Source organism: Cygnus atratus, chromosome 13 (assembly GCF_013377495.2).
Source record: "Cygnus atratus isolate AKBS03 ecotype Queensland, Australia chromosome 13, CAtr_DNAZoo_HiC_assembly, whole genome shotgun sequence".
NCBI classification, from domain to species: Eukaryota; Metazoa; Chordata; class Aves; order Anseriformes; family Anatidae; genus Cygnus; species Cygnus atratus.
Window position 1 is genome coordinate 70,242 of NC_066374.1, and position 143,326 is coordinate 213,567.

Genomic DNA, 143,326 nt, shown 5'->3' on the forward strand with positions numbered 1-143,326 from the left:
TCAAACCACGCACAATAGGAACGGGGTTCACAAGCTGCAAACGGCTTTTGCCTTGCTGGACCAAAGAGGCTGAAAGTGGCTTCTGTCATCTATCAACACGAACCTAGTGAGCGAAGACGAATTCAACCTCAAATGACTAGCTTCTGTTTTGAAACAGGTTAGATACAGAACAAAAGAAGTAACAAAAAAAAGCAACCTCAGATATTTTTTCCTTCAGAAGCCACTTTCTTTAGTGTATGTGTGTATATAATATATACACACATATATACACACATATATATTTGAAGTTTCTGCTTTATGGTCAGCATTTCTCATACTATAAAGTTTGTGCCCTTACCCTGCTAAACATTTTTGAGTGTGTAATAACTAGGAGGTTAAAGCCAGATTAATCCTATAAACACATTCCTAGACCACAGCTTTTCAGTGATCGCCTACTAACCCATGCAAGCTTTCCAATGAAGCTGCAGGAATCTCTGAACAAGCTGTGCTCTCAGTCAGTGCTCAGAACAGCCAAGCCTCGTATGGAGCAGGGCTGAAAGGCTGCAAGGTTTCTCCTCTGTGCACAGAATCGAAACTGAGACAAGCTGCTGCCAGTGAAGCACCACCCTCCCGTCCTCATTTCACAACTGGGCTCAGAACAAGAAGAAAAACACAAATTAAAAACATTAGCTTTAGCAGACTGCTGACTTCTCTGAGTAGTGGAAATTCACCAAAACTTATCTTAGTGAGCACAGACATGCTAATGCAAAGCCGCTGCACACATGTTAGCAACCAACTTCTTCATACTGGCGTTATACACGTGGATTTACCAGAAGAATAAGCTGTTCTCGTATTAGGTTGATTTACTAGTGAGGCCAAGTACTACCGTTACATTCAGAAGGAACAGGAAATTCAGACTGGTTCACAAGAAAAAGCTGCAAAGCAATGAGAAAAGACAACAGCCATAAGCCAAGCTCTAACTTGAAGTCTGTTAAGAGCTTGGTAGTCTTCTCCCACAGCACGCACAATCCTTTTCTACGTAGCACTCATACCTTTAATTATCACATGGTTTTAGCTTCAGCATTATCTGAGATAAGCTGTACACAACTAGAAATTTTCTCGTATAAAAAGATTAAACAACAGAAATAAAGTCTCTTAGATGTTGTCTGTAGTCAAAATAATCACATTTCTCATGTGTGCACACATGAACTCTGCTCAGTCCTACGGTCCTCAGAATATTTACTTTCTCCAAAACCATACAGGGACTTCAAATACATTTCCAATTCATCTCATGGCAAGTTATTCTGTCATGATGCATGTGGGTTGTTTGTTTTTAATAAACTATGAACTTTTCTTTTTTAGGGGCAGATCAGTGAGTCTGGGAAAAGGAGAAGAGCAGGAGAGGTGGCAGCACAGACGGAACTAAGAGATTATACGGACTGATAGCCAGTACGACTTTTCCTTCTTCCAATGATATAAGATATAAAGACAAGAATGATAAGGAAGCCAAGTGCCATGCCCACCACGATGGGAATAAGAAAGTTCAGGTCAGAATCAGCAAGGCATTCTTCGGCTGCAGAAAGAACAAAAAAAACAAACGAACAAAAAAAAAAAAAAAGAAAGAAAGGCAAGGGAGAACAAATTAGTGAAGGAAACCAAGCATTAGAATCCAAGTACAGCAAGGAACAAGAAGATGCTTACATTTTTTAATACGTATCACTGTATTATGTAAATAATACATTTGAATTAACATCACCATTAAGTAAAAAATTGATATAAAGATGTATTTCTTTAAACATATATACTGAGCACATTGCTTGGTAAAATACTCCAGATTTGTACATTAACTTTCATCTTGCTCTAGTGTACCATCCCCTCAGATATACTAGAAACATGAAGACAAGACCATAGCCTGAGCATGCACTAGCTAATTACACCTGGCTAATTACAGCTGAGTTAACAGCAATAAAGGAACATAAACCAGACTGGTATACTGCTGTCTTGTCCAAGCGATTTCCCAAACCCTTGAATCATCAACCTGCTCTAGGCTTTAGACATGGAGAGATAACAGAGAAGCCAACGAAGTAACTGAAAGTAGAAACTTACTGGAGACTTTAAAAGACAGCCAAGATGCAAATGCTGAAAGCACTGAGCGGAAAATACTGAGGGACACTCTTTTTGGGTGGGTAACTTTATTTATTTTCAATTCAAGTACAAGAAAAGGGTTACCATTGTCAGCTGAGAATTAGGCAGACCTTACTGAAATCAACAGAAGAGAGGAGACAGCTGTGACACTGCAGTGCTTCTCAACACACCAGTTGGAAAGTATGTGACCAACTCCTCACCGACACAAACACTCATGCAAGTATCAGCAAACACAGCTGGGATCCCATCAAATGCAGCCTGGAGCACACGTGGAAGCAGAGCTTAGCATTCTTCACCCGTTTCAAGAGAGGGCCGGGTTCCACTCATGTGGTGCCAAGAAATGGGATGTTCAGTAAGTGAGATTCAGCGTCAGCATCCTGCTTCAGCACCGCGAGGGTGTTCGGCTATGGGGCTTTTAAAGCATCTCCTTAGAAATTTCCTTTTTGCTCAAGTTTATTTTAGAATGTGTTCAAGTTTTAGAGCAGAATAAGCATCATGCACACACTCAATGCTTTATCAAAAGTTACCAGCTATTAAGTGGATATTTAAACCATTTGAGTGTCAATCAGCCTTAGTTATGGGAAGTTTACTGTCTTGATTTAGCTCACTCACAGTCCAGCACAGTGACCACCAACCTTCAAAGAAAGGCTATGCAAGGCCTTTGGTTTGTAAAAAGAAAAACAAGAACATGGAGGGCTCAGCACCTGAAAATACTGATCTCAGACACTCTGAAGGCACCGACTGCCAAGCTGAGCAACACTTTAAAGTGGAAAGAAGAGGAATGGGACATGCACCTTGTACAATGAGCTGTTGCAAAACATTCGGACTACTGAAAAAAGTATTTAAGCATCTTAAAAGAGAAGCGTGAATTGTGCTATACCTTTGATCACTGAGGATTAACATATACAATTTAATTACTACATGCTGCATAATGGGTAATTAACACCATGAATCAATTTGCTAGGGATGAAGTGTGCCCAGCAGGCAGCAACAGAAATTCCCTTTTTCTCTTTTTAAAAGCAAGGAGATTGCTGCAATGCATGTTACAATATAGCACCGTTGCAAGAAATTAACAGGATAAAGAAGGTTTAAAGTTTAAGACCAGAAACATCCCATCTCTTAAGTCTGCCACCGCTGCTGGCTCACATCTGTCTAAATATTGCCACTGTACAATTGTGAGAAGCTTCAGAGAAGCGTCTCCAAACAGACCACCTGGAAACCATACATCACCATAAACAGACTTCACATTCAGGCCATTAGGAGAAAAAGGGTTAAATGTTTTAGACACATTAGATTGAACGTCTCTGTTCAAAATAACCAGAAATTTTGGCTACCAAGATTTTTAGCCTTGGTATAAAAAGCTAGCTTCCCTTTTAATTCCAGTCATGAGATGCAACTAATAGCCCAAAACTTTGTAATGTTTTTATTGGTATAGGCTATACAATAGAGAACACCATAGTGTTTATTATTTTTACTTTTTAAAAGGAAGCATTCATTGGCTGAAAAAACTTTTCAAGGACTACTACCATGGCATCTTTAAGCTAAAAGACCAGAAATCTTGGTATCTTAAAGCACAGTTTTCATATTTAGTAAACTGTATATAAGGCACAGTCAATACTAATTAAAACAAACTGCAGTGCACGATAGATTATATACATTAATATTCAACATCCACAAACACACACATTAAATACTGTTTCCACAGACCAGAACAAAACTGTTTATTCTTATAATGCCACTGCATGTTTTCACAATTCTGAAATTTGAAATGTAGTATTTTAGAAGAACTGAAATTAATTCATCAGTTGATTAAGAACTAGAACATACTCTGCACGTCGTAAAGTTCAAACATAAACCATGACAATAAATTCCACATCAGTTCTTAGCCAGATGCTAGTTTTAACCTATGATTTGCCTGACTGTGCAAGCAAGCTGCTGTTCTGAGTCTTTTGAGTTCAGTTTTATTAATTTGCTTCAAGAAAGTTACACTTTCCCATTTTAAAATTGCTCATATCCAGCATTACGGTGTTTCTTGTGGCCAAAAAAGTAAGCCATAAGTACTAGGACAACTAATCCTCCCAAAGCTGCTCCTACTGCTATGGGTACAATGAAGTTGTCCACCTCTGGGCTGCAGTCTTCAGCTAAATAGAAAAAGGGCAAGTTTGAAAAAGAAATGCATTTCAACATAAATATTTAATACTATAAGCACCCTCTAATTATTTAGAACAGTTACCCTTTCCCCATCAGGGCATTAAGACAGTCATCCAGAAAACCTTGTCCTCCTCCCCCCTCCCCAAAATATGGTAGCAATAGTCCCCCTTCCCAAACATCATACTAACAGATTCATAATTCCATGATACGTGTTGTTGAAAAGCAGCTATCTGTATATTACTATATAAAGAATTATAATTATTGTATACTCTTTGTATACCCAAGCTTCCGGTGACCAGTTACCAACTGCAAGTCTCCAGGATAGAGAGCAATACTGGAGATATAATTACAGTCAAAATAGTAATGCTTTGACTAAAACAAAAAAAAGTTAAGAAACCTTTATGCTTATTATAGGACAACAGTAATTGCTGCTTGTTTCAAGATTTGTCAGACTCAGCCAGACTGACACGTACTGACAAGCTGATGGCAGTTTGATGCCTGCAGTCCCATCGTAGTTTAAGTTCACTTTGATTTACAGCCTCAGAAACAGAAACTGCTAAGCTCTTTAACGAGAGCCTATTAAAATATTTGTTATTCTTCACATTAAAACACTTCAGCTGACCTCAGCTTACATTTCAGAAAGGTACTAACATTATTTTGTCTTTAGGTAGCAGACGTGAAGGTAGCTTTAATGTAATGATGGCATATGCAGTGCAGGCTAGAATCAAGAAGAAAGGGTGTGTGATTAGATTGTACTTTTTCCTCCCATCATATCACCATTCAGTTCACAACACAGGCCAGCAAGAGGCATTGTAAAGAGAAGACTAGTGTCTCTCTTGATGCAGAAAAAGCCAAAGTGCTTAGTAGTACTGTTATCAGAAGAACTGGCAGCACAGAGAGGACCAACATAACTTCTGCCTTAGAGGATGAAGCTGCTAACCAGCTCTCTGAAGAGTCCCTAATGCTTTCCCACTCTTGCTAAATGCTGGGACTTACTTCATTTTCCAAGACAACTTAAAAAAAATAAAAAATAAAAAAAATGAACTACTCACAACTGTACACCAGTTTAAGATGGCTAGCAAAAATGAAATTGTAATGGCATCTTATCTGGAAGGAGCAACAATTGCCAAAAGAGTTTACAAGCAAATTTCTAATGATGAATGGGACACAGTGTCTCAATTAGTTCTCAAGCTGTCTTCTGCTAGAGGATTGTACCCAAGCACACTGCAGAATGTGCTACAAAACAAAGCATTAAGACACAGGCAACCAAGGACTCTTTGAGGAGCACCTTCACAAGTTACATAACAGAATCTCAGATATAGACTGATTAAGTTGGCCTTACTCCTTTATTTTATTTTCTTTAAAAAAAGGTAATACAAGATGTCTGTTTTCAAATCGGTTAAAAAATATGAACAAGTTTCCTTAAGAAACAGAACAATCTTTATTATTTAGAGCACATGTTGAGCGGGTCGACAACTCCCTATGGAGCAATACATACAGGAAAACTAGTGGTTTTATAACAGCAGGCAGTCAGGTGAAACTTAGATGTTTTTTGAACCAGTTATCTGCATATCGGTCTAGGAGCACTTTAATCTCTCAGCCAGTAGAGTTGCAAACAAAGATCAAGCTCCAGGTTTTTGCAAAGGTGCATTTAGTTTTGTTGGATTTTAGGAGCAGTTTGCACTAATTTTCTATTTTGTCACTTGGAAATCATGCAAAGATCAAAAATGCACATGATCAGATGAATACAGTGTAGTGACTACTCCATAACAGAAATGTACGTATAACTGGTGACACTGAACATCAGTCAGGAAAACGCTAAAAATCTATAGGAACTTCTGCACTTAATGATATATTAATATGATAAAGTCATTAGATCCACTATTTGATTTTGTTTTTAATTAAAATGTAAAGTCTTGAAGCCTGTTTTGAGGTTAAACTTATAGTAGTTCCCCACTTTCATTAAAATGATTCAGTAACTGATGCAAAATTCAAGCTGCAGACTACAAGCTATAGTAAGCTTTATCCACCCATTCTTGCTTCCTTAGCTACTGTCAAGGCAAAACTGTTTTCACCAAAAAAGTCTTTTTACTGAAAGTGTATTACTGTACACAAACATGCCACAGACATCTCTACAAGCCTAGAAAACACTAATAAAACACTAAACCAGCTTTGATGCAAGCTAAACTCATTCTAAAGAAGAGACATTATGTTCATTAAATGACTAGTTTAGGCAGCTCATGTTATGACATATGCAAAAAGGTCACACATTTTAGAAAAAGAGTTTTTTTCCATGCAGTAAAAATTATGTATTACAGCACAAGGAGGCCAGAAAAAAAGTGCAGCAAGGGTTAGACTCTACAGAGCTGCAGCTTAAGAACAGTCCATTTGCACTGCATTTTTTAAGCTAGTTAGCCTTTCCACACAGCAAGGAAAAATAGGTGTGATTTGTCTATCTCAAACTTGTTTGGCTTTTGCATTCTTAATATTAATAAACGGTACACAGCAAACAATCAAACACAAAGTACATTAAACACTGAGGATGCCAATGGCAGACAGTTGTTATGTGGATTTTGATTAGCAGAGAACCATTCAAGATGAAGATTTAAAGACAGCTCAAGTTGCACCAACAGATATTGGCTCATTAAATGAAAGCATCTTTAAACAATGGTAATTCAAAGCAACAAGACAGACCAGTTCTGTGCAAGGTATGATATAAAGTTAAGTGCACTTTAAAGTTCTGGAATATTTAGACCAGTTATTCCCTTTAAACTGATTCCAGGAAAAAAAAAAAAAAAAAGCCTGCATGACTTTAGCAGAAATCTGCCTCAGTTGAATTATTTCAGGGGATTGCCAACGTATATAACTGATGAAGAATTCAGTGCCTAACAGTATTTTTTTATTTTTGGAAAGCATTTGGAAACTGCACTGAAGTCTTCTAACATATCAACCACCTGGCAAGCATACGTTACCCGCTTTGTTTGTACAGCCGGGGTATGGGAATGGTTCCTGAAACCACCAAGGCAGGAGTAAACTACTCAAACTCCGTCAAAGCTAAGTAAGTTACTGCTGCCACTTCAAAACACCACTTAATTACCAGCCTGAAGTTCAACTCTATGAAAAACAAAGTTATTACTGGGCATCATACAATCCGTAAGTACTACGTGAGTCAACATAGTGACTAATGCTGTCAACTTAACCGACAATTATGACAAATAAGGAACGCAGAAGGGCGAAGCAAGTACATATCCTATGCAATCCTGGGAATTGCCCAATGCACATCAGTTTAGAACGTGTTCTAGTTTCAGGCTACAATTTGTAAAAAGTGGAAATGAATCCTAAACACTTCAGTGGTTTTTCTTCCAAAATAAAATACTCAGCCTAGCAATGTATCCAATAGTGGTATATGAACATCTTCAGAACAGCTATGAAACCCACGTCGTCTTCTCTGGAGCAGGAAAACTAAGAACGTAGTTCTGCTTCATCTGGGATAAACATTCTCCCTTTGTTTCCCAACTCCAATTAGCCGTGGCTAGCACTTAGTCCTAAGGTTTGGGGCTTTTTTGGACTTGCACTTGCTTCATTTAGAGTGAAATCAGAACAGTGATTACATTTAGATTCACAAAGTTTGATATCCAGCATAGCTTTTTCTTCTGCCAATTATGTAAGCAATCACTATAATGACAATCAAGCCAGCAAGTGCAGCACCAACTACAATTGGGATTAGAATGGTGTCATCATCCAGCGAACACTCCTGGGCTGTAGATGAGAGAAAGGTTGCAACAAGGAATAAATAAAGATAGAATACTTGCCAAGTGTGGTATAAAAATCTATTTTCCTTAATATGAAGATGCTCAAAATCAAGTATTATTATATCTTTATGCTAAAAGAACTGTAGAGGTCACATGAGTATTACTAGCATATATTAATCCTTACAATCATTTGGAACATTTGATAAGCTAACAAACTAAAGGAACTGTCCTGGCGTACAAGTTTTCATGTACACAAGGTCTGTACTAGACAATGGAGCAGCCATTCTTCTACTGCTAAGACAAAACCAGGCTTACCTATTTCATGCTTAAGGCAAGTCTGGTACATTTACTGATTAAGAGTAAAGTAACCTGGATTTGGTGTTGAGAACCTATCTAGAATAGAGACGTTACAGTGAGATGAAATTGCTAGCTAGAAGGAATAAGCAGCAGCAGCTAGCTGCAACTGGAACTACAAGGTAAAATGGGACTAACTCTTTACAGCATATTACAGTAAACACTGTTTACCCTGTTTATATCTAGGGAGGTTACTTACCTCTCGCTAAGGGGAAAAATAGTTCAAAAATCTGCACCCAGTCTATTTACCTACAGATTAATCTACAAATATTATCATGAAGCACAGTCTGAATACCAGGTTACGCCAAAGGGTAAGAATTAGGTCATTTAAACCATTCCAGTTTTCCCCAGACAATCAGGATAGTGCAGCAAACAATCATTTTGGATTGTTTCTTTGGTCTTGGATACTCAAGACTGTTTCCAAAAGTAGCTCTGTCAGTTCATTTTTCCCCAACATTCCTATTCCTTAGACCCACAGGTCTAAAGAAAAGAAATGCCTGATGTCATGTCAAACATATGTCAACATATTTGACATGTTTCATCAGTGGTTAAGAAGGTCTTCCACTAAAGTTTTATCCCATGTTCTTATACATTTAAGCTACAAAAAGCTGTATGTATGTCAAGAAGATGTTGGAGAACTTCTAACCTACTGTGCAAGGCAATGCTAAGTCCCTCTTTAGCGTCTCTAGATCCTTTGAGAGGGAGAACCAACATAATTAGTAGACTGTTTTTTTTCCTTAAGTAATGAGAACAAAGCTGACAGTCTTCCTTGACCTGGAATGTCAGTCTCAGAAGTTCAATTCATTCCATGTATATAAAAAAAACAAACCAGTGGGGCAAGAGCTTCAAAAGCAAAGTACTTATGTCCAGCTCTAGTACTTTTTATCAAGTAAGGATTTTGCAAGCGAGAGCTGTTGCAAAAAAAACAATCTAATGCAAAGAAAGAACTTTTACCTATTGCGAACTTGTTTTCCTTCACGAGGAATGGTTGAACCCATAGATTAAAAGTATGTACTTGAAGATCTTCATTAATCTGAAGAGTTTGCTCTTTTCGACACATGTAGGAATTACCAAGGAAAGCATCCCACTTGCTGAAGTTGTTGTTATCTGCATTTAAAATGACTAAGCAAAGGGGAAGAAAAAAAAAAAAAGGGAATTTGCACGCACACTTTAAATGCAAGAAAGATGTTAATACATTCATAAGACTAAGGAGCTGAATCTAGATGGACCAAGAAAGACAAAGAGCTTCACAGTGGACACAACAGTTATACCTCAAAAAAATATTTTACTGAGAACTGCGATACAGAAGCCCACCCGATTTATATTTATCAAAAAGAGGCTCCATGAGCAGAAGCCTAGGAAAAAAACAAACCTACACTGTTGTTTAGAGCAACTTTTGTAGCCATTTGTGGTTGATACTTGGTTCATACCCACTTAAAGATTTAAAAGCAGGAAGTAACAGTAAGCACCAGCAGTATTTATTTCAGAAGGAACTGATAAATATAGACATAGAATTAAAGCTTACACTTGCTTTAAGGCAGGTATTATCTCTTACCAGAACCATTCAGGTGGTTGAGTAGTGTAACATTCACCTCTTTCAGATAAAATTTTCGTACACTTGCACTTGCATTCTGTTTAACAAGCAAGAACCAACTGTCAGTGTGCCAGTCTGCATTTTTAATTTTAGTAACACATGCTTTCCAAAGCCTATCACATTTACCAGTCTTACATTTCCCACAACTTTATCCCAGTTATCCATTTGTCTTGAGGCAGTGAGCTGCCACTTCCACTTCCTATGGAGCAGCCTACCACCAGCAAGTTAGAAATGTTTGTTTTTTTAAACCAAAAATGCTCATCATGCAATGCTGTTAAAAGTTAAATCTTAGTTAAAAATAAAAGAAGTTACTTACAACAATGAACGTGAAATCAATCAATGTGCTGTTTCCATCGTTCAATTTCAGAATAGCTGATGTGTTCCCACATGTCCCATCCGCACTAGTTGTTTTCGGATTGATGTTGATCAAAAGAGGCTGAAATACATACCATGTCAAAGCAGCTCAGCTAACATCAGGAATTTATTATTTCAGTCAACAGCAGTCTCAAGCTAGAAGAACTTGTCATGAAGGAGAGGACAACATGAAGTCCTAGTCTGGCTACTACCTAACCAAGGCTGTTTGAGTTACATTTACATGCTGGTAACACAAACAACTTGCCCTGTGGTATCTCATCCTGACTTGAGAGAGAAAAAAAAAAAAGCAAAGGAAAAAAAAAGCAAAGGTCAGGGCTTTTCTTTTGTGCTCCTAAAACAACAGCTTAGCTTTGGCTCCCTCTGGAGGAAAAGCCAGCATCTGCAGGGCCCAACAGCCTTAGAAGCTAAGAAAGTTCCAGGCCTTTAATGACATTAGAGGTGCTTCCAGTAACCAGTTAAGTTTAATGCAGGTAAGGTTTTGAAGCTAATTACATATCATGCCGCAGAACTATCCTGATGCCAGAGAGGTGTCATGTACACTGAGAAGCAGTTTGGACAACCTTTCTACCCTTCTTCATGAGGTTCCACAAGGCCAAGTACATCAACAAGGCCAAGTACAAGGTGCTGCACCAGGGTCAGGACAATCTCAAACACCAGTACAGACTGGCTGACAAATGCATTGAGGTCAGCCCCACAAAGAAGGACGTGGGGGTACTGATGGATGGAAAACGCAAAATGAGCCGGCAACATGCACTTGCAGAAGGCAACTGTACCCTGGGCTGCATCAAAAGGGGGGCCAGCAGGTCAAGGGAGGTGTTTCTGCCCCTCTACTCTATTCCCCTAAGATCCCACCTGGAGCACTGTGTTCAGCTCTGGTGCCCCCAGCACAAGGCGGACATGGACCTATGATAGCGGGTCCAGAGGAGGGCCATGAAAATGAACAGAAGGCTGGAGCACCTCTCCTATGAAGAGGGGCTGAGATAGCTGGGGTTGCTCAGCCTGGAGAAGAGAAGGCTCCAAGGAGACCTTACTGTGGCCTTCCAATATTTAATGGAAGCCTACAAGAAAGATGTTAAAAACTTTACCAGGAAATGTAGTAATAGAACAAGGGCTAATGTTTCTTTAACTAAAAGAGGGTAAGTTCAGATTAGATATAAGGAAGTAATTCTTCACTATGAAGGTAGTGAGACACTGGAACAGGCTGCCCAGAGAAGCTGTGGATGCCCCATCCCTGGAAGTGCTCAAGGCCAGGTTGGATGCAGCTTTGAGCAACCTGGACTAGTGGAAAGTGTCCCTGCCCATGGCGGGTGGGTAGAAACTACATAGTCTCTAAGGTCCCTTCCAACCCAAACTCTTCTATGATTCTAAAATATAAGAGAGGCACCTTGTCTTGGGAAACATTCAGCTGCAGCCCCACAGTAGCCAGAAGACAAGTTTTATTTCCAGATTGAAGAGAATAGTTTCCCGTGACTGGATTCTCAACAGGTTTGGGAGCAGTGGTTGGAGCAGGCGATGAAGTGGTGGTGGATGTGGTAGTTACATTGGCAGCAGTAGGCACAACAGTAGGTGCAGCAGTGGGCGTATCAGCATGACATCTAGTCTCTGAAAAGAAGTTTTAACACAAATTTCAGCACTGAAATGGTGGTTAAAGTCTCATGACCCAGAGGTCAGTTCAATACAAATACCAATTTCTCTGGTGAAATCTAAGCCCACTGGGAATCTGCTAATCCCCAAGTCAAGAGTTTCAAACTCTGCCCTATGGCACAGGATGCCAAGCAATTAACTGCTACAATTTATTTTAAGAAATTTTATTAATGCCCACAGTTTTAAATCCATGTACCACAAACAATACTACTTCTGATACACTGAACTGAAACACATCCACAAAGATAATTACTCTTGGTGGTTATAAAAATTGATGCACACTTGCTTCAAACTAAGTAAACAACCCTACTGAGCTGTAGGTAGCAGGATAATGTACTAGTCTATTCTGACTAGCTGAGCTATGAGACTACAAGCTACAGCAGGCTCCATATTATTTAAAAGCAGAGAATCTACCACTGAAAACAGAAGGCAATGAGTTAAAAATCTTGAAGCTCCAATGATCTAGTCTACAACAATAGTTCTGTAGTGTTTAATACCCCGATTATTGAAATACACACTTTATTAGACTGTTGCTTTGGCATGAAAACAATCTACCTTACAATATATAGCTAAATCTACTCTATTAATTTATTTTTCCAGGAACAAGGAAAGGCATAAAGGATATTTATATATTATCGAATATAGCACATCTTAGAACTGTTGGATTTTTTTTTTTTTGTATTACAGGACTTCGGTCCCTGCACTAAAATGCAATACAAAAATGCTCACTCACAATTTGAAAAGCTCACCTGTTTTACCAATTGTGCCATTCTGAACAAAAGGCTGCATAGTAATATTCCAGAAAAACTGCGTTACATTTTCTGCTTCAAAAGAGGTAGTATGATGACACACGAAGACATCATTTAGTTGAACTGGATGCATAGAATCCTTTACGACAACTGTAACAGGCCCTACAAACAAGCACAAATATTTTAATACCTTGTTTACAACAAGAACATTTATAGGCAGTGTCACATTATCTATAATTCCATAGTATTAAAAATAAGAGAGAACTAACGGGAGTTATGTTTAACAATCCTATCCTCTCTTGAATGTTTTACCCACATGTCCTGACCCAGGGTGCTAAGTACTGCTGAGAAGTAACCAAGCTTCCGGAACTAGAGAAGTCATTAGAAAGAAGAACTCTCTTACCTATTTATTATTTTTCTTCAAGCAAAAAAACCCTATTATTAGTAGGCATTAGTAGAAAGAAAGCCTAACACCGCATTGTTTCACTAGGTGGAAGGTGAAATACTGCACAAAGAAATAAGTCTTGTATATACTTGTTACGTACTAGCAGCACACCAATCAAGGCTGTTCAAATGGTTAACATTCCCCTTCCTTTCTGTTTAGAGGCACTACTAGATTTAGTTAAGCTAACTAGTTGGCATTCTTATCCAGCATGGAAGTACTCTAAGCAACAGTTGGGCAGCACACGGCATCAAAGTCACTAGATACACTCTTAATACTTAAATTTTTGAAAAAGCCTAGCAAGGTCAGATACGTGAGATATGACCTGAGACTGTTTTCTAAGCAAGATTCCGCACTGGATACTACCTTTTCTTTTAGCATCAGGAAATACAGCAGCATCATTGGTGTTGTAGGTAAACGTGATAAAGTCAGCCTGGTAAGTTTCATTAGTTTCTGTAAAGTTAACACTCCAAGAGTGACCATCTCCAAACTGTACTGCCAGAAGTGCAGCTTGTGTGTCATTGCCACAGACACTTCCATCATGTGTCACAGTAGATGGCAAATCCAAACTTGCATTTTTCTAGAAGAAAAAAAAGTTTTAAATGTTTTCAGATAACAATTCTTCCCCGTGATGGTATTACAAACGTCCTGGCAATAGGCTAAAATAATCTTGCGCAATGTTCTTTTTCACAATTTTGTACAATAACCTATATGAGTCGGGTATCAGGGAGGAGCCACGTCAGATTTGAGTACAAAAGTACAAATCTCACTTGGATGAAAATCTCAGATACGCTGAGCATTTACTGTTTGTGTTAAGAACACTACTACATTGATAAACAAACTCCATCAAGTCTGACCACTATGCCTTCTACATAAATACAATAGGGCACTTGTCAGTTACTTGTATTATTAATCAAGAACTTATGCTTTGTTTCAAAATGCATGTTTAGGAGTATTCTTAACTGACTTTGTCAAGAAAATCAACAAACTAAATACAAGAGAGTACTTAAAAGTTTTATCCAAGGCAAAATGCATTTCTCAATGAAAGTTAGCTTCAGTTACTTACATAATCACTACTGTTTGTTTCATATTTTATCAAGAATTTCATCATCCATTGTGCATACAAGCACGTAACGTTAGAGGCATCCTTTACATCTACTTCCACTGCATAGGACTGGAAAAAACCTGTAAGATAGGATTATTAGCTAGTAAGACAGATTTTACTTCATTTTCTAGAAGCACTTAGGAGAATGATTCATTACAAAGTAGTAGGGTAAATTATTTCAGGACTGGATTCAATTTGCCAGACAATGAGAGTCAGTGAATTTCTGACAAATGTAAAAACTAGGAAGCCCACCATGACGTTATCAAGGCTAGATAAAAATTGAGAGGATGTTTTATAGTCTACTTACCTGACAAAAACTAATCATCTAAATCAGCATTCGCTTTCTGGTGACTGAAACTGAGTAAACTGAATTGCACAAAAACCACATTTGAAACAAAGTAGTGCTTGTAGACCAGTCTCCAAACTATTTGACATGTTTCATCAGTGACCAAGTTGACCTCTAAGAGAAGACGCTGGCGTGCCCTCACTGTGTTTCCATGATTTCTTGCTCAAGGGACATGGAAGTTAAATTCCATTTAAGATCTTAGAGAACTTTTTATAGTTGCTGGATTTTTAACCCAGTCTGACTCTCAACAGGAGGATTTCCCCATAGTCAGTTTTCATTTGCTTTTGTCTGCAATTTCTAGTCTGCCACATCTCTCTATAACAGATAGATCATAAGGATCAAAAGAATCAATCCTGACTAACCTCAGGTTCATGTTTATCAGGCAACCTTCCTTAAACATACAGTAACTATGACCACACAGTTCTCTTCAACAGCCATCTGAGTTTCTTCATCCTCTAACACACAACAATACTTCACAACTAGCTTCATGTTCTGCCTCAATATTAGAGGATTTCCTCCCTGTCCCATACAGGTTCTCTCCTCTAGCAGCAATACCAAGCTCAGTACACAAGTCAGTTGGCTGTCACAACACTAAACTGCAGCTTGCATTGTTGATGCTGTCTGGAACTCAAAACTCTATGTACACTGACAAGCTTAAACTGGCATACCTGTAAAAAGTATCTAAGGCAGAGCTTGGAGAAAAGTCCACTCTGAAGCACAGGAAATTGTGCTGGATGCCACACCAGTGATTTATTAGTGTTATAACCTTCATGTAGCTATCGTGTTGTAAGAACGTTTTGGACTAAGAACAAGGCAGTAAATTAGGGTTTGGACATGGTTTATTTTGAACTTGAAGCAATAAATATCAAAGAGTTTTAGCTTCGATGGTGGCAGCAAATACACTACCCCACCTTACGAAGCATAATACCTGTTAAAACCATTTACCTATCACGTCAAGTAACTGAGGCCATACTCTATTTGTCGAGAGTAGGCACATAAATGTGCACCCTGCTCTTGTTACACAAATTGTTGTTGCCCCTGTTATCTACATTTTCCTGGAAGAAAATTCACCAACCACTTTAAATCAGCTCATTAAATGACTTATTCAATAATCTGAAAGAGCCATAAAAAGCCACTCGTTGCTAACAGTCACACTATTTTTTTTCTGACCTACTAATATGGGCTCTACCATTCTAACAGAAGCAACCTTCACATTCGTGCTATCCTCCTCAGTCACTGACAGGAAATGAAAACCCACAACCAAAATTTGGGTTCTGTTGCACCATCGAGCTTGCTTCCTCCTGCCCTCAGTGCCTGCATGTTTTGCTAAGCAATACTTTTCTGATCAATGACCGATCAGCCTTCAACAGCACTCAGTGTGTGGTCTCAAAAGGATGTCCTCCCTCCCTTAAAAGCTGAAAGGGTACACCAGAACTTCAGGCTACTGCCTCCAGCAACGCAGCCCTTAGTAGCTCACCCGCACCCTCTACCATCGGGGAAAGTTGTTTTGGTATCACTGTGATTGCTTGGCGTAACAGCTTCAGCACAAGAGAAGAGCAGCATGGGCAGCATTGGCAGCTGGAAGCATGAGCATTGGTTCTTTCCAGTGGGAGAGCAGGAAACGTTGCTGGCTGAATTTGGAGTGAGATCTGAGAACATGTAGAAGCTAGAGCTTCAACACTGCAGAATTATACAGTGCTCTCACAACAATTACAGACTATGTCAGAAGGACAAAGCATCATTCTGGCATTAAAAATGAAGCAGAAGATGTTTTGTATCACACAATTTCTCTGTTTATCTATTTTAATCTATTATTTCTTCAGACCATCAATTTGAACAAAAACAATTTTGACAGAACTGGAACTATTACTCTCAGGATATTTTTCAAGTTTCTGGAAGTTTCTACTTAAAAACGCTAAAGATAAACAACACCTAAATATTCATTAACTACCCTATTCCCCATCCCCTGCCAAAACCAGCAGTACTAGGTAGATGTAAAACCTGCCAGGTACAAACAGGAGGAGGAGACAACTCAAAGAAAGCCAACTCCCTTCTGCGCAGACCTTTGAAGTTTGTTGCTCACGGATGGCTGCCTGGAGACACCAGAAACAACAACAGTTGGACTTTTACTCCTGAAAATCCTTAGGGCTACCATACATTCCCACTTTCCTGCAATCATCTGCTGTATGCGGCGGCATTTCTGTGTGATCCATTGAAGCCTGCAGATCTTTTTCTACAGCACTTGAAAGTTCTCCATTTAATATCTGCACAGATGCTGACCCTAACTAACTGTAAAACTTTATACTTAGACCTGGGAAGTAACTGAAGAAAAGGAGAATGCAATCCAATAAATCAAAAGACGGTTCTGAATGTTATTTCCACCATCCACAACACTTGCTGTTTCTCAAAATTTTGTAATATTTATTTTCCTCTGCCACCTAAACACTCAATAAAATTCTGACTGTGGGCAGAGCAGAACCCAGCTCACTTTCAGACTGACAGCAAACAAATAAAATGACTAACGGCACATGAAGAATACCCGTACATCTGAATCTCCCTATTTTCACTAATTTCTACGTAGAAGATTGTTAGACCTCCACAGCACCCATACTGTACAGACGCAGGCAGTACATCTACTTCCCAGGCAAGGTTTGCACATAGCTCTGTGGTGCAACCAAGAGATAACAGCTTTGCGATCTACTCCCATAGAGCACACACTTGTTGCCAAGAAGCAGCTTAGAGTTCCAGCAACACGAAATATAAAATTCTCTGTCTTCGTTTAAGGAGGTATTTGTTACTGTACCTGAGCACCAGCTCTGCATTACTGCCCAGTCTCATTTCAGAAGGAACATGGCCAAACCTTAAGTTTTTGGAAACAACTGCAACCTAGCCAGGACAGCCATATACATACATCTATAGGTCACATGCTGTCTTAAACACCCCCACTGAGCCATAATGCATGGTACGTGCAGGACATAATTATTTTACCACAACCCCAGAACAGTATAAATCAAAAGGAGCTTGATAACGATGCTTCAGTAATTTGCTTTGTAATGCTGTGATTTTATTTTTAAAATTTTTCCATGTTATTTTACACAGCACGTCTTTTTCACCTTCATAAAAAGACACACAAGTATAGAATGCTGTAACTGAGGTGTGACATTCTGTTTGTGCTATGGGTTAGCAAGTGACAGCAGCAAAGAGACAGCAATACTTACAGAGACTGAAAATATCCTCAGAACAAAGTGGGCCCTAATCAGAAGTATCGGGTTAACTAGCACACAGACTGTTTTATTTACAGAGAAATTAGCTTGCAAATAACTTCTCCAAAGGGGATATTTCTGCATAGGTTTTATTAGATGCAACAGTAAAGAGAAATGGAGAAATCCTACACTAAGCAACTTCACGGGGTAGACTGGACCAACACAGGTAATTCCAATACACACATGCACCTTGCACACCCTGACCTACTTAGTTACATCAACAGCAGCTAACGACAACTGGAAAAATATGTTTTGTCCAGCACAACTTCTTTCCAGATGACAGAAAAAAATACACGATCCCTGCTTTATAAAGCGTTTGTTCTACTGTTATATAACTGATTAGAGGATGCATTCAAAAGTCAGGTGTGCAAAGGTAACTTAACACACCTAGCAAGAAGCACTAGCATAGCAATGGACTACATTAACTGCTAAATTTATAATACATAATCTGGAAAACAGAGGCACCAAATGCACGAGAGCTACTTTTCACAAAACCTAAGGATCAAACTGCCTCCTTACGTGCTTTGCTTGCATAACAGTGCTGGAGACAGTAAAGCCCATGATAATAAAAAGGTAGGTTACATTTACTGAGAGATGAATCTGTCTTTTTACAAATTGGTCAGCGTATTCATTTATAAGAATGCATATAGTGTATAAAGGTGTGATTAATATATACATATATATACACACTTTGCTGTCTGTATTATAAAGGCACCCACTCAACCAGGAAGCTGTAGCACGGACTGCCACTTAACACAACTGCAGAAAGTTGCTGAAGTTAGCATTTAGGCGTAAGACCTTTTAATAGAGCAGGTAGAGCATTAACCAACACGGGGAAGGAAACAGGCTGACAAGGCCACTGGCAGAAGGCCGGCTTCACAAGAGCAGGGCAGCTCTGGGCAGCATGCTTCATGCTTCCAGAGCAGCCTGTGAGGGAGATCCCGCCTCAAAAAAAAAAAAAAAAAAAAAAAAAAAAACACAACACATATAAGCGTAGAGCTATAAAGATATAAAGCCGCATCAGCACCACTTGAACAAACCATTTATTTATTTATTTATTTTTCGTGAGGAGGAAGGAAAAAAAAAACAAGCACAAGTATTACAACACCCCCTACGAGGGAGCGGCCCGAAGCTGCGTCAGGAGAAGGCTGCTCACCCACAGGGCGGCAGCCGGGGACCGCACACACTCCCCCCCCTGTCCCTCCGCAGCCCCCCGGAGGCTCAGGCACCAGGGCCGTACCGAGCGCCCCCCTCACCTCCCCGCCCCGCCGCCGTCTCCCCTCAGCCGGGATCCCGTGATGGAAGGAGCGCGCGACCCCCCCCCGCCCCTCGCGCACGGCCGTTGCCCGCGTCACGTGCCCCCTCCTCCCCCCCGCTCACCGGAGGCGCCCAGCAGCAGCAGCAGCAGCAGCAGCAGCGGGGGGAGGGGGAGCAGGGCGGCGGGGCCCCGGCGCGTCTCCATGCTGCCGGCCCAAGGGCTCTGCCGAGGGGTGAGCGAGGGAGGCGGGCGCGGCAAGAGCCTCGCCACCGATCATGTGAGGGGAGGGGCGCGGCTCGGTGCTGTGGTTCGCGGACGGAGAGCCTGCCGCCCGCGAGGCGGGCGAGCGGGCGGGACTTCCCGCGGCACGATCCCACTTCTTCCTCATGTAGGGATCCTTAGGGGTTTCCGTCCGTGATCGCCTTTCCCAGGCAGAAGGGAAAGGTGTTTCTGGGCGCATCTGAGCCCCTTCCAGAAGCGAGGCTGAGGGAAAAGATGTTCTGTGCCTGGCATCAAAGCCGTGGCCTGAGCCTCAGGGAAGGCTGGGCTGCGTGAGGAGAGCTGAGGGAAGGTGCGTCCACCAGGGCACCCCATACACAGGTGTTCACTGCAAAAAAATAAAGCTTTAAAACACCTGCCGTGTTAAATAAAGTAATAAAGGGGTGAGAAATGAGCTAAAACAAAACACTGAAGTTGGGTAGCAGGGCAGGCATGGCAAGAGCGTAAGATGGGTGAGCCAGGCTTCTCATCACAAAATGGCGGCCGCAGCGCCCTGTGTGGTGCCCCCATTTCCAGCTGCCCTGCCAGGGTGGTGGTAGATCCATCGTCTGCCCCACAGGCAGCAGCCACAGCTTTTGGGGGGTATTTGTGTCCCTAATGCTGGAGCAGATTCAGCCCTGGCAAGCTGGTGCGATGACTGGACAGAAACATTTCCCGTAATTGCCTCTGCTGAGCGGGGTGGGGTTTGGCACAGGCACCGAGAGCTGGGATGCTTTGTTGCTGGTTTTGTTGATGCCAAAATGCAGAGCGAAGGTGGGAGAAAGCGGCTGCCTGGTGCAAACCTGGGGAAAGGACAGTGGGGTAGGAAGGTAGGGAAGGCAAGAAACCTGCTTGACTTGAGGCTAGATGAAGGTGTAAAGTGTGGTGTATGCTGGACTGCGGCCTGCAGAGTATTGATTAGGGGAGAAAAGAGAAAAAAGAAAATGAAAAGAAGACAAGACTGGTCTGGCAAAGAAGTGAGATATGGGGAAGAAGAAGAAGAGACTGAGACTGGGAGACAGAAAAAGCAATGGCAGGAGGATGCTCTGAGTAAGCAGGAGCTCTGGGTCCAGCAAGGAAAGGCTCTTCTGGAATAAGATATTCCTGCATCTGGTGCTGGAGGAAAACTGCAAATCCTATCTGAATAGTCAGGAACTAGGAGACATGCCCAGTCGTGAGAAAAGAAGATGACAGCTCTCTTCAAGGACAATAAAACACATTAATCTGATACAAGGAGACAGTGGGAGTATAGATGGTGTAGATAGGAAAGTGGTATGAAGTCCTGAGGAAGTAGAAATAATGCAATTGGTGGTGAAAGGTCAGTTAAATATTATCCATTGTGTACTTGTAATACCATACTTCTCCATGGTAAAATGCTTTGTACTTTTCCAAAAAGCACCATAAAACAACACCTGGCAAGGCAGGATCACCACTGAAAATAGTGAGTTGTGCTATGGGGGATCCATGCTTATGTGCTTGTGTGGTCAGATTTGTTCTCTATTTCTTTACATTTCTTGCTGTGATTCACAAGTTCTCCTAGAACCAACCTACTGTGTATATACGTACATGTAGGTACATCTGCCTAAACATCTTGTGTGTGAACATCAAAATTCATGTCATTTCAAAATACACAGAAATAGTATATTTTTTATTCAACCTTTGGGCTTAATTTACAGAAAAGTTACCTACCAAAATAAACTTCATACCCGAGCCAGCACCTGTTGCAGGCTGCAGGGGAGCATCAGGTAACAGCATCAGAGCTAAAACCACTAATTCTGAAAGTAGCAAGTCTTTCATCTTTCTCAGTTCTGTTGTGAAGAACAGGACGTTTCAGAGGCTTGGGAGGGCCCTGCCTCTGGTGCTTTTACATTTCCTCATGCTTCATTGCTTTGGTGCAAAGTCCTGTCTATAAAGAGTGGTGTCTCAGGGAGTTACGAGCAATTACATTAAGAGGATTTGAATATTAGGATAGAGACATAATTGGGCTTTAATTAATAGAAGGAGGAGAAAATGTTTGGTATGTTTCAGGCACTTTGTGTGCTGGAATGTTGGATTTTGTGTTAACTGGAACGTTGACTTCAGGACATGTAGCTTTATTTATAAACATTGCTGTATTCAAATATTCCCTTGTTCTGAGTGAAGAATCCTGAACATTTTTGATCTTTTGCTTTGTACTAGGAAACAGACCGAAATTACAAGAAGTTCTGCACAAGTAAAGGGCAGACCGATTACTTTGTTTCCGTTACAGCAATTTAGGGAAATGTGAAATGAAATGGCAGATACCATAACAAGTGAATCGGTTTCTGTTCAGTAACACAGACTGAAATTAGCAAGTGGTGTAGGATTAAAAACCAGTTTATATAACTTAGTACAGTGAGAAATACATTATTTTGCACCAGAAATATCTTCATTAATATCAGAACACAGATTCATCTCTTTGCTTGTTTGCACCTGGTTGCTTTACCCTCCCTGTATTTCCATCCTTGCTGTACAACCACTTTCCACATGCATTTTGTGGTGTTATGCTATTTTACCGTGATGTGTTGTATGTACTTTTTATTCAGGAGTTTACTTCTTGCTTACTGTATCAATCAGGATAAATGAGAGGACGGTTCCTCCCCTGGAGCTATGGAAAACAACGTATGAGCCTAATTCTGATCCAGCTCTTGTGGTCACCGGTTTTCCTTTAATGGTAGAGGCCTGAACAATTATGACCATGATGCAGAAAAAAATGCCTTCCCTTTTGCTTACTAGAGAAATGATTTTGCATTTGGCATGATTTTGGGAGCCACTGGTGGATGGCAAGCTGATCCTGTTTTTGAAAGACATTCCTTCCATTTACTGCTGGATTTGAACACAAGGACTGCAATGTTTCTGTACAGCATTACATTTTTACTGCAGGTTTGATGTCAGTAGTTTTAAGAAGGTATTGACATGTACTGAAGACATCTGCGATACATTATGATTTCGTATTTAGAATTTGTTTCATCAAGGCATATAAATTCATGCCTAATTTCAAACATATAGGCTGTTTTATGGCTTTCATTCACGTCATATGCTTGATGCCCAGCATCTGCTTCATCCTGTGGGAATCCTTTAGCAGTTTCAGCTGGTTGGATATTAGGTTTGTAATCAGATTTTTCTTAATCTGTAGACTTGCAAAAATCGATTGATGGTGGAAGCAAAGTGTTTGGAGTTTAACAGAGCACCGAGTAACCTAATGCTTCTGATCCATGGTGCAGAAGAGTACAGCTTGTGCAAAAAGAAAAAAATACCTAGGACATGCAGTAGTTACTGCTTTATTCTGATGTGTTTTTATTCAATCTTTTAGAAACTTGCTTAAACAACATGCTATTTTGCATGTCTTTTCCAGAGATGCTTCTCTGGGAGGCAGGGGAAGGCTTTGGCACTGCTGTGCAAGGGAGGAGCAGAGCAGGGAGAGGCTGGCACGGCAAGGAGGTCACAGAGCCACTTGTGGGTGGATGAAATGTGGGGCTGTGCTGACCACTGTGAGGGATACAGCTGCTCGCTGAGGTTTTCCTTCTCGTGCAGCCCCATTCCTTGTGCTGGGCAGTGGAATAGGGATTTGCTGTGCCTGGGCACTTTAATGAAGAATAAACATTGTCCAGCACAGCTGGCAGCTGAAGCGCTTCAGCTGTGTATGGTATTGGAAACGTGTGACTCCCAGGAGCTCTGTTGCTGGAGCCCTGAAACAATCGATTGCTATCCAAAAATGTAAGAAAGCTGCGGTTCAGTCTCGCTCCGAGCAGATGGCGGTGTTTCTGAGCGGCTCCTTTTCTGGAGGAGGTGGTGGTAGGAAACCAAACTATTAACTGCTGCTGCACCAGCAAACTGCTGAGTCAAGACTGGGGCAATCACGTGGAATGCCAAAAAAAGAAACCATTGTGCTGAGGTGAAGGGATCAGAGACCGGGCTGCAGCACACAGCTGCAAAACTTCCTGCAAAAGCCCTCTGCCAGCTCGTGTTGTGACACTGCTGGGAAAGCACATTCCCAGCTCACAGGGAGAAGCAAAGGTAGGGGAGAAGGCGCTTGGCCACAGGCATGTTATTCAAACACACTCAAAACATCATTTGACTCCTGCGCTGGCTGGGATATTGTGCCTGTAAGCAGATTTTAGGAAGCGAGGAGCAGGGTGCAGGTGCTGCTTTGCTGTCCCACTGCTGCCAGCCCTGCTGCTGCTGTCACTGGTTTGCAGTACCAAGTTACACACAGGAGCACCCACCAGCTGCTGCTGGTGATGAGTGGCACAGTGATCGGCTGTTGGGAGGTGGCAGGAGATGAGATTTACACATTTTGTGAGGTTTTCAAGATTTAAATCTGTTTGATGTGGAAAAACAAACTTGTTTTTCAATAGATGGACTCAGTGTATTCTTTGGGCTTGTAAGAGCAAAGTAGAGCAAATGTCAGTACTCTCTCTTTTGCGTTTTTATCTACATAGATGGCTGACTTTCTGGAGATACGTGCGTCTGCTTCAGAGAAGAAACTATTTTGTGAAGAAGCCCGGCTTTGCACAGAGGGCATCTCCCACTTCCACTCTTACAGAAAACACGCTAACTTTTTCAGAGAAATTTCAGCAGGAAGTTTCAAATTCAAGCAGGAAGTTGTATCTAAAGTACAGGGTTGGAAGGGAAACTATATATCACAGAGCTGTTATCTTATGGGGGCGCTACCGCAGGGCTCCAGCGCTCCATCACGCCTGTTCCCAGCCCCGGCAGAGCAAGCAGGCTGGGGCTGGCAAAGCCTGAGCTCGTACCTTGCACTGCCCTATCCCACCAATACTCTTGGAGGTTGAGGCTGCAGATCTGCTTTGTGCCTGTGGAGCTAGGATCTGAAGCAGCAGCTGCTGCAGGAATAGAAACAGCAAGAAAGGAGGCAAGGGCCATGCAGAACATCGCCACTGCGGGTGAGTGGCAGCATCGCAACGCTCCGCTCGCAAAACCAGTTCGATGCAGCATAGAGCAGGCTCTACTGGTGCTGGGGCCAGGCTCCAGCTTACCTGGGAGCAGGCAGCTCTTGGCACTCCTTGTAGCTTTGTTCCCAGTCCGTGCCTCCTTCCCAGCATGCACCCAGCTGAGCAGGGCCTGACACAGCGCCAGACACGGCCTTCAGCAGACATGAACAGAGCTGTGCTGCTGGAAGCCTGCAGCTGGCACTGAGGGGAACATCTCCTCCCCATAGACAGGGGGCAGTTTTAGAGAAAGGTAGCTGTTTTTGACAATGTTCACAAAAAGGTTATCAGATATACTTCAAACTTCAGAGACCACACAAGTGTGAGCAGAATGCACATTGTGATTTCATGTGAGGCTTTCTCTGAGAGGGGGGGAAAAAAGCAACACAAAGTGAACATATTGCTAAGAATCCAGCACCAATAGTTCAGTAGGTATTAAAACCACTTCCCCTTTCCACATGGTAAAAAGAAATCCATTCCTTATAGTCTTAGGTGCAGCATACTCTCATGCTCTCTCCCTGCTGCAGAGGCGCAGTGGCTATGCTGCACCAAGGCTATGCCTCCTACAATCTCCTTTTTACTGAAAACATTGTTAGATGGAGCAGAGCTTCTAGACTTACACTTGTTTAGAAAAGACAATCTTTCATAATAAAATGCCTAAGTAATTTTAACTTTTAACACACAACACCTAGTGATGTCCCTATTATAAAATATAGATATTTCAAGTTGACAAACATCTGATTGATTTCAGGAGTTAAGCTAAACAGTCGTCACTGAAAATGTAGTATTTGCTGGATATCAGCTACCACCCTTAAAAAAGTAGCTTTATATGGCACTGCCACATGCTACTTCATTTTAGAAAGTTACCTTTGACACTTCGTGTGTACTTAATACTTAATGTCCCGTAAGCAGCAGCAAGGCAAGATCTAAGACAGATCTGAAAGACAGCCTTGTATGAGGAAGCAAAGTTACTTAACCAGAAGAAATAACTGCTCCATTGTAGGTAGAGCAACATCTGTTGCTCCTCTTCGCAGTTTAATTCAAAATCAGGAGAGATTACTTTATGAAATGCATTACGGTTTACTGTAATAGAAGTATTTACTGCTTTTGTTCAGAGGGAATAGACAGAAGATCCATCAGTCTCCAACTACCAATCTGCTTTTGTAGGATTATTATTTTTTTTTTTTTAAACAAAATTCTGTAGGATTGTGGAGAACGTAGGAAGTAGGAAATATTCTTTTTAAGAAGAAATTGTTAGTGGAAGAAACGTGCCATGCATTTAGATGTCTCCAAGCTGTAACAGAAAAAAAGTCACTTGAGCAGCATTAGTGGAGGACACTTACCATATCTATTTTAAAATGCCACCCACTAGGACTGTTTTGTGATCACGGCAGTGCTGTGCAAGGTCAGCCTCCCTACAGTATATGCATCTTCAAGAGAACTGCTTGGAAGAATCATCACTTGCCTTCCTGCAGTTATCTGTGCTTTCAAACTACCTCTCAAGTGCTCCAAAAGCAAAACCACCTCGCATCTCCCCACCAGTCCCCAGAGTACCTGCATTAGGAGAGGCTGGGCTGAAGATATTCCCAGCAAATTCTGCGCAGATTTAGTCTGACAGTTCCAAATGGCTGAAGAAAAAATAGGAGCTGGCCCAATCAGCCATCACCAACAAGAGAAGCCCTGGCCTTTGTACTCCAATGACTGTGCCAGAACCATTAGAAAAATCACTAAACGCACTGGGAGACCAGGAATAGTGCTCTCACCTTTAAGGCCAGACATACACCAGGAGAGTAGCCTCCTCTACTAGCAACAGGCCACCACATTTGGTGTTTTTGTACCATTTCTGGTTTAGAAAACTCAAGGGATTTTAATGACTGAATGAAAAAGGAACTACTCATTATATTTAAATAGCAAATGGGTATTTTGCTATCAAAGCACAAGCTAAAGATTTTAAAGAAGCCAGAAACATTAGTAAGCCCGACATACAGAAATTTGAGTAAGAAGGCATTTTACACAAGAGTTTATCAACACGAACTGTTTAATATTTATTAAATGACACAAAATACCTAGATAACAGACTCACTCTCTGAAAGGACATGTATTTACATTATTTACCAACTTTAAGAAAGACTCTCTGTATCCATATCAGACTTGTTATGAAACATTAAAAAGGTTTTGCTGCTTTTTGCATCGAAGGATGCAATGATGACACATGCCCTGTTTGCAAGTCTGCATAAACTATAACTTTTTGATGCAGTGAAAAAGCACTTTTTTTTTTTTTTTTTTTAAGTTCTGGCAGCCGAGTGAAGAGGCTTCTGAAAAGTAACAGGGTTAGTTTTTTTTTTTCCCCACTCCAGACATATTCTGAAGAACTGTTATACAAAAAGTATATTACATTTTTGAATGCTGCTGTACTCTTACAATTTTAGTGTAACTTTTCAAAGAAAATATTATTCCTACTGTATGAAATCACTAGAAAAACCAAAGTGGTATCTGAACATTTCATTAGATGCACTTTTGTTTCTTTAAAAAAAGAAAAAGACATTAGGGCAAATGATATGCTTAGGAAAAAAACAAAAGCCTGACTGATAAAAAAAAGAAGAGCAGAGACCAAAATATGAAGCACGGCTAAAGCAACTTAACAATTTGCTAGTTTTTTTTTCTTTTTTTTTTTATTAACTATTTACTTTGGCACCTTTGTGTAAACTATAGAACAAAACAATGTTTACAACACATTTGCAATTACAGCATTTAAACAAAATGGTCACTTTTTAAACCAGCCAAGACAAAAAAATAGTCCATTTATGGGTATAAAGATTAAAAAACCTAAAATATATATTTCTAAGAATAAACTGCAATTTCTTATGAACAAGGTGCTATAAACTGCATGCAAGAGTCAAGATTAAAAATGTGTGTCCAAACAGACAAGCTGTGTTATAGCCAGATGAACTGTGGTCCAAGCCCACTCCTATTTTTTTTTTTTCATATAGAGATATATATGGCTCAATAGGCAGGCACATGATCCCAGCAAGAAGTTGTAGAGTTATACGGCTGGACAAGAAATCTTGGCTGCAGCTTTGTCATTAACCAGGAATGAGTGAGACCTTAGCAGAAGAGATGAACAAGTTCTTGGGGAAAAGCCGTGAAGATCCAAGAATGAGAAGCCTTCTCCCCTCCCCTCTCTCACCCCTTTGCTCAGCCTAGCCAGTATTCTCAAAATCCATTCTTCGGGTTGCTTTAACTAGGCTGCCACTCAGGGTCTGCCTCAGATCATGGAAGTCTCATGAGAGTTGAGGACATTTTTCTACGTACTAATTTTTGCATTTAAGTTACTGAAAAGGATGGGATAAAAATTAATTAAGCCTTTGTACCTTTCTGGTTGGTTTGACTGAATGCAACACACTTGTCTGATGAGGGAGGATTTTACCAGTGCAGACGTTTTTAACATGTGGTGGTGTTTGATTTGCTACAACTGATTGAATGGAACCAGTTCAACGTAGATTTCATCATCTCCTGTCTCACAAAGAGAGAAGTTTTATGCTCCTTCTCCAAACACCTTTTTAAAAAGAATCTTTTATTGGCTAAAGATACAAAACACATACAAGAAAAAGGAACACTGAATGGAAAATACAGATTTTTTTTTTTTGGGGGGGTGGGGGGGGCGGGATGACATGTTTTCCTCCCCAGTGGATGTCTATTTGAACTAATACTTAAAGATTTGCCTCTGTTTGCTGGAGCAATCTTCTAGTTGCTTACCAAATAATTGTATTAGCATTTCTTACAGAGGCAAGGGTGGTCCTGGATGCCTACCAGAAGTTATGCTGCAATAGTGTCAGAAGATAAGGTACATTTTCTGCAGATCATATAAGGAGCTGTATGACAGTTAGTGGAGGGTGACAGCAAATAATTTAGTGGGAGAAAAAAACAACAATCATCTGCTTCATCTGACAACTGAGGACTGCATACAAAAGAGCTTGAGCAAAACACAGCTGGAGAAAACATGGAATTAAACAATGGACCAAAAAAGCAGCAAGGATGGGATGTGTCAAATGCAAAACAGACACGCACGCACTCCCTCTCTCACACATACACACCCCTGAATGTGGTATCACAGTGATAAAAAGTTATAGATCCTAGATAGCTAAGTTACACTGTCACTAAAAAAAGTAACATCTTGCTTTCAAGAAATATCTGGTATTCTCCAGGACTATCAGTGCCTGAAAGAAGATGAGGTTTTTCACTGTACCTTGCAACACAGCTGATTGTAGGTCTAAAGCTTGGCTGGGTAAGGAAGAACTGTTATGTGGAGGAGTTACCTTTTCTGCTGACACTTTTTTTTCCCCATGTATTCCTGGCATACACTGCTATAGCAATAAAAAAACGCATTCTGTTGAAAAAAGCTCTACATTCAAGTGACTTAATTCTCCCATGTCTTATCAAGATGCAAAGAATGCTTTCTGGTCATCTAAGAAAATGTTTTAGATGCCTCGTAGCAATACTTAACTATCTTTCTGTATGAGAGGTAGGCTTCTGGGTTCTAGGAGGCCTGCCACATCTAGGGCTGAGTTCTTAAAGCTTTAAGTTAAAGCAATCCAAAGCAGGGCAGTCTTGTAAGCACCCTGTCTAAACCTTGAGGTTTGTTCAAGTTCAGAATGTTGCAAAGCAAAACAAGTATTAAAATTAGTTTGTAACTTTTGTTCTTATAGCTGTACCACAAGAACAGTGTGGCTTTTCATAAATACCTTTAAATAGATTCTCTTTTGTAGAGTATTGCTGTCAAGAGGTGAAGGCCTCCTACCCATGACTAGTAAAAACTGTCACTTTTGTTTCCATTATGGCTGTTTTATGCTTAAAATTCCCGAAGGTGAACACCAAGTCTTACAGGCAAGCCATATAAATATAAACCTGAACTTGTTTTGTTGTAGCAGTTATTTAAGACTGGTATTTGTATATATAATATATATGCCCACACTGCAAACTTTATACATCATTTTATATTGGTATCATTTTTATCTTAATTGCAACCAAGAATATATTCCACTAGATCAGCAATAAGCATAGCTTGGCTTATTCCCCATTTCCCCTCCCTCGAGAAAAATCCAGGTGTGGGTATCAATCAGATCAATGGTATGTTGCTAACTGAAATGCATTCTGTACAGTAAATTAAAAGTTTGCATGCAGTTTAAGCATTTTAAAGGCTATTTTCTTACATTAACTAACCTTCTGTTTCCATTTAAAGGCGTGAAAGACATCTGTCTTATCAAGGGACTCCTCTTCAGACCCAGAGACAAATGGAATCACGGAGACCAGATACTTTCTTGCAGCTTTCTGCACATCTTACTAAATAACATGCAAAGAGTTCAACAGCATTCTTCTTAAAATGTAAATAGTACTCTTTAAATGGGCATGTTAACCACTGAAAGAAGTCGTCCACTTTACTATACTTCTCCATTACACTGCTTTCATTCAGTCATCGGTAGTATAAAAAGTCAATTAACAGGATCAACAGGCTAGTTTATCCACTGGCAATTGCGTATGACACCAAGTGTGCAGTAAAACAAAGGCCAACATATGTTTATGCAATATAGTTGTACTGATTTGGGTTTTCTTTATCTCTTTCCATGTAGTCCCTGTCAATTAAGGATTCTATTCTCTTCTTAAGGTCAGCAGGCTGTAAAATAAAGCAGATGTCAGTATTATGATTTTGTGGTCAATGTTTCTCTAACTCTTTCTACATAAGCCAAATACCATGCTGTTCAAAATGACTAAGGAAACAAATATCATCACTTAAATCCCTTAGAGCATTAAAGATTCTTAAATTTTCAGTGTATAACTGACTGAAGAGAAAGTTACAAAATTAGCTTGTTACTCGCAACTAAGCATAGTTTTTTTACAGCAGGGAAAGATATCTGCTGCTGTTTAAACTGAACTCTACTATGAACAACTGCAATTCATACATTTCATACCAAAGCGGTTTTATTTGTGACTTTTACCTAGATGGTGTAAGTCATTTTATCTTGATGCAAATAAGTTTTGCAAGAGTTTGGGTGCTCTATGACTTTGTTCAGTGAAGAACTTATATCAAACGTCTCAAGATGGAGGAGTGGGGAAAAGCAAGCTCAGCTACAGTTTATGTAAAACTTACAGGCCTGCAGTAGCTTAACATGTTAACAAAACAAAGTAACATGGCAATACCTTTAATTTTAAATTCCCATTGATAGAACGCACTGTATATTTGAACTCAAACACAGATACATCACTGTCTATTTGAAAATCCATTTGGCATTTGTACACAATAAGCTATTCATTCATATATTGCAACTGTGGGCTGCTTTAGCTTTGAGACATTCACCAATACCTAATTTTCATTCCATAGATATTTGTATATATCAGCTAATATAATCTGTCTAGAAAAAACATTGTACATTTATTGGCTACTAATTTATTAAAAATTATCAATCAAATTAAGTCAAGAATCAAAAACACTTCTGCATATCTGAACCATTTTTCTCTCACCCCTAAAACAGCATTGCCAGAAGACATAAGCAATGCAAGAACATCCGTGTGTAAACAAAGACAGCTTAGCTTCCAATCAGTACTAGCAAACTCACAGTTCTGAGAACCATTATTAATATGTTTTATTAACTTACCAAAAGCCAGAGGCAATATTCAGATAAATGAATGAATGCAACTGGCACTTAAAAAAATTTCTGAAATTAACTATTTGTCTCTCCTAACAGTTAAAAAAAAGGCACATTTTAGACAGAAACACTGTTTAACTGAGGACAGGCCAAGGAATGTAACAAGCAGTAACACATTTTTAGAGAAAAAAATCAGTACTACACCTTTACTGGGAATTTAAGCTGGTTGTAGACCTCTGACACAAGCAAGTTATGACTCAACGTTTTGCGCATCTTCATGATTCGTACAATTGCGGCGTCAATCTGGTATTGCCGGTCCTGGAATACTCTCTCTGTAGTGCTTGCCTGTTCCTCTACCTAATGGATCCATTTAAAAGAGTTTTAAAGAGAATACTAGAACTGTTGAATCAATTCATCTTCATATCTAGGACAATTCTTAGTTTATGACAATAAAAGGTTTACTGTCATATATTTGACATAAATCCTTTAAAGACGAAACTCTGCTCTTAAGAAGAACTTGCAAAAGGGATGGTAAATTCACTGAATTGGTTTCTATGTTCACAAATGAGTAAAGCCCTAGAGAATGATTAAGTGTGAAAAAGAACAGTTACTAATTGGAACTTTTGCTAATCAACCTCATTTATAGAGCATCACTGGTATCTAAGTTAGTCTGGAAGCTCACATTTAAATCCTCATTGCTATGTTTGTGCTAACATCCAAAATATACGTGCATGTTTCACACAGATACCAGTATGTACGTTACAACTGAGAGGGAAAAAAGCTTGTAAATGGGCAGGCAACAAGATACCTAACCAAGAATCAAAACCCCAGAGCATTAAAAACAAAACAAAAAAACAATCAAACAACAAAAATACCGTTTCTTTCATCTGAATTTGGTTGATTTTTATCCTGAAGAGCTTATGTCTGAAATCATCATTGCATGTGAATTTATCACCGTCTTCAACGTCTTTTCCTTTGGGGCTTTTAGTCAGTACTCTGGCTTTGCCACAAGCCAGAGACTGAAGTGTCCTTCTCAGCTCTCCATCCTCTATAGCAGAAACAAGTTGTTTAGTATTTTTAGTCAAGAACACTTGGAAGTACTCAGTTGTTTTCAACACCAACCTATCCCAGTGGCTTGCTTTATCTCCTCTAAACTGAACTCCTCTCCTTCATTAAACATGAGCAGCACCAGTGTCTGGAACAAGGAGACCTGAAGTTCTTTCTTCCCCTGTCACGGGGAAAACAACAGACATCAGTAGGGTGTTTTTTCGGGGGAGAAAAAACGATCAAGTCACTGTTCTATGTCAATTCTATATCAATTATTTCACTTAAAGGATGCAGTTGCTCCTTTATTCATTAGGGAATATAAAAGAATAAAAGTTACTGGTCACCTTTTGTTTTTACTATGAAATGCAGAATAAGATAGAGGTTAGAAGGTTAGACTAACAAATACCAAATTTGCTAAGGTATACATCTACTTGAGACAAATTCAAATCCATTAAGCGCTTAAAATCACAGTTTGAAAGACCTCTAATCCAAAGTGTAACACATGCATTAGTTAAAAATACAGCATCAGCAACCATAAGATCTTTGCAATAACCATGTTTGATATTTCCTGTTTTATCATTAACATTGTTATGAAAAATACAACTAACTGGTAACATTCCTGGATTCCAAGATAAATTTTCTTGAAATATATTCATGACCATGAAGAAATGCTGAAGGGAAATAGAAGCCCTCTAAAACTGACATTTTGGAACTGACAAAGCAACACAAATAAGAGAAACAAGAGACTCACCTCTTTAAATTCTGCTTTTAGTACACAGTGACCTAGTGTTGATTGCCACTGAAGTTTCCTACCACTGTGTTTTCCTAAATAAAAGGTCTTGAAAATCTCCTGCAGTTTTACCATCTAAAAATGGAAGAAAAACAAAAAAAGCACATACCAATACACAATTTCTACTTTAAAAGCATCCCTTCGTACTCCACAATCAAACTACGTAGCAGTTGATGATAAAACCAAGTTGCAGTTGATATCAAGATGCATTACTATTAGGCTGCTATTTGGTGTAACATGACTCTCTATTCATTACCTCTGGGGGTAGGTGGACCTCCATAGGCACATAAGTTGGCCAATAACCCATAGTCAAGATATTCACTGTTAGTTCAATGTTGCCAGGTACATTCTGATTTTGCATATACTGCAGAAAGAAAACAAATTGAAATACACGAGTGTTTATTAAACACATTTCAGGTAGAACTGAAAAGCTACCTAGAGCAGACATTAGAGCACACAAGGCAAGTAACCTTGTGATGCCTTTGTTATGTAAAATGTGAGCTACATAAAAGAAAATTAGGATAAGAAAAAGCACTTTCAGGTGTTTTAAAGGTGTTTTTCAGGAAAAAAACAGCAAAAGAAGTGCTTTAGCAAGCTGATGTGAAGATGTACCTAGTTATATCCTATAACTAGATGTACTTATAACTAGGTACATCTTCACACCACAATTCATGTAAGATACATCAATTGAAGAAATTAAGTTGCACTTCACTTGTAGTCAAACAGTTGCAGGACTGCTGTAATTGATGTCCAAAAGCATTGTCTGAGAAGCATCGTTACTTGCCTAAATGACTAAATTTATGAGCCAGTCCCATCAGAATATAGTGCTACTAACTGGTGTTGAAATGTTTTAGAAGTTTACAATTCTCCTTTTATTGTTTTCTTTTCTTTCCTTTTTTTTTTTTGTTTAAAGCTTCTTGTTCCAGGAAAACAACTAATAAATGCAGCATTTTTTTCTAAAAGTAGAGAAACAAATTAAGAAAACTCACTGATTTTCAGTGAGGGCTTTTACCCACTCCCTTTGAAAGTGATCACTAACAAAGCCCTTTTCTCTGTAGTGAAAGAACATTACAGACAACTAGAATAATTCAAAAGGAGTTTAAATCAATTACAAGAGAAATGTTTACAACTGAAGACATCCTGCACTCTCTTATTAGCCTTTTTGAAAATAACTCATTCACAAACCAAGCAAGTGAAGGAGCCATGGCAGACTTTCCAGCATTACCTGTTTAAATTGTATCATTATGTCTTTTGAAAGCTCCATATCTTTAAACATTCCTTCAAGTTTGCTGGTGAAAGCAGCTCCACATTCTATAAAAAAGAAAATTTCATTCTTTAAAAAAAGATCAACAACATAGAGTATTTATTGTAAGTATTAGAATGCACTTTGAAGCAAGACCACCTATTTCAGTAGATGTTCAGCAAATAAAGACCCGGACTTAATTATGAAACATAATAAGGTTATAAACAAGAGGGGGAAAAGTGTTTTTAATGTGGCAGCTATTTTGCTACCTATTTTTTTCCCCCGTGTGGACATGACTATTCTTCCTAGGAATCCACCAGCAGCTTGTCACTCAGACTTTGATCTTAATGAGCTGCCTACCAAACCCTCTCTTGATGGTGGAACAGCACTGAGCTCTAAAAATCTTGCTCCTACCACCCAAAGAAGCCATACTACGAAGCAATGAAGACCAGACTACAAGACTGCTAACTGGCAGCTTCATGGTTCAGACCTTATACAGAGTAAATTACAAGAGGAAAAGTCACCCTCAAGTTCTCTGAACACATCACTAATTTATTCTGCAGGGAACATCAACTCTATCCCACAGGCCACAAGACACAGTGAACTTTAAACTGCTGGGTTTTGGCTATTTCTGCTATAGTTACTAAAATAAAAGCAAATGATTCTCCCCAAAAAACACCAATCACTCAAGAATTGCATGCAAAGATTTTTGGCCTCATGTAAAGCATGAAATACAAACAGCACTTCTGGGAGGTCTCATTAAAATGACTGTTTTCAAAAGGAAGCTGGAAAAGGGAGAGATATTTACCATGTTTGAGTTTGGAAAGCATAGATTTTTCAGCATCAACTGATGCACTCTTCCCAACTAATAGCCTCTTCGCTAGATCTTTTTTATAAAAGGCCTCAAACACATCTTTTCCTGGAACAGATGAGATTTTACAGTGATCACAAGTCATTGGGAGCTTTTAAACATTACTGATATTAAGGGGCCCAATTCAAAATTCAGTAAAGCTAGCAAGGACCTTCACGTTAAGATTTAAACAGAGTTGGAGTCAGGTCTCATTACAGGCATTTTAATAAATACTAGTTAAACAGCACTGCACCAGCAAACTGCATGTACAGAGAATGAATGCTTAAAAATGTAGAAAGATTGCAGAAGTGAATTCAAAGTACTTTTATGTTGCTGATTAAACAACTGTATCCACACACAAAAACATCACTTACCATATATGAATCTAAATATGATCATAATTTTATCCAGCATTTTTTCAAGTTCTTCATCGGTAGCTTCTTTGTTGCCTGCACGGAGCTTTGAATCTACATATTTAGCTAAAAGAATGTTAAGGTATAACAAGTTTATCATATGCCTAGTATCACAATGGAAACAAAGATGTACTTGTTTTTAAATTTAATATTGTTAAAATCTAAATTGTTTAAATCACCTGCATAACAAGGCGCAGAAGATACCACAATTTGAGGATGTAGTGTATGTTGTATCTCAACACACAATTCCGTATCACACCACATCTGTTTAAGCTGCATCAGCAACCCCCTTCTGTCCCCCCACCCAAATTCTCACATAGGAAGAGACCAAATGAAAATACCTATGAGTTCAGCTGGCTTATTTGGTCTTTTATTAATGAATGTTTCAAAGGCTTCTTTCATGGCATTTACAAACTTCTCATTCTTGAGAAAGCAAACATCAATAATATGGTCAACTTTATCTTTAAAATCAAGCAGTTCTTGGACCATGGTTTTGTCTTTTTCTGGATTAATTACTATTGTGCTACCAAATGCCTGAAAAATAAAACATGTCTTTCAATTAGTCTGAACAATGAATTTAAATGAAAACACTTTTAAAACTTAAGTTATCTTTGTAATGTTTTGGTTTTGATATTCCTATTAGTTCCACTAACACAACAGAAGTAACAGCATCATAAAGGAATTATACGTCGTCATTCTCAGACCGTGTATGTTGATTCAAAACCAAACTGTCAATAGATAAACAAATTTAGAACTTTTTTCTGACAAGAAATTTCAGAAGGGAGATGATACAAATGTTTTGTCATTATCAAAACACATTGGAAAAAATATAGTTGTCTCCCACAACTAGCTATAAACAAGGTAACTGCAAATTTATTTGGAGTTCAATAATTCAGTTGAACAATTTGCTATTTTCTTCAATAAGACCTGAACAGTTACTGTACTTGTCCCAGTAGAGTTTCAAAGGCTGTTCATTAGATGCTTATAAGCAAATATTTCTTACAAAAATGCAATAGTTTTTAGAGACGACTTAAGTATCTGTGTATAAAACCCCATCAATACCAGAATTCTAGAAATGGTACCTTTATGTACTCAATCCAGTGTTGTAAGAGAACTTGCACTCCACCTCTCACACGACTAAATAACTGATACAGAAGAGACAGGTCTTGAATTCGATTTTCATCAAGAAGGTGGTTTAAACCTGCAAATGAGAGAATTTCAGTAAAAACTGAAAACATACAGTGATCCCCAGAGAGCACAGCATATTACTACAGTAAGGGACCTCTTCAATACTAGCATTTCTTATCAATCTGTTAGGTTTTTTTAATTGGAATGCTACCCGATTTAACAGAAATCCGGTGAAATGTAGAAGAGCTATCTGGACTGGTTCTTAGGCTACTTTACACAACATGTTAATCACAACAGCTTTGCTTACTTCTGCTCTACTCTGCCCTAAAAATTTGAGAGGTCTATGCTCTACTGATCAGAAGGAAAGGTCCCCTGGCAATACAGAGCTCTAAGTCTCAATTCCAGCTGAAAAAAATGCATTTTACAGATGTTTGAAGGAAGCAACTTCAAGAAATATCTTCACCTTCCGCTTTTTTAACTTTCTGGCAGAAGGCCTGACACTCTAGAGCAAGGTTCTAAAAAGTACATGGGTAAATATTGCAAACCTGATACTCCTCTCAATAAACAGTCTGTTCCAGATGTGCAGGAAGATGCTCACATACTAGCCAGATTGTGGACAAAACAGATAAGAATTTGATCATTTTATTATCCAACTTTTGCTACACCCATATTTATCTCCAGGCTATCCCTCAGAGTAACAAATGGTCACTAACTCCACAGAGACTGTTGAAGAGCTGAGGTTAATGTACATCACTGCTCAAATTTCACTTTTCATTTTTTTTATTTTTTAAATAAAAAAGCCAGCTTTATTTTACGAACAGCAAGCAATCAGTGTTTCTCTTTTCTGGTGCAGCCAGAATTCAAAGGCTTTTCCCTTACCTCTAAGTCTTCGGAATGCTACTCAACACATTGAGCTGAAGAGTCCCCTATTCTAGTTTTCATTTTGCTTTGTTATGTATCTGAAGACACCACTGTGGCTTCTTACCTCTGACAAGGAGAATGGTACTTGCCCTCTTGCAAAATGCTCAGTGCTATTTCATGAACTGAGTAGCAAAGGGCATTAAAGAATGATGTAGCTTGTGTCATCCCCCAGCACTTGAATCTGTCACTTTCTTTTTCAGCAGAGGAATTGAAAGCCCCGAAGCAGTAATTAGAAACATTTCTATAAAGAAGAAAGATTACCTTTCTGAAGAATGGCTGTTAAATGTTCACCTAGAAGTTGCTTTTCTACAGTTGCAATTAGTGGCTTCCTATAGAAAAAATGTTTAGAATTACTTTTCCTTTTCCCAGTATTGACAGTTTTAATTATTTTGAGATTACACTAACTACTATCAGCATTGGGAGTGCTCTAATTATCTGTGGCCAAAGATGTAAAATGAGTATACACATTTGTCCTTTTTTCGACCTGATTTTGAAGAAATCCTGACTCTAAGTAGAAAAGACTGAAGAGTAAAATTAGTCAATTTTCCACACCCCATTAAGAACATGTAAATATTAAGAGCCTTTTACTTGAGAATTCTCTATCCTCTGTCCTATTTTTTTTCAGGTAGTATGACAGCTGATTATTTGCATTTCAGGAAGATGTTTAGACGGGGAGTGGCAGCCTGTATTTCTAAATAGAGATGCCCAACAATGTTTACGTCAAAATAGTGACTTACAAGAAAAGGCTATCAGCTGTGTGAACCAAGACAGTACTTCATCATAACCAAAGAATTTTGGGAAATGAAAAGCATTTGATGATAGTTTAATAACTGAAATAAACTGTACCTATTAGATGGCTCTCAACAAAAGAGCCAAACCACTAATGATACAAAGCAAAGAGAGATTACGCTTACTGTGTACTCTGATCTAAGTAAGTGATTATCCTGTCTGCTTCTTCTTCCAAGCGCTTGTTGACATGGTGAAGATATTCTGGAACCTGAAAATGCCAGAGTAGTTTTGTATGTTTTAAAAATCAAAAGAGAAAAAAATGACAATGCTGGCTGACAGCTCCAGCAGCTCCAGTTTAAAGCACAAATCATTACACTGTGAATGAAGGAAGCCTCATCTGAATTTGCTTTCTCAGAGTACTATAAAACATACAAGGCACATTATTGCCCAGTACACTATTTAATGCAACAGAATAGTTCCTCTCCTTGAGAAGTGTTCCGTCATTAGGCATAAAAAAATAATTGAAAATTCAAACTACCTCTCTTTCCTGCATAAGCCTCTGGCCCTCTGCTGCATACAAGCGGTTAGTCTCTTCCAAGAATCTATGTTCAAAAGAATCTTGATATATCTAGGGAAATAACAACAATCCAGGGTAAAGCTTAATGAGCACTAAATAAGAATAAGCTGGTTTATTGGTTGAAAGCTGAAACAAGCTTACTCACCTGCAAGTCAGAAAGCATGCTTAAAAGGCTTCGCAGTAAGCTCCTATCAATAGCCTCACCGTTTCTTTCCCTCTCAATCAGTAGAAGAATGCCATCAATAGTTTTGTTCTGAACCTTCTGATCACTTATTATATGAGTTCTGAACAATTCTAGCCCCATATCCCTAAAAAGAAAATAAAAACTATTTAATATATCGCATAAGAATCAGCCCCAAATATTATTAAAATTTGATCTAGATCAAACAGAGCCCAATAAATTACTTGCATTCTCTGAATTCCTCACTCCTTTGTCCCCAAATCACTCATGATGAACAAGCACATACATATTAAAATAAGCCATGACAAAGCACCAACTGTAAGTTACAGATTTTAAAGACCAACATGTTTTTTTTAAATAACCCCCTAACTTTTGCAGTATTTTTCAGTTGACAGGCTGATTGAAACTAAATAAACAATAGCTTTCAACTAGGAAAGGAGAATGCCATTCTGGGCCCCAATTCCAAGTTTAAACTGTTGGACAATATTCCTTTTAGTCCACCACTTACTGATCTAAGTGTGTTAGGCAGACATCAGAAGATCTCAGTGATTTGAAAGAGAAGGATCTCTGTGGCAAAGTAATCCAGGTAGCTTAGCACCTAGTGAAGAGCCAAATGTTGTATGGCAAAGGCACTGTAGGGCATTTGCTAATGACTAAAATCGGGCTGGGGAAGGAGGAGTTGTGTTCATACGAAAACTACTTGCTCTTATTTTTAGGTAACTTTTCCCCTTCAAAAATGTTCAAAGAACTTCAAATACTATGCATGTTACTGTTACATTACTAAAGGCAATAAGTGGACAACCCAAACCCTGGCACTTCAGTTGTTGAACATGTCCTCTCCTTTTACTGTGCAAACTGGTGGCTGATATATATTTAGCTGAGATTTGCTATCACAGTTCTAGAAGAATCCTACAATTCATGGTAAGTACATTAAAAATGTGACCTCCCTTTGCAATAAGCAGGTACATATTCACCATCTAATTTACAGGTCACTAGAACGCAGCTAATAAGATAACATGGGATAATTTAAATAGTCCCCTCACAATTTTATCCTTTGTACCCTTACCAAATAGATGGCAGCATTGAATTCTGAAGTACGTAAGTTCGATCCAAGAACAAAAAGATACTTCTAATCATAATCTGGTATGAGAAGAAGAAAAAAAGCCACAATCATTTTACTCTTAAAACTGAAGAGCAAAACAAATTATGCTCAACAACAACAAAAAAATCCCAGTGACAGGCTTTAGGCAGTGCTTTGTTATGTATTTAAAACACTCCTCCAATTACGGTGAGCTGCTCAGTAAACATTTAGCATTTTTCTCTAGAAAAAAAAAATAGCTCCTTTCATAACAGGTATGAACAGAAAAAAGGTTGCATAAAAACAGCTGTTCAGAAGTGGTGTACCCCCACCCAGCCCCAGGGTCAGACCAATGTGTTAAAAAAAAATATACTACGTTATTTTCAAGGCTTAATTTCTAACGTACCAGATACAGTTGCATTTCACAAAGAAGCCTTATTAAATTTAAGACAACATTTCAGAAGCACAGTGTGTTTGTAAAGGAACAGAATTAAGTAAAGTATCAGCTGGACTAGTGAACTGTTTTTCTTTAAAAGGAAAAAAAACACTTACCATTTGTCTGCAGTGGTCTTGCCAGCATTTGTCTATTTTCTTTAGAAAAAGAACACTATCCAATGAATCCATGAAGAAATCATTAAGAAAATTATGATTAACAGGCAGCACTAACGGCGAAATGAACCAGCATTTTGTTTTATTTGAAAGACACTTAACATACAGCACAACGAACTCACCTACTCCCAAACAAGACCACTTAATTTCTTCCAACTTGTTTAGTTTTAATGAGGGTCCTGGTGTAAACAAAGCGTTCTCAATAATGACAAACCAAAACAATTTGAACTATTTAAAAAAAAGGAAATACACTTCTGAATGCTTTGTCCAATGCTCCATCCTGGCAGGGGCTTGCATGGGAAACAAGCAAACCTCAAAACCCAACAATTCACAATGTGTCTAACAGCCTGCCACTACATAGATTCTGTAATTTCAGGTCATGTTAAGAGAGAACCTTAAGAGAAAAACTTTGTTTGCAAATTTTGACTTGTACTCAGTTCACAGGGTAATTCTGGTACTAATTAACATCCACTTTACAAGATCTCATTCTGATGCAACTCCAAACTTTTCTAGATACACCATTTTGATCCTCAGAACTGGTACCATCGTACATTTCCAAACCACTAGCACTTTTCCAAATAGAAAAAAAGGAACTAGTTCCAAAATTTTTCTGTTTACCCAAGCACAGCAGGTTTGGTACTTGATGCAGCCAACACAGCCGTTTTTAAGCCTTACTTTATGAGCTTCTCCAAGATGTCAAAACATGTCATAAATACCAAGAACATTTTCTCATGAAGTTATCACATGATTACAGATAAAGGACCTAGCAGTGTTCTTTGTGAGGTCCCCAAAAAAATGGAAACAGACCCAGTTATGCAAAAAACAGGAATTCAAATCACCATGGCCTAATGTCACGAACTAGTGAAAGAAATCGATCGCCACACACTGGCAGGTAAAAACATTCTGGCTTGTCAACAGCTTAATAAAAAGGATATTCTCTGAATTGGTGAATTTGTGCTTTAATGTGGTCTTCACAGATCTGTCTCAACTGCTTGTACAAGTTTGCAGAAATCTTGTAGGAGCAGAGATTTTCAACAGCCTGAAGTAAAGAGAAACAGATACTAAGCAGTCTGCTTATAGTCTGACGTGGTTTTACAAGGAAAGAAAGAGATGTGGAATTCTTCTGCTTCTCATTCAAAAGTTACCTGCTTTTAATTGTAACACTTAACAGCTGCATGCAAGAGAGAGACATGACACTAACAGCAATATGAGACAAAATGAGAGCCATGCCCTGAACAGCTTAGAACATGAGGGCTTATTAATTTCAGCTGGAGTGTCGATAGCTAATAAGGAACACAAAGAACAAGGATGTTGGTTTAGTACATTCAAGCAGCTAGCTGGGTTTCATACTTCAAAGCAGACACTAAGGTCCTCATTTTATCAACTGCCATGCTCTGCAAGTCACACCAATATTGGTTAAAAAAAAAAACACACTGCTTGTCCTTTCCTTGATTAAAATTCCCCTTACCCACAAAACTAAGTGTGCGTGCGTCCCTTTACCCATTGGCTATATTTAGTTTGAATCCTGCACAATTTTTGGTAGTATAACTACATTCCAGGTGTTTACAGTGGCAAACGTTCTAGATCACAATCAAGTACGACAAGATTTGTGCCTGTGCTTCATAGCAAGAAGCGAAGAGTTTAATGAGGACTTGTCTTAGGAGACTGATCACGGAAACAAGCATTCTACAGTCCATAAGCACAATGAAGACTTTTCCAAAATGTATGCCTATTGCCCAGATTTAGCAAGAAACAGAGCAATTCTAACTCCTTGAGAGACAAAGTCACAATGTGTATATATTCTGGAAAACATCTGTACAAGCAAGAAAGGAAAAACACATATGGCTTTCAACCAATGCTTCCTGATCTTATTTGTTTCCTTAATGGAAAGTGCTTTAGTTGCCAGTACAACCAACTCATAGGAACAAAGTACTGGAAAATCAAGTTTGCTCCCCAGCAACCATGGGCAGCCAGGCAGTGAAAACAGTTGAGATGTGTACAGAGCATCCCTATTCCATTACACTGAAGTCCCCACATCCCCAAATACTTCCTGACAGTCCACATAGAAGCCATCAGCTTCTCACAGTTAACAGCCATCACTGCAAGCACAGCAATAATCAAAACAGCTAAACCAGTCATCGTTCCTGGGGTGGAAGCACCAGCTTGCTTGCAACTGCACTACTGGTAATGTGGGCTCTATGACAGAGAGGTTGAATCAAAACAAAACAAAACCCCAGCCAACACAACCAAAAAAGAAAACTAAACCTGCATAAGCTTATTGTCATAAAAAGACAGGTACAGCAAGAGAGTGAGTACACCAATTAACACTAAAGCAGCATCTCTGAACACTGATCTACACAAATACAAACCAGGTATGTGACATCTGAGTCACGATTAGGAAAGCCAGAAATTGATTGTCACCATACACAGACATGAAAGTATACAGATCTTAATAGCTGGAAATCGCAGTAAAATTCAACTCTCAGCCTTAACACTTAAGAAAACCCAAACAAATACAAAGATGCAATAGGAGGAGATAATCTACTTCATAGTTCTTTAAACACCAAGTTTAGAGAGGTTGATTAGACCTGTAGTAAGTGCAATAAACAGACTTCTCCCACTTATTTTGGAGAAGAAACAGAGCTAGAAAGACAAATGCTGTCGACTTGTTAGTCACCTGCATAATCCCACTTAGCCTCACTTCTAACTAGCAGCCTGACACCAGCAGCCATTTCGCTGTACTTCATCAGTAAAAACTACCGGTCAGCTCCCCCATCTCAACAGCTCATGTAAAGCTGTGCTTTTCCATCTGTGTATCAGAAATTCCTAGATGTTAAACACCAAGTATGTGCTAGAATCTGAGTGCTTGAACAACAGGTACAAAGCTTCTGCATCCTCATTGAGAACATCTGTAATAATGTTTTAGTTCGTGAATTCTGCTCAACTTACTGGCGTTATTATGTTGATTTTTAAGAGGGCAAACATTCCAAGGACACAAACAAAACTTTAAGATTTGCTCTGTGGAGCAAAACAATATTGCAATGTTATGTGCAGCAAATTTAACTACTGGTGCTACAAAACAATAGTTGTGTTATAGAGAGAAAATTCCTGGTAACTTTAGGAGCTACAGTTCAAAAAATTGCTTTGTTCAGAATTAGTGGAATACAACTTTTTGGCCAGGACATCAGTGTCTTAAGGATGGTCAGAACACCTGAAAGCAAAGTGTTGTACTTCTTTTCTGTAACATTTTTTTTATTTTTAATTGCAGCATCCACACCAGGGTCTCTGTTAGGAAAAAAACTGGAAAGGGCTCTGATGAGAGAACAACAGAACTTCCCAGAAGTACTTACATCTGTGATTGATTAGAAAAGGAAAATTAACAATGGATCTAGTACCAAAGACCTAGATGATTTCTTCCTGGTACTACAAGAAGGAAACTTGTTTTGATAAAGAAGCTGTCAACTCTGTAGCACTTCAGCTGACCACAGATGTGTATTATTTCTCTTGCTGGGGTGGGTGGGGAACAACATAAGTAATAAAGTTATGGCCCACAAAGAAATAAAGCCTCAAAATGTTTGCTCAGAGAGGTTTTCCAACACAGACAACAGTTAAACCAAATTCAAATTTAACTCAATTATCAAGTATGTTATCTTGGAAGTGTGTGGCAAGAACTTTTGCATGTTATTTTGCAATTCCCCTCTGTGCTTGGATAATGGTGTCTGCCAAGGCATATTTGGAACCAGATCCATTTACCAAACAGCTGTTCAGAAACGACATTAGTTAAGTAAGCATTTAAAAACGCTGATTGCTATTCTTATTTTTAAATGAAGACATTATTAGATTTATAAAAAGAATACAAAGATTTCATACTAGACTGCACTCTATTCTCTTAAAACCTAGCTACATTATTATAATGTTAACACAGATTTAGAAAAAAATCTTATCCTTTTGTTTTCTGAGCATAAACGCCATTAAAAAGCAAGGCTGTGGTAAAACTGAACAGAAATTTTTCATTGCTGATTTTGTAGCAGAGGCAAAGTTTTCAATACAACTTTGCATCTTTAAACAATCTTGAATATCCTCAAGTACTTGATTAACTGTTATTTGCTCTGCTGTTCAGTCTACAGTGAATTATTTAAAATACCAGCCAATATAGTGTATTGTAATTTATTAATTTCATCAGGTTTTGCAGAATTAACAATACTGTAGTTACTTTAACAACACCACATATCATCTTGACCAACTGTTAGAAAAAGCTATTTTTAAATTAATTGAACATTATAAAGAATTATCATAACCTCAAAAATGCACTGGACCAAGGAACTCTACCAGTGAGGTTCCAGGTTCTACAAGGAATGGCAATTTATCTTTCCCTAAATCTGACCCCAAACCTTGTGCAAACAGGATTTTTCTCCCTAACTTTTCACAGAAATTAAGTATAACCAAATGGGACTTTTTTTTTTTTTTTGAAAAGGGGAGGGAATGGGGAAGAAGAAACACTAAAAACAGACAGAGAAGGATTTATATATACACATGGAGAAACTAACCAACCAACGAGGTAATAAAAACTTTAGGAGTAATTAGAGTGCTTCCTTACACCCAGCTAGAGCAGCATGGCTACTACACCACTAAAACCACAAGCACTAGGATGTTAGGAGGGGGCAGGTGAGGAGAAAGAGCTGAAAAAGCAGAAGTTGAGTTTACAGAAAAACATGTTAGGAAATGCAGTTCGAGTGTGATCACTTCCTAAAACGTTTAGGGCAAAGCAATCAAAGCTGTTGCTGGAAATAAATGAGTTTTAATTCTCAATTAAGACATAACGCTCAATGATAAGCAACTGCAATCAAACCAACATAATACAATGGTATTCTATTTACTTTTTAAGGGGCAAACGAAAAGTTTCAGTGTTTAAATGAATTACTTATAACCCTCAATCACAGATACTGTCTTGAGACAAAGGATTATATCTTAATATAAATCATCTTTTTCATACCTAAACACCAACGTCTTAGGATTTCACATTTCTCCTTTAGCAGCTACGACACCATAAAACCTCAAACAGTAAAGGAAATACAGCTCCTTGCCTTATTTAATTCTTGTCAACTGTTGCAAGGGAAACCACACCTTGGATTATGTTGTGGCAAGTAAAAAAAGCTTTGTTCAATGTTAGGTCTCCTGAGATTTGTATTGATCAATTTCAGATTCGAGAAACTGTTCTATGAAAAGATTTCGAGTGAGAATATCAACCAAAATATCATATTCCTAACATTGTCTCAAAATTGTTTTAAATAAAAAACCCAAATCACCAAAACCCCATCCCACCGCTTGTACTTAAAGCGCTTACCTGATAGAGCTCCTCTAAATTGTACTTAATTGAAGTACTGTTCTGGATAGCTTCTACAGCCTCTTTCAGTTTTTGCCAGGTTTCATCTGTGTAGTTTTCGGGCAATTTGGGTTTATCTTGAAAAGAAATTATTTTATAGAATTTGAGAAAGTATTAAGTAAAATATTTTACCTTTTACAGAAAGACATAGCTCAGAGAAGACATAGGCTGATGCTCTAGGTTGTACTTATACATTAGTGTAAAAGCAGTACCTTATGTTTGAAATGATATCACATCGTAAAAATTCAGCATTACTCTTCACATACACATCGCAACATCAGTAGCCCAAATTCTATGCGTGATTTATTAAAAAATAAAAATCACAATGTGTCATACGTGAGCAGCTTAATAGGTAGAAACCCTAAAACCCAGCAAAACAGACCTGCATCTTCATTACGCTCCCTTTTCGTACAAGAACATCATAGATAAGAGTAAAAAACTGAACATAAAAGCTGAAAATGATGGATTAACAGCTGTGTATAGATTATTTCTTATCAAGTTCATTAATTCTACTCTGTATTAGCACTTGGAAAGAAACCCCAAGACGCATACACGGAAATACTTTATTATAAAGTAAGGCTTTATAGTCACAAGGAAAACCTTCCAACTTTGAACTAATCAATTTATACGTCTCATGGGTTTGGCCAGTGAATATTTGTGAGTGAAGCCCTCTTTTAATGTTCATACAGCTCAAGCTTTGCAGATTTGATGCTTTCCATTAAGTTTCTCCCATTTAAAAAAGGCTGAGAAACATTAGCCAAGTCACACACCCAGAAAACTGTAACTATTTTAAAACTGTGTGTTCTCAAGCTAGTTAAAACAACCCTTTTTGTTGTAATACACAAGTTCTCAAATGGAAACAGGAGGAGGAGAAACATTAGGAAGTCACATGCACATCCATGCCACCAACAAGTGGAACTGATCCAGAGTATTCGCTCTATTCAAATGGACTTCTGCAAATCCAAAGGTAAAAAAACAAAGCTTTTTGACTTCTTTTGAAAAAAATAATAAAAGGAAAACAACCCCACTTCTCTGTTTTTGTTTTTCCTCATACATTTCCCTACAGTATTGGCAGTATCTCAACATTGCTGTGCTGTAAGAATCTATAGGGAAAACTCATACAAGCAGGACTTGCCCACTTTCACTAGAAAGAAACGAGTACGCTACTCAGCAGTAAATACCAAGATTTGGGGTTTTGGGAAGTTGTAAAGGATGTTATTGCTATCACACACAAAAGCATGCCAAGACTATTGTTCAGTTTAGCATCTGAGAGTAAATAAAAAGCAAAGCTGGCAGCTTCTCAAGACATCCTTTTAAAGCCAGCAACTAGAATACCAATTCCTAAGCAATGAGGATTGCAGCACCATGCAATCTATGACACTTAGCTAGTATTTTGAACAGAAAAAGCTGACTTTCCTTAAAGATAACAACAGGGTACATGCAGCAGAAGAGTGACATTTATTTTTCACCATCATGCATCACAAGTATAAATTTTCAAACAGCCAAACTAAACAATGACAACGTGACTAGGGGAAATGGGTGGAGAAGATTCTTGAGGATTACAAGGCCCTCAAAACAAAAAGTTACACTGGAACACTACAGTGACTAAAATGATCCTGATCCTTACCTCCTGGGATATCTCTACAGCACATCTGCATCGGTTGTGTATTTCAAAATTAGTTTTAATCTTAATATCTTTAAGCCCCTCTACCCCTACACTCAAACACATGAGGAAAAAGAAGTTTCTTTCTCGAGTTGTTTTTAATCAGACTGTTGTAAAAGACTGCAAGAGGCAGGAAGAAAAAAAAATCTCACAATTTACCCATCTTTATAGGATAAAGACTACAGAGTTTTAACTAAGCTGTCTACACCTACTGTAATTTTGTTTACTAGAATATTATGCAGCACTGCAGCAGAAAATTTCATCTCCCTGCTTCAGCTGGTCTCAAGTAACAACGCTGGAGAAGCTCAAACACGTTTGATGGGAAACTGTAAAATAATGTAAACTTGAAAAAAGAGCACATTCAGAGAGCGAAAAGACATTAAAAAGCTAAGCAATAAGAGCTGAAGCAAGGATATTGTGCGGAAAGCATCCAGCAGAAATCTGAACTACCTTCTTTGAATGTAAGTGGGGGAAGCAGAAAGGAGATCTACCATAATAGCCCAATAATCACCTTAGTTTCAACATTTAAAGCTAAGCACAGGCAGAATAACCTACTAACAGACAAAATGGATAGGGGCAAGACATAGATTCAGGTCCAATTTAAAAAAAGAGGCCATGAAACGTTAAAAGTTTAACAAAAGCAATTTACACTCTTATGTAGTAAAATATTTTGTTTAACATGCAGGTTAAGGCCTTCTCCCCAACAGCGTGAAAGCAGCCTGAAAAATAATCCCAAACTGGGAAGAATAGCTCAGGACGTGTACATGACTGGGCAAGTATGCATGATAAGTATTATTGCCCCCTTCACGTAAGTTTAGAAATGTTTACCACAGAAAAGCATTTCCTGTAAAACCTGGAGCTATTTGAAAGCCAACCGGTTTTCATGTTGAAAACAAAACAGAGAGCTGAGCGGCAGCTCCGCACGGGTGGTGAGGAATTATGGCCTGTTACCTTTAAAGTTCTTGATCACTAATTTCTTAGCAGACCCAGGTTTACTGTTGGCGAAACTGGAAACGGTAGAGGAGGCAGCTTTGGTCAGGCCATTTGCGTGGTGCCCTACAGCCACTGAAGAAATTAAAAGGCTTTTATTTTTGAGCTGCTGTTGGTGCTGCTGTTGAGAAGAGGCAGCAGGAGAGGAGGAGGAAGAAGACTCTTCAGCCATCTTCACATCGAGTCCAATAAAATCCAAGGAGTCCTCAAAGCGCAGCTTCTTCTGGAGGTGATGGTTGGAGGAGGCAACCCCTGAGGAGGAGCACGAGGAGGCGGTGATGACGGCGGAAGATGAGGAGGAGTTGGTTTTGGAAGGAGAAGAGGAGCAGGAGGAAATAGAATCAAATTCTTCTCTTTCAGAGTTGCTGTTGCTACTGTTATTTAACTTTCTCTTCTTGCAGGAGGAGCTGCTGCTGCTATTACCATCAGTGGCAGGTCTGACCTCCTGAGCTGCAGCTGGGGGGTTGGGGGAAGAGAAACCTGTGGGAAACATGAACACACAGAAGTGAACAGGCTGAGGGGCATCAAATCCTTGTGATGGGACAAAGAGAGAGAGAGAGTTTTAGGGTCAGTCTCCGGGGTCTCTTCAAGGAGTCTTTTAATTCCTCTCTCCTCCTCTTATCAGCGGAGTCCTTCCGTGTTCCCCCTCCTTCGCCGCCTTTTTCCTCGGAGCGATCGCTCTGTCTCCCCGCTCGCCCCTTCCTTTATCGCTTCGCTTCTCCTCGCGGTTTGCCTCCGTTTTCCTGCCGGCACTCCCTTCTCAGGGGAGTGTCTCCGCTCCTGCCTCTTGCCGCCCACCGTCTTCTCCCGGTCCTTCTCTCCGGCACCGCCGCCTCCCCCGGGCCGCCTGCTCCCCGAGCTCTGCCTCGCGCTCCCCCACCGCCTCCTCTCCGCCGAGCAGCCCCGGGGAGGGCTGAGCGCGGCTCCTCACGCCGGGCCTCCAGCCCCTCGCGCCTCCCTCTCCCGCTCTGCCGCCCGGCCGGCTCCTTTCCCCCGCGGCCCGGCTCCGCTCGGGCTGCCCCCTGCCCCTCTCTGCGGGCTGCTGGCGCTGCCTGGGGCGGGCGGCCCGGCGCGGGGCTTGTTATTGTCAATACACGGCAGAGAGGGAGCCTAAAGATGGCGGCACATCCGCTCGCTCTGCATGCTGGGGCGGGGACGCCCGGAAGCGCGGCGGGGCGGCCCGGGGATGCGGCGGGCCCCGCCCCGGCCCCGCAGGCCGCACCTCGACCCTGTAGGCCCGGCCCCGCCGAAGCGCATCCCCCACGCGTCCGCTCCCGCCGCCCTCCCGCCGCCCTCCGACCCACCGGAAGTGATCATGCTGGCCGGCCGCGCGTGGCGGGAGCGGGCGGGAGGCGGGGCGGGGCCGCGACTCCCTCAGGCGGTCCCCGGGGGGCGGGGCCGCGGCGCTGAGGGGCGGCGGGGGGGGGCCGTGCCCGGCGGGACCCGCAGTTCCCGTCCTTAAACGTGGCCGCGCGAGCTGAGCTACCGCGTGCGGCTCTTCTGGGCGCTCACGGGCCCGTCCCGGCGGGCGGGCGCTGTGGGGTGCCCCGGGTGTTGGGGGGGCTCCGGCGGCGACGGGGCGCCGCGAGGGGAGTTTCGCTGGGTTTCAAACTGCCGGCGCGGCTGCGGGGGATGCTGGCTCGGCAGAGCGCTCGTCAGACTGCTCTGGGGAGCACGGGAGACAAGTTGGGACGGCCTGTCAGGGCGGCAGGCTCCTGCTTGCGCCCAAGTGAGTGTGTGAGCTCGGATACCACAGCCCTTTCCTGTCCCTTTTTTAACTATTAGTGTGTTCCTGACTCTGTATTTTACAATAGGAATAAATGATACCACGTAAAACAGCTGGATTTTACTTTGTGTAGCTGCATTGCCGTTGTATTAGGTTCCAATTAGCAGCTATTGTAGCAAAGTTCATTAATTCCTTTGGTATGGAAAAATAACTCAGTAGTTATCATAAACGATGACCTTTTGTCTTCTTTATGCCTGTGGTAATATTTCCATTGCTCTAAAACGAAATTGTGCTGTTGTCTGTCTATGTCTGTAAGCTTTTATAGCAGTCAGCTGCATAAAGAGCAAAACCATTCGCGTCTGCTCCTCACAGAGATAAAGAACAATACTTTTTTCATTTTGTGTTTAGCATCATTAGCTATGACGGGCTGACGTTCATAGCTACGACTCTGGTTTCGTGTTGGAAGCGATGTATTTATTACCTGGGAACACTGCAGCTCCAGCGCCCCCAGCCGCTTCCCGCCCGGCCCGTCAGGCACTGCCCGCATCCCCGCTATGCGCATGCGCCGAGTCTCAGCGCGGCCCCCTGGGAGCTGTAGTCCCGCCCAGCGCGGCGTTGGGTTGCCATGGAGGCGGCGCGACACGCCGTAAAGCGCGCGGCACTTCCGGCTGGCGCGGAGGGCAGGGCCGGCACCTCGTGTGAGGCTGTGGCTGCCCGCGCCGCCGCCTCCCGCCCGGCCCCGCCGCCGCCGCCCGGTGCCCGCCGCCCCCAGGATGTTCAAGAAGTGAGTGGGGCCGCGCTCGGGAAGCTGAGGGGGGCCGCCCGCGGGCCCGCTGCTCCCCGGGTCTGGCCCTGCCCGCTGCTCCGGGGGAGCCAGGCCCGGGGGGGGGGGGGTGCCGTCAGCAAAATCTGCTCCATGAGTCCCTGGAATACCCCTGCGTGCCTGTGGGACGCCAAAGAGGCGTCTCAGGGGTACGCACGGTGCGTAGGGACAAAGCCAGCCTGCTGCTGGGAAAGCTTTCTCCTTCGCCAGCCGGGCGTTCCTGGGGGATAGGTTTAGGTTTAAGCCTCGTGAAGTCCTACGCTGAAAGCTGTACAGATGTTACCCTGTTAATTCCCCTATTGATTTACAACCGTTTCTTAATAATGCCTCTCAAATAAGCCACCTTTTGGGCAGCAGGTTCTGTGTTTCTGAAATGTTCTCACTTGGCAGATTTGATGAAAAGGAAAATGTATCAAACTGCATCCAGTTGAAGACTTCAGTTATTAAAGGTATTAAGAACCAGCTGATAGACCAATTTCCTGTTATTGAACCGTGGCTGAACCAAATTATGCCGAAGAAAGACCCTGTCAAAATAGTACGATGGTAAGTTTCTTTCCTTTTAACCTCCACTTCCAAATTGCTTGGATTGCTTCATTCTTCTCTTTACTGTTCATAGCAGAAGGACATAGGGGATTCGTTTCTTATAGATAATAGTGCATGTTATCAGCAAACCAGAAAGTTTGCACGTGCTTGTTGTGCTTTTGAGGGTGTGTTGGTAGGATGCTTGCGGAAAACAAAAGTGCTGGCTAGTAGTGAATGTACAGCATATTCGGTGGCTCTGGGAATTAGCTTGTTGAAGGGAAACGTTCATGTTTGTGAATGTGAAAGGTCAAACTTGTTTGGACAGTTCCAGTAGCATTTTTTTTTTAATATTGGGCTTCCATGTATTGTTTGGATGACTTTCCTTTTTTTTTTTTTTTTTTAACTGGAGGGTAGTATATTCTTAATAATCTTTGTGAACAGCTGGTTGGCTGCTTCTGGATCTTTAAGGGGAAGAAAGCGTGCATGGGACCAGTGTTCAAGGCATACAAGATAATATTTTTAGTTTTAAACTTTCTTGATAGTTGACTGCCTTCTCAGATGCCAAGGTAGACCAGAATGTGCAAAGTGAAATATTTAACTTAAACAGAAAAAGGGCTAAGGAGTCACTAGAATTATGTTTCTATTTTTTTTTATCTTGCAGTCATGAGCATATAGAAATCCTCACCGTGAATGGGGAGTTGCTGTTCTTCAGACAAAGAGAAGGGATTTTTTACCCAACGCTAAGGTTGCTTCACAAATGTAAGTTTGCTGAGGACAGTGGAGGTGGGGAGAGGGGTGAGTGTGTGATTCAAGAGGGCTTCTGTATAAATAGGTTTAAAAAAAACCCACAACCTACTACACGTTACAGACCAGATCTTTAAAATGTCCTATACCTTCCAAGCTGTAATTGCATGGCCTTTGCAGTCGCCTATGTGATTTGCATTCCTCCAGAATTAATGTAATTCTGTATATTAAATAATGTAACCTTTGTTTTTTAAACAATAAATTGCATAAAGTCCCACAAATTCTTTACAGTGAATTCTCTAGCACAGAGTCTAAATTTCTTGTTGTTAGTCCTGTTGCCCTGTCTTTGTTCTTCCAAGTCTTTCTTTAAACCCTTCTTGCTGCCTTCAAATACTTGTAGGTTCTTACTGCAAAAATAGTCTTTAATTGTGGATTTAATGATGCAATGGATGCTTGTCTCCTTTCAGTATTTAGGCTGCCTGGTTTGTACTTCTTTCAGTGTCATATCTCAAGTTATTTTTATTGCTGTTCTTACTGTTCTGCTCAATTCTGTTATGATTGGATGAGTTTAGGTGACAGTAAGTCTCAATGTTTGAAATGTTTCAAGAGGTTGTACATGCTTGAAAAATGCCTTTGAGAGCTGACGGCCTTCCTAATTTTGGCTGTCTCTGCCTCTTTCGTCTCAATAATGTTAAAGTGTTTGTTTTTCACGGAAGAGATTATACATGTTATTTGGGGGATTTAAGGTCCCTTAGCATGTGGGCACTTGAGCAATTGTTTTCATGGGTGAAGCTCGTTAAAACTTGCTCAGTATGTGGGCTCCGTGAGTGAGCAGGAGGCTTAGGCCCAGTGTTTGATTCTGATAGTTGCAGCCTCTGTTTCTCAGAGGAAAAAAAAAAAAATAATATATTTGATCAGGGAAAACTGTCCTCGTGTCCTTTCAGGACAGTGCGGTCCGGCAGGAGCTCTGATAATTGTTTCTCAGCCTTCCTACCCTTGCAGCATGTTAAGCATCGAATCACCCCTTTTAAACTGACTTGGTAATGAGCTATTCATGTTGTCATCCTCACGTATTAATTGTAATGCTGTATCTTTTCCCTCCTAGATCCATTTATTCTACCACATCAGCAGGTTGATAAAGGAGCCATTAAATTTGTACTAAGTGGAGCTAATATAATGTGCCCTGGCCTGACATCTCCTGGAGCCAAACTTTACCCTGCTGCGGTTGATACTGTTGTTGTATCCTTCTTCATCTATGGATTACTGCTTGCTGAGTTAATTTTCTATTCATGTGTTCTCAGCTGATTGTAATTTGAATTACTCTGGAGTTGAATGGTATGGAATGGAATAACTAGCAATCTGAAAAGACCTGCAGGGGTTCACATGTTATTTGGCAAGGTGAAAATTGTTCTTAATTCCTTTTACTTACCGTGATGTTCCAAACCCCCACATAATTAATTCTGCTCTGCTCCATTAGGTGGGATGCTCTGCCATTAATCTAATAGGTAATTGGAGCTCCTTCATGATGTTGAAACTGTGGAAGGAGATGAGGTACAGCCTAATTTGTAACCTGCCTTCTTAATCAATTCATCTTCAGTTATAGAAGGATGTGGTCCTGTTCTCAGGGCATTTGGACAGAGGTTTAGGAGCAGCTCTGCTGTAGTCGGGACTTGCTCCATGCATCTGGCAAACTTCAGCATATCTGAAAGGAGGAAAGTGTGCTAATTCACTTCTGCTAATTGTATTACTGAGCAAATACAATGGTAACAATACCAACCTCTGCTGCTTTTGTTGTTATTCGGAAGCTGTGGGAAAAGATGAGCAGTTGGCATTACATGTTACTGAACTTTGAAAAGGCTATGTCTGATTTCAGTGCTTATATTTTTTTCAGATTTGTCCCAGTTATTCTCTACGTCGGAATCTGAAATGGCCTCATGTATAGTTGTAGCCTTGTTCCAGAAAGGGAGAGACTGTCATCTCTCTGTGCTAGGCATAAAGGAAGAAATAGAATGTAATGCTGGGAGGTCTTTTTATTTTGTAATTGCTATTTGAGGTTCATAAATACATGCTTTATGTTCTGTGCACTGTGATTCAATTGTTAAATACAGTGCGTGATTCTGCTTATCTTCAAGAGCGAGTGCTCTACAATTACTAAAGGGGCAACAGTTCAACTAGGGAGTTTGTTGCTTTTTGAAAGGTGATTTTATGTTATTGCTTTTACTTTTCTGAAATAGTTTAAAAAAAAAAAAAATCCGTTTTCCTTAGTGGTAACTTGTAGGCAATAATGGCAGAGGGAAAGCAACATGCGTTATGTGTGGGAGTAATGAAGATGTCAGCTGAGGACATGTAAGTGTTGTGACAATTGAAATGTAACCTGTCCCGTGTCATAATTCCTATGTTAGTTTGGAATTTAAGCACCACTGTCATGGTTACTGAATCACTGTTGTATCATATTTCTTTCAAGTATGGCATTTATTCAAGCTGTCCTTTTGTTAATTAATATTAAGTTGAGAGGAAGAGGAGGCAAGGAATCCTTTCCCTAGATTTTTGTTTACGAAATTAAAATATTTATGTAAATGTGGATTTTAAGATGCACAACAGCAGTAGTGCCTCTGAATGTCACTGTTCCTTGTGCTCTGATCATACTTCTTCAAAGATCTTGCCGAACAAAGAAATATTTGTTACAGTACTTGCTGCCTGGGCTGGGCAAGAAGTGTAATTTGGATCTGTGTGGGTTGGCATCATTAAAGTGATTTTGTCTGCAGGAGTAACAGAGACTAAAGTCCTGCTGGTACTTGGCTGACCAGCTGGGCATTTACTCTGCGGCCTTCTCTTTTTCTTTGCCTTGTACCCATGTGCAGCATTCCTGCCTGATGTGCTTAGTAGCTTAGCTAAGCTGCTTGTGAAATGTGGAGGTCCGTTTGGGGATAAACATCAAGTGAAAACTACTTCAGAAGAAGGAGGCAGAAAACTAAAATGGGCGTTAGTTATTCCTAGCATAAATGCTAAATTATGAGGAATTAAAACACTTTGCCATTTTAAGTTGTGGCACCTGGCAGCAGCATGATCTTGCATCATACAAAGCAGCCCCAGTAGGTCTGGGTTGCTTTGGTTGCAGCCCCATCCAGCAGTAGTGTGGGTGACAAAGCTGATTCTGATGAAAATGAGCCACTTTTTCTTGTGGGGTTATTCTCATCTGGGTCATCTTCTGTAGAGTCACTGTGCAGTCATAAGGAGTAATGAGAGCATGAGGGGGAGAGGTGGCAATGTGTGCTAATGGACAGGGGTAGAATGGGACTGCTGCAGCCTGGATTTGCACCTGCTCTAGCTGGTAGGGAATTACTGCTCAGGATTATCTGTAGCGTTTTTGAGAGGTTGAGAGCATGTAGGAAGAAGGGAAATGTGTAGCTATTTATGTCCCAGTCCTACACCTGCAGTTAAGTGCAAGCCTGGATTATCTGTATTCCTAATCCTAACTTCAAATTCAGCAGTCTTGCAGTTGAATGTCCTGTCCTTACAAGGAGCGACATAAACTGGAGAGGAAAAATTAATTGATATTGATCTATGCAGCATGTTAGCATACTGTATTCTGTGATACTGTTTCAGTTTTCTGTTTTATTCAGTATGATTTCAGTCACTTGGTATGATTATGATACACGATGCATTAATGCAATTAACATAGAAGTATTTTCCTTCCTGATTACCTTTGGACAAGTTGTATAAGTAATAGAGTACTTGGTGTAAAGAGGGTAAATTATATTCACCAGGGTAATTAAACTTTTCAGTTTTAGAATGATTAGTTTTGTCTGTTTTATTGTGACAAGACTGGATTTTTTTCTATGGAATTAATCTACTGAAAAAAAGATGAACACAAATCCAGTGCAGATGTATAAAACAACCACTTTTAAGAGCTGACTTGACTCAAACAATATAGGACAGGATGTCTGTAACACGTTGCAAGTTCCACATTAATTTAGCATTTGTAGTCCTTTATTAAGTGGGTAGATGACCTGCAACTAGAAGCAAACCAGCTCACCTGTATTTGATCGTCTGTGGCATATTTGGAACCAGAGCATGTCAGGCTCTGTGTTCTTGCCTTGTTTCCTGTTACACCCCCCACTTGCCCTACAAGGGGAAGAGTCATTTACAGCCCCTGTGCTTCTTTGATAGAGAAATGCTGCAATTCATACAACCCTTCTGGTGACTTTCTTAGGAACTGTCTCCCACAAAGAAGCAGTTAAAAATACTGTGGAAGGTGGTTGACAAAATATGGGAGGCAAATATTGTCATATTATTACACGACTCACATTGCTGAATGATAACAAACACTGTTTCCTGTCCATATGGCGTCTATGACTTGTGGATGATAGCGTCTCCCCTTTTAATTGACAAATAGTACACTTTTTTACTTTACATATGGAGTCTAGTACTGCTCTAATCTTTAACCTAATGCTTTTGTACTCTTTTCATTCTTCAACAGTGAGAAGGTCAACAAAGGGATTGGCATCGAAAATATCCACTATTTAAATGATGGTCTTTGGCATATGAAGACATACAAGTGAAACAAACGGAACTGTGTTACTCCAAGGGAATGCACTTAGGTTAAATGTGGACTGCTTTGTAATTCCTTGTTTTTAATGTGACTGAATGTACAAATTATTTTGTTCTGTGGCTATGCTAAAATAAATCAAATGAATGCGAAAGTACTGTTAGGCTACAATAGTTTTCTAGATTTCTTTTTATTACAGTTCTTAATTGTTTTGTCTTAAACCCTCATCTTCAGTCACTGAAGATACCTGATGGAGAGATCCTGCATGGACTGTGAGTAGACTATTTTGAATGACAAGGAGGAAAAAGCCAAGAAATGTTTACATTGTTATGCTCTTCTAAAAGAGTAATTTAAAGTGTATATGAAATATAAGTAGTATGGTTTTTAAAACCTCTCAAACACTCCAGATTTTTTTCTTCTGATTAACGTCTCACTCGCTTACCTGTTTCTTGAATGTGGAGAGATCTTTTCTAACTTTTTTTTTTTTAAACTTAATTTATTAATGGCATTAACTTTAATATTTTACATCAGGAATTTCTCTTTTTAAGATGCATTTATCTGTATAGGATTTATGAACTTAAAGTCATACGTGGACTATAAATTCTTTTATGCTAGTTCATATCTTAAGAATATATATTATGTTCCGATTTCTACCTGACAACACTGTTTGATATCACTCCTTGTAGTGGAATTTACAGCGATGGTGGGCATACTTCAAATGGAGCATGTGCCAGTTGGTGCCTGATGCTCTACTCCCTGTTTACCTTCGTATTTTAGGAGCAGGAACAAAATCACTGTTCAACAAAGGCGTGGTAGCAAAACCTAGTTATCAATGTAGCCAGGAGTAGCTTCTTCAGGTGCAGATGGCAGTTTGTGCGCACTGCCACGTGCACGTACATCTACACATCTACAGAACTGGTTAAAGAGCACGGTGTTTACCTGGATAATCTGACTGTTTAGTGACTGCATACCCAAAGCTATGCCGATGGAAAACAGCCTGTGCCATGGAATTATTTAATAAACTAAGGAAACTTTAAGGTCTACTGCTCATAACTCTGTCTCTGGAAGTATTTATTAATATTTCAAGTCTTTATTCTAACACTTATATTTTATTAATCCTAGAGCTTAATTTTGTATGCAGTGCCTTGTCTCAGTGCTGTTCTGCATGTTTAATTTCTGCACTCTGGGACCTTTCAGCAGATAGTGGCAGAGGTGTTCTCAATCTAATTCAGAAGTTAAAACACAACACGAGAGATGAACCGTATTACTTAACATGTGCTACTTTTAGATTTCTTCTGTAAAGTTATGTAAAAGACTACTCTTGAAAATGACAGGGTATGTCTGAAACTATTGATGTAGGAATACAAAAACTAAGATGATTAACACTTTGCACAAAGTTTGGTCAAATCTCACACAGTCCCTTCACAATAATAGCAGACATTATTACGCATATCAAAGACTTAGCACTAACAAGAAATTAGTATATTTATAACAGGAATCAGTTTGTGCCTCAGTGGCTCTTCTGGGTATGAGGTGAGCTAGCCCGAATTCAATGGTTAGCTTTTTCCTATTCTGTCTCTTCTCTTTGTCCCTTCCTCCCCCTGTTCTGCTACAGCATCTCTCAAATCTGGGATAAATGAGGTATATTCTGGTTTGGACCGTTAATGCCAATTTTCTTTCTTGACCTGCTCTGACTGCTGCTGTTGTAGTGGTATCACAGTTGTTTCTAATATCAGAAACATCTTTGAAATCAAAATTTCATTTCTCACCTTGTCAGGCTTTGTTTCAGAGTATACCCAACTGTGGACCCAGCCTTTTGAATGTGCTTCTGTAAGAAGATAAAAGCTAAGTCATGCTTGAATTGTATATCAAATATACTGAAAGCTGTCACAAACAGTAATTTCAGTTGTATGTAGGTTTTGGCAGCAATTATGTGCATGTTTGTGTTGCTGTCAGTTGACCTCTGACAGGAGGTAAGGTGTGCCTTCTGAAACAGCTGAGCTGTGGTAGCTTGCCTGGGGTCTGAGCAGTTCTCTTCCCATTCTTACAAAAAATCAAGGACCTGAATGATGCTCAGCACACAAAAGTTGCTACTCTCATGAGCTCTGGAGTACCCGTTGTGAAACAGCTACTTCATACCCATCAGCTACTTCACATCAGCTTTTCTCCTTTACTGTGGCTAATGATAGGATGAAATACTCCAAATGCTGTGTCAAAAGAAAGTTGTCCTCACCTAATAGCTCTTTTATAGGTAACTGTAGTACCAGTAAAGCCTGTGCTAGTGCTAGATGTAGCACAGAGATGCAATACCTACTTTAAATCTTGAAATGTCTAGGTCAGATAAGTGACTTTTAAATGGCGTAAACACCATTATTTATTACCACTTCATTACCATGTAACTGTGACTGGTGCAGGAATGGAGTTGTGACCAGGTAGCATGTATAAAACTTGGGATTTCAAGTGCACTTAATTTTTTTTAAAGTGGAGAGTTCTACACATTGCTGTTTTGTATCATGTACAAAGAAAGGGTGAGTGTACAGGCGCATTGATCTTTCTGCATATTAGTGTTCAAAAATACCTGTAAATGCAGCTGTACTTTCCACTTACATTGACAGCTAACCAACTTCCTTGTAAATACTATTAGCACTACTAACAGTGAAAACTGCTAGACGGAACCTTTATTCAAATATGCTTATAAAATACTTCTAAATGAGCAATTACTCTTGTGCTAACAGGCTACCTGACCATGTTAATATTTATTCAAATTTAGTTATCTCTTTCTTTTGTGTGATTGAGAATGGCAGTCCAAAGGTCACTTATTTTCTGCAGGAACTTCCTAACAGATGTTTCTTGCTGGCTTGTTTCCTGCTAGCTTCTTACTGGGTTAGGAGACCACATAAAGCAATGGGTGCACCCTTTGCAGTGCATAACCAATGTAGCTCAAGCTGATGTGCAGTTTGGAGTAAAGGAAATCACTTAATAGTCTTTGAGACTGAATCTGTGGCCAGTTTTATTGGTACATCCTAGAAAGATATAAAGACGTTTGAGAAGTGCCTGAAAGAAGTGAGAGAATCGAAATCTTGCAAAAATATATTTGTAAGAGACTAAAGCTCTTCTGAGTTTTCATTAACAAATAGTTGGATAATACAACCCCCCATATAAACTTGATTTCCTTTTATCACAAACATCAACAAGTCCTTTATTTCCTTCTAGTATTGCCAAAAAAAACCTCAATCATTTCTGTATAAAAGATTAAGAAAGAACATTCTCCTTCCACTTTTAAAATTAAGAGCTTTACCAAATCTGTGTGCAAAAACTGTACACCAGTACCATCAGATACGAAAATTGAGTGTCTGTACAATGAGCACAGTTAACTCCTTGGTTCTGTGTCCTTTCTGAAAGACATCAGTCATTGTCTGAACCTTCAGGTGGCAGGAAGACGAGTGCATCGTTGTAAGTGTGGCCATAGGGTCTCAGCCTGTAAACACCGTACATCATCACGTGCATGTGGTTGGGGGTCAGTCCGTTGAAAGTGATGGCCATGTCTGAGCAGCAGCCATCTACCACCTGCTCAGGGTGATTAGCCATTGCTTCTTTGATGAGGGCGTTGACTGACTTGGTGTTAAAGACGTCTTTTCCTTCTGAGTCTTCGGCATTTTCAGCAATCACTCCAGTATACTTCAGGCATACTGCTAGCTGTTTATCCTCAGAAAGTTTCCAAATCATACCTCCATGCTCTGGACACTTGTCAGTGTCTTCAAAAATACGGGAAAGTCGTCTCAGCGATCCGATGCTTAAGACGATTCCTCCCTCGCTATCTACATACTCCAGGTCACCAGATTTCACAGTATGGCCTATGTAAAAAGGCTGTGCAGGGTCTTTCTTCAGTAAGAAATACTTGAGATTTTCAATAATAGCAAACGTTGTTGGATAGGCAAGAAAGAACCAGTTGAATTCATCTTTGTAGCGCTCATATGTTAACTTGTAAGCTTTTCTCATCATCATCCACATATCGTTTGTGTCGAGGACTACCGAATTAAACACTTTGACGTTCTCGGAGCTGTAGAACTCTGCCTTGTCGCAGTGCTTGCTCCACGTCTCTTTCACTGCAGCCCAGTGCCCGAGGTCCTTAGGTTTCACAAGGATGATACAATAAACACGGATACTCTGACTGAGCTCCAGACGCTCATCTTCCGAAAGATTCAAGACATCTTCTTTGTTGGGAGCCTGGATGTGATGGTGCTCATGGTGATGTGCTCTAGTCCCATGGCCCATCTTAAAATGTCCGAGAAGCGTAACCAGCACGCAGAAGACTCCTCCTAACACCACACCTTTCATGAACGAACCGCTTTCGGAAATCATTTTCCCTAGAAAAGAAGCACACTTCAGCAGCTCGAAGGGAACACGTTTACGCCGCAGACTCCCCGTCCTTTCACTGCCATCTCCCACCCCCAAGCCCAGCCTCGCTCCCCTCACGTACCGGGCGGGACAACCCACCGGCTCTTTCCATGCCCGACCCCCGGTCCTGCCCCCGGGGGGGCTGCAAGGAGCCGCCGGGAGCCGTGGCAGTGCCTCCGGGGCAGCCCCCACCGCTCCCCGGGGCGCGCCGCGGCTTCAGGCCCGGCCTCCACTCACCGCTGCCGCCGCTGCCGACCTGCGCCCAGCCCCCGGCCCCCTTCCCTCCCCTTCCTTCTCTTCCTTTCCTTCCCTCCCCTTCCCCGGCGGAAGCACGGCGCAGCCCTTCCAGGCGCCGCCCGCCGCTGTGGGGCCGCCCCCTGCCGGACCGGCCGCCCGCTGCGGCCTTGCGCCGTGTGGGGAAGGCTGGATGCAGGCAGCCCCCGTGAGGGGTCGCTTCCCTCGCCCCGGTCACCTCCCGAGCCCCAGGAGGAAAAGGAGGAACCCCCCAACCCACACCCAGAATCAAGCCTGGTGCCCCCCTCACTGAATGCCCGGCCCCAAATGCCCCGTGCTGCGAGCGGTGTTTGCTTGGTTTCCTGCCCCCGGCCCAGGGCACACAGGATTTGTAAAAATTTAACGAAAAAAGCAGAAACATTTTTCAGAGGCAGACTTCCACCCCCCCCCCCCCCTTTTTTTTTTTTTCCTTTTGTGGTAAGTGCTGCTGAGCTGCAGGTTGAAAGAAGCATGTCAGAATCCCTTTGTACACATCACCTCTCAAGAGTTTACCATTGACACCTGACTTGAAGGCCCTTTATTAGCGGCTGGCAGTGTACCCTTAGTGATCAGGATAAAGTCCCGTATGGGTTTTCCCTGTATTGTAAGATACATATTTCATTTTTAGCCCTGACTGGCTAAACTTAGTGGGTTTTACTGAAGGCTGTTTACAACTGAGCTGCTCTGGATTCTCTGGCATCTGGCTGGGATCCACCAAGGCCTCACTATTCAGCTAAGTTTCTTTACAGGCCACTGGCTGTAGACTCCAAGGTTTAAAGATGTTATCTTTGGCAAAAAGATACGTAAGAATGTTGGTTACTTGATTCTTCTGGGCTTGGGGAACCAGTGCCTGTGGTTCAGGTAAAAAAATAATACAAAAGAGCTATTCTGGCTAGTTGAGTATATGTCCAGAATGGCTCCATTCAGTGGAGCTGGTCCCCAATTACACACTGTGATAGAGAGGGACCTACTGTCAGTTTGCATGTTCTCCTAGTCCTGTTACCTCACTAAAGAAACATCACTTATCCCATCTTCTCCCACCCAGCTGCTTTTAAAGTATAAGCAGGACGATTCTCAGGTGCTTATCACAGCAGAAAATGGAGGTCAATTCAAAGTTTGTATTATACATCTCCTGTTTGCAGAATCCATTGTGGCTTTCAGGGCTTCAGCACTTGCTTGATCATGTTCTTCAGAGAGATTTGAATGAGTTGCGACTTGCTGCATCAGCTGATGCTTCAACAAATTGTTTTCCTGCTTGACTTTAGTGAGGTTCTTTCCAAGGCTCTGACAGAATGGCTAATGTAGCCACAGATTTTGACTGTCACTTTAATATATTTTCAACATTGCCTTTATCCAGCAGCAGATCAGTGACGAGAAAGTTTAAGTGGCATATAAAGCATGTTATAGTCTTGAAAAGACTCTTCTGGCTCTTATGTTGCTTGAAATTGTTGCTGGGTGTTAAAAGGAGTAAAAAGGCATAGGAATGCGTAAGATCTCACCACAGCCATTGTTAGTTCCTCTGGAGCTATGTTAGAGGTCATTCAGACACACACGTACTCTTGAAACCACCTCAAATCCCTGCAAGAAGCTGTTTTTAAGAACTGCAGGAGGTGAATGTTTAAAGTCATTCCGCCATGGGCTGGGAACTAGCCGAATGTCAGAAACAGGCAAGGCACAGCCCTAAGATGGGAGTTACAGGAGGAAAGCCAAGGGAGATGATGAGCCACAAGGACCAAAGCAGGAGCTGGCTCCTCCAAGACTGCCGCAAATGGATGTGCATTAGTTTTGTATTGAAACACATGTGCCCACAGAATATCAGCCAGATTTCAGCTTTGAGTACCGGCTTGCTGTCCACTGAGATGTTCTGATCATTTGTGGTATCTTTACCACACTCTCCAACAATAGCAGCTTTTGAAACCTGTGACTTGTGCCAGGATCTAAACTGCTGACAGAGCTGAAGAGCTCCATGGCTCGTTGCCTGTCTTGACAGACAGCTGATCCCCTGCTATGTTCTGTTTGTCTTTCTTCGCTGGCTGTAGCTGCACTGTCTTCTGAGGCTCTTTCTTGCCGCCAGGGAAAGACATTAAGATGTTATGTTCTCACTTGTGTGGTGCAAAATGTCCATGAGAGATTGGCTATTATCAAAACATATTTGATAGGAACTTTGTTCCAATTAACACGAAATGTTTCAGCTGACACACGAGTTGTCATCTTTTACAGTGACTGCTTGTTAATGATCACAAATGACTGGTGTCCACTCTCCTGGAAGCAGAGGCATCTGTCTCTCTCTTAACTATGCGTGCAGTAGAGAGGCTGGGCTAGAGCAGTGCGGTAACATTCAGAAAGGGTAACCAAAACTAGAAATGAACTATTGTGGATGTTTCTGGGTAGTTAAAACAACAGATGAGCTCTTGGCTGTATGAAATTACGAGAAGTGCAGAGGTATGGTTGGACTGGGACAGCTGACTTTGTCATCACATCACCCATCTGTTTAATAACTTTATCAATGACATAGACAGTGGGATCTAGTGCACCCTCAGCCAGTTTGCGGATGACACCGAGCTAAGTGGTGCAACTGATACGACAAAAAGAAGGGATGCCATCTGAAGGGACCTGGACAAGCTTGAGAACTTTGTCCTCCTCTGCCCTGCCCTTGTGAGGCCCCACCTGAGCACTGTGTCCAGGTCTGGGGCCCCCGGCACAAGAAGGGTCCTGTTAGAGTGGGTCCAGAGAAGAGCTACGAGGATGATCAGGGGGTTGGAGCACCTCTCCTATGAAGAAAGGCTGAGAGAGCTGGGGACCTTCAACCTGCAGAAGAGATGTCTCTAAGGATACCTCATTGTGGCCTTAGTGATAGGACGAGGGGGAACAATTTCAAACTAGAAGAAGGGAGATTTAGATGAGATGTTAGGAAGAAATTCTTCACTCGGAGGGTGGTGAGGCACTGAACAGGCTGCCTAGAGAAGCTGTGGATGCCCCAGCCCTGGAGGTGTTCAAGGCCAGGATGGATAAGGCCCTGGGCAACCTGGTCTGGTGGGTGGCATCCCTGCCCATGGCAGGGTTTGGAGCTGGATGGGCTTTAAGGTCCATTCCAACACAAACCATTCTGTGATTCTATGATGCTGCTGAAGCTGCTGGCATACCCACTAGTTATACCAGTCCACCTGACTCCATCAGAAGAGAAGGCCACACATGGTTATGGTGCAAGGCCTACAAACTCTCATCTTGAAGATCTGAACTCCCACAGAAGCCAACAGAGCCAGTGCAGATAAAGAGGGGCTTTTGTGAAGAGACCAACTATTACTGTCCTGTTACACACCTGGTACTTTCTATAGTTTTGTTCATCATGTAGAGTGCACAATGAACAAACATATGTGCTTAGGTCTTTGATCCTATTGTTGGAAAATGTTTGGGAATCCCTGTTTTAAAATCTCAAAGTAGTTAGGTAGAGATTCTAATTAGCAGGTAGGAAAAGCCAGATCTTTTCATTCACTTCACAGGGAGCTTCCCAGCTCAGTATTTCTTTTGGAGGAGTATGGGTTCCGGAGCCAAACTTTAGCTCCCTCTTCTGAAATTTTTGCCCTGCATCCTTGTCTCCAGTTTAATTTCACACTCAAAATGGAATCCATGCAGGCTGAGCTGAAGAGTGATGCGGTAACAGACCCTGATCGCTGTGAGTCAGTTTTAAGCAAGCCCCTGGCTGGCCAAGAGATCAAGAAAGCCTCTTAACTTCATGTATCTCCAAGTGGTGAGACCAAGGATTGGCAGCATCCAGCCAGATAGGTGGGGGAAAGGAGGGACAGGGACTTTTTGTAAGACATTTCTATCTTCAGTGAGTGTTCACAGCCACATTCGACACAAAGACTTTGTCACAGGGGTAGGCATTGGACAATGGAATAAAGATTTAATGCAAACAAGAGATTTGTGTCGTATTTTTAATACTAATTTCAAACTCCATGATGAGGTATTTACCTCTGAAAACGTGTTCTCTCCAGGTGTTGGGCAAAATGCCAGAATTACCAGTTGAAATTTTATGGCTGTATTATATAGGAGATAATGCGTAATGGACTCTTTCAGCCTTGAAATCTTTTAAATTGATTAACTGTATTAAACAATAGTTTTAAATCACTTTTCTCTCCTCTTTCATCCATGAGCACTGTCAAGGAAGGTCTTGGCATTGAAATAGCCATTATTTAAATGATGCCCTCAAGCAGAGGAAGATATATGAGAAGCAAAAGACTCCAGAGGAACTTACCAACTTTGGACTGCTATATAGTTTCTTGTTTTTACTGTGTGTAGCTGAATGGAAAAAAACATCTTATTTTCTGGCTATGCTAAATCAATCAAGTGAATGCTAACGTCCCGCTAGCTGCAGCAATTCTGCTGGAATTGAACTAACAGAGACAATGCCCAGAGCTGAGCTGACATCATTGTGGATGGCTCCAATGTGCAAATACAACAGAAAGAGAATACGAACTAGCCATTTAATGACATGTCTCTTGGAAGGACAGGAAAAAAAGAATCATTATTGATCAAATAGAAACAGACAGGGGGAAAAAAAAAAGCCAGAGACAGAGAAATCTTATTTTTCAAGCTCCCAAAGAAAAGAAAAAAGTGATGACGAAAATAGAATTCTATCAGAAAGAATGGGTTCTTAATAGTCTTTTAAAATAAAATGCATGAAGCAGTGATGGAGTTATTTTGCTGCATCCCTAAGGAGTTTGCTTTTGCCAGTCTGAGCCCCTAGCACTTGGAAAAATACCTCTGCAGAAAATGATGGTCTCATCAGAGCTTTTCAGGCTAAGATCACATAGGTAGGAAGCCCTGTTGTGCGCAGCAGTGACAAAGACAGCCCCGTGGCACACAGACAAGCCAGAATGGGAGCTTTGCTCTTTGGGCACTGCCTTGGTAGGATTTACAGACAGTTCGTGGTGCCTGAGCACAGGGGTAGGTTTGTGGTTTGGCTTACAGGAATTCTGGGCCTGGGTCAGAAAACCTGTAGACCTTGCCTCAGTTTGGTTACCTGTTGCCTGGAGATGCACAAATGTTTCTGGCATAGTATTAGTATATAGTCTAGTAAATAGCAAATAGTTATTGCTAGTAGATGGAAAGACCTGTGAATTTCTGTTGATGTTATCGTATTATGGGAAGAGGAAGAAGAGAAAGGGTGAAAATAGAAGAGCTTTAGCAGGCCTGAATGTCAATAGCTTCCATGAGATGCTTTCCCGAACTAAATGTTGACATCCTTTCCTTCTGACATGGAAAGTGAGGTTGTGAAATAGATTCTCCAAGCAGACATTTGCTTTCCTATACCAATATTGAAGGAGGAGACTCCTGAGCTATATGTACAGAGGCCAAACAAATGTGTCTGCTAGCTACACGTATTTGCAGCAAGCTGGAATTATTCGTGATGTTAGAACAGCAACTCAGCAACTGTTCTGCAGCTGTAGATCTGTGATTTAGGGGAGGGGAGATGTACCAGGAACATTATATGCCTGGTCCTGGGGTTAGGGGACAAACTGCTTCATCTGTACCTGCTAGGTGAGGACCCAAAAAGAGGGAGATGTTTCTGTCCAGGAGGGGATTGTGTTGCTCTGGGACTGTGATCAGATGCAGAAGCTTTATGCTTTATGCTTTCAGGTGAAGCAGGGATGTAAGCAGTGCTAACAGTGTGCGATGTGAACAGGGAGTAATGCAGACTGCAGGCAAAAGGGGAGGGCATAGAGGGTCTGAGATTGCTGCGTTTGAGATCAGTCATGTCAGATTTTAGCTTCTTTCCCTTTCAAACAGATATTGACAGTGCTGTGTTGCTTCATGGGTGCTCAGTTTGGCCACTCCAAGCATGCTGTGTGGTTTCTTTCAGTCTGGTTTGTAAATAACGAGCTTTTCTAGACTCCTGACTTGCACAGCCTTGTGCTACTGCAGCTTCTGTGCTGCAGCCTTTAGCAGAGGCTCTGCTGTCAACAACAACCACAGCACTCCCGCGCTTTGCCTTTTATCGGCCTTTTTGGAAACCTTTTCCATATACAAAGGTGCCACTTTGCTCCTTAGCGCTATGGTAGTCTCTCCAGCATGCCAACAGCCTAATCCTACAGGAGGGGGCACCGGGAGAAAATGTGCCTGGGGGATCCCTGACCCTACAGCTCGGTGCTGCTGCTGGCTCCCTGCAGCACTGCCAGCTTGGACAGCAGCGAGCACTGGTGGAGGGGATGCTACGTGCTTCATGGTCTGCTCTGTTCTCACCTCGTTTCTGTATAGCTTACTTGCACTTTATCCTCTATATGTGGACTTAAAAACAAAAAAAGTTCAATATTTTAACATGCCCATGGAGAGCACACTCATAGTTTCAGCTGTTGATAAGCTGAGTCATGAATGATGGTGCCCTAATTTCACACTCATATCTACACATCTACCTTAAAGCCAGAATAACACAGTTGCTCTTTATTATGCCTTCTTTCACCTGGGCTTAATTTTGTTACCCATTATTCTGAAGAGTTTTTCATGAGAACAAGTTATGGATGTTTGGTTCAGTTATCTCAGTACAAGAGGCTGTGAGGCTGCTATGGAAGAAAAGAAAAATATGTTTAGGAGTGTGAATTGTCAGTGATGTACAGTATCAATTCACACTCTAAAAGATTGAATTAAAAGTGATAATTATGTGCTGTTTTTGCTGCTTAAGTGGTTTAATGCCATTAAGACTTTGCTGCTTAATGGAAAAGCTTAGAATCAGACTAGCATGGGAATACTAAAAATTTTAATGGATTTCTGTTCAAGTCGTTCTTCCTATTAGGAAACAAATCTACCAAAATACATAACTAGGTCTTTGAATTCAATTATTAATCCTCTCTCCTAATTTGAAGAGCAAAATTATCATTTAACAGCAGTTCTCTGAAATGGAATTTTAATGATACTAGTCATCTTGGAGTTGAACATGATTTTTCCCAATCGGAACAAAGTTAGAGGATTCTTAGTGCTGAATCAGTTTTAGACATTAATCCTAAGCAGTTAAAATTATACTGTCAAAAGCAGGTCTTGAACATCTATCAAACAGAAACATTTTCAGTGCATTCTCATGTGTTATCTGGCTTCACAGTATGAGAAAAAGGCTTTGGAAAGTGGTAATTGGAATGGGATTGTAGGAGTAATGTATGGGAAGAGAACTACAGCATATACTTGGAAGGATTCGCAGTGGTCGAATCCATGGCTCTAACATAGATCTGATGGGCTTTGTCAAAATGGGGTCCTGTCTACCCAAAGAAATGTGTTGTAGTTTAGGTGAAGTGCTTGTTTTGACTGTGGAATGAGAGAGGAAAGCAGGCAGAAGACTGCCAACAGTTGGTGGCTCACCCTTCTACAGGCTGGTGCTGAAGCAAATGGATTGAGGTGTAACTCAGGCTCCGTGAGTGGGGATGGAGACATTCATGGCTTATAGTGAGCTGCTCTGGGTTATAACTGCTATTGCAAATTCAAAACCAGGAATAATCCCCAGGAAGAATCTGCAAAACTCTCTAGGAAGAATCCAGATAATGGTGGGATGACCCAATTAAAAAACTTGTCCCGTTTCATGGTTAGTCCCATATTTCCAGCTGCAGCTGCATCCGATTATTCCCTGGGATTTTTTTCCATCCCCTCTGAAGGGGATATAAACTCTGTGGAGATCCAGGCAGGTTTTTGCTCAGTGAGATTAACTACCAAAGCTGCTTTGTTCTCAGTGCTTAATGGCAGCTGTTTGTGCTTTATGATTCCTATCCTGGAAAATTAAAGTTAGTAGTTATACTCCACAATGCTGTGCTATTTGGGACAACAGTAATTTGCCAGGAGCAACTTCGTGACACATCTGAAAATGAAGTCATCGCTTTGAGCCAGCAAGATGTCAGTCCCTTCACTCTGGTAGTATTTTAGGATTTTAAACAATATGACTGAAGTTGATACTGACTAAGAGGCTTGCTAGGCCTGTTAGTAATAGTAAACAGAATACCCACAATTACAGCTTGCTTATTTGGATTATTACTTTTTTTTTTTCATGTATTTGTATTTTGTTTTGCTTCTTTCCATGCTTTAATGACCAAAAAACGTAAAAGATGTATCTTGTATGTTCCCAAGATCTTTCTGATGGAAGTATCAGGACCTCCTTTACAGTGGTACTCAATTTTCCTGACTTTCAGCAGCACAGCAGAGCAGTCTTTTAACTGTGAAAAAATACTGTGAGATAGAATTCCTTTCCCTTTGAAATTGAGAAATTGCTATAAGTTGACAGAAATGCTTATAATGCAAGTAACCATCTTGCAAGTCTGACTCTGAGGTTCACAGATGTTATTGGGATCAATGGATATGTTGCCTTTTCATCTTCTATGATCCCAAATTGTCTGTCGGGGTAGCTAGGCTAATTGTAGGACTTCTGCTCTCTGGTGATTTTTCTGGTTGGAAGTCCATCAGGAATACCACCATGATCAACATGAATATAGGTCCCAACGTCATTCCCCCTCCTCGATTTGAAGTGAAAGGTAGGTTGGAATACAGGATCAAGCCCTTAATTTGTTACTTACATTTGATTTGAAGCTTAGTGTCCAAGGTTAAGCTAAAAGGTTAAGGGAATAATTCATGCCTGTGAACAACTCATCATGTTAGACAGAAACTAATTTGGTCCAAGGCACAGCATGTTGGAAGATTGCCACTTCCTTTCTTTTTCAGTGCTCTTCTGCATTCTCACTCCTTTTAAACAGTCTCCTCACCCCTTTTTGTGTGTAACTGGGCTTCCTTTCTGAAGCCTTCCCAAATTCAAACTGAATTGGGCAATAATTTCCTATTTGTGTTTGATACAAAAGTTTTCAAAAGAACTTCACAGACACTAATCAGGGTAAAAATGAAAATCTAAAATCTGTCTTACTCTAATGTTTCCTTTGGAAACCATTTAATTTCTTACAAGCACACTTTGGCAGATGATGTGGCCCTTAAAGTAATAAATCACAGGAACATAAGATGCTTCAGTGCAGCTGCAACATGGCTAGTTAGGATCCTATTCAAGAAAAAGGCTTAGGCAGTGTATTTTCTTTCCTATATCCTGCTGTACTATTTCTCCCCCTTATAGATCATGTGAAAAGACTCTCAGAATGCTCTTATAATTGTCTCCTTAGAGTTACAACCTGCAAATGCTTTTTTTCTAAAAGATAAAAATACCCAAATCTTAATGGAGCTTTTTAAAATGGCACATCGTTAACTCTCCAACCTCCTTTACAGTTTTGTAAATCTCTTTAATAAGGGTGAGGAGAAGCTTAGAGAGGTCTCTTTGATTAAAGGTTTGACCTGGAATTACTTTGAATTTGTATTATGGAGTCAGCACGTTTACTGTGGCAGCCTTAACAGAGAATCTTTTCAAGTATTTTGCAGGTAGAGCTGTAAAGAGAGTAAATGCTATATAAAACTTCCTAAAAAAACACAGCAAAACCAGTTAACCATCAGAACACTATATTGAAAAGATGTATCCACAGAGCATGGGGAACAAACTACCTTGCTACTTTACAGCCTGAATTTGCAATTTGTGTGAGCTCCTGTGGCAGAGTTTCAAGAAGAGGAGGCTGGATTCAGTGATCCACGGGGTCCCTTCAACCCTGTGCCCAGGGTTCCTGTGAAATTCTAACAGTTCTGAGAAATGACTCAATTCAGCAAGAAATATAATCAAGCCAGTGAGTTTCATGGAACCGAACATGCTCAGTGCTGTGTCACCATGCATGACTTGGCTCAAAGGAAGTAACCAAGGACACAAGAGCCTGTGATACCTTTTAACCCCACTAATATCAAGTCCTATGGGTACAAGTTTCTTAGAAGGTGATGTTCCTCTCGACAACACCTAACTCTCTGCTGCCTGAACACATTTGCTGTATTTGTCAATAGGATCTCTAAAGCTTAGGCAAAACTTTCAGTATGAGGCAGTAAGTCTACACTGGGTTTATTGTACAATATTTAATAAAACCCAACTAAAAAAAAAAAAAATTAAAAAATCTCTCTCTCTCTCTCTCTCTATTTTTTTTTGCTTTCATGGCCTGAATATACTGACAACATCCCTGTAACTGTCAGCTAGGAACAGAAACCTGCACAGAGAAATCAGCACTGCTGTAGAGGTAGCCTTTGCTCTGGAGAGTCTTAAGTCTGTTTGCTAGGCCCGTATGTCTCACGTCAGCATGACGGAGCGTGCCTCATATGTAGTTAAATCTGGAAGACCTGGGAGCATAACCACAGCGTTAAGAACACCATTATAGAGTCAGCAAGGGAGTCAGTCTTAATTTTCCTTGTTTGCCCATTCTTCCTGGTTGTTGTGTGCTGCAGAATCGCAAACGGTGCGTATAGAGCAGCAAGTGTGTGCGCATTTGAGCTACTCATTCACTGCAAGGTGATGCCAGCTGAACTTGCCATGAAAACAACACCATCTCACTAGTATGGATGACCCTGCCCACCAGACAGGGTGTCTATATGTTCCTTTTCCTTAGCTGCCCCCAGCCCCTGCTGCTCTCCTTTGCTGAGGTGCCAGGACACATTCTTTGAGACCCGCCTTGTGCTGGAGGTAAGTGAGTGCAGCCCCACAAGGGAGGGCTGGTCTCCTGTCTCCTCTCCCACCAGCACCAGGTACAGGAGCAGCTCTTCCCAGACACGCAGGGCAGCTCCACATCGGTACTTTGCTGGGCAGATGGGAGCACTGCTGGTGGGGAAGGGGAAAATGTAAGAATAGAGTGTGTTTTTCCTCCCCCAACTGCTAGACCAGAAAGACCATTCAAAGAGGGCCCAGATCTGGAGGAGGGAAGCAGGGAAGACTCCCAGAAGGAGTGGACAGAGTAGAGACGGTGAGAAATAGGCCATGAAGGTGACACTGCAGATAGCTTTTCAGCCTTAAAGAAAAGTAAAAGGTCTTCATGGCTCCTGAAGGAAAGCCTTTCCAGTGGCTGTGGGTAGTTATTTTTGTCAATTTGCAGGGAATATTAAAAAAAAAAAAGAAAAGACTTCTGGTAGTATGTTCTGATAAAATGTTCTTTCCCCCCTGCAATGACAGCATTAAAGATGCTGCAAGTGAATTTATTAGACTCTTGTGTACCACATGCACATCCTACTCCAGAACTTGATGGGTGAATGTAGACAGATACTTCTGCAGGATGTTCAATGGTTTTAATCCCTCCTGAGGTTGGAGACAGAGGAGGTTTCAGCCCTTATCAGGGACCCTTAGCATTTTCTTAGAATAAGCCCCATTTCTACAGACCCTGGGGAAACTGAGCGCTGATTGGTTTAGTCTGATTAGGTTGTGGCAAGGCTGAAATACTGTTGAGGGACGCAGTGCTGCAGAGGTGCTTGAACAAGAAAAATACCAAAGGTGATCCCAGAAGTAGCTGGTATTCAAAGCACAGCTCAGGTAAGGACACAGCACATCTAATGGGACAGGGTAGAGGACACGGAACACTAGCAGTGCTGCATTCAGAGAACTGTGCCAGATTCACCACTATAGGCTTCCCAAAAGCCTTAGAGTTTTTTGATATTTGCAGATTTGTTACTGTTCCTTTTGAGGAAAGATGGTAGATATACGTTCCTTAAGTAGCAGCATCTGGGTACCTGCCTCTGGATGCGGCCAAATAGGAGGGTTCAACAGCAAGCTGAACAAAGTAAAGCATTTAGCTGATTCTGCTGTAGGAGTGGAATGCATCTCCTCTATGACTCCCTGGCAATCTGCATACATCCTCCTGAAGAGAGGTGTGATTATTCCTGCCTGTGACAGTCTTTTTGGAAAGGCAATTGCAGTGCTTAAGTCTAATCAAATGCCGGATGACAGGAGCCAGGACAAACCCTCAGTCTCTGTGCAGTGCCCGTGTAACTAGGGAGGTGGTGTGACAGTAATCAAATGAAATGGCTCCAGGTCACTGTTGCCCTTTGTCTCAGTGGGGAATGCTGGCCTTCATCCTGGGTTTGATCCAGCTGCTATTAATATGATGCAAAAACACAAACTTTTCTATTATAATATATATCTCTATAAAGATCAGATCCATAATGTTTGTTGCCAAAGTATGTTGTGCTACCTGTACACTGTTTTCACAGACATCAGTGAGAGCAGATGATCACATCTGCTTAAGAAAAAATCTCATGATTCTCTCCTGATTGGTACAAAGTTTTAAAACAATGGTGGAGCATCTAAAGGGACAGTGCTGAGACAAGTCCAGCTGCTTTACAGGTGAGGGGATTATTCACCCCTTCCATGTTTTAGGCATGCAATCTTTTGGCACTCTGAATCACCACCTCTGTTGGAAGCATTCCCCTCTCTCCCCCTGCATTTTCCTCACAGGGAATACAAACTTCTATCTTTGGATATGGCTTTGAAAACCTAAACAGGCTGCCCCTTCATGCCCACAAAGCTAGAGTACAAAAAATAAAAATATTACCTCCTATTCCTTGGAGCTCTGACATCTCTCTCCTGTTCTTGATTTTCATACTCTGCCATTTCCTCATCTATTTTACCGAGTGCATAGGAGCCTTTATTGCTTCAAGTATTTAGACAGAATGAAAACTATAGCTTAAATGAATAGCTCCTGAAATTGTTTCCTTGCTGGGAATCGTTAATATGCCATATGGATTCAACTCATGTATCTGAGCTAATATTGCACCCTGAATTGCTAAAACGATTTATTTTGAACCTTTAACACTTTATTGAACAGGAGAGAATGATTTTTCTTTTTTTTTTAAGTAGTCGAGGCTTCAATGTGTCTATGCCAGAGTCATTCAAGATGTCACCTGTGTGCATCTCCTTCTCCCAGGGTGTTACATATTTTACTCTCCCACCGATGGTCTGAGGACATTTTGCAAAGTTATTCTCTATTCAGATGAGAGGAAAAGGAGGCATAAGAAATGTCACAATGTCTCATGCAGAGCTGAGAAAAGAACTGCCCTCTGGCTTCCTAGGACACCAGCAAGCCTCTCCACCTCCCTGGATGGTGGTCCAGAAACCTGTATTGCTCAGGAACAGGGCTCTCTGCAACACTCAGAAGTCAGCAGGCAATTCAGCAGGACCTGGCCAGAGTAGCTAGTGTTGGGAGGGTTGGAAAAGGCTGAAATAAAAGGGTGAAGTAGGGTAAGGATAAGAGATTGGAGCTGATGGAGATTTCAAGGCAAGCACCACCTCTGAGTAGCTGACAGCGTTCTCTCAGCATCCTGCAAATGCAGAATTAAACGTACTGGCTTTAATCACCTTCCTCAAGTCTTTCTGATGTTTACCTGCTATATGCAAAGAAATAGTCACTCTAGCTCAGCTGACAAATGGTAGTTCATTAGGATATGGTAATTTGATTGCTTGTTATTGTCTTTCTCTGCTCTTAGTATCTGAGAGTATTCTAAACCGTAACGGAAATAATCTGTCCTGATTTATGTCACCAAAAAAAAAAAAATTATCCCAAAGGAAGATTAATTCCAAGAAACAAAATTGTCTGTTAACATAAATGGCTGTTAGCTGTAGTGAGCATTAAACCTAAATGTATCCGTTCTCTCCATGTGGCACCACAGTTTTTAGTACAGAGGCTTGAGTGCTACATTAAAGCTGAAAGAGAGCTTTATGGCTCAGCTAGGCATCGAAATGGTACCGGTTCGGAAAGCCTGACAGACGAGACAGGCTAAAGAAGAATAGGTGAATCAAAGCTGAAGGTAGAATACTAACTCAGCCCCAATACACCCATTTCTCCTATGGTTTAGTAACGATACTTCTGTTGATTTACTTGCCTTGCCTTGTCTCAGGAGATGAGGCCTGTAACAATGATAGAGAGCTCCCTCCTGAACCCATGTGGACTTGCTCAACAAGGGGATTAAAACTGGATTTCACCTCAGTAGCTCACGCAGTCTAGCACCAGGAAGCCTGCTGTTAGCAGGGTAGATCTGTTGCCTGGCATGTGCCTGTGCATCCTTATGAGCTAGAGAGGTGCGTCCCAGTTTTAGAGCAGGGGTGCTCAGGCTGCAGCTTGAAGGCCTGCTGTGGCTGGCTGGGTTGGGCCTCTGGGAGAACAGATTTAGGGAAGGGAAAAAAACTGCTGGGGAACAGCATCTGGGAGAGTGAGGAGTGAGAACCAGCCCTGCAGAGACCAAGGGCAGTGAAAAAGAAGGGCTCCAGGCACACAGAAGTTCCCCTGTGGCCTGTGGAGAGGCCCCTGGTGGAGCAGGCTGTCCCCCTGCACCCATGGGTCCCACATGGAGCAGATCTCCGCGCTGCAGCCCGTGGAGGAGCCCCCGCAGGAGCAGGTGGATGTGGCCTGGAGGAGGCTGCAGCCCTTGGAGAGCCCCCGCAGGAGCAGGCCCCGGGCCGGAGCTGCAGCCCGTGGAGAGGAGTCTGGGGGGAGCTGCTGCCCGTGGGGGACCCGTGCTGGAGCAGTTTGCTCCTGGGGGATGGACCCCGTGGTGCGGAGCCATGTGGGAGCAGTTCTTGAAGAGCTGCTGCCTGTGGGCAGCCCATGTAGGATCAGTTCAGGAAGGACGGCATCCCGTGGGAGGGACCCCACATGGAGCAGGTGCAGAGAGTGACTGTGAAGGAGTGGTGGAGACAAAGCAGGGACTGACCCCATTCTTCTCCTGTGCCGCTCAGGGAGGACACAAAAAAGGGTTGGTGGGGCGGAAGGTGGTTTTATTTTGTTTTCAGTTTCTCACTGTGCTAGTCCACTAGTGATAGGTAATAAATTTTATTAATCTTCCTACTCTGAGTCTGTTTTGCCCGTGACAATAACTGATGAGTGATCTCCCTGTCCTTATCTCAGCCTTTGAGACCTTTTCATCATATTTTCTCCCCCTTTCCCTTTGAGGAGGGGCAGCGAGAGAGCAGCTGCAGTGGAGTGCAGCTGCCCAGCAGGGTTAAACCACGACAGGGGCCGTGCATTCGCAGGAACCATTCTGCATGCTGGCAAGCAACCACAGAGTTTGCGCCTGACTACGGCACTTCAGCTCTGCAATAAGCACATTTTCCTCAGCTGCAGGAGCTCTTCTCCTGCACTTGCAGAGCAAAGCCTGTTTGTCTAGCAGGTGTCAGGGCTGCACAGTCAGCTCAGCATGGTGAGAGGAGGTGCGTTTATTTTTAAGCATCTCTCTTTCTGAAAGCAGGAAGGTAACAGATAGATTCACCTCAATAAAAAGAGTACTGCTCTTCCCCAAGCTTCTAGTCAATACCACAGCTTGTTCTGAGCCAGTCCCATGGGCTGGATGAGTGCATTGTTAGAAGCCCTTGCAACGTGCAAGCAAAACAGACCCCAAAGGAGCTGGCTGTGTTTTGGGAGAGAAAGAACTGTCTGAAAGCTTCATCCTTTGTTCAGGTATGGGTTATTCTATTGCCTGTCATATTTTAACTCCAGTTGCCCTTCAAGCACATATCTAAACTCTTGCCAGTAAGGGATCTTGTAAGTCATTTCATTCCAACTGCTTGAAATCTGATGTTGAAGGACTGGTGATAAAATACCATGCATTAAAATTAAATTGGGAAACTAGCAGCGTGATACAAAATAAACAGCAGGGTTGTATGTATATGGCTCTTGGCACAATATTAGTTTTGGTCTGTGAAGAGCATTCCCATGAAGTAAATAAATACAAAAATTTGCACAAAGCTTCCCTACTCAAAGCACTCATTCTCCTAGTGACACTCCTAGCCTACCTCTTAGCTCTGCAGCACTTTCTGAAAGACCTTGTTTGCTCTGGATGGGCTGGGGGTGGTGGAAATTATCTCCGTTCACAAGATGCAGTGGGACATGGTATTCTATTTTAAGAACAAAAGTCAGATTTCTGTAAGTACAGCTAATGGACTGAATGTTTGATGTAGAGCCCACACAGGCCACTCAGTGATGGTGAAATAACATCATGAGACTTAAACCTTAACAGGTTCCTGGCTCAATAGCTGTCTTAGAAATAAGCTGTCCTCCTAAATGCTTTAGTCTTTTGAGCTCTGCTGAGTGCTGGGCTGCACACTGTGCTCTCACAACACACCAGTACCAGAGCAAATGCTCCTTGGCAATGGGATGGGGTGCTAAGCAGTGAAAAGGATGGGTAGGAAACCTCTTTTGTCCCTTGCTTCCTTTCCTCTTGTCAGATTGAACAAATGACCCTGATACTTGGGAACACTGTACAGAAATAGCAGGTGTGTATAGGTCAAGCCTAACCATTCTAGCTGGAGAAGGGACTGTCATGTTTGACTCTTTTTTTTTCTTTTATTTCTTTTTCTCCTACAGACGGCTTATTTTATCTTGAGTCCAGTTATATTCACATCTGTCAATCTCTGTGAAACAAAGATGTTTGTTTTTATAGCTGGGAGCTGAGGCTTTTTGTAGAAGATGAGTTATAAAGTGCTTAATTAGGAGGGTGGAGAGCTTGAAATGAAACCTACACCTTGCCATTGAGAGTGGCATTGTGCTCCTCAGCTGTATTGATTAATTCATGCTGCCTTGAAATGCTATTGTGCAGGTTACCTCACCTCTAGCAAATGGTGTTGTTTTTATAATGAAGTGGAAAGGGTTTGGAATAATGAGACACAAAAATAATCACTGTGGTGGAGCAATAGAAAACTCCCATCTTCTTAAAAGATGTACGAAGTGCCTTTTCCTGTGTGATTGGTCAGCACAATGATAGGATAGCACATCACACTGACTGCTCTGCTTTCTTCCATCCGAGATGACAGTGGGAAGGCAATCTCTGAAATGAAGATGAGAACACAGTGAGGGTACTTAAACTGACTACAGGCTCCTTGATCAATGTGGTGAGTAAACTCAGACCATGAACAGTATATCACAAAAGCACACAGATTACGTTCTGCTTGAAGAGGGATGGGAAGGGAGCCCATGCTTTTATCCCCCCCCCAAAAAAAAACACACCAAAACCAACCCTCAAAAGTCTGTCAGGCTATTTTGTGGTTATTTTGAAAAAAAGCAACCTACCAGGCATCTAGGCCTGTTTTCTGAGAGAAAGGAAACCAAATCTCTTTATATTAGAATGGTGGAATAGTCCCAGGGGCATCTCTATCTTATGGTGTATTCACTGTAGGAAGAAACAGGAGGAGAGAAAAGAAAGAGGAGGGAGACTTTTCTCCTTGACGATAGTCTGGTCATCTGTGTAAACTAAGTCTTTGTGATTGCAAATATTTATTTGAGAAGAATGCAAGGGAAGATCAAAACTATTTTATCACATCTGGTGAATAAAGAGGGATGACGGAAGTTGTTTAGGTACACGGATTTCACTGCCTTTGAGACAGCATTTCCTATAGCAGTAGAAATTGCCAGCTGCTAGCCAGAATTCTTCTTCTTATTTTTTTTTTTTATTTAAAACAGGAAAAAAAATCTCTACCATTGTAATGGTTCTGAACATTTACATATTATCCTCTGTTTCATATCCTCCAAATACCCTCCAAACCCTACAAGCTCTGAGTAACTTCAGATTGTGTTAAGTACCAATGCACTTAATGATATTTGCTCCTTACAAATGGGACAGTCTCAGGTTCATTTTGAATTGTAATCCTTAGAGCTATTGCCTTCTTACAGATCCAGGTGAAGGCAGGGGTAGCTGGAGAGGCATCTTGTAAGAGAGGATACAACCAGACTAGGCTGGATATGGTACTGTGCTGGCACAGGTATGGCCTTAGCATGGAGTAGAAGACTTGTGCTCTGTCTGCACTTGCATTTTCCAGAAAGCCCCAGATGACTTGCCAGGAATAGAAACACAGTCTGCGTGGTGGTAATGATCTTTTTGCTCTCTGCATGTGTTTTTGAGATGAATACATGCTAAAACTAACCCGCTAGCCATAAAAATCAGTAAAAAATACCCTGCTTGAAATAAAAATGTCAGACCCACTTGGTCTTATTTAAGAGGAAAAAGTCATCATGTGCATTGACGATGAGGCCTGTGGGAAAGAGATTTTAGGAGATTCTCTCTATTCTGTCTCAGTGCAGCACTGATGGCTACTTTGAAGCAGAGCTACTTAAAATAATAGTTTGATGGCTTCATTAAACTCTAAGTTTCTCCAATGGAAAGTGTAGTCCAGAGAGAAGTATTTTTAGTATACTCTTAAAAAGTCAACAGCCCATCCCTTCCTGATGTGTACCCTTGACCGTGAGAACAAATTGTACTGTAACTACTCTGAGTCCCATTCTTGTTGAAAGAGGCAAAGTATTTCTCTGAATAAAAATAATAACAATATAAAAGGCTTTATTTGTCTAAACATTTCTGTATAACCTGAATTAGAGAACTGTGGATTTGGGTCCCAGTGTAATATGGATGCAATTGCAAAAATCAATGCATAAAACAGAGCCTAGAAAAGAATTGTATTTAACAGGAGACAGAAAATCAAAACAGATTCCAAACAAATTAGAAATTAAGACTGCAGCAGCTTGAGCCGAGTTTGCCTTATGGGGAAAGCTTATTAATGTAACTAAGGTGATTTTTTCTTTCTCTTTTTTTTTTCTCTCTCTCTCTTTTTTTTTTTCTCCAGAACTCCCCATCAGTAGTATTTGCCCATGTCACATCTCTGTTCTGTGACTTGATATGGCAATGAGAACAGCAGATCAACAACAATAAAATGACAAGAAGATAATTAAAGCTTTACTTTACAACATGTGGGAACTTTAAAGATATTAGAAGGTGCTGATACAAAGTCTGAGCAACTGAGCTGTAGCAATATCACAGAACTGAAGCAATATAGCTTTTAGTCTAGAGAAATATGCTGTATTTCCCAGATCTAATAAAGTATATTGCATCCTTAATTTGTTTTAGAAAAAAAGATCCAAGTGCTTTGCATTTGTTTAGCCCAATCCAGTCTTAACCTTTGCTAAAATGAAAGGGTCTTGCATGTCACATAGAGGAAAATCTACCAAATATATAGCTTTTGGAAGAGAACGGTCATTTGTGGTTACAATATGGGAGTTGTGGACACTATAGGCCCCTCCAAAATAAGAAATCCACTCTCTTTCATATAGGTTCATTTCATTTAAAAACCACTGGAAGTCTTATAACTGTTCACTATCTAAACTATTACTAGGAAGATACGGTTCAGGGGAGACCTTATTGCTGTCTGCAGCTGCCTGACCAGAGAACATGGAGGAGAAAGGTCCAAGCTCTTCTCAGAGGAGCACAGTGATGGGACAAGAGGCAATGGGTGCACACTGGAACATGAGACGTTCCAGTTGATTATAAGGAAAAACTCTTCTACCACAACAGTGACCAGAGAGGTTATGGGATCTCTGTCCTTGGACATGTTTAAGCCTGAGCTGGATGGGTCCCAGAACAACCTGCTCTAATTCAGTCCGCTTCGAGCAGGACCTCAGAAGGTCCCTCCCAGCTTCAATTATTCTGTGACTCTATGATTTTTGAGATTGGAGCTAGATCTGTAACTTCTGAACTAATGTTTGTTATCTCTAGTAGTACTAATATATACATATATACATATATATAATCTCTTGACTGTCTGTAGCAGATGAAATAACTGGAAGGCATTTGACTTGACATTATATATAGCAAAATCATGCACCAGGTTCATTATGTGTCAGGCTGTTCTTCATGGACTCTGGAAGTAATGAAACAACCATGGGATTGTTGCAGTATTTCCCAAAGTCAGCACAGCTGGATAATGGGATTTAGTATGCTGACTTGTGGAGCTGAAAAATGATAACTGGAAAGATAAACCTCTCCTAATTAAAAACAAACAAACAAACAAACCAAAAAAAACAGCATGGTATGAAGTTGCTTTTTTGTCTATGCTATGGTAAAAGTAAGAGCAGCTTCTGTGTTACAGATTGATACTGGAATGTATTTTACCCTGAGTTTATGTTGGATTTCAACACAGATCTAGATGTTTCTCCAGTGCTTTCCTTCAGGCAACCTATTTTATGGACTGCTCTGTTCCTGTGCCCAGTTCTGCCACTCACCTTTCTGATCCTAAACCATTTCTGGGTGCTAGCATCAATTACTGAGCAGCATGTGCTTTGCGCTTTGTTGTCTTTTCTGACTGAGATTTTTTCTGCCTGCAGCAGATGAAGGAGCTTGTACAAGGTCAGCTGTTTTTTTACAGCTGTCCAGCAGTCCATTAAATGTCTGCTCTGGATACCTGAAGTCCATGGGTCCATTCAGTTTGTTAGTTCAGAAGCTTTTAGTGCACTAAAACACCACTATCCCCTTTCTCCCTTCAGTTACTACAGCATCCTTTAAGCCTCCTCTTTGTTTCATTCATTTTGCAAAATAAAATATGTAATGAGCCCCAATCATGATCTTCCAACTGTTTGCCTGGTTGCAAACTGTCATTTCCAAGAGGATGTATTAATGGTGCTGTTATCTCTTGATCACATCAATTTTAATGCATGCAAGCGCTGTTTCTGCCTCATTCCCACATAATTACAAGCCTGTGTTTGGCAAATGAGGATATGTTTGCTTTCTTGATTAAGAAGGTTCTAAAAATTTTTTGCATGCTTGGTAGGAAATAACTTATGAAAAGAGCTAGTTTTAGAAGAGAAGCCCAGCAGCAGAGATTTTTAGATTTCCCTAATACTTTCCTCTGCTGGGCAGAAAGCAGTTTGTGAATGCTAATGAAATCAGCTTTGCATTACCCCAGTGAAATAGCTGTGCATTATTCCCACAAGGAGATGGAAGCACAGCTTGATTAAGTGACTTGTCTGCATTCATATGGCTGCTGGGATTCCAGCATTTGCTCAGGTGTTGGCTCACAGCACTAGACCCAAGGGCCAATTTGGGATACAGTAAAATTTTTCTTCTTTCATTGTAATGAAAGACTTGGTAATTTTTTTTCATTCCTTTTTTTTTTTTTTTTAATTTATTGAAATTTTTTAAATTTTTCTCACATCTGAGGGAATGGAGGGTGGGCTGTATATATATCCTCATTTATTTCCACTCTGAGCCCTGCCTGGATCACAAAGGAAGGAGCTGTCCCTTAGAGCCGATCAGTGGTGTCCCATAGTTCAAATTCCCCTGGTAAACCATCATTTTAATGGCATTTTTCTCTAATGAGCCTTCTGATGTCCCTTCATAGCTCTTGTATAGTCAGGATCATGCGTTTCAAACTAGCTTCTTTTACTGCAGCATTAAAAGAGTCATCTAGTCTATTCCCTCCTATTGCATACTCCTGATTATTTTTTACTGAAGTTGTTTTAGTAACTTCTTATAGTTTTGTTTCTAAAACAAAATATTATTATAATAACATTTGTCTGTATGAACTTCAGTTTTTTTAAGCTTTTCTGGAACTTGGAGCGTTGGAGGGAGTTGGCTATGGAGGGCCCAAGCCATTTCTTGGTGTACACATACAGTCCAATATTCAAATAGTCCATGGATCTGTTCAGGCAGATTTGTTGAGATGTGGGGACAGGGCCACGTACGGGGGTCTGTTGGCTGTGTGCGTGTTCAGTTCAGGAAAGCTGCTGAGATCCTCCACTGTGTAAAATGAAGCTGCTGTCTTGGAATCAGCAGTGCTGCAGCTGCTTAACCACAGTGCTGCTTACCAGCCAGCTACAAGACTGATACTCTTATACACTACCCTGCAGAGAATTGCATAAATTAGAGCCCATGCAAGGAGGCCAATAAACACGTTAATTTAGTGGTTGATAAGTGCTGCTGATTCCCATGCTTCTTCCAGGATATAATTCTCTAAACACCCATGTCACAGAGGTGACCACTAATCCCCAGTTCACCGGCAGTGGTGCTGCACCTGGTAACTTGGGGCCGTAGCAAGCAGGGAGCTACTTATTATCTCAGATTTTTTTTTGAGGAGACAGAGGTAATCAGTTGAATGACAGGCTGACTGTGATGCCGAGTGGTCTATTGTGTGCTAACCCCAGTGAGAGATGAATGCACGCTTCAAAGAACCAGCATGCCAGCAAGCAGCAACAGGAGTGTATCTAACGCTGGCTGGCTGGTTGGGGGACAAGGAGAAACAGCAGATGGTCCCTTGCATCTGATGCTGTTGTCTCCTGTGCTGACAGCGGGGTCCTTGTGACCAGTATCAGAAAACGAGATTATTCCTGCTGCTTTAGGAGGGATTTCTGTTTATCCTGACAAGGGGAAAATGAACAACTTTTGTCAGAGTTTGTAATGCAGCTCTCAGATTGCAGAGCAGCACTGACTGGGAGGGCAAGGTGGTTCCTGTCTTGGGATGGGAGTGCAGGCCGTGATCAAGGCCTGCGGCCCAAGCTCTGGCATGCGAGCTCCATCCATCCAGGATCTTGGGATCTGCTGCACTGCCCTTCCACCTCACTAAAAATCCAGTAGCTTTTGTATGAAACCATGCCCAGGGCAGTCTGCCAATTACTGTTCATCTGAAAATGGCATTAACCAGCAAGCATGTGCTTGTGTACGTGCTGGGAAACAGGGGAGAAGAAACAGTCCAACACCAGGTTTTGATTTAGGCTTTGGGGATGTACAAGCCTCCACACAACATGCTTTCTGTGACACATACATACTGAGACACATTTACATGGCAACTATTATGGTGCATGTTGTTTGTGATTGGGACTGCAGACAGTACTAATTTTCTCCTTGAAAGGCAACAAGCTCCAAACTGCATCAAAAGACCCAGAAAACTTATGAATAACTTTCTATGGCTGTGTGTTTGCTTGTGGCATGAGCCTCTCCTCCAGTTCCTTAGTCTACTTACCTTCAAAATTTAGGGTGGTTTCTGAAGCCCTAAGTAATGGAGACATGCGCCCACATAAGCATTTGACAGAGATTGTGTTGTTTTGTCAGTTTTCTCACTATTGTAACACATTACCTTAGTAGTATTAGTGTTATTATTATTATTATTGTTGTTGTTGTTGTTGTTATTTTTTTGGGCAGAAGGGAGGCAAAGAGTACTTTGCTGTCTTAACAGCCTCAGCCCTCACAGAATCAGTTAAAATGGAAAGTTACTGCAGTGTGAAGATCAGAGCAAAGACTCTGACAGAGTGCAGCTGGTTCAAATCAGCATTGATTAATCTATCATCTCTGATTGAAAATTGGTGGTGTGACGCTGTCAGGGTCACTTCATACAGGACAAGTCTGACGGTGGTTATTCCTTGAGTGGCTCGGCTTTCACCCCCCTTTGCACCAGACTCTAAATGAATAATACTTAAAAATGAAGGGAGCCAGTGGTGCCTAAGAAAGGCTTATTTCCATCCTTTCTGAATATATATGGTCTTAGGTCCTTGAGAAGACACATGTTGGGACCCACAAATCCAAAATTAAATTTTTTATAAGTTTGTTAACTCCAGAGGAGCCCATGTCTTCAGGAGTATTTGGGTTTTTCATTGAAGCACCACAGGTGCCTTAAATTCTGCTGGTTGGGTTCAAAGACAGATAAGTGATATCTGTGGTAGGTGGTCTGGTTTCTAGGTGGGACTGCAGCTTAACTGGGCTTCCTGAAATGAGATCTTAGTGTTTTTCTTACCTCAGTTCTGACCTACTAGGTGTCTCTTAGAGCCTGTTTAACAAAGTAGGCTCTCTGCTCCCCTGTAGAAGGGGAATTGATATTGTAGGAGGTTTAATTTTGTCTTCCTTTGTTTCAGAAGACTTGTCAGTGTTCTAGGTTAGTCTTCTGACTGCTAGGCCCTTTGGAGTGGGGAACAGCTGGCTGATCAGAGAGGGAAGAGTGAGTATGATGTTGTCATTCTGAGATTTGGACACACTGGGAAAGGGAGGAACTGGGAATGCTAACATATAAAATAACAATATTTGGGAGGTGGGAAAGGGCTGCAGCACAGGAGTTCTCATCTGCTAATATATCTTGAGCCCTGTGCTCCTCTCTGGTCAGTGAATGTGTAACTACTCAGTATGGAATAGCTCGTGCAAGTGCTGCTTTATTTCATTTTTTTCCAAATAGTCTGGTGGCCAGAGGGTATTCCTTGGAAAAGTATGCTTGAGTCTCCTGAGATTAGGAAGGACCTGAACCTGTGACTTTGTGTACTTGATCCTGGGGTTGGGTTGGCTTCTTTAAAGTGAAGCTTAAAGATGACATGTTTCCTGTGAATCTGTAATTGCTACTTGCAGGCAAGGTCAACAGCTTTTGTCTGTCCCTAAAAAATGTCTTACATATAGCACAGATAGACAAGGAAAAAGTACTTGTTAGCACAGCAAGAAAACAGGGACATTAATTCAAAGAAACTTCCCCCCCCCCCCCCAAAGAGTCAGGAGATTTTTCAAGGTATGTGGGAAGGTGTATCTCTGCAGCTGAGAGAAAAAAGCACTTCAGAGAAATCTCTTCTGTGCTCTCAGCACAGGTGGGAGGCATTTGGAAGTTACAGGGCACTGGGAGACATCCAGGGGACACTAGAGTGCAGTGGAGAGCTACGGGAGGCCTTAAGGCTGCACTGGGAGGCCTCGAGGGCATTCTAGAAGACACTAGGGGCCACTGCGAGGCTTTTTCCTTGTGGGGGGTGTGGGGGGGCGTGGAGTTAGAGTACACTGGGGTGCCCTGATAGACATGGACAGGCACTGGAGCACGCTGGAGATTCATGGGAAGTGTGTAGTGAGCACTGGAAGGCCTTTATAGGATGCTGGAGAGCCTTAAAAGGTCTCTAGCTGGCGTTAGAGCACACTCAAATGCTCTGGGAGGCCTTAAGTGTGCACTAGAGAGCCCTGAGAGGCCTACAAGGGGGCAGTAAATGTTACATACAGTAAGGGTCCCTGGGAGGCCTCTAGGGTGTATTCTTGTGTCCCCTTGTGCCCTCTACTGCCACCTCGAGGCCTTCTTCCTCTTGTGAGCCCTGGAAGTCACCTAGAACCTCCTTTTGGATTATATCACTTTCCCAAGGCCACCTAGGCCCTGTCAGTTAGCTGTAGGATTACCTAGAAACCTCCCAGGGATGCCAGTGCACTCTCTTATGTGACCTAGAGGCCTCATGGTGCCCCTAGAATTTTCCAGGACTTCCCAGTATGCTCCAGCACTGCCCAGAATTCCCAGAGCCCCCTGGTGTTTTTAATGCACTCTGGAGACCTCAAAGTTGTCTACAGTGTCCTCTAGTACAGCTTAGAAGTCTTCCAGGATACTCTAGAGGCCTACCAGCGGCTTTCACTGTAAGCTCATTTGTTCTATAGTCCTACTAGTGCAACCTCAAGTCTTCCCAGGGATTATTACTGGAATCTACTTCCCCCTAGAGGTCTCACTGGGCTATCCAGTGCATTCTAGGACATGCTAGAGGCCCCCCAGAGTCCCCTAGTGTGCTATGTTGCCTGCTTGAGGCCTTTCACAGATGTCTGCTGTCCTCTTGGATGCCCTAGAGGCTTCTCAGTGCAGCCTTGAGGCCTCCTGTCACACTATGGTGTGATCTAATGCAATCAGGCGGACCACAGGGCTTCCCAGTGGACTCTAGTATGCCCTGAAGGACTTGCTGGACTCCCCAGTGTTTTCTAGAGTATCCAGCAGGCTTCCTAATGCTCTTCAATGTGCTATAGTGCTTTCTACAGTCCTCCCAAGCCTCAGAGTACAATCTCGTGTCCCCTAGCTGCTTCAGAGGGCCTCCCAGTAACCTCTATCGCATCCCAGGCCCTCCCAGATAGCTCTAGGATGCCCTAGAGACCTGAGGATCCCCACTGCACTCTAGAGAGTGCTAGAGGTCTCCCAGAGGCCCCCTGGGCCTCCTAGTGTAGTCTGGTACCTTCTGGAACATTCCCATAGCCCTCCCAGTGTGCTCTAATGCCCCTGTAGACCTCACAAGGCTCTTAAGTGTGCTCTAGCATCCCCTAGAAACTTTCCAGGGCACTATAGAGGCCTTGGAAAGTTTCCTGTAACCTCTAGTATCCCTTGCAGGCTTCTGAAGGCTCCTCATTACACTTCACAGAACACTAGAGGCCTCCCAGTGCACCCTAGGGTTTTCCAGGGTCTACCAGTGTAGTCCAACACCCCTGGAAAACTGTCAGGGCTGCCCAGTGTGCTCTAATACTTCCCGGAGAACTCATGGGACTCTACAGTGTGTTCTAGAGTCCCACAGAAGATTCCCAGGGCACTCTTGAGGCATCCCAGGGCCAGCAGAGCACTCTGGATTGCTGTACGGTCCTGCTAGTGCACCATAGAGGCCTCCACTCTAAGGCCTTACACTATGGTTCCCTCGAAGGGCGCTCTAGTGCACCGTAGGGCCCACTAGAGGCCTCCCGGGGTCTCCCAGTGTGCTCAAAGGACAAGTAGAGTCATCACAGGGCTCTCCACTGTCCTCTAGGGGTTCCTGAAGACTTTCCAGTTTCCCATGGCCCTCCACTCTGTTCTAGAGCCTCTGGAGCTCTACAACGGCACCCCAGTGCAGTCAAGCTCCCCTAGTGTCCTTTAGGATGTCCTAGCAGGCTTGAGGTCTCCTGTTGCCTTTTGGTGTGATCTGATGCATTCAGGAGGTCTTGCAGGGCCTCCCAGTGGACTCTAGTGCTCTCTGAACATCTTGCTGGACTCTCCATTACTCTCTGGAGTATCTGACAGAAATCCTGGTGCCTCCTGGAGGCCTCCCAATCTTCAAAATGCCCTCTAGTGTCCTGTGGATACTTCCCAGGGCCTATCGGTTTCCTCCAAGGTTCCCTAGAGGAATCGTAGGGCCCCCCACTGCACTCTAGAGAGTCCTAGAGGCCTCCCAGTGAGCCCTAGAGGCTCCCAGGGACTCCCAGTGCAATCTAGCACCTGCTGGTGTGCCCTAGGGCCCTTTGGAGACTCCCAGGGCACCCAGAGGCCTCCCAGGGCCCTGCAGTGTACTCTAGCACTAGCTAGAGGCCTCCCAGGGCTCTCCGCTGTCCTTTGGGGTGCCCTAAAGGCCTCCTAGTGCACACTACAGGCCTCCCATGGCCCTCCAGTTTGCTCTAGAGCCTCTGCAGGTCTACAGCAGACCCCCACTGCACTCAAATTCCCCAACCTTAAGGGGCTTCTGTTGTGTTCTTGGGAATTTGCATTAATTGCTGCTAGATGGAGGCCTGTAATAACAGACAGCTGTGAACATTGCAGATAACTAATAAACCACAGAGGGAGAAGAATGTGGGAAGAAGCACTGGTGTTATTTTTCTTCTGGGCTCCGTACTGGTCAGTGACAACTGGTTCTAACATGCCTTACTAAAATTGGGTTATGTTTCAGTGAGAGACTTATAAAGGACTCCTTGTTTAGTGAAGGAACCTTTGTAGTTCCTCTTCTTCAGTGTGCTGCAGTATTTGTATGGTGCTGAGGGACCCTGGAAGTGTAACTCAGTGTCACACACCCCTCCACAAGGCTAAACAGCTAAAGCATGGGGAATTCCAAAACTCTGCTGAGATGTTTTGTGGCTGCAGTTCTCATTTCATTCAAAATGGTACAGTTCGATATTGAGATGAAAGAGTGTAGGTTTTTAACTAATTCAGCTCTGTTTTTCTTATAATAGTTTAAACCTTAGTGTTCTGAAAAGCATGGTATTTCTCTATCGAAGAGGAAGGTTTATGGTCCATATTTTTTCATTGAACTTCATCCTTATAGAGAAATAGTTCATCACAGATATTTTTTCCTGAGTATTTTTCAAGTACTTACTTGCTTTAATAGAACCATTATTGCTATAATTACTTATAAATAAAAATGCCAACTAACCAGAAAAATGCTTTGCTGATCTCCTGATGATGTTTTTCTGGGCTGTATAATGCTGTTACATACTTCATAAGCACAGAGATGCTTGTGTATTTATTTTTAAAACTGGTATCATATTAATAAGCTGAAGGCTTCCTTAAAGCAAGGCTTTAAGACAGCCAGATCTTGCTGAACCTGTAATTGCTATTTGCTGGCAGGGTCAACAACTTTCAGATCTCATCAGAATACTGGATGGTTGCAAAACTGCTATCCAAATACAGCTGCAAATATATTACTGTCTGCCTCTGCTCCACCTGCACATTGTAAATAGCTAGCGAAGGAGAACTGCTGAACTGAAGATTCTGAAATGAGAGCCATCAATAACTTAACCAGTTATAATTTATTTCTTCATTACTCATTGCACTGTGGCTAAAATTAATGTTTTGGGTTTTTTGCTCTTTTCTAACAGTATTACCGTAAGTAAAGATTCCTTATTCCTGAATTCCTGCAAATTCAGTGCATCTACAGGCAACAGTTTATCACATCAGAATGAACTGATGTAGGCAAAGAATGGTAGGCTGAGAACTAGTCTGCTTGCAAAAACCATGGGCAATCTCTAAAGTGTTTAGGGCACGGGGGGAGAATGTACTTTTAGTTAAGTAACTACTCACACTGGAAATCAGGAGTTTTATTATTATTATTATTATTTTTAAGTTACAAAATTACTGATCTAAGGTTTGTACCTAACTCTGAGGAGAACTTGCATGGTTTGCTTAAATCTTGAAAGTGGCTACTGAGCTCAAAAAGTGTCATCATAACAATTGTAGTCAAGGAGAGCCAATGTGGCTTGAGGAAATTTTGTACTTTTTGGACAGTCTGTTCATTGCAGCTTAGTGCTGAATGAAACCTAATTTAGTTTGTGTCAGGAGTTAGATACTTTAACACAAAAAATCTGAAGACAGGGTGTTATTCATGATGTTTGGGTTTCTGTAGCCCATTGTAGTAATGTTGTGTAGAGAGCATATAAAAACTGAGGTCCTGCTGCTGATATATTTACTAATGCTGTCATATCTTAGGTTGGGAGGGACCTCTGGGGGTCATCTGTCCTGCTTTGAGGAGGGCATCTCTTGAATCAGGCTGCTCAGTGTCTGCTCCAGTTGAGTTGTAGATGTCACCAAGGATAAAAATTCCCCACCCACCTGGCCCGTTTCTGGTGTCTGACCACCTGTAAAGTGGAAAAAAAAAACACCTTGCAAATATCTAATCAGAATTTTCTGTGTTCTAACTCACATCCAGTGCCTCTTGTCCTGTCCACATTTCCTTCCAGGAAAATGCTGTCTCCATTTCCTCTACATCTTCCCAATAGGTAGCTGAAGACGGCAATTAAGACTTCCTTTTGCCTTTTTCAGGCTGAAAAAAAAACCAACCAAACAAACAGTTCTAAGCTTCTCTTCATATACCAAATGCTCCAGGTCCCCTGACCGTCTGGACTGAATCCAGCATACCAGTGTCTTGTACTGAGAAGCTGAAAACATGACAGTTGTACTCCAGATGTGCTCTCACAAGTGTCAGAGGGGTAAATTTCTTCCTCTGCACTCATGCTGATTGCACCCAGTAGGTGATTGTCCTCCCTTGCTCCAAGGGCACATTGCTGTTAATGTTGTTCATTAGGACCCCCAGCTCTGTGCATACCTGTGTTGCTGCCTGGGGTTATTTCATCCTAGATGTAGCACTTGGCACTTGCTGAACTTCATAAAGTTCTCTTCAGTTCATGTCTTCAGCCTGCTGATGACCCTTTACAGGGGTGCTCAGCAGGTATAGTGGTGCTGCTCCTTGGAGCATCAAGTGCTCCCCTCAACTTGGTGTTGTCTCTGAAATTGCTGAGAGTGTCATTCAGGTCACTGAAAGACTTTAAACAGCATTGACTCTGATATTGATCTCTGAGGGATGTTACTAACGGCACTAGTTGGGCTTGGTGGAATTGAAGACAACGTCGGGGGTTTTTGTTTTGTCCTATAAACACAGGAAAACTGGTTTAGGGTAGTAGCTGATGTACACATTTCACCCTGTTGCACATGGTGTGCCTGGATGTACTTCCTCTATTGTTGGCTGACTTTTTCCATTCCCTCCCCATTTTAAAAATGAAAATGCGCCACCTATATTAGTTATGATTGTGTGGCTCATATTTCAAAGAGCGGCAGAGTTCAGTCATGCTGGGCTGAAGGGCCCTTTTCTCTTTTTTTTTTTTTTTTTTGAGTGAGCAACCCTAAGAGCATGCTATTCTGTGTATTGCATGCCTTCTATTTCAGGAGAAGCAGATCCCCAGCACATCCTGTGTTTTGGGGTGAAATGTCTCTAAGCTGCTGCTTTGCTGTGTGTACTGCACCAGTGGATCAGGGTGTGTGTTGGACAGCCATGAGGCAGGCAGTGTGCCCAGAATATTAACAGTCATTGTTTTGACTCATTGCCTCGATTGTCTCCTGCCTGAGTTCAATTACTAATGATGGCCCTGGGGCAGTGTTGGCTATAGAACACTGGCTTTGGGAATAGTTTGTTTTAGCAATCATGTATTTTAATTACAAATGAGGGGAGGTTACTTTGCTCCTATTAATGTGAACTGAAGTTTGAATATCAGGTGCCCTGCTCCTGATAGTAGGAAAACAAGTTAGGTGCTGGGGAGCAGCAAGGGCAGGTGAGCTGGAAGCCAAGGGTGATGGGTAGCCAGGTTGGGCAGTGACCTCCCTGAGCTTACAAACAACTCCTGAACCAAGGGGAGAGCCCATGGCCAAGATCTCTCCCACCTCTTCTGCCCCTGTGGCTCTTCCCAGTAGTTGGATCCCAATTTATCTCTGTGCTGGGTCAGAGCTGGGTTTGAGCAGCTAAGCCTTGCAAGGGAGAGTTTACAGAGCATCTCTGTGTGCTTGGACCCTTACATTACAGCAGGAGATACCAATCTCTTTAATTTGATACCTTGTAGGTACTGCTGAAGGTTAACTATAATACTTGTTTTATAGTCTGAAGCCTTTTTTATAGCTGATAAAGGGAATTAGGACCTGGAGTTTAATATCTTTTCTCAAGGCTTAATCAGCTATGAGACTGACCATGCAAAACAGATCACAGGTTGCTAATGAAGATTCCTCTGATCAGTATGAGATATGAGGTGCATTGAGAGCAGACAGGTATGAAAGGAAAACGTATTTTGGCTACAGGCTTGACAAAGTGAATTAGGGAGCAGTAAAGTCAGCCTGCCTGTGGTATCTAGTCTACATCATATTATGGTACCTTATTTCCAGATTAATATAATGCAAAAAGGGGGATGGTATTTACAGATCAAGAGACTCAAATCCATTGTTTTCCTCTCTCTGACCGAGAGCAGGACCATCTGTTTCTTGCTAGCATTTGTGAGTGTCAGCTTTTGTGGCATTCCATCTTCCTTGCTGCTCAGAGAAAATCACTTGCTACTTAATGAAAAACGCCTCCCAGGATGTAGAAAATGGAGACCTTTCTTTGAACCTTTCTGGCTTTACTAGGACCTGCCTAGCCTTCAGATGGCCAGCACTTACCACATGATGGTACATTTCATAAATGCCTGTAACGCCCCCTCAGATCTTACCTGCTCTGCTCAGGAGAATGCCACTTTATTTGGGAAACAGATGGCCTTCAGTCATAGTTCTGCTACTCTGCTGGCCAAATGACAAAGTATCTCTTGGTTTTACTGCTTTTCTACTATTTTTCTTGCCGTGAGATTTCCAACTCCATGCTATTTTTAACAAGTATGTTGCATTGCAAGTGTTTTCGTGGTCATGCTTTCAGTCCCCGCTGGCTCCTCTTTGTTCTGTGCAATTGCTATTCACAAATTTAATGTGCTACTTATTTGCTCTTCCAGGTGCTTCAGTAGCAATATTATATAAAATGGAGTCTAATGCTAATCTCTGTAGAAGCACACTTAAATACTTTTCTTGTTCAAGAACACTTCTGCTCAACGTTGCGCTCTGCTTACATTTTCCAGTTAACTTGCAAGCCATCTGACAGTGCTTCTGTCCTAGTCAATTTGATTCAAACATCTTAGTGATTTTTGTGAGGCATTATTGTGGATGCTTGACAAAAGTCTAGATATTGCATCTCCTGTGTTCCTTTCATCTACTGTTTTGGTAACTTGATTAAAAAAAAAAAAATCCATCTTATTTAGTCCAGTTTGTTTCATTGGTTATAGTGCCATTGCAATAGACTCTTCAGGCTCACTCCTATTTTTTGAGTATTGTTTGTAAGCCTCTGGTCACTGACTTGGTCTCTAAGTGCCACAGCAATACGTGTATTAAAGCACTTTTCCTTAGGCCAGGGGGCTCTTCAGAGTTGTCTGAAGGAGCTGCGGTTCTCCAGGACTAAAAGGAGAAGGGCTGGAAGGTAGACCTGGGAAACTATAGGCCTGTTAGTTTGACCTCAGTGCCAGGGAAGCTCATGGAGCAGATTGTCTTGAGTGTCATCATGTGGCACTTGCAGGGCAACCAGGCAATCAGGCCCAGTCAGCATGGGTTTATGAAGGGCAGGTCCTGCTTGACGAACCTGATCTCCTTCTATGACAAAGTGACGTGCTTGGTGGATGAGGGAAAGGCTGTGGATGTGATCTACCTTGACTTCAGTAAGGCTTTTGACACCGTATCCCACAACTTTCTCCTCAAGAAACTGGCTGCTCTTGGCTTGGACTGGCGTACGCTTCGTTGGGTTAGAAACTGGCTGGATGGCCGGGCCCAAAGAGTTGTGGTGAATGGAGGCAAATCCAGTTGGAGGCCGGTCACTAGTGGAGTCCCCCAGGGCTCAGTACTGGGGCCAGTCCTCTTCAATATCTTTATCAATGATCTGGATGAGGGGATCGAGTGCACCCTCAGTAAGTTTGCAGATGATACCAAGTTAGGTGCATGTGTCGATCTGCTCAAGGGTAGGATCTGGATAGGCTGGACCGATGGGCCAACCGTATGAAGTTCAACAAGGCCTAGTGCCAGGTCCTGCACCTGGGCCACAACAACCCCAAGCAGCGCTACAGGCTGGGAGATGAGTGGTTGGAAAGCTGCCTGGCAGAGAAGGACCTGGGAGTATTGGTTGATAGGCAGCTGAATATGAGCCAGCAGTGTGCTCAGGTGGCCAAGAAGGCCAACAGCATCCTGGCTTGTATAAGAAACAGTGTGGCCAGCAGGTCTAGGGAAGTGATTGTCCCCCTGTACTCAGCTCTGGTGAGGCCGCACCTCGAGTACTGTGTTCAGTTTTGGGCCCCTCACTACAAGAAGGACATGGAGGTGCTCGAGAGAGTCCAGAGAAGGGCGACAAGGCTGGTGAGGGGTCTGGAGAACAAGTCTTACGAGGAGCGGCTGAGGGAGCCAGGGTTGTTTAGCCTGGAGAAGAGGAAGCTCAGGGGTGACCTTATCGCTCTCTACAGGTACCTTAAAAAGGAGGCTGTAGCGAGGTGGGGGTTGGTCTGTTCTCCCATGTGCCTGGTGACAGGACGAGGGGGAATGGGCTAAAGTTGCGCCAGGGGAGGTTTAGGTTGGATATTAGGAAGAACTTCTTTACGGAAAGGGTTGTTAGGCATTGGAATGGGCTGCCCAGGGAAGTGGTTGAGTCACCATCCCTGGAGGTCTTTAAAAGACGTTTAGATGTTGAGCTTAGTGATATGGTTTAGTGGAGGTCTTGTTAGTGTTAGGTCAGAGGTTGGACTGGGTGATCTTGGAGGTCTCTTCCAACCTTGATGATTCTGTGAGTTGGTCTGGCTGAAAACTAACAGGATGATGAACTCCTGAGTAAAATTCAAGGTAGAGCAACTTTGCTAAACCTAGTCAAGGGAGCTTGTTCTCCCTGGTTGGAACGGGGTCAGAATTATAACATACCTTGGCAAATGCGAATTCCCTAATGCTCCTGCTCCCTGCCAGCACAGTGATGTGCTGCAGTCGACTCTGTATTGCAACAATTGGCTCCATTGCTGCCTTTGTAGTTCTGTATCTTCCCAGTCAGCCTGTGAGCTGATTTTCAGAGAAACCTGTAGCTCTGAAAGTGCTTTTAAGGCCTTTGTATCCTTGACTTTTGTGCTTCAGTGTTGGCACAAGGGAAATGGAGAAAATGGGACTTGGAGTTAGCAGTTAAATGCTCATAGCTTGGAAATGCCTTCTAGTGTGGAAATCCTGCAAGAGGAAAGTCTCCTGTGGTCTCTGTGGCTCATGGACTGGAAAGGGTTGAGAGAGCAAGGGGAAAACTAAGGCTGGCAGCCTTCTCCTGTGCAGCTGGAGGGTGCAGGGTGCTGGTAATGTGTGTCAGGGTCCAGTTGCTGTGTGCCAGGGTGCTCTCTGCTTTCCTTGTAGTCCTGCAGTGCTGACCAAGCTTCCTGTAATGATTCCTGCATGTGGAAATTCATCTCAAAGCACTTGCTGTCACATCCGTTCAATGTACTTACTGCTTTGCAACAATGGCCAGAGCTCTGTGCACATCCCTGAAATGTTTCCTGCTGGGGCACAAACCAAACTGCTTTTAGCAGCACAATGCCCTGACTTTGTTGGCAATCCCAGCACCGCTGAGGTGCTGTGCTAAAAATGTCCCCCCCCCCCCAGTACCTCCTGAAAGATGAGGATTCCTGTTTGAGCCTCGTGTGTGTGCTGCCTAACAGCCTGCCTGCAGCTGGCAGCTTGCTGCAAGAGGACCTACATCACGTGTGGGATTTGTGGCTGCAGTTGAGGAGTGTATCGATCTTGTATATTGTGCTGCTGCTGGGCTCTCTGGGATGGTGGGAGGGGAGGTCAGGATTGTTACAGCTCTGCCAGGAGCTCCAGATTTTTTCCCCCCATCTCCAAACTGGCTAAAACAACCTAATATGCACAGTTTTCTGGGAAATCAGGAAGTAATATGAGGAAAAAATAGCATATGCTCAGGAGCATGTCACCCAAAGAAATGAAATGGGTAATGTTGCCCTGAGCAAATAGGATTTATAGCAATTTCAATATGCGGGTGTGGGAGAAAATGCAGACAAGTGTAATAAAAGAAATATTGGTTGTTTTTCGCAAGCAGTAGCTGTGTAAAATATTGTCCTTGGGACAGAAAAAGTTACCTTGATTCTGAAATAATGCACTCAGCCTCTGGCTGTCAGTGTTATATCAAAGCCTCAGTAAATTTTTTATTCCCACAGGCATTATTTTACAGCTATTGTCCGCCATACCAAACTCCATTCATAACATGTATTTATAGCTGGGGTGATCTGTGAGATTCTTCATAATATATAAAAATGAGGAGGCTGCCACAAAATGGCTTTTGGTTTCCTCTGAGGTTTGTGAAACAGATGTTAAAAGCAAATGATTTAAAGCAGCAATTTTATTAAAAATGTATTATTGCCATTTGTAGCTTTCACAGCTATTCTCCAGAACTACGCTGGGCTTCCAAGAATGAAGTGTGAGGCTTTGAATCTGCAGCTTTGTTTTTAGCTTATTTTAGGCTTTGAGGCAACAAATCTGCTGGACCAAATTTATGCTAAAGAAATGCGTGCCAGATTTATGCCAATAGACCTTCTGGTTCAACCTTTGTGTGTATATATGTAAAAATGTATTCATTATAGATTCAATATATATAAATATATATTCGTTCGGCTTTTGTTTCACGTTAATGGCAGACAACTGAAGACTAGCCTTCTAAAGGTATTCAGGCACTTAGTTATGCAGACCACTCTCCAGGTGGATTTACAAATGCCTGAGGAGGCTGTATGTTTCCCTGACATTGGCTTTAAGAGTGACCTGCTTAGGCTTGCCTGAAAGCTCTAGTAAATACCTAGGTACAGTTTGGGAAAATAACCCCATGGGCCAAACCTGTTTTTCCCAAAACACAGAACGAGCACATCAGGCAGGGATTTCAGCCCAGGTTTCCATGTTCCGGCTGGTGCCTGCCTCCATTTGGGAGGCCAGACTGCGGCTTTGCACGTCAGGGTCACAATCTGTGTACTGACCCAGGTCTCACTTACTTAGTTTGAAAGGATTAGCATGTACCAGGCTGTATTATGCTGGTCAGTGTAGTGAAGTAATATCACAAAGAGTGATTAAATAGGCCAGACTATGCAGCTGGCAGTGAAGACACAGGACTCAGTACCCAGATCATGCTTCTCTGAAAGAAGTAGGAGTCTAGCCAATGCTAACAGTAAGAAGAGCAGCAAGCACTTGTGTCCTAAGTTCCTGAGCTGGCATGAGAAGACTGATTGTTAGTGTGGTATGCTTCCATTCAAAGTGTAAGACATTTGGCAAATGGGTAACATGTTAGTTTGAAAGTTTAAGGTTTTTGTGTTGTCTACGTACCTGTGCTGGTCCACGTGCTCATGTGAAATAATTCATATGGTCAGAGCTCCCAAGTCAGGAAGGAAACACCCCCATCGGGGCAGAAAAAGGGTTTCCTTCTTGCAGAAGATCTGCAAGGAATAACATAACGTATCTTCTGCATTTTCTGGAAGCATGAGGGGTTTGGGTGAAAGCACTCCTGTCCTGCCCAGCTCCCCTTCGCACACTTTGCTTGCAGCTGGGATAGAGCTGCGTCTTTGCAGGCTACTGGAGGAACGTTTTATGTGCTGCTTGGCTTTATGTTGGTTTAGGTAGCTTTTCTTCCATCTTCTCTAACTATTAAAGAGCAAGATAAAATATAAGTGTGGGAAAGACCTTGACAGTTCAGTACAGCCTATTGATAAAGCTGACACTTATGTCAGCAGTAGTGGAGGAAACTCAGCTCCAGTTACAGAGTAATGGTTGTGCTGCAAACCCTGCTTTGTGAGCCTATTTAGTGAGAGAAGACAACTTTGTCTCAAGAAACAAATAAGATCTTCCCTGTTACGTTACGGCATCAAGAAATTACATCATAAATTGCTATTTTTGTCATTAAACCGCAGGGCATTTTTTTGAATGTGAGTGTTCGTAAATGAAACAAAATGCAGATATTAAAGCAGGCGGGTTATACTTCAAGGTACTGACTAGATAGCTTTTTTTTTTCCCACCTTCTGTTTTTATTATTCTTTGCTTCTGATAATAGCTTCTTTAGAGGAGGTTTTAAAAATGGATTGTCCATAATGTTCTGCAGTGTCAGATATAAATAAAGGAAAAGTGCCGCATGTTTTCTTGTCGAAAGCTTCTTGTAGAGCTATGTAATCAGGGCAATTATATCTTTGCCTGTAGTTTGTCTTGTGGGTTTGCTGTGCATACCAATTAAATCAGTCAAGAATTGAACGTAATTGCCTGGCCTCCTTGTACATCTGGCAACTTGCTCGGAGTGTAGTGGTTTCTGACTCCCCTGGATCCTACATTATTTATGACAGCAGTTTTTCTTTTCCCTTCAAAAATATATTTTGAGGGCTTTCTGCCTCTTGTGTTTTGCATTTCTTCTTCAGTTTAGGGATCACAGTCAAAGATGAATGATATACATCTGGAAAGCCCAGAGCTACTGCCTTTCTCTCAATGGAAGGAAACGAGAAGAAAGGGGTAGTAAAAGCTGAACAGGTGATGTGGCAAAAAAGGATGGCTGACATGGAGGAGATACAGTGCTTGGGATATCCTGGAAAAAACAGTATTCCAGTGGAGTGAGACTCCTGGCGTGAGGTGCATGTACTTGGATGGGGAGGAATGACTCAGTGTCTTCAGACAGTAGCTACTCTCTGCTTTTCTCCATTCAACTTGTCTGCCATCCTAATTTTGTGTTCTTTCTTAATCTTCTGACTGTTGGCATAATGCTCTATACTTACTATATATCTTCCTTTGTGCATGCAAGCTTAGTTCTCCTTTGGAAATATTTTCTTTACCAAAAAAAGTTGAATTTATTTTACATGTTTTCTTTGGAGCAAAGTCTGTCATGCTCTGCAGAATAGTAACTCTGATGTCCAAATTACAAGAATTCACTGTACAGACCTGTTATTTCTCTTTACTCTCAGGGTTTCCCAGTTTGACACTAGGGAGCTGCTGAGCTTCAGATCAAATTGCCTCCATGTACCACCTGCCCTCTGCTCCAGCCATCCTTATGTGCAGCAGAGTACCTTGATGGGTAGCATGCCAACACCTGCAGGGAACAGGTGATAGCTGGAGATGGATGGACATTTTGAATAATATAGAAAATTCAGTTTTCAAATAGATTCTTGAAGGTCTTGATTATAGAATGTCATGCCAGCAAAAATGAGGGAAACCAACACTGCCTGGCTGAGAGAACATTATTCTGAATGGAAACTCCAAAATCTGAATTATTTAAAAAAGAAGCCCACAACCCACTTCTGTTTAAAGAATTCCCTATCATCCTATTCTCTACTTCAGCATCAGAGTTGTAGGAGTAATAAAGAAAACAAGATGTGCCCTTGCTTGGAAAAATATTTACTTATATTATAAATGGATTAAGAATGATTAAAGACCAAGTCTTTCAAGGTTGTTTCCAATGCTGTGATATGGTGGCCAGTGAACATTACAGTTGTCTTTTATCAAGCTTATTGCTATGACTCTTCAAAAGCAGTGGAGTTTCTAGGTTTTCTTAAAGATAATGGCTTTATTTGAATTGACATTCTAAATGCAGGTATACTTCTGGCAGGGGAGAGTGGGAATTAATGTCTTGCTTTGTTACGTTATGAGATCTGCAAGTAGATGGCTAATATTTTCCTTCTCCTGAGTTTTGTTTCTTGATTTTAGTGATTTGTTCCATGTTCTATTCAATGAAAAACGTATGAAAGGTCTCAATGTTGAAATGAGAGGGCATTCACTGGATTTATCACAGAAATTGATATGTATTGTGAAATATAGGCATCTTGGATAACATCACTTTTTCTTTACTGCCAAGCATCATTACGGGATTGGTAAGGAACATTAGATACTCACTGAAGAACTGGCTATGGTATTGCATAGGTTTGTGGTGATATGGCTACAGCTCATAACACAAGATCAGATTGTGGCACAAAAGCTAAGTAGACTCCCAAGCAGATGAGTAACCTCAGAAGTGCATGAGGTATATGCATTTCTTCAGTCTTCTTGATAGTGGTCAGCAGGACTAGATATCTTATGCTGAGTCTTGAATATCAGCTAAATATGTATTAGAGGATAGGGCTTGAAGAGGAGTTAGCAGTCTTCATGTTTCTGATTTCTAATTTATGAGCTGTAGCATTCAAACATTATTCAGTCTGAGTTTTTGATGTGGTTAGTCCTTTGCACTGAAGGAAGTGTGTGGATATTGTCTGAGAAATTTCTTTATTTCCATTAGTAAATTAAATGCCATGCTCAAATATAAGGGATGGAGACCTCATTTTTCAAAAGAATGGTAAAATGAATGCCTAAGTCATTACATATTCCGGGAACACTTGGTAAATTTAGGGCTGCAAGTCTGTTTGCTCATAACAAATTTCAAAATCACATACTTCAGAAAAGAATACCTGTAAAATGTTACTGTATGATGTTTGATTGGATTTGATATACGTATACAATATGGCTTTATTTTTGCTTTAATGTCAGAGGTGTTATGAATAGATTATCCATATAAATTACTAGTGCAAGGAGAAACCAGGGAAGATGCCAGCAAATTTTCTCAGCAGATAGAGGTAGAGGAAAACCTCTGGTGCATGGCGAGGCTGTCAGCAAGCAGGAAATACAGACAGAAAGAGCAAAATGGATTCTGAGGAGGTGAGTAAGGGTGTTGACTTGATCTGAGGAAGATATCGCAGTCCTGCCTGGAGATTACCTGTGTCCCAGGATTAATCTCTTACACTTGTAGTTGATAGAAACTATAAAAATTGTTGTCACCTCAAAGATGCCTTTTGGCTATATGTAGCAGTCATGATAATAGCAATAGGCAGTGTTACTGCCAAATGTGCCTGCCATTGTCTCTTAAATACACATAAGAACTAGCAGATGAGTTTCCATTATCACGACATGAGTTTACTGAATCTAAACATTTAAGTGAGATAAAAGAGTTACTAATGATACATATGAATGTAGTAAAAGAACAGATTTTTTCCTATGGAACTGAGTATTAAAAAAGTTACTTTCTAGGCCAAGCTATGACTCCAGTGCCAGCAGAACTTTGGACACCTCTGTCCGTTTGGGAGAAGGGGATGGTGGTTGGGTGCAGCTGTTGGAAGTGGGATGCTGAGCCAGGCTGCCATGCCAGCCAGCCCTCTGCTAGGCCCTGGGGAGGACAGGAAAGGCTTGTGCATCATGGAACCCCAAAGATCTCAGTGTTTGGCACTTCTGGAGCTCCAGAAGAACAGAAATGTATACAGTAGGAAGCCTCATTTGTGTTGAGATTAAAACAAAAAATAAACAGCTGGAAAAAAGTTGAGGGGGAAAACTTAGCTGTGATATAAACAGAAGACTTGAAGGACAACTGTAGGGACAATTTTGGTCAGGCTTCAAATATCCCTACACAAAATCAAATAATCCTACACCACACTTACAATCCTGCCCAAACGGTTAAGTGAGGATGACAGTACCTGCAGGGAGATAGACAATGCAGCCTGAGAGTTTTTTCTTAATACTAAGGCCTTCAACATAACATAGTAAGATAATATTTAATGATAGTCCTTCATCTAACATGACTTTCTGGCCTTTAGATGGTTAAAACAATTACAGTTTATGAAAATATTGGGGAAACTCGGTTTCTAAAATAATACCCTGTGATCTTGTGTTAATTTGATTGAACACCGGAATTTCTTGAAAACCCTTGACTTTTGGTAACTGATCAGACAGCTAATTAAACTTGAATTGTAGTAAAATACAAGTAACTTGAGGCATTTTGTCCTCTAAAAGCTACCAGAAAAGGTTTTGCAATAAAAGCTGAAATCCTTCTTCTGACTAAGTTGGGAAAAATGCTTTTCTGGGGGTGGGTGAGGTGTAGAGTCCATTTTTTTCAGCAAGGTGAACACTACATCCTATCCTTTTTCCCATTAATGGCAACAAGTGTTTTTATGGCTGACTTAATATGTTCGGGGGTGGGGGGGAACAGGGGAAGAGATGTCATAACATGCTTGGGATCACTAACTATGAGCTGCTTCAAGATCTGTAATGGCTTCTTGAAACTTGTTTTGTGTATACTTTCTCTGAAGAGCAATACAGCGTTGTATAATTATGTCACTAAAATGTGAATCCTGCCTCCTCCCTCAATAAATTATAGTGAGATATAGACAACCAGATACAAGTTTCTTTTCTGAGAGTTATGATAGTGGTAGTCCAGGGATTTGCAGTTAGACTTGCCCTCCTCTCGTGCTTTGATTGCACTCCCTTTCTACTGGCCTTAACTGACAATTTTTGTTTTCAAGGAGAAACTCTCAAAAATAGCTTTGTGTGACAAGATATAGCTTGGTAGTAATATAGTTGAAAAGAAAAATAAATATTCTTTTTCAGGTAGTCTTCTAAGCAAGTTGCAGAACTTCTTTAATACACTGAACCCAGCACAAGACTTTGAAGAACCAGCCTTCCAGTCATTAAAAATTAAATGAATAAACAAAACAGTTGTTTTTCACCCAGAGTACTGTCACTGTTAGTTTAAAAGTAGTCATCTGATTTACTTGCAAACCAGAAGTCTAGCATAAAAACTCTTCAGTGCTGCTATAATTGGGTTTTATAGGCAGCAATCTGCATCATCCTTCATTTGCACATATAGTGCAAAGGTATACCTGCTGCTCCTTGTTTGAGTGTAGAAGGACTGGGAGATTAAAGAACAGCAGCTTCTTGAGGTCTTTGCAGTAATGCCTTTTTTACTTTTGGGTTTCTTTCAGGGGGAGAAGATTCATGCATGGAGATTGAGGAGTAAAGGGTATCAGGACTGGCAGCTGGGGTAAGAAGCCAAAACATATTGCAAAGAAATTGAGATTCCATTTTTGAATTCAATTCCTCTTCTTCCTTTTCTCATCTCTCCAGTCTGCAATATTTTGGGTAAAACATTAGTAAAATGTGTTAATTATTTTGTGTGGCAAATAGAAAATTCAAGTACAACTTGAGCTCTATTCTACATTACTGTTTTGAATCAATCCTGAAATATGGCACAAACATTGTGGTCTGTCCCTTACTGATCTCAGAGGGCCTGATGTGCCTGATCCCCAGTAGAGAAGGCAAGAGTGATCCCAAAGCAAAATTTAGGACTGTACGTCTGTACAGCAGGAGCTGTGTCATACAGGACACAAGTTACTTGTGCTTATGATGGATCATGAGAATGCATGGTTCTGTATTTTAGTGGTTTTACGACCTCTTCCTTCTGCAGATTACTTAACTCTGCTTGCTTTGTGAATGTGGTACTTTGCAGCTTGTTTACCCAGGAGCCTTCCTGACATCCCTGCTAGCCTATTGCTTACCATACAAGTTCTGCTGCCATGTAATCTAGCCCAGATATCCCAGTGACTGGAACACAGGACGAGAGCCTCTGCAAAACTCTGGATGTTTACTGAATTGCAGTGTCAGGATATAAGAGTGGACAGGATATAATCATCTGGGGTGACAGCTGGCAAGACCCTTGGTTTTAAGAGCAAAAACCACGAATGCAAAATCTCTTAATTTAGAAGACAGTCTTCAAGCAAGGTATTTATGAACCCAGATGTATCATCGGGTTATAAAAGCAGGGTAAATAGATAAATTATGGTGAACTCTGACAGAGGTGCACGTTTAAGCGTTTCTGAGAAAGGAAAGAGCTCGCACTAGGCTGAAACACCTAGATATTTCTGATGCTTTTTGACCTGACTGTGACATGTTCAGAGAGTGCAAATTGCCAGGAGAGTAGTGGTTGTCCTGCATCTAATCAATGATTATAAGGGCAATGTGCAATAGGTATCATTACAGAGTAGTGTGGGGCACATGCATGAAAAGAGGCTGGTAAAAGAGAATTTCCTGACTGTTTTAGTCAGGAAAAGCCAGTCTACCAGCTGAGAGGAAACTAAGGTAATAAAACCCCCCTCTGACTAGCAGGCAAGAGGAAAAACGCTGAAGTTGAAGGTTTGAGAGCTGCATTTTTTAATAGAGCCCTCCCTAATGAGATGACTGTTACCTGGGAACAGATGAGTGCCTTTCAGTTCAGCAGAATTTAAGAGCTTAAGCTCCTTGTGGTAAGAGGCCACTCAGAACAGCTTACTCAACTCTCTTTATTCGTCCATGTCTCTTCTCCAGGCCTTCATGCTTACCCTACAATCTCTTACCTTGTGTCAAGGATCCGCATCCAAATTACAGCGTTGTCATTTTCAGGCAGGAAATGCAGATGCTAATACACGTGGTGATACTTGTTCCCTTCCCCTACTAGTAACTCTCACTTTGTGATTTGTGAGCGTGTTCCTCTGTCTGAAGCAGGAGTCTGTTCCTCTGTGCTGCATGTGCTGAGATTTCTTTATAGAGGACCACTGAAGAGCATAATAAAGTGAGCTCATGCATTGGTTGCATGTGGAGAACCTGGCAGTAGCTGTTTTGAAACCTGAGAGGTGGCTCTGTAGCAGTCAGAACAAAAGACACAGAATCACAGAATCATCAAGGTTGGAAGAGACCTCCAAGATCATCTAGTCCAATCTCTGTCCTAACACTAACAAGACCTCCACTAAACCATATCACTAAGGACTACATCTAAACGTCTTTTAAAGACCTCCAGGGATGGCGACTCAACCACTTCTCTGGGCAGCCCATTCCAATGCCTAACAACCCTTTCGGTAAAGAAGTTCTTCCTAATATCCAACCTAAACCTCCCCTGGCGCAACTTTAGCCCATTCCCCCTCGTCCTGCCACCAGGCATGTAGGAGAATAGACCAACCCCCACCTCTCTACAGCCTCCTTTAAGGTACCTGTAGAGAGCAATGAGGTCACCCCTGAGCCTCCTCTTCTCCAGGCTAAACAACCCCGGCTCCCTCAGCCGCTCCTCGTAAGACTTGTTCTCCAGACCCCTCACCAGCTTCGTCGCCCTTCTCTGGACTCTCTCTCGAGCACCTCCATGTCCTTCTTGTAGTGAGGGGCCCAAAACTGAACACAGTACTCGAGGTGTGGCCTCACCAGAGCTGAGTACAGGGGGACAATCACTTCCCTAGACCTGCTGGCCACACTGTTTCTTATACAAGCCAGGATGCTGTTGGCCTTCTTGGCCACCTGAGCACACTGCTGGCTCATATTCAGCTGCCTATCAACCAATACTCCCAGGTCCTTCTTGGCCAGGCAGCTTTCCAACCACTCATCTCCCAGCCTGTAGCGCTGGGAGACATGCAGCTCGGAAGGATTTGTGCAGATCCAGGCCTCTAGCCTCACCTGAGGGAAATTCAAGGCCAACACTGTGTTAATTGTAATCTAATTTAAATATGCTCTGTAAGTGTGATTTCTTTCCTTCCTTATTTTCCTGGCATGAAATGTTATAAAACTTACAGCTGTCACCCAGCTCTGTTTGTTGGCACTCTATGGCTCAGTTACTATGTCAGTTATCAAATTAACTTTTTTCCTTTCCATTACAGTTACCAGTCTAATAGCATAATAAAAACTCTACTACCCCCTGGGAGCAGGAGAAACTGCAAGGTGTTTCTTCCTGTATGACTGCCAGGACAGAGCGACTTTAGCTGAAGTTATGGATGCTCAGCTGGTACTGAAAACAGCAACCCACAGGCCTGGCTTTGAGATCTGTATTTATTTTTTTTGTACTTCCAGGTAGCAGTGGTGTTCTGCAGGCTTCTATCCTCTCATTATTAGTAATGAATAATAATTCTGTCCTGACAGGTGTCATGGCATAATCCTTAATTTGCACATTGAGTTTTGCACTGGTTATGAATGTGATGTGCTTGTTGAGTGTGAGTAAGGGGTAGTGACTGTGTTGGATCCTACTCCAGAGCCTTTTTCCCAAGATAGGACTGTAGATGTCAGTGTTTAACTAGCGCAGTGTTACTGACTGCCCTGCTGCATTAATTTAAGTCAACGTTTGGTTCTGACTCTTCACTGCAGTGGGGAAAAAATGTGCTTTCAAACTGGGACTCAGCACCTGAAAAGAGCAGTCTTCTTCAATGAAGCAGTGCTTGAGTCAAAAGCCCTTTTCCCTCATTCATAACAAAATTCCCACTGTGACCTTGCATCTTGCCACAAAAAAAAAAAAAGCCCTGAATTGCAGGCTTGTAAATATGTGCTGTTGTTTGGAATCTGTTTTTTAATTCATGTGATAGGATGCCATGCACTATTGCCAAATGTTATTCATGAGAAGCAAAGAATAGTTCTGCATGTTTTTAGTATGTCCCAAGTCTTTTTTAGTATGTCCCAAGTCTTTTTTAGTATGTCCCAAGTCTTTTTTAGTATGTCCCAAGTCTTTTTTAGTATGTCCCAAGTCTTTGAATAAGGATTTTCACCAAAGAATTGTTCAATTAATTTTTTATGGGACAACTGAAGCCTAGTGGGTGAGTTTGCTGTCAATGGGAGTCTTCAGAAGGCTGTGACTGTAGAACATAGCATATTTTTTTTGCACAATATATGCAGTTTTTCATGTCTTAATTATGTAATCGTAAGTCCTGATTCTTATATCTGATTTGAAGGGCACTAAGCATCTTAATTATAGTTTTGAAAATGAAGGTAGGGTAAAATTATCCAAATTCTGGAGCATTTGCCGAACCATGGAATTGAATTTCATACCATGTGAAGGCTACAGATAAAAACAAACTTAACTAGCATGTATTTTGTTCACAAATTAGGTGTGCTGGATGCATTAGAATCTGAAACAATTAATTTCGGCTCCTGTTCCTGCTTTTCAGGACAACAGGCACTGCCTATTATAATAGGCTTCCAGGCAACTGCATCCAATGCTACCCAGCGAAATCTTCCAGCTAATAGGATGAGATGTAAATAGGACTTGAGTTCAACATGCTCTGATTGTCCTGTGCCAGAAGTAAACCCTGTGGAGTGCTTGTTGCTGTATGCTTGCTTTGGAGTGCTTCTTCAGCATTCTAGTTAACATTTAAGCAGGTGAATAGTATCAGTTCCAGTTGCAATTGGAGGACATAAGTAATTCCAGTAAGAAAATAAAGGAAGATTTCTTGTAAGAGAAATGAGATTTTTCTTCTGGATAATGAACTGTAAAGATGTTATGGATGGGAGACTCAGGGCGGTCCCTTACCTGGTCCTGGTATTTCCACAAGGTGGGGGAGGGAGGGAGTTAAGAATTTAATTAGGTGGTAATTTTTGTGTCAAGGTTGTTACTGAAGAAAACTTGTCCAGGTTTGGCCAGGTGGTTCTATTAAACACTCCAGGAGTCCAGCTTGGCCAGGACTCTGCTGCATATGTCCTGTTCAATGCCCTCAGCCATGGCAAAATGGGCCAAGTTGCACTGGGTTTGGGTCTCATCTGTCCCCAAGAACCTCGCTTTGATCCCCTGTGGCTTAAGTGTGGAAATAGTGTCTGCTGGGGGGACAGGAGGGAAGAAAACGGGAGTGGGAATCCTGCAGGGACACAGAGGTTGGAAGCAGAGAAGGAGAATTAGCGTGTTTCAGTCAGAGCTGCTTCCAGTGGAGAACATGAATGGGACTTACCAAGGACCCGAATTGATCTCTTGTGGACTATTGTGTACAGCTCTGACCCATATCCAAGGAAAATAAATTGGTGCAAATAGAACCTGCTAGCATGTTAAGGAGAATAGTGAGCTTATTTTATGAGAGGAGAATAGAAAAGGTTGCCTGGCTTGATTAGCATAGTATAATGAAGGCCAGAGAGGATATATTTACTTATAAATATATCAAAGTGATAAGTTTGAAGCAGGGAGAGGGCTTCAGCTGGAGGCCAACTAAAGATTAGCTCTGAGTAAAGGCTGTTGGTGGTACGAGGGTGAAGGGCTGGAAAATGACTGATTTTCCTGTCCATGGAAGCGAAAGCCCTGATACAGTGAAGTGAAGCACAGTGCTGAAGGTGGTGATGGAGCAGCATAAGGCCTGGCAGATGGAAGGTCCTGTGACTCCCCAGAGCAGGTTTTGAGGGAAGGGAGCAGCCCAGCACTGTGGTCAGACTGGTCATGATGCACAAGGACCTTCCAGATATAGGAATCTCTGGACTAGATTCTGTTTGTGTTTCTGTTAATATTTATGGGCTTCAGTGGAGCTTGCCACAGGCAGGAGGGTTTGCCCGTGCATATGTCAGACTAAAGCTTGTCCAGAACCTTTTAACAGAAGGATTACAAAGGAAAAGCAAACAAAAGCTAACAAAGGAAAGCTAACAAAGGAAAGCAAACAAAAGGATTGTTTGCTTCATGGCAGCCTCCCACTTCTAATTAAATTTAAACTCAGTGAGTTTTCTGGGGTACGGGAGGGCTCTGGTGTAAAGCCGGAAATAACAATAACCCAGTTGTTAATTGGAGAGTCACAGAATGGTTTGGGTTGGGACCTCTGGAGGTCATCTGGTCCAACCCCTAAAGGTGTACTGTGGGTTCAACACTTCTCCAGGCAGAATTGGGTTCAAACCTTAACTTGGCATCTCATATTTTTGAGTGAGCGAGCTTTACTACAGTGGGATCCAATTTTGTACTCTCTTCTAATCAGTTAGGAAAATTTATTTAAGAAATGCATGTGTAAGCTTATATTGGAAACAGGTGTGTCCTAACCAGAGTCTCTTAGGAAAGTGTGTTAGAGGCAAGAACTGAGAACAGCATGAGGTTTGGGAACTGTGCAACTGGATTTTCCCCGAGTCCAGGTGGTTATTAAAGGTGCTCAGACTACCGCATCCATCTCCATTAACGGGAGGTGCAGACTGTTTCCCTATACTGCAAAGCTGCATTTGTTTGCTTACAGGAGAAGGCAGCTGCTGCTGGCTCTGCTGGTCTCCTTTAAAATCCTTTAAAAGCAGTTCAGTTGTTACTGTACTAGTTGGACATAAAGCAATATTTCTTATTTTATCCAAAAATGTTGGTGTGCTGTGGGAAATACAAACTTTTGCTAGCCATTTAGTTAACTTCAAAGATTAATTTCCATTCTTTTTGCACTTTCTCATTCAAATGCACGCTAGGAAATACCACTTATCAGTAAGAGCCTGAGGCTTTATTAATGCAAAATTCTTAATTAAATTTGCTAACAGAAGAGATTTGTCATCACTTATATACCCCTATGGAAATGCTTAACCATGAAAGAATAAACTTGTAGGGTCCAATCTTGCTGGCTAAACATGGGCAGCTCAAGGATTCTTAAAGCAGATGCACGTGGGTCAAAATGGAGCAGGGATGACCCACAGGCTTTTAACTCTACCCAGAGGCTGTTCTTCCCGTGTCATTAATTGCCAATAATTTAACTGCAGTGGCTTTACCGTGTGAGTGTGCTGTCTGCACCAAGGTTTTGTCACTGGGAGCCCGTTAAATTGAAAGCCGACTTAAAGCTCTGCACAGAGCAGCTCCCAGGAGAAATGCTTCACAGTAAAGAGAACAATAAAGAGAAGAGATTTCTCTCTGGGAAGATTTTCTGGATTATATCCAAGCTTTGGACCACTGTACCTGCCATTCCATATAGGAAACGTGTCCAGTTTTCCATGTTGGACTCAAGTTTAACTTTAGCTATAGCTTGAGGCTCTTGTATACTTCAGCATTGCGTACGTAGAATGGCCTTTTGTCTTTGAAAAGGTATAGCTGAAGAAAATGTATTGCTGAAAAATGTATCTGAATCCCAAAACACTTACTACAGCCTATTTTGAATCATTTGTAGAGAGAGTTGTGATTCAGCATCTCCTACAATCAAACCTGGCCGGGTGTCTCCACTTGAACAGTCTCACTCTCTCTTATCCCTTAGCTGAAACAGGATCTCATCTGCTGTGATCTGAGAGTTTCTGTAACCCAAAACAAACTTATTGAAAGTCCCAGGAGAACTTGGGGGTTCACTTCAATACTTCTCCTGCCTATTACAGGAAGAATTGGCATCCAAAGTTCAAGTAGGCAGCCTGTTTCCTGTGTGTTTGCAGCAGGGAAAAATGCTCTAGGGGTTAGCACACTAGCACGTTAGCTTGGATTAGATACCTTTGTTTACCTCATGAGGTGGTCTCAGAGTATATCACCTGGATTCCTTTTGGACAAAACTGAACTATAAAACATGATCTAGGATTGTATCTAGCTTGCTGCAATGACCAGTGGGCGTGTTGGTCTGTGGGACCAGCTAGATTTGGTCTGAAGGTGAATCTCTCAAAAATGTGAGTAATGCAAATATTTGGTTTTTAGCACTACCTGTTTTATTCTGTAGATCTGATACCATTGTGCTGTGCTACTTGTCAGAGCAGACATAACCTGATCTCCTTTACAGCCGATAGTAAAGAACCTCTTTGATCCAGGAATTTATTCATTGTCAAGAAGGTAATCCCATGGAATACATGTAAATTGTCAATAGACAGCCATTTTTTGTAACTCCATAACTTGCAGTTAAGACTTGCATTTAACTTTGTATTATTGGTATAAGTTGCACTGCCTGCAACTCAAGGTAGGACGTTAGTACATTTTAGTAAATATTTAGTACACTTCAAACACTCCAACAAACCTAACTTGATTTTGGGATGGTCCTGAGATAAGCAGCACCAAACGTTGTCGTGGGAAGCCAGGCTTTTCATCATTTTTAACTGGTGAGATGCTCAGTAAAAAGAAACAGCAAGCATTTCTAGTGAAATGGAAATGCGGTTGTGCTGGAGCACTCTGTAAAAGGGTGCCTTCCTTCAGCTGGCAGCCTGGCCTTCAGGTAGGATGGTGACCCCCTTGAAGGTAATGTCAGAATTCCTCTGGATTCCACCAAACAAGGCTCATCCATCTGCCAGCCTTTTATACGAGGTTGTTGCGGGGAAAACAAAACCTCTGTTCAAGTCTGCCTATGCTGCATACAGATTTGCATGTTTTCCCCTAATGTACTGTCCACCTTCCAGGGCTTAGACATTTTGTTCCTGTTATTTCCTTACAGCAAAGCAGAATGTTCCTGTAGGTGGTTGAAATAGGTGACATAATACTGACCTGAGGCTCTGTGTTGTTAAATGAAATGGTATCTCATGCTCTGGCAGGGGGAACTCACTGAGTGTGTATGTGGCAAGTTCTAAATCATGATCCCCATCACTTTATGTGGGGCTTGGGGTTATTCTGGACAGAGTATTTCCTTTAACTTGATTTAAATCACATCAAATCCCTTGGTTCTGGGGAGGAGAGGAAAGGTGGTGTAATTGCAGAGAATTAAAATCCTCAGGCAGGGTTAGTTCAGAATATGAAAACTCAGTTGCTGGTTCTGGCAGTTACTGAGGCATTGCAGGTTTTCACAACACGTGCCACACACCACAGTTTAGGAGTCAAATCCTTGGTTCACGCCGTGCTATAGCCTCAGCCATCCTAACTTGCATCCGGCAGGCTCACCTTTATTTACTGGAATAGCTTGTATCAGCCTCTATGTAATCTCCATCATTTATACCCCAATATTTACAGGTAAAGCGGCGTTTCTAGCCAAATGAACCCATCTGCTTAGACCGAGACAATTCATTGCATGCTGCAGCTTATTTGCAAACGTGCATGTATATTGACTTAACAGAGGGAGCTGTGAGTGAACAGCGTGTGGTTCCCTTGTTTTAAATGTGCCATCTTTGAGGCCTTTTTGTTAAAGGTTTGGTTGCATGGCAGTTTTTCAGGGTTTCTTAGGAAAGGTTCTTCAGTGTCTGAAGTATTCAGAGCACCTGGAAACAGCACTGTTAATCCCCAGGAATTGTAAAGGATGGCAGTAGCGTACTCAGCAGAATGCAACACTTCAGCTTATAGGGTACCACCAAACTGGAGATAAGATCTACTTGTCAGCCCTTCATTAATATGAGCACCCAAGTGACCTTAGGCAATTTCTTCTCCTTGCTTCTGTTTCTATTCCTGTGTTTTTTTTTTCTTTTTTCTTCTGACTTTGCTCTCAGTAGAGTGCTTTTCTGGCAAGAAATGTCTGTTATTTTGTGACTCCTGCTATAAGGATGATCTGCTCCTGCTTCACACCTCTGGATGCTGTGACGCAAGTGAAAATAAAAGCTTTTACAGAACAGTGTAATTATGATGATCTTTCTAATACCCAGCTAGTGCTTCAACAGAGTGTCCAAGACAAGCCTCTGAGGTCCTGGCTGGGAACCAGTGGGCATCTTGCTAGAACCTTGCTCCTGTGCTGGTGGAAGTGGGCTTGCTTCATAAGGGAACTGGGAAGTTTGATGATTGTCAGGTTCTCCTCCACAAAAGATTTGTGGGCAAAAGGCAGTATATGAAAACACATCTTCAGAATGGCCTCAACCTTTTGCAGTTTGGATGGCAGCACCCTGAATGAGTGTGACCAACAGTAGTGGAATGCCTGCAAGCAGTTCTTTCTTGTACACATTTTGAGTTTTCCAGTTGTTGGCTGGAGTACAGCCAACCCCAAACGCAGGCAGACAAACCTCTGAACCCACAGTCTTTCCTTTTAGCATTCAGGTACTCTGTTGCAACAAGTATGCTAATACATGTCAACACTTTGTGCCAGTGCTTAGCTGCTTCTGCAGTGAAAGACTTCACACTCAGTAGGTGACAGCAGCAGTGGTGTGCAGGCTCCATGCTAACTCTCTGCTAAGGAGGACAGTGTGATGCAAAATGTTATCTCAGCTAATTTTGGACAGTATATGTCTTCCATGGGAAGAAACCCTCCCCCTGCCACAAATAAACCACGACTAGTTTCAGTGAACCCTCTTCCATTTCAGTCGTGCAAAAGTCCGCTGTGTTAAATGCTGCCATATTAAAGAATAGTGTGATTATCAAGGAGGTGTTTATCCAGTGGTTTTGAATTATTCACATAAAATCTCCCTGGCTTTCTAAATATTGGAACAGTAAGTAACACCAAAAGTTAAACTAGTGGATAACTTCAGAGAGGTCATGCTGATTTCCATAAAAAACTACTAACTACAGAAACAACTTGTTGATTTGTTTACTGAGTGTCAGTAATCTTTCTTTGAGCTCAGACAAATTCAGCAATTTCATGTGGCTTGTTCTGACCTTGGATTTTTTTCTACCTTGGACGTATATTTGATATGATATTAGAGTTGTCTGCGGTAATCCTTAGGGACGCGTAGTCTCTTTCCATGAGATCAATAGCGCTTTCCTGCTAAAGTGCTTTTTTTGTGGGTAGTCATTCCAACCGTGGTGCGCTCCATATAAAGCCCTCTAAGTGTTATTTGAAACAGATTGAGGTTTGCACCTTCTGTTATAATGTTTTTCAGAATGATAGAAAAATAACTTCTGTACAGAAAGCCTTTTGCTCAGTCATCACAAACGCTGTCATCTTACCAGCTACTGGCCTCCAGTTTTCCTGCATGTTTGTAGTGGGCAATGGACGTGGTATATGTTGGGGAGTGCTGATATTCTAATGATGGTTGTGGTGATTATGACACCAAATGCTGACATAATCAGCCTGCAGGATGATGCGCGTACAGAAAAGCCCAGCTTGGGTGGGAATGAGCCATTCTGAGTCTGTTGCTGGATGTTGGTCTGCAGCACTGCAGTAGCAATGATTATATTGGAGAAACATCGTATGCAGGAGCAGCAGCTGTCTACCCACTAGATTACCAGCACTGTAATTCTCTATAGAAATTCACTAATTTAATTTTTTCTCTCTCTGACCATGTAAGCTAGTAATGTATATGTATGAAAAGGATGATTGAAAATTGCAGTGGAAGATTGTGTCCTGAAGGCTTGTTACTTTGCATGTGTAGCTCTTGAAAGAATGTCTATCTATTCCTACAGTTTTAATATCAGAAGAAGTGGAAGTACCCAGTTTCTGGTCAATATGCACGTTCTGCAGAACTTAAGATGCTTGAAGTCCTTGAGTTTCCCCTGGCTGTTTGTGTGGGGCTCTCTAGCAAAGTGTGGTGGCTGACAGAAGAGCAGGAGGAATGTGGTTTACTGGAGGCTTGGTCTCAAGATAGGTAGCCTACAGCTGCCCAGCTGGGCAGTCTCTGGCAACACTCCTGAATGCCTGCTATTCTGGTGGCTGAACGTAAGCACAGAATTGTTTCCCACTTTTTCTTTCATGCCAAAGTGCAAGCCCTAAACCTCTTACCCTCTAATTATATTGCACCTTCAGTTTTCAGCTTCCAAGTTTTCAGAGATTCTAAATATCTTTTGATGCTTTTGTTCTTGTTGAGAAGTATAGGAGTTGACCATGAAACTGCAAAGAAGAGAAATGTATTCATTCACCTTAACTTTTGTTCTATCCCTACTCTTTGGAAACAGCCCCCAGACCTCAGAAGAGGTTGTGTGTGGTATAAGGGTATAGACAGTCTGTTAACTAATGTAGAGAATTGGAAGCTCAGGCTGAAAACCAAATAATTTTTAGTCTTTCCTGTAAAAGATGGTGGTAAGTTCACTAAAAGCTCTGATAATGCTGTGTTACTGCTAAAGCTTTTCTGCTTGCTTTTTTTGTGTTACAAGTACTTACTATAATGTGTTTTTTTCTTAATTGCCTGCTTTTACCTCAACCTTGCTCTACTGTGGTTTTAAACAAGTTATCAGAGGGATCATGCTCTTATCTTTGCGTGTTTTGGGGAACTGTAATGTTATCTCCTCTGCCCAATTTGTGTTTCTTCATGACTACAAGGAAGTCACTTCAAGATTAACTGCAATGGCTGTTGGTGAAATGAACTTTTGTATGAAGAAAGCACCTCACCGAAAGGCACTGCAAGGAGTATGGTAGATCTTGTGTGGAAAGGTGTAATAGAAAAAGCACAGCTGGACTGGTAGAATGGTCCAGTAAGAAATATATTACGTAGGGCCTAACTCTTTCCTTTGAAAAGAGTGAATTCCAGTCTTTACCCTGTAATGGTAGATGGAAATGGGGAATGTTCAGCATAGGTTAGGACTGAGCCCTGACTGTCCAAAATTGGTTAAACAAATGAAACGATCAGAAGACTTACAAGGTTGCATCTTTTTTTTTCTCCACCTATTTGAATTGTTGATGGGTTATTGTTCCATGCAAAATAGCTTCAGCAATTTTTCAGAGGGTTCAGTTAATACTAGTTCTGCTTTCCCTACATTTGCTTACTAAACACACTTCAGAGACAAAAGCTTGCAATACTCTGATATCTGCTCCTGTTAGTACTGTTTTATCCAGAGTGCAGCTTCCACCTACTGCAGGGATTTGGGGGGGGGGGGGGAACAACAACAAAAAACAAGCAAGAATGTATTTTCAAAGTTGTATAAAATATCTTTAAAGTGCAGGGAAAAACAGCCCAGCAAACCTCCCCTGCCTGGGCACCACAGAAGAACTCATGCTGACCTGCTTGATTGTTTTGCTTGTCTTGTTAGTTGTAGCATGTGGTATGAACAACACACAGCTCTTGTTTCTCTAGCATGCCCTTCTCTGGCATCACTGGTCTTGTGAGCAAGTACATTTCCTTGTGACTGTGCCCCAGGGGCTGTGGCTCCTGCACAGAGGAGCGGGGTGTGAAGCTGGGCTGCACCATACTGCTGTCAGCTCACAGCCAGCCACCCCCCAGCAGGTGCTCTGTATTCACTTGTGGAAGCAAAAGCAGGTGGAAAGTTGATTTATTCCCTGCCTGGAGATTTCTGCAGCATAAGATTATCTGTGGGTGACATAAAGGCAGCGTAGCTGAATATACAGGGGCTCTGCTGGGAGCTCTCCTGCTTGCTGGCCCTGGGCACACAGAGACAGGAGCGGGGAGAGAAGGACACGGCTGTGAGCCTGTTGTGCTCTGCATCCAGGCTGTTGGGATAGCCCCTTGAAGGGCTCTGCAGATGAAACAACTTGGCCAGATTGTCAGTCCTTCAGGCTGTTGTGGTTTTTGGCATGATGTGATTTTTCTCTATCAAAACCAAACACAGCCTTTTCTCTGCGAGAAATTGGCCTGCACAGGCTTATCTTCAGCATGGAGGTTGTTGGCTTCTGTTATAAGCTTGATTTAATCATTTTACTTGCTGATATGAGGCACCCACCATGTTGTCTGAGGTATTTTCATTTAGCTGGTGAAGTAATATGTGAGACTTTTGGGTTTGATGCTATGGTGTCCACCTTGGAGGTGTAAGTCTGCAAGGAGGGGACATCGCTGCTGGCCGTCTTGGTCCTCCTTTGTATATGAATTCACCCCTATAAGGCTAGCAAGTTGCAGAGGACCTAGTTATACCTCCTATGCTGTTGGTGACATTGTACCTTGTTCCTGGTGACCACCAGGAAGACAAGATGCATCCTTGTAGCTACTTATAGACTCCCAGTGTCTGATGGCATGAACCATTGAGTAGGGTGTATGGTTACATGGGGCAGCCCCTTGAACTGGGGTGAATCTCCGACTTTCTAGCCTAGAAAGAGGCCAAGGTAGTTTCTTCCCAGAAAAAAAAGTTGTTCATTTGTACAATTACCATATGGCTTGTAAGCCATTGCCTTGATGTTGCCTGTTCAGGACAGCTTTATTAGTACTTGTGTACCCCTGTTCTTTGTGGGCGCATTAAAAAAGAGGCCTAATTTGTGGAGACTATGCACTTGGACACGGTAAGAAGTTACTGATCAGTAACTATTTTATGTGACAAGCTCTTGCTGTCCTGATGGTAAGCCTTCTCTGGGTGCCTGCCTGCAGCAGACAGCTCAGCCAGTCCTTTCCTCCCTGCTACAGTTCCTGTGTCACAGCAGCTACTATGCTGTGAGACCTGCATGCAATTCCTTTAATTTAATCTGCTTTCAGAGCCTTCTGCAAGGCAGGTATTTCACCACTGAACAAGAAATGAAGATGATGTTTACTACAGTCACAGTTTGCCCAAAGCCATCTTTAGCAAGACAACTTTATTAGTATGTTTTGAAAAGGTAAAAAGCAGGGTTCGTGAGCCTGGTGCCCTGACTTTATCTGAATTTTGGAAAGCCAAAACCAGACAAAATTGTCTGTGCTTCAGACAAGACCTTTGAAAGAAAATTGTTTCCTTTTGCAAGAAATGTTCAAGATTGGAGGACAGTACCTGGCAAGCTCTTCATTTGGAAATAATTATTATTGGGCTTTGGGAAATGAGGGCACACGGAAGCCCTGGGGGAGCCTGGTGTCCGTGGGTTAAGGGGCAAGGGTCACCTGCTGTGACTCCTGTTATGATGCCACAAGTCCAGTGCTGAAATCACTTTCCAGCACACGACTGTGAATACTGTTTTTTTTTTTTTTTTTTTTTTTAAAGAGCAGAAATGCAACATGTGATGAACTAACTTTTATCTTGTGCCTCCCCAAACCTTTGGGACAAACTCATCACTTCTGCAAGCCGTTGCATGTTTCTGAGGAGCCTGTCTGGGGATGGCTCAGTGTGTGCATAACAAAAAAGTTAAAAGGGGTAAATGCTGAGAAATGATGAAAACTATGGCTCCAGCCCTTTCTTGAATCCTGGCCTTCATGATAAGAAGCTGCCTCATGAAGCACTGCCTCCTGACTTATTCCACCATCCGTCCTCGCACAGTTACAGTGCCCTGTTAACGCAACATTGAATTTCTTCAGTGTCCAGTGTATTTATCTGGTTAGTGCGGCGAGGGTCAGTGCTACTGACATCCCCAGGAGTGAGCCAGTGCTGCATGGAGAAGCTCGGTCAGCTCAAGGTGACACCAGCAGTCCTTAGTTAAACAGAGCTTCAATCTGGAGCTCCTGGTAGGTTAGTGCCAGAGCTGCATCATCTTCCTTGCTGTGCCTCCACATCCAACTTTCACAGCATCACAGTTGTTTAATTATTTGTTGGTTGTTGCTGACCTCAGTAATTGTCTGCAGAACTTCTGGAGGAAAAAAAAAAGTATCTAGGCCATTTAAAAAGCCCTTTCTTTGATTAGTCATTTCTCCAGGCTTTGGGGACTTTGCTACCTCTTCCTTAGCAGCCGGTTGGGGGTGGCAGCGGTTAGAGTGCATCCTTGGTGCTGTTTTAGGTTAGTGCCTCTCTGGCCCTCGTGATGCACAGGAGGGTGCAAACAGCCTATTTTTGAGTTGAAATGGGTAATGTCAAGAATGCATAGCTTCTAACACATGCTATCTTACGAAGTAAGCATGGGATTGTGTGTTTCTGATTGCTTCTTGACTCAAAGTGATAACAGAGTCATTTGATTGAGACTCAGAGCAGGAAAACTACTAAAAGTCATTTAACTCTTAGTGTGGATGTCTCTTCCTAAAACACATGCATCTCCTGAGAGATGTCTTCATCTATAATAAATAAAAAGTGTTGTATTATCATAACATCTTAATATGCTTTTTTTCCTGATCTGGGCAAAGCTCTTTGCCTTTTAAAATTCCCTATGATTTCATTCAGGAAATATATAACAGTTTTATACCTATATCTTATTTTCTGAATGGGTTTGTAGTGAGGCTGTTGTGATATTTGAAGTGAACAGAAGCTTTTAGTTGTGATTACAGAACTGTTTTAATCTCTCTGTAGTGGTGAATGTAGAAATGCAAACTATTCCTTACAGTATAGCCATGTTTTACTTAATTTGGTGGGATTTTGATCTCTGACTCCTGTGGATCTCTGATTTGTTGTATTGAAGTGCCTCCTGAGACTCCAAATGAGGACAGCTGATGAGACTTCACAGGTGAAATACAGTGAATACCTTCAGTAGCAATAATTACTGCCTGGAGCAACTCAAGAGCTGGCATGTTATTGAAATGTTCCTGTTACAACTCAATTTCTGTGGAGCTCACAGGAGAATGCTGTCCTCTTCTTTACATAAGATTTCACTCTTTACTCATAATTATGAAGGATCATGTTAGGATGACAGTTTATTTTCATATTTACTTCTCATTTTCCTGTTCTTGAATGGTTTTAGATATCTGTCGTGTCTTTTAGGAACTTCTAAATGAAAGCAGTTGTATCAAAGGAAAAGAATGTGTTATTGTTTCATGCTGTTTTCATATCAGATGTGAAAAATTTCTGGCAGTGCATTGCAAATATACCAGAGTGGTCCTCTGTTCTCAATAGCAGTGATTTGTGCTATTTCCTCTAAGAGGAATTTCATCCTTAATTTCTCTTTTTGTCTTCAGAAATGGTTGAGTTTCAACTGTAATTAGCTGTTCTGGAGATCCAGTTGAACAAAGATCCCCAGATAGCTATGTCATTATTTATGCTGATAATAAATAAATAGTAGAGTTCTTGTTTAAGGTCCGCTAGCTGTACTGAATGATGAGACGCTGGCATGTTCCCACAGATGTGTTACAAATGAGGGGTAGACTTTTGTTTTGAAAGAACCATTTGTGGTCAAAACCAGAAACTTCCTGAGGGATGCATTTTTGATTAAATGTAAACTAAGACTTTAAAGCTTGCAGACTTGTATTATGTTTTCGGAAAGATTTTAGAGCTCCCACTGTGCATTAAAGATCCCAGTCTCTCGTTTTCAGGCCTGGCAGTGAAAGAGTAGCTTGATGAATCCCTGTATATGTTTTCAGGATAACGTGTCCAAGGAGATGAACTGTCTCATAAAACTGGCAATATGTGAAGCATTAAATATGTACATAACTCTTATTAACCACAAACAGTCAGCATCTGCAACTGAAATGACAAAGTGCATAAAGCACCAGGCATGAAGGCAGAAAGGAAAGAATGAGCAATGCTGGCGTGGCAATTACTCTGCTCTCGAAACTGGGCCCTCTGTGGAGACACAAACTCCCTAAGTGTGACACAGATGATGGTACTTTGCACTTGGTTTGCACTTACATGTTCACAGTGCTGTACAAACATTTATGGTAATTAATCCTCAACTCTCCTGTGGGGAAGATTATTATTATTACTTATTCCAGTGACAAGTCTGTAAAAATCACAGGCTACCACTGTCTGGTTATTGTTGTAGTCTTGATGCAGAGATCCTGAGCAACTGCCACTTAATTTGTACCATGACGTCATCAGAAACGTACTAAATATCTCCAGGAGGTCCATGTTATTGCAAGCTTTTTTTAATCACATATTGTGAACATGGATGATCTTAGGACTGTGAACTAGTCCCTTTCCTGCAGGTAGTTTCTCAGCAGCTATAATCTGTCCAGGGAAGTTCTTGTTGTAAGGACTGTCATTATAAGAGCTCGCTTACTCTCCTTATGGTCCATGCCCAGGTTTTAACACACTGCGCATCATTCAGCATGATATGGCCCAACACTTGCTTCCTGATCTGCTCAAGGAAGAGTGGTAAGGTACAGATGTGCATTGCATTGGATACTGTTTCAGTTGATACATTAACCTTAATGCAGGATTTTCAGAATTTTAGTGGCTTTAATCTTTTCTCCGGTGTCACTACTTCTAGTTTTTGGTTTTGTTATAAAGAGAATAATAGAGGCTAAAGACCAATTGCTCGTGCAAAATACTGCTTGTGCATATTACTGGGTCAATATGTTTGTACTTGAATTAATGCAAATATGCAAGACAGTATTCTGATCCTGTACTCTTGATTTGTACATGCAAAGTACGTTTGAGTACATTTCCCACGCGTGAATCTGTCGTTTAACTCTGAAGGTACCACAGATTTGAAGAATGGTGTGTGTTTGTTTTTTTGGAGACCTCCTTGATGGCTTTGGAGATCTTGCTCTATAGGGGAGGAAAAGTTAACAAGCTCTTCATCCAAAGTGAAGCTCTTTGGAAGAGCCTTTTTTTATTTTTTATTTTTATTAAATCACATTGTGTAAATGAGAGTCCCAAAGGAAAAGACTGTGGCTTGAAACAGAAAAACATCATCCTGAATGTGGAAGAGGGGAAGTAGTTAAAATATTTATTTCTAGTAGGTTGGAGAACAACATATGTTAGGCTGGCTTGACTTTTTCCAGGCATAAACTACTGTGACATGCACTGCTACGCACAGCAACAAACACTACCTAAAGCAGAACGCCCCATGAAGCATTCAGTGAGCACAGGGTGATGGAGGCAGGATGGTGTTTGTTTAAGAAGCTGATGTTTGTCAGAAGATGTGGCAAATATGACATTATTTTTTATTTTCTACACAACCTGTAAGGTATCAGACAGGTTCTAACGAGATTCTGAAATACCAGGCTTATAAATAATGATCAAGGATGTTCATTCTCATCCACAGAGAGATTGCATTTTGCAATTATACAGCTTCACTCATGTGAGCTGTATTGCAATTTGTTCTTCTGTCTCCTTCACAGGAGAAACTGTTCAGAGTTACAGTTCAATCTCTGTTCTCAGTCAACCCTCTTTTGCCACCTCTATTTCTGAGCTGATGAGATATTTAAAATTGCCTGGTATTTGGAGGATGCCAAACAAGGAGATTTCAAAGGCTTGTGTATGAAACTTAAGAGGTGGCAGCAGTTGTTTTCTGTTAGAAGAACGTGAAAGTTGGTCACTATTTGTCATTTTAGAGGAAAATGATGTATTTTCACTTAGAGCTTTCTAAAAATGTTGACCTATGCAAAATGCTGTAACCCTGGAGTGCGCTATGCTTCTTGTGTCTTGCAGTGAATGCATGTGAAATTTTGCATTAGTCTTCGCTTAGTTCATCACAGTAAAACCCATCTGAAATTTCCAGGCCTTGTTTAACTTCAGGCTTGGGGAGAGACACAAAATGAAACAGGCACCCTCCCAGTCCCTCAAAACTAAAGAAACCACCCCCCCAATGCTCCAGTTTCCTGGTTCACAGCCCTGCTGGTGATACTTCATCAGGTGGGCTTTTAGTTTTTGAAGAAATTTGAATATCACAACTCAAGTCTGAATGTCACAACTCAACAACCTTTTGTTTGAGAGATGCAAATCTTTCTCCTGGAGTCTGAACAGCGCACTGAATTGCGGGCAGTGTGTGGCCAGACAGATTGCCTTCCTCTCCTTCAGCCTTCACTGAGGTATTTTCACTGCTGTGTCTGAATATCCACTGTGAGTGATGGCTGACAGGTAAATACTGTCTTGTGAGAGAGAACACAAGCTGTGTAGGTAATCTTTTGCTGCTTGTTTAGTGTTTTCTAAGCCGAAGACAAAGCTTTTGAGTCTGGTTTGAAATGAAAGATACTTAGTGAATGCTGCAATGGGGAGATAATAGCTGACCTCAGCTGCTTACATATAATCCTAAAACAGGGAAGTTGAGCTTTGCATTTCCAGTCTTGAGATGTGTACAACTGAATAGACTATAAAATGGAGAAGTGGGTTGAAAGGCACCTCATGTCCAGAGGGATGGCTGAAGCGGCACAGAGAGGTATTCAAGCTGGCTGCTTCTGGTCTGTCTCAGTGCTGTCCCTGGGTCTTGACCTGGCAGAGCTGCCAGGTTGTAATGTCTACCTGTTCCTGTGTCGCACCCTGAGCTTTCCTCACAACCCTGCTCTACTTTTCTGCCTTCCTGCACTTGCTTGACCATTTAAAAAAAAAAAAAAAGTACTGCATGGAAAGTCGATTGCTGTTTGCTGGGGGGCCCCCTTCAAGGCTTCTTGCTGTGGCCAACAAGAAGTTGGCCAACAAATGTTGGCCAACACTGACATGGGGACTGACTGCCCCTTCAGCAAAAAAAAAAAAAAAATAGGAAGGGGAGAATCAAATGGCTTTTCAGAGTCACTGCTTTCCTGTGCCAGCTACAGGCTTCTTGCCTGCTATCCCACAGTTGGTTGTATTTTCTGTTAACAGTAATTTTCTATCATTATGACTCCAGCCTTTGTTCTCTAAATAGAAAATAAGGATAGGCCATGCAGTGAATAGATCAAAGCTGCTTTAATAGTATGCTTTTTGTCAAATGTATGTAGCCACAGCAGAGCTGTATACAAACGGAATGCTGTTAATCTTATTTTGGCACCAGTGAGAGCATGTAAATGAATTAGATATTGAAGTAAAATTACATCCTAAACTTCTTGCCCTCGGAATTATCAGACATTGATTTTTGATATACATCACAGTTACTTCATGCACAACCATAATGCATTTACTTTCTATCTAGTAGAAGGGCTTGTGAATTTACTTGATTCTGGGAGCATGAACCCATGTCAATAATAAGCCAAAATGAAACGCAAGCAAAAATCCAAACCCTTCAGAGCCGAAAATCTACTCTTCTGGGCTGTGATTTGGCAAACAAAGCAGGGCCATCTTGTATTTGAGCCCTTGGAGAAACAAGTATGTTGTTGCAGAAGGGAATGGCTCTTCAGGTGTCTCTGTTCATATTGATGGTAACACTGAGGTGGTTGCTCTGCCTGGAGATGTTTCTATGTGTGGCTGGGGTGGGTATCATAGCTGTGTGGTGGAGGAGAAAATCCACTGTAGAAGGAACAAGGCAGAGGAAGATGACTCATGACTCACCTCTCCAACCTAGCAGAGCATATCTGCTGTGAAATATGAGGTGAAGTTAAAGCAGCATGAATTTAGGAATTGTTTTTATGACGTGCAAACTGTGCTGATAAATGTACTGTGGGAGAGAAACTCTGCAGAGAGTGCCTGTGGTAAGTGGAAGCTCCCCATGGGCTCTGTGCCAGCCAGACATCGCATGGCTGAGGCAGGTACCGTGCTGAAGCTGAGCTGAAATCCTGGCAAGAGGCTGAACAAATCTTTTTTTGGAAAGAATCTAGAGAACTGGGATTCATGAAGGTGACTGTATATGTTTTGGCCCTCTTGAACCTATGCTGTGACAGTGGAAATCCCCTGGATATATTCCTATATTGGCCTGGGATGAGGTTTGCCCTGGAATAGGTTTCCTGGCATTGTGCATGTCAGCACAAGATGACTTCAACATCTAATCTGTAGAACAGCTGTGTGGCATGAGATTTTGCCTGCTTGTAGCTTATTAAACTGGTGCAGTAGGATCTACAAGAACAGGTACTTTATCCTTTCTTAGTGAAACGTCTTTTCTATGCAATTAAATACAACTACAGTATTCATTTTTTCCTCTGTTGGCAATTGCGTGCTATGTTTCTCTCTCCCTCCTTCATCCCTTCTTTCCCTGGTAAGCTGCATTTTACTGGTGGCTGTGGTGGCCTGCTGGATTTTCCCTTCAGAGGTATGTTTCCTACTTTGAACCATCCCTTGCGTCACTAGAGGTTCTTCCTGCAGGTGACTCAATATCAGGCCGAAGCCTTCAGATTCTCTGGATGGAAGAGCTGTGATGTGTAATTAGCTTGAATTTAGAGACATTAGTTGCCTTGAACTAAATGTGTGTAAAACTTCTGGGTTTTTCATCCTTTGATGGAGAAAAGACCACAGTGTTCAGTCTTGGATGTAAAACTCATCAATGCTTCAGGCAAGTGCTGTGGTTTGTGGTGGCATGTATAAATGCCAAATGTGAAGCTCTGCCCGATGCTAAGCTACAGCGTGAAACTATTTGCACTTTGGAAGTCATTCAGTGCAAACACAGCTTTTCCAGCATCAGGCTATGATAGGACTGACAGCAGTTTTTGGATGTTCCCCTAATGCAGTGCAGCATATATGAAGAAATTAAATGCTTCAGAGTGGGCAAAATACTATCTGTAGTGCGTGTTTCCCCCTGATATTAAGAGGGAGTGACTAGAGCAGAGTTTGTACAAAAATGCATTATACTACTCTTCATCAGTGAAGGCTGAATGTAAAGATTTCTCATTGAAATATGACTTGTGGTATGTCTCAAGGACATATGCAGACATGTTCTCTAGGTACTTATCTGTGAAGATTTTTCACAAGTTGATGCATTGCTACCTTACGTTTGTTCAAGGACGGCTCCAGTGTAGAATAAGAAGAACTTGAACAGCTTCGGGTGGTGCTTTTATTATAATTCAAAATTAGAGGGACCACATTTTTCATAATTAGGGATAAAAGCAGGAGCAGTTGACTGACTTTTTTTATTAAAGAATAACTGAATATGCTTGGCAGATATGTGAATATGAACATGAATTATGCGTTGGGATTATAAGTAATAAGATGGTGAATCTTTCTTGTTAATGCAGGGAGTATGTCCCTAGAATTGTTTCCTTACCTTCAGTTCAGTCCCTGTGTTTTAGGACAAGAAAAATTAACATTACTTATCACTGTCTTTTCACCATTTTTTTGTAGCCAATTATGCCTCGCATTCATAACTCAGATTTTTAGTAGAATATAAATGAAATAGGCAGATTACCTGCTTATTTTTAGTTAATAACATTGCAGCCAATGAAGATAAAAACAAAGGAATGGGAAATCAATGCAACAACTCCAGCTAAAATTAGGCAGCCAAAATGTTAGCGAGTAGGGAAGGAGAAGGGAAAAAAATATCAGTATTTGTGCTTAATGATCTGCTAAGAAATGGCATCCTTAGTGAGGTATTTTCTACCTCTCTCCTCGGGAGGTAAAGCTGTCTGTTTTCTGAACTTCAAGATCAAGTTGTTCCTGTTTAGTTTAAATAGGAAAATGTCTGAAATCCCCTAATGATTGACCGGGCCATGCTCTTCAAAACTGTCTCCTGGTAGAGCTTCCTGGCACCATATCTGTGCTGGATCCAAGAAAAATGAAAAGGTACTTGAATACCTAGCTCAGATGTGCTGGAAGAGAGCTGAGCTCCTGTCGCCTATGGTGCTGGCTCGCTGAGGGGAGGGCATGCACGGACACAGTGATTTTCCTTTTCAAGCTGTCAGGAGCAGCTTTTTTTTTTTTTTTTTTCTGGTTTACAGTTCATCAGTGACTTTTTGCATCAGTAAAGCGCTATTTTGTCCACCACACATCTACCTGTCACTTCCTGCTCTCCAGAATCAGCATCTGTCTGTGGATTTTCACTGCTCTGCCTAGGGCGGATTCTCCACCAGCCACTTCAAAACTGCATTGTGTGGCTTGAGATGGACAAAGCACTCTGCAGATGGATGACTTGGAGATTCCCATGTGGGGATTTTGGAATTGCATCCCTTGGGAGCATTTGGGTTGCTGCTCTTCCCTTTGGAGCATTCCTGCTATAGGTTCATAAAACATCAGACAGGAGCATCTGTGAAGGATGCTCCTAATGTAACACGAATCACTGACGTTCTCCAGTGCCTGAGGGTGAGTTTCATTATTGTCAGGCTTGGTTTTATCCAGGCAAAGCTGTATTAAAGCAGAATTAGAGCTTGGTATTTATATTCTTATGCTGATTTGAATTGTTTTTAATTTCTTTCTAAGTACCCAGATGTGATCATTAAGCATAATAGATGCCTCTTACCATCTCAATTCATTACACACCACAGGCCAAAATATGTACTTATTAGCTTGAGTTCTTGTTTAACCCTTTTTATCAAGCAGCAGTTTTGGAAATGGATAACACAGCCAAGGAAAAAATGTTACCATCATGCTGGCTACTGTGGTAAATTGTGCAGCAGAAAATAATGTCATGTTGCAGCAACGAGACCATAGTCTATTAGATACTGTATGGCTGCAATTTTCACTCCTGCTTTCTGATTATTGGTGCTGAGACTTTAATCACATGCATTTTCTTATTGTGCTTAACAAATTATTTAGCACATTCTACCTTATTTAAGGCACATGAAGAATAACAAATAGGCCTCCATCATTCCCTGTCCTGAGGCAGGGATAGAAAGGGAAATTTAAGGCAAAACAGCTTTGTAAAAGAAAAAGAGGGACTCGTATCTAATGGATTTGGGGGATAACAAGGACAGGATAAAATTATCCTCTCAGGAATGAAGTGCACAAAAAAGGGCAAGACCATTTTAGGAGGTGCCTGTGGCCACATTCATTCTTGGGTTGCTGCTGTAACCAGTCCATTATATATCATATATTTTGGTAGTGATACATAGGTCTGGCCAACCACTCACTGGCTGTGAGGAAGATAGTACAACTAGGCTGATTTCAGGATATTCTTAGCCATAGCTGCTCATTGGAGCAACATTTGAGTTTTGATGTAAAATCTGCTGGTTTTAAGCTTATGAATAAGGGGTGTGTGTGCATGTGGTCGATGGTGTTTGATTTGCATGGTGACCAGGACATTGTCCAGGACTGCTGGAGCAGGTGAGCACCATCATGAGCACGCACAGGTAGTAGGGGCCTGCCATCATTTTCTGGAGTACTCCAGCAAAGGGTGTAGCTTTGGGGGGGGCCATCATGTGGTAAAACAGAGTGAGTGGCTGTGGTGTAACGACCACGCGGACACCAGGGTTCTTTTAGGATCAGTAACTGCTGCTACTCTTTTGATGACATAACTTCATTATATATCTCCCTTATCGAGGACAGGCTCCCTTCTTATACCATTCGCCCCACAGCAGTACTTTTCCACTAAATATTCATTGGTCAACAACTTTGCCTGGCAACCACAAACCCCCAGCAACTTCCATGCCTTAACGGCTGGAGAACAAGCAACTTGAGATGGCAAGGCGTCTCCTCAGTCACCCTTCTTTGTTCCCTCTAAACTCTTTACATTCCTGATGGCCTCATCGTTAAGAGTCTGATGTTATCACCAACCATGGGGCTTGTCGACACCCATGGCCACACTCCCACAAGTGGTAACTTGCTTTTATGTCTGGAGGCTGATGGTGGGAAGTGATGGGAGGGGAAGTAGCCTGCCAAAGCTGCAGCCTGGGGAGAGGCACTGGTAGGGGTCCCACGGTTCAGAGCAAGCAGCAGGCTGCAATTACTAGAGCTTCCTTCCCTTTTTGGAGGCTTTCCTGATTTTCCTCAAATTGCTGGTATCAGAAGGGAAACTGATTTAGGGCCATCTCTGAGGACCTGTCACAAACCTGGGGTGAGAGTGTGTGTGGGTACTGCTGTCTCCTTTGTCTTTGGGTTATTGGAAGTACAAACATGGTACCAACATAACCTGATCTAGTGGGTGGAATCACTGCACGCTACAGGGAGTAGAACTAGATGGTCTTCAATGTCCTTTCTGACAGCTTCTACATTGGCATGATGGGGAAAAATAATCCTCTTAGCTGATTGTAGTTGCTTAACTAGATACTTTGAGCCCATGCTTTGCCCATCCTCACATTAATTTTCACTGATAAGAGGAGCAAAAGGGTTGGGTCTGGCCTGGGCCCATGCTGCAAGTATGCAGGCTTGCTGCGGTGCACTTATCTTAGGTTCCTTGCAGTGCTGTTAACAAAATTATCCCATGGGCATATAATTTTTCTTGCATGAACTACTATTTCTTGCTTTGATTTATCCATTAATACAAAGGCTTTATTGTTGCTTTTCTTCTGGAAAAGTAACCCTTTTTTTTTTTTCTTTCACATGGCAAAAGTATTCATATTGCAGCTCTGTGTCCCCCTCACCTGGGGGACAATCCCTGCTACCAATCCCTGCTACCTTGCTGGCATTTGATATAAATAGATTCTGAGAAGGTGAGGCAGGTTCAGCAGCTGGAGATAAGGACAACGAAGGGAACTCAGCCAGGCTGAAATGATGTTGCGTGGCTGAGAATTTCTTGCTGAAGCAGTTATTGACTGTGAAATGGTGAGAGTTGACAGGTACTGCATGACATCTCTTATAGAGGAGATTTCCTAGAGATCTTTGGGCAGGTTTGAGACTTTGCACTTTGCTTTTCACTACCTGTTTAGGTAAAGAGAACTTGAAAATGGAGAAATGGAATAACTGTACTGATATTTTAACTTTTCACTGAGTACTGTAGATGAACATTCATTTCACTGGGAGGAGAAATAGGTAATTGGATTGGGCCAGTGTGAGGCTTCAATACTATTTTCTGATGTTGATACTATTTTCTGATGTTTACCTTGTAGTCTTAAATTTTCATTTAGGTTTATATGAATATGTGACAATTCCTTCTCGATTGCTTTGCATGGAAAATACAGCATCTATGCACGTATTGGAAGGATAAAATAAAGGAGGGTGCACCTTCTAGTTACAGGAGAGTAGTAATAAAAGTGAGCATACCAGATGCTGCCTTTCATTTCAGATCCATGGTGGGACATAAATATTTCCATGCCAGTCTTATTTTCCATTGAGCACAGTAGTTTGTCTCTAGGCATCCTCTTTTGGGCACAGTCAGAGAAAGAATAAATGGAATAAATCAAGTGTGCTCCAGTCTTTTGCCTACATCAAATACTCTCAGGAATTGATAGTTTAGGGTTTTTGACCCTCTGGGAAAGCAGAGATTCCTTAATACATCTTAAGGAACCTGACAGGTTAAATCATGCTTTGGTTCCCTGTCAGATGATTATGCTGGGGAGTGAGCAATTTAATTAGAAAATGGGCTCTGAGAAGCAATATTAGGAGTTGCAAAACTCTCAGTCAAAGCTGAGGGTGCAAACTAGTATTTTGGCAGATGAGGATGACAGATAAACACTAGCTGAGATCTTTAGAAATGAAAAATTTAGAAGCACCTATCAAGAGACTGGGTGGTAATAAATAATGTGCCATTTGCCTGTTCAGATTCAGTATAGACTTGCAAGAACGCTGCTTTCTCTGCTGACAACTGTAATATATCTGATAATGCTACTGGACGCTGGTACTGTGTATAGCTGTGCTGCATATTCATTTGTTTTGTGTATGAATGAGTCTTCTACTTTGTTAGAATGATGGATTATACTCGGTGCAGATGGGACTGGTGTTGGCTGGGGTCTCCTCTCATTAGTTTAGCGAGGAAATTCCTCTCGATTTCAGTGGGAGCACACTTATGCCAGTGCTGGAGGGCTTTTGAAAGCTGGCTTTGGCCCATGGCCACTCGCAGGGCAACGGTAGGCTTTTGTGCCAAGGCAGCAACATGTTATGTATTTGTACTATTTGTTTGCAGATGAGGCATGGGTGCAAAGATACAAACCCTCAGTTCTTGTTAAATGTCATTTTTCACCCATGACACTAGAATTTGGCATGCTTCCATCCTCTTCAAATGCTCTTGCAAGCGCATGGCATTGCACAGACTGGGAAGTTAGTTACTCCTGGTAGTGTAAAGAATATTGGTGACAGTAAGCTCTTTTTCTAATTCATTTAAAAAAAAATAAAAATCTTTGCTGTAGAACAGTTTCTGGATAGCACTGCTTGAAAACAGCATCTTGAAAACATTCTAAAAAGAGCAGAGGAGCTGAATTACTTGGGAATTTGTTAACGAGAGCACTGTGGTCTTTATCCGTTTTGTGCTCTGTGCAGCTACCCTTTACTAAATCTGTGCAGCTAAAACAGCCAAGATCTGCATCAACTTCCCCAAATCAAATTAAGGTCTTGATTTAGCAGTTTAATTACTTAGGAATGAGCCATGAACTTCCCAGATACTGGTTTATGATGTGTGAAGCTTTAATTTGAGCCCCCAGTCGTGTTAGAATCATCAAGTTAGAGTACTTGAATATTTTATGTGCATTTTGCCCATGGAGGTATGGTCAGACGTTCTCCTCTGACTGTGAGCTCAGGTTCCCGGGGAGTCAGGATGGGGACCTCTTTGGGCTCTCACTACAAATCCCAAGCACTTCCTTCCTGACATTCACTGAGAATCCATTTTGTAAGTCTTTGGTAGATGATGAACATATTTTGAAGGCTCACAGCTGAGACCAAGACCATGAGATTCCTTCCCCATCTGATTTCAGTCTTCTCCACTTCATGTCAGCCTGTGGAGTCCCTGGCTGAGACTGCTCTGTAAAATTCTCTCCTGTACAAGTAAGTGTACGAAAAAAACTGGAAGAGGACAGAAAATGTATTCAGATCTTGCCTTCTGCTCCTCTCCCTGCTCTATACTGTTTCAAGAGGTGTATGCAACCCAGTACTGTTGTCTAGAAGCATGTGAATTCTTTTTGCTATATTCTGTCTACTTTCAGCCAACACTTTTGGGGGTCAGGTGAACCTCAGTGTGGTGAGTATTCTTGAAATGACAGGTATCTCGTTTAGGTGGTAGGCTGACTGGTTCTTTACATGATTGTAGAAGCTTGTTAGCAGTAATTTTGCTCTTGGTTTTGTTCCCAAACATTTGGCTCATCTGAGATTTAAGTGGGCATGCGATCCTGAGTGACAGCCACCAGTTCCTCATGGCTCGGAGTGGACTGTCTTAAACGAAGAACCAAGTTTCCTTCAGTGAGGAAAGGATTGATTTTTCTGTAGGAATTGAAATGCCATTGCAGAAACTGGTTTGCATATCCCAGTATGTCGGATGTTTGTGTAGCAACACATAAGAAAAAGAAGTATTTCTACAGGTTGCTGAAGTTATTCTCTAAGTTGTTTCCGGAGAAGGAAAATACTTGGTGGAATATGGGGCATACTGAGTTGGTAAAGAACCAAAAGCTCATATCTCCATTTTCCAGCCTTTTGCGTTCTAGATACCTGAGCTTGGTCTGAATAGATGAATCCCAGAGCTTATGACTCAACACCATCGTTTCAGCTTCATAGAAGCACATTCCAAAAATACATCGAAAAATAAAGCTGTTCGCCTGGTCTTTTCTAGCAGTAGAAAATGAGGCTTCATGTGATATAGCACTAGTTATTGTGTAGTGATTTAGTAAGCATTTTAAGAATCCATTTATTCAGGACTAGAGTTGCATATTTCTGTCCTGAGCAGCATCTGGTTCTGTTAAATCAAGGCGCTGCTGACAGCAGGGAGGTACTTAAAAGCAGGATGACTAATTCAGGGGTTTTATGTTAACAGTAAATATTTTTGCTTCAGCATTCGTAGGAAAGGTCGTATAGATGTATATTGCTAATTCTAGTCATAATTTTTATTCATTAGCTGGTCAGCAGTGATCTATGTCTCTCCCAATTTACCTGAGCCTTTTACAAGCAGCTCTGACTGACATCTGTGGCTCTCGCCTACCCAGGGCTGAGCTCCTTTGTCTGCCGCTTGCTGTGTTTTAGTGAATCACTCTGCTGAGGAGCTTTCTCCACACCTCTGCTTCTTAGCAAATTGCCTTCTGAGCCCTGGCACTGAAACGCGATTGGTTATGCTTCATTATCTCATTCAATAGAAATTCAGTCTCCTGAAGACTGCAGTTAAGTTTCCTCTTTGTCTGAAAGACACAGAATTTAACTGCAATCTCGTTGGTCTTCTCTGAAGCAGGGAAGGGAGGACAAGGCAGAAAAATACTGAACCAAACCAGAGGCAAGATGCTTTGGCAGACTATTTGGTAGCTTCTCTCCACTGTATAACTTACACGTGGAAGCTGTAAGGGCTCTGAGTGAGACAGCTTGCAGCCACAAGGCATTGGTGGTGGCTTTAGGCCATGCTGTTATCTTCAAGGCCTGATGCTTTGGCACAGTGGACTCATGCTGCTCATGCCACCTCCAAATTCTCTGTTTGAGAAGATCCTTTGTATTTATCATGCATTAACTTTATTAGAAGAGCTACAGGTTCTGTGTTCTCCGTTCAGTAAGGATAGTTGTAAACTAGTTGTAAACTACAAAAGTAGGTTGGCTGGTCATAACTGGAGGTAGTTGCCCAAATTTGGTAGTGCCCAAATTGAGGGTAAATGGTTTACTGACAGTAAAAGGAATCCCTACTTCACTGTCCTTAATCCTTGTTCCTGTCTTAAGGGGAGCTGAATGCATGAGAGACTTTTAGCCTAAATCTCTGGAGCTTGAACTCCTGCTGAGGCTAGGGCTATGATTAGTAGAGGATGGAATGACGAAAAGGTACAAATACTTGGTTAATCCTTTTTTTTTTTTTTTCTTTTTTCCCTGTGGAGTGTGGAAGAGGAGGAGGTGTGGTGCTTTGTTCTGTGTAAACCCAGTGCTGCTCTTCTGCACAGGTCCCAGACCCTGGGCCTGTACGTTTTAGCTGCTCCCAGTCCAAACCACTGTCCCCTCCTGGTTCTCCTCTTTTCAGGCCTGCCTCTTTCTGCCTGCTAGTCTCAGGCTTGCTGAGTTATTCTGTGCCACTGTTGTAAGCTAAGAGGATTTTTCAAAAGATGGCTTTATTTTTCTCTGATCTTCGTAGTCCTGCCAGACTGCCCTGCAGCAAAATGCATTTCAGGTGTGAGCTCTCACCAGTCCCTCTAGGAATAAGTCACTGCTTCATTTCTCATCCATAAAAGGGAAACGATTGCTTCTTCTGTCTCATGTGATATAAGAATAGAAAGTTCATTTGTAGGTATGGGATGTTGGGACTCTGTAGACACGAGGCTGTCCAAGTTTTTTGGAGAGTTGTAGATGTTTTTCAAGGCATTTCCCTTCCCTTCTGCTTTGTTTCTGTAGGATGGTCCTGTAAAAAATCATTCATTAGCATACTATTTTGGAACAGAAGAAACACATTGTTCTTCAGAGAAGGTGAGCAGCATGAATAACACTCCTTTGCCCCCCACTTAAGCACCATGACTATTAGTGTCTGGTTGAAGATGAATGTAGCTTGTACTTCCCAGTTGTGTGTATATTTAAAAAAAAAAAAAAAAAGGAAAAAAAAAGCCTATGGGAATTTTTATAAGTTTTGCAATTCTACCAAGATGCAATATAATGTGATGGCCTCACTTCTCTTTAACCCCCCAGATTCCAGAAAATAAGCAAAAATCTCCAGTTACAAATATACCACTGTTTCTGCCTATTTTCTGTCCCTGGGAAGAGAAGGTGAAGCTTCATAAAGCTATGCTATGCCTCCTTCCTCTGCATTGCCACCACCTTTATGTGGGCTCAGCTGTAATACTCCTCTGCCTGCTGACGCCAGTCCTTGCTCTCCTTTCCCATCCCCTCCTAGGTGGGAGCCATGCTGTGGGGCACTCTGCTCATGACTAGACGAGTAGAGCTGTGCATGGCTGAATTGTCCCGTAAAGGAAAACTGAATCATTACTATCAGGTGTTAAAAGTGAGGAACAGAAGCACAGCTTGACCATGGGATGAGAGGTGTGTAGATCATTTCTAAAGGCTGCTAAAAGCATGTTCAGTGGGGCCTAGAGCTGGAGGAGTGATGACATTTCCTTGTTAGCTGCGTTGCTGAGGTTCAGGTTTGAGGCAAACTAGCAGCCAGCTAGTTTGTTCTAAAGATATTTAGATCATGTTGGTTATTACTGTATGTGACAGCAGTAATATCACCTGACAGGTTTCATCACTGCTAAGTGGTTCCCTTTAGACTTGGCTTTTGTAGCCACCTCAGGTTGTGACATACCTTTAGGACCCTGGGGAAAAAAAAATCTCAACTGTAGTAATCCATCTTGTCTCTTACGTGGCTGGTTTCCACTGCCAGAAGCATCATCTCCCCGAAGACAGAACATCACAGATCTGAATTTCTTAATTCAGACATCTTGAAGTGAAACAGCAAATCGGTTTTAATTTGCAGAATGCTTATGTATGCCAGCATCAAGTGGTGTCTCTCGTCTTTCTTAGTTTATTGTCCAAAGCTTCTCCCATTATTAAGTGACTGTGTTGGTAAAGAAGCTAGGAAAGCCCATCTTCTGAACCTCGGAGCCCTGAATGCGTAGTAAGCCTCAGTCATCTGTTACTGTTTGTCTGAACACCCTGGCCCTTTCTGCAGTCTCTCCATATTACCCGACCCTTTCATAGACAAGGATATGAATACAGAGAGAATTTGTGAGGCACTTAAGGCCTCCATTTCAGGTGATTGGAAAGGGACTTAGATGTCTGAATCCAATGCAAGACTGTGCTGAGATGACTTGTTCAGTGCTTTGCAGAGATCTGTGTTGGAGCAGGGCATTAAACAAGTCCATACTGGTAGCTTCGTGGTGGATCATCCTCCCTGCTAAAGACAAGACTACTCAGTCATGCAGGCTGTCTCTGGCCCTTGATAAGCTGCCTTCTATATTGACTTTGCTTGTTCTTGCCAAGCCAATTTTTTAGTCTTTGGTAATAAAGTTTTTGCTACTGCCTGCCCTCTGCCCTGGTTAAATTGCTGATGCATCAGGCTTATGGAAGGGGTTGGAAAGCTCTTCTATCCCGTTGTGTTATGCTGTGATATAGAATGGACTACTTCCAGTTACAGATAGCCGAGTGTAGACATTATTCTTGCATGCACGTTAAATGGTTGAGTTTGCATGCAGAGGAGAGCTGGGTTAAAGGGAGTTCACCTTTAAGAGTAGTGATAACTCAGGATGTTTTCTTGCAATGTTTTCCTTGCTTTTCTGTTAGATTCCTCTGGATTTCTGTTGGTGACAGCATGCCCCTGGCTCTCATTACTTGCCTGCTTTCGTTAATGTATCTTTATTCATTTTTCTAGATTGCCAGTGAAGATTACAAAAATGCACCCTGCTTTTTTGGCAGATTCTCACCTTACCCTGGTGTGCTCTTCCTCAACAGATTGGGGCTTTATCTTGTGATGCTATCTATTTTAATAATGTTACAGAAAACTGTCAGTAATCTGATGTCCCAGCTGTTCTTGGTTTTGAGAGTAAAATTTGAGAGACATTGTGCAGAAAGCAAATATATTCCAGCTGCTTCTGTAATAATAAACAAGTACTTTTGTGACTAGCAGAACTAATGAAAACTGGTTTACTATGGCTTTGTGTCTCATGGTTGATTGGCTTTTTAACTAAATTATTCTAAAGCTATAGTAGTGAGGTGGAGCTTTATAAGCCATCAGAGAATTCACAACAAATGGAGATGAGTTCAGGGGAGAGAATATTTTGGTCAGGGGAAGAGCTTTAACAAAGTTTATAACTAAGAGTGAACTCTGGAGGATTCGTGGTAGTGTACAAAAAAAAGTAAGAGGTGGAATTTCTCACGTCTAATAACTGAGAAATTTGAGAGGAATTTTCTGCAATTAAGGGCACACAAAATGAGTTTTTCCCATGAAGGTTTCTTGATGGTTGATAAGGGTTGAGATCACAATGAGGTCTTACAATCTCTATTCACCATAACATTTTTTCTCCTTTACCTGTCTATTTTTCTTTAAGTTTGAAGGATATAGTACCATTGAAGACCTCTATCCAAATGTAGTGCATGAGCACATAGGTTTAAATGTGACCATCATAGCAGGCAGAGAGAGTCTCATGGACAAAGATGGAGCTTTCACATAAAGCCCCAAACCAACCTGGCATAATTTAAAGGAGGTTTGCATGTTCTTTCCTAGAAATGCAGCAAAGCAGGCTTTTTTTGGGAAGTATACGTGTCAGGTTACTCAAGACCTGCATCTGTCCTGACACCCTGATGATCTCAGCATTTGCTGTTACTTTTCAATGGTTGCTCTGCTTGTCTTTCCAAACTTCTGCTTGGGCACTGTTTCCTTATTCTTTGTACAATCCTTCCATTTCAGCTCCTCCACTCACAGTGTAGCTGTTTGGAATAAGGATGTGCTTGTTGTGAATGTAATTAGAAAGGTAGTTCTGTGGTACTTTATCCTATGGACTGAGGTTCTGTGTAAAAGTTGTTGTATTATGAGGAGATCTTTGGTTTATTGAAATACCGGGGCATTAACTGAACGCTTCATATTTCAGGTATAAAATGAAGTCCACAACTAGATTTTTGTTGGCTTTTTTCACCATTCTTTAGTATATTTGTCTAATACTTCACACTTCAAGACCATTTTTCTCCAAATACCTTTTGTTTTTCTTTTCCTTGGCTTTTCAGTGGTATGTCAGCAGTTACTTATGTGAAAAATTTTCTAGCTGAACTGCTATGGGTGATGAAAAGCATATTGGTTTGGTGAAAGAGCAGCTTAAGAAATAAAAATAAAAAGTGAAAATACTGATGTAAAACATCTCAAAATCACATCTGCTCCAGGAAGTGAAATGCTTTGAAATCCCAGGGAGAGGTAAAGTGCAGCACAAAACGTGTGAGAATTTTTTTTTTTAACAGTAGGCAAGCTACTGACCAGTGATGCTGGCATTGTTTTTATTCCCTCCAGCATTTTTTTTTTCCTGTTCATCTTCTGAAAAGCATTACTATTGGCTTTTTCTCCTACCTCAAGACAGTGTGAAGTGTTGTATAAACATGTTGGAGTGCCTGGAGTATCTTCCTGAAAGGATTCTGGGATCCCTGGCAGACCTGCTTTGGCAGTCCAGTAGCACTTATTCAAGATAAATAAATAGTTTCATGCAGTGTCTGGTTAAAACTTTTTTTTTTCCTGAATTATCATTATGTTGTGCTTAGCCAGGTGAAAGCAGTACCTTTTTACACAGCTATAGATAGTTACAGATGGATATGATGTTTCCCATATTGAACCAGACTATGGATAGTATGAGGAAGACTGTAGGCTGAGCCCCTGGCATTTCCAGCAGGATTTGGGCTGTTGTTTAATGACATTACAGATAAAGCTTATCCCTATATTTAAATGACTGATAGATACATCCTGTGATCCGTGCAGGCTTTAACTTAAAGTTGAATTATGTGGAGTCAGCCTCTTGTAAGTACCTGGAACTGCAAAGAGCACCAAAGTGATGCATTAGACATTCGGCTCCACAACTTAGCTTTTCAAAATCCCTCTCCAGCTTCTGCCTAACTGGGGAGGTTGCAGTGTTTTCTCACAAAGTTACTTTGGCTCTTAGTTTCTGATTTCCTACTGCCTGGGCTGGAATTATTAACGTCTTGACACAGCTGCATGGTTAGGAACCCAACTGGCATCTTAGTACGTGACAATCCAACCGAGGCTGGCTTGTGTTTAGAGCTCAGGTTTCCCCCTACTTGCTAATACAGCTTCTTGTGCAGCAATGCTCCCTCTGATGTCACACTGTCCTGGTGATTATCTAATTTTTGCATACAAAGTGGGACAGCTTTAGCACCTCAGATTGAGTGAGAGCGTGTCATATGGGCATTGCTATCAGAACTGTCCTGTGTCTGCACACATCTTATTTTTAAGTTTGTTTTTAATCTGGTACCCTAGGTCACAGTAAGCAATCTGCTTTGGAACAAGAGGAGCTCCATCTTTAGAAAGTTTGTGGTCTTATTCCTAACTCTTTTTCTTCCTGGCAGCCTTCCAGCTCCTCTCCTACGCTGCATTGCCGTGAGCTTGTCTTGTCTTGTCTCTGTACCTGTGTAAACCTCAGTGTAATGGTTTATTTTCAACAGTTGCCACCTGTTTGTATGAGTGCTTCTAAAGGTGTCTTTTTTCTGATGACTGCTGGTGGTGAGTTCACACCTGATCTGTTGGCTTTGAGCCTCCCCCACTCAAAAACTCCTGTGTGGATCTCTTCGGATGTCCTGGATATAATTACTCTTCAAGAGCTGTACCACCAGCCTCTTCCAGAGGAAATCGTTGTTGTCCTTTGAGGACAACCGTCTCTTCCTCTTGAGATATAAGCAAGGAAGGGTCTCATAGATCATTAATATCCACTGTCTTTCCTTACTTGTTTTGTTCCATGTCATACTGCCTGGATTCTCCAGGTATCAAAAAGATAGCATGACAAAATGATTTGCCTCTTTGTAAGGGATTGCTGCTGCTTTTTCAGTCTTCAGAAGTACCTGGCTGACTTCACCACCTTCCTCACTTACCCGCTATATCCCCACAATGTCAAAGGACTGCAGTCACTTCAGAGGTGGGGGCTTGACCTATAAGACATACACAGTTCTGTTCAACGCACTTGTACTGTCCTATATGCACCAGTCAAACAGATCAATTTAACTCTTCCTTACTCCATCTTAATGTGGAAGACTGTGAACAGTTTCAAGCAAAGCTTGCCAAATTAGGGGTGGAATACTCCTCTTCTAGGTCATGTTGCCACTTTTTGGGAGCTAACATAGTCTTTAAGAAGAGCTGTTTTGTCCCTTAGATAATGAGATTTTTAACTGAAGCAAGTACTAGCTAAAATCTTTATGGTACCCTCTCCAATGCTTGGTTTGTTCTTTATCTGTAGTGAAAATAGCTTCGTGAAGGGTGTTTAGTCACCAGTTACAGTGCTGAATCACGAATGATGAAGTTTTTGGCAAGCTGGGATGAGGGGCCACAATTGATACTGAGAAAGTGTTGTCATGGAACAGAACAGACACGTTAATTTTTGATTTACTCATAACCCGGGGCAGGGGGGAGAGTAAATCAATCTTTGCCAAAGGGAAATAATTCAATCAATAGGAAAAGACACTTGCTTTTCAAGCTAGTGTTAGGGTATTAAAACATGAGTAAAAAAAAATAAAATTAAAAGCCATAAAAATGTCTTGACGGTGTAATTTTAATCTTAAAATTGCCAAAGCATACAAGTGGATTATAATGTTTTGCAATAATAGAGAAATGATTGATGACTTGGATTTGGAGTGACTTTTTGATATAGAGCATGGAGAATAGGGTAAATACACTTTACAGTGACAACACATTACTTTCCTTTTTTCTTTTCTTTATATTATAGCTGTATGGGATGTTTTTCTCAAAGGGAGAAAGACAGGTCAATGTTAGGCAAAGAGATAGAAAGAGCTTCATCAAAAGAATTAAAGTCTAGGGACAGGCAGAGAGAGAGGTTTATGTGAGGTTGAGAGAGACCCAGCAGAGCAGAAGAAAAGAAAAAAGATGAAGTAAAAGAGTCTATTCCAACAATCTGTGTTGCATGAAAAGTATTCCAGGTGGCTAATTTACCAATTTAATTCTTGTATGCTAGGAGGGAGGTGGTCTAGAGGTATGTGGGCTTTCCCACATTATTCAGAGCCCTAAGAAGTCTCTTCCGTTCTTGGAATCAGATCTCCTCAAAGAGAACAAGTGAAAAAAGCTCCTTTTAGCAGCTTTGCGCTCATTTTCCCCCAGTAGTCAGCACAGTACACGTGCTTTACAAGGGTTTGAACATGCTGCTCCTTAATATCCCCGTGGATACTGTTCTGGGTTAGCTTCCCTTCTCCAATGTTTTCCCTGCTGGCTAGTAGGGTTAGTACTTAGAATTCCATTCCTCTTACTCTGACATAATTTCTTGTGAAGTGTTCCTTAATTTTGAGGTACTAAATTGATTTATCCCTGGGTTCTTGATCAATGGGCACACCTAATTATGGAAAACAGACTAAATCCATCCCCTTGGTATGAGATTGAGAAGAAAGAAATCTTTTCTTGCAAGATTTTCAGCAGCTTTCCTAAGGGCACAGCCTGGAAACACTTGAGCTATGTGGATGTTTCACCTGTTTCCTGCTGAGAGTCAATAAGCAATAGTCCTGCTGGCAGTAGCATCACCTGGTCTGCAGGAAGAAGGTACTAATGGTAGTCACCCCTCAAAGACCTGGTTAGAGCAGATGGACGTGATAGCTCTTCATGCTTCAGGTTGAATGGATGAGGCCATCTCACCCTGCGTGTGGTAGTGGAAATGGCAGGAAATTACTGTTTCAGGCCTTGGTGTGTGTATATGGCGAGGCCAATTAAATTAAACTGAGCAGACTGAGGGCAGCAGCCTAGGACTGACTTTTGTGTGTGAGAGTAAACTAAAAGATGAGGGGGCTCAGTGGGGTGAGCACAGATCTGGGAGAAGGTAGATATGGAGCTTCTCTAGGGCATTGGCTCGTGGCAAAGACCAAGTGAGACATCTGAGTTAGGAGGGAGGTGGTTCCTTTTTTTTTTTTTTTTTTTTTGTCCAGGCAAATGGGATGTTGTAGGTTGTTTAATTGCAATGGCACTGAAGGAAGCTTCTCACTCTCATAATCCCTTTTCACACTGAAAAAGAGCACTCAAGAGTCTTAAGAGTTTTACCTAAGTAATCAATTTCTTAGCCATTTGCATCTTGGAAATGATTTTACAGTCTAGGGCTCTCAATCTTTTTTTCAAGTACATAATGCAGATCTTTTTAAGGCTGTGTAATGCATTCAGAGAAGAAAGGGGAGCTCATGGTTGAGCTGGGAGGTGTTTTTTATTTACTTTTTTTTACATGGAGCTATGGATAAGAGGAGGAAGGGGAAACTGTTCCATATAGGGACTGAAAATCACTATTATAACCTTCTTCTGGAGGTCTAAGTCCTACAGAGGTCTCTGCCTCCGGAAAGGAGAGCAGACCTTCTTATATTCTTATAATCTGTGTGTCTTTGCTATCTCTCAAGCATCTTGGAATGAAGATTCAGGTCTTCGATGAGTTTGTAAAGCATTGCTTGTGTCTGGTGCTGCCCAGGTAAAACTAGCTGTGTGAACCACTATGAAACGAACTTACCTCTGTTCTAGTGCTGAGAATTACTCAAATAACTTTTTATGTTTGATCCAAAAATATAAAATGCTAATGGCAGTAATAAGCTCCTGTAGGGATTACGGTCTGTCCCCTGGAACCAATGTTTCCTGGATGAAACGAAACATTACATCCCATCTTTTTTCTCCCGTATACTATGATTTCCAAATGGATGGATAATTGCCAAAAATAGGGAGCTAGAAGATCAATAAGAAGCATGTGGTGAAAGTGCAAATAGAAAAATCATGTATCATTACAATTTTATGTAGTTCTAGTGTTGATAGTCAGGTGACCTTTTAACACAGACTAAAAAAGCTTTTAATAATTTTAATCAACTTCATTTCTAAAGAGTGCCATAGTCATGAATAAGCCTTTGCTGAGGATTGAAGCTGTTCAGAAGGTTTTGTCTTCCTTTAATTAGTCTTGATAATGAGGCCTCATTTTAGAGGAAAACCTAATTTAATGGTCTTGGTATTGAATGACCTTGATGTGGTTAAGATGCTTGTCTATTATGTGTGTGGGAAATGCAAATAATGGAGGCTCTTTTGGCTCCCAGCCCATGAGCCTCAATAAGGTACTGGATGTTACTTTAAATTTGCTTGCTTTGCAGGTCAGATTGAAGGATGCCTGAGATGAGCAGTAATTTTTTTTCCTGCTGTTGGTAGGTTGAACCTGCTGATTAATGTACCTCTTGCTTTTTTTTTTTTTTTTTTTTTTTTTTCAAATGGTTGAATTCACCCTCCCTTTGAATTTCCTTTGTGGTGCTAGAGGCTTCCAAGATATTTTATTTTCTTAAATATGTGCTAAATGAAGGCTCTGACTCATCAGGGTCTGATAATTGAATCCAAACTTGTAATTTATTTTAATTACAATAGGTTTTAATGTGCTGTGCAGAATTTCTGTAACAGGTTGCTCCTGCAAGTGCAATTCTGCTTGAAACAGGAAGGGCATTTGTTTGTCACCCTGCTTCATCCAGAGACCTGTATGTATTACAGTATGTAATATATAGGTACTTTTTATTACACCTTGAGCTCAAGATGTTTATTTTTGTACTTTTTTTCTCTTACATTTAAGATTTCAACTCGCTTATTTCAGCATCTGCTTTATTTTTATATTCTTTTATATTTTATGTACATCTTAGTTTTTGGCCCTAAACTAGATCTTAAGCAACATACATGAATTGCTTTCTCAAAGTTAGTGGAAGCTCAGGCTGGAGCATACAACAGCAGTGACTGGAACAAGTTTGAATTGTAGAGAAAGCTTTTTATTGCTTTCTGACAGTTGGCTAAGTTGTGAGAACAGAAAGCAAGCTGCAGATTTCCTGGGAGAACAGCATGAGACCTAGTACGTGGGGCACTGGGAACACCAGGTTTCTGTATCTAGTCTTGCTATTAGTTTGCTGGATGGTGCATGAGTCACTTTATTTTCCAGGATCTGTTTTCTCTTCTCTAAAAAAGAGGAAGATGCAGATTGCCATGCTAAGCTTGGTGATCTACTGATGGAAAGCTTTCTGTAAAAGCCATTACTACTGTATAAGTAGTGTTAATTAGACGTTGTAATGCAAATGATAGGAAGGAAAATGTAAATGACCTCTTAAAACTGAGCAAGAATAGTGATGATGTGGGTGTCTGTGTGGGAGTGAGATGGAAGAAGAGGAAGAAAACAAGAGGAACTCTCCAGATTGTTTCCCTAAAAGGCTGGATTACCAACTGGGGCCTTTTCTGGGTGTGCATGGGTACACAGGTGCACACGTGTGGGGAACTGTGTGATGTGGCAATGTCTCAGGTGGTTCTAATATCCGAGCCCTTACCATAATTCACTGCATCTTTCAAGTGCCTAATCATACATGTCACCCCAGAAGTTGGTGGGCAATGTAGTGTTAAATTTTGCCTGTTACGATTAGTCTGATGTCCTGCTTCCTTAGACAGAACGTGCTTTTCTGCCCCACTGAAGCATGGCTGACATAGCTCTCAGCTGCTGGCATCCTGAGATGCTGTGCTACAACATAGGCAGATGTAGCTGAGGAGCAGGGATAAAGTTTGGTTTAAAAAAAAAAAAAAAAAAGGTAATTTAAAATTGTCTAGGTTGTAGGTGTTTTTTATTATTTTTTTTTTTTTTCCACACTGGTGTCGCTCTGTCTGCTTCTGTGCTTCCTGGCTGTGGATGAATGCTGATTAAACTTTGGTCATTATGTATTTGAACATCATGTGTCTTGACAAGTTGTTGAGGAATGTACAGTTATGATGGATGTAACGTTGGCTTTTCACCAGCTGTGAATCAGGATAGGATCCTAGTTGTGCATTCATTCTTCCTGATTGTTCTGGAGGGGAAAAAGGGAGGAGGAAAAAAACACAAAACAGAACAAGCCTTATGCAATGATCAACCAAATCAGAGCATATGTTAGGCACTGCATATGTGCTGTGCCTGTTCTTGCAGCATCTCTCTTATTGATA

At 41.6% G+C, this 143,326-nt stretch overlaps 4 protein-coding genes and 1 long non-coding RNA gene across 9 annotated transcripts; 2 read left to right on the plus strand and 3 right to left on the minus strand.

Moving 5' to 3' along the window:
• Nucleotides 1-2,154: 2,154 nt before the first annotated feature.
• LAMP2 (lysosomal associated membrane protein 2) lies at nucleotides 2,155-19,511 on the minus strand. 3 transcript variants are annotated; one of them, XM_035541664.2, is made up of 10 exons: nucleotides 19,280-19,434; nucleotides 14,252-14,370; nucleotides 13,552-13,765; nucleotides 12,744-12,905; nucleotides 11,735-11,952; nucleotides 10,292-10,411; nucleotides 9,937-10,012; nucleotides 9,336-9,503; nucleotides 4,927-4,993; nucleotides 2,155-4,265 (listed from the first exon to the last, which is right to left on the minus strand). In XM_035541664.2, exons 1-10 carry the CDS (start codon nucleotides 19,359-19,361, stop codon nucleotides 4,262-4,264), a joined length of 1,230 nt encoding a protein of 409 aa, XP_035397557.1. In that variant the 5' UTR covers nucleotides 19,362-19,434; the 3' UTR covers nucleotides 2,155-4,261. The 3 variants fall into 3 exon arrangements, with proteins under 3 accessions (XP_035397557.1, XP_035397555.1, XP_050569334.1); XM_035541662.2 differs by lacking the exon at nucleotides 4,927-4,993 and having other exon boundaries at nucleotides 19,280-19,447; XM_050713377.1 differs by lacking the exons at nucleotides 2,155-4,265; nucleotides 4,927-4,993 and adding an exon at nucleotides 5,603-8,034 and having other exon boundaries at nucleotides 19,280-19,511.
• A 6,894-nt stretch (nucleotides 19,512-26,405) lies between these two features.
• On the minus strand, nucleotides 26,406-49,761 carry CUL4B (cullin 4B). Of its 2 annotated transcripts, XR_004777884.2 has the most exons (21): nucleotides 48,590-49,761; nucleotides 45,937-46,052; nucleotides 41,528-41,631; nucleotides 40,536-40,605; nucleotides 39,972-40,045; nucleotides 38,870-39,032; nucleotides 38,686-38,775; nucleotides 38,333-38,415; nucleotides 37,680-37,747; nucleotides 36,452-36,570; nucleotides 35,711-35,903; nucleotides 35,331-35,435; nucleotides 34,915-35,025; nucleotides 34,089-34,174; nucleotides 33,120-33,227; nucleotides 32,825-32,938; nucleotides 32,149-32,254; nucleotides 31,902-32,074; nucleotides 31,231-31,383; nucleotides 29,606-30,056; nucleotides 26,406-28,749 (listed from the first exon to the last, which is right to left on the minus strand). XR_004777884.2 is itself a non-coding variant. In XM_035541797.2 (20 exons), the coding sequence occupies exons 1-20, from the start codon at nucleotides 49,119-49,121 to the stop codon at nucleotides 29,961-29,963; spliced, it is 2,664 nt and encodes an 887-aa protein (XP_035397690.1). In that variant the 5' UTR covers nucleotides 49,122-49,761; the 3' UTR covers nucleotides 26,406-29,960. The 2 variants fall into 2 exon arrangements, 1 of the variants encoding a protein (XP_035397690.1); XM_035541797.2 differs by having other exon boundaries at nucleotides 26,406-30,056.
• Nucleotides 49,762-50,987: 1,226 nt separating this feature from the next.
• MCTS1 (MCTS1 re-initiation and release factor) lies at nucleotides 50,988-57,149 on the plus strand. Its single transcript, XM_035541888.2, has 6 exons — nucleotides 50,988-51,138; nucleotides 51,568-51,720; nucleotides 52,361-52,458; nucleotides 53,549-53,682; nucleotides 54,722-54,789; nucleotides 56,924-57,149. Exons 1-6 carry the CDS (start codon nucleotides 51,128-51,130, stop codon nucleotides 57,003-57,005), a joined length of 546 nt encoding a protein of 181 aa, XP_035397781.1. The 5' UTR covers nucleotides 50,988-51,127; the 3' UTR covers nucleotides 57,006-57,149.
• Nucleotides 53,689-54,674, plus strand: LOC118245569 (uncharacterized). Its single transcript, XR_004777895.2, has 2 exons — nucleotides 53,689-53,994; nucleotides 54,335-54,674. It is a non-coding gene; the product is annotated as an uncharacterized LOC118245569 (long non-coding RNA).
• Nucleotides 57,150-59,977: 2,828 nt separating the features above from the next.
• Nucleotides 59,978-61,727, minus strand: C1GALT1C1 (C1GALT1 specific chaperone 1). 2 transcript variants are annotated; one of them, XM_035541935.2, is made up of 2 exons: nucleotides 61,628-61,727; nucleotides 59,978-61,359 (listed from the first exon to the last, which is right to left on the minus strand). In XM_035541935.2, the coding sequence occupies exon 2, from the start codon at nucleotides 61,352-61,354 to the stop codon at nucleotides 60,398-60,400; it is 957 nt and encodes a 318-aa protein (XP_035397828.1). In that variant the 5' UTR covers nucleotides 61,355-61,359; nucleotides 61,628-61,727; the 3' UTR covers nucleotides 59,978-60,397. The 2 variants fall into 2 exon arrangements, with proteins under 2 accessions (XP_035397828.1, XP_035397829.1); XM_035541936.2 differs by lacking the exon at nucleotides 61,628-61,727 and adding an exon at nucleotides 61,473-61,491.
• Between the last annotated feature and the right edge of the window lie 81,599 nt (nucleotides 61,728-143,326).

Excerpts from the sequence above, each read along its gene's own strand:
- MCTS1 (XM_035541888.2), top strand. Across the intron at positions 51,721-52,360 it reads CCTGTCAAAATAGTACGATG|TCATGAGCATATAGAAATCC; the intron begins GTAAGTTTCTTT and ends TTTATCTTGCAG. Across the intron at positions 54,790-56,923 it reads AAGATGTCAGCTGAGGACAT|TGAGAAGGTCAACAAAGGGA; the intron begins GTAAGTGTTGTG and ends ATTCTTCAACAG.
- C1GALT1C1 (XM_035541935.2), bottom strand. The coding sequence starts at position 61,354 with ATGATTTCCGAAAGCGGTTCGTTCATGAAAGGTGTGGTGTTAGGAGGA.
- CUL4B (XM_035541797.2), bottom strand. The coding sequence starts at position 49,121 with ATGTTTCCCACAGGTTTCTCTTCCCCCAACCCCCCAGCTGCAGCTCAG. Across the intron at positions 40,046-40,535 it reads AAGACCACTGCAGACAAATG|ATTATGATTAGAAGTATCTT; the intron begins GTAAGTGTTTTT and ends TTCTCATACCAG. Across the intron at positions 37,748-38,332 it reads TACTTAGATCAGAGTACACA|GAAGCCACTAATTGCAACTG; the intron begins GTAAGCGTAATC and ends TTTTTTCTATAG.
- LAMP2 (XM_035541662.2), bottom strand. The coding sequence starts at position 19,361 with ATGGAGACGCGCCGGGGCCCCGCCGCCCTGCTCCCCCTCCCCCCGCTG. Across the intron at positions 12,906-13,551 it reads TCCTGATGCTAAAAGAAAAG|GGCCTGTTACAGTTGTCGTA; the intron begins GTAGTATCCAGT and ends GCTTGTTTGTAG. Across the intron at positions 4,266-9,335 it reads GGAAAACAAGTTCGCAATAG|CTGAAGACTGCAGCCCAGAG; the intron begins GTAAAAGTTCTT and ends TTTTCTATTTAG.